The sequence below is a fragment of the Pelodiscus sinensis genome, chromosome 10 (genome assembly GCF_052426305.1).
Source record: "Pelodiscus sinensis isolate ZL-2025 chromosome 10, ASM5242630v1, whole genome shotgun sequence".
Classification (NCBI taxonomy): Eukaryota; Metazoa; Chordata; order Testudines; family Trionychidae; genus Pelodiscus; species Pelodiscus sinensis.
The window spans coordinates 51,297,022-51,438,498 of NC_143061.1; the positions used below are offsets into that span (position 1 = coordinate 51,297,022).

A 141,477-nucleotide genomic window follows, 5' to 3' on the forward strand; every position below is an offset into this window, starting at 1 on the left:
TGGGAGGGAGCCCTTGGCAGGTCTGCTGTGGAAACTGGCCTTTGCTGCAACCCAGCATTGGCCTTACCAAGCTGTGGTTGCCACATGCTCTCATAAAGAGACTCCTAGACAGTGATGGGCAACATAGGCTAGTGAGTGGCTCTGCTTCATCTCCGAGGGCCACAAGATTGTCATAACCAAGTTGCTCTCCTGAGATAGGGCAGTTTTGCTAACTGCACTTGTGTAGCTAGAATTTGTGGGGTGCGATGATTAAACCATGGCAGTGCATTGACTGGATGCAAAGGGAGCGCACGGCTCTCACAGTCACAGTGGTGCACAATCAGCACACACCTCACTTCACGTGCCCTTGCTTTACGTGTGAGTCACTTTAATAAACCTGGTAGGAAAATGGTAAATGGGCAACGGTAAACAAACTGTCTCACGGGCCACCCACAGAACCTCGATGGGCTGCGGGCGGCCCCTGGCCACAGGTTGCCCTCCCCTGCTCCTAGGCCTTGTAAGTCGCCATGGTAACTAAGCAGTTTCCTGAGGCACTCTTGCTGTAGCAGGATTTGAGTCTCACCCACTGCCCTACATTTCTGGCCCTGCATGTCACTATGGGGAAGGAGAGGCAGAGGGTAGCCCGACATTTCAGTTAAATCACAAGCCCAGCTTGGTGACTTATGTCCCTTCAATGTTATTTAGGGATTAATTACAAAAGAGGCAGGAAGGGGGCGATATTACGACACAGACAGAGCAAACATCAGACAAACTGGTGGCAGTGACAGCACCAACTGGGGCCTGAAACCAGACCCACTAAATCAAACCCTTTGGCCCAGTGTTTTAAAATGGTCAGAACAACCCCTAAATACAGGGCCCTTTCTCTCCTGAGGACTTGGCGGTGGCGCTGGGGGAGGTGCCCAGGGCCTGCCACCCTCAGGCTGATTTAGGGCCCTTATGGAGGAGCGCTGGGGAACACCATGATGTTCCGTCCCAGACTGGGTGTGTGTGAAGGGGAGTCGCAGGCTGTTGGTGTCACAGGCGGGTTGTGTGTGCGTGAGGATGGTAAAATCCCCTTCTTCCTCCGCTGCAGGCGCTGCTGGGGTTGTCCCTCATTGTCAGAGGGTGGATCAGTCAGACCTGCGCACTGCCGCCACGAGGGTGGACAGCGCTGAGGCTGAGGCATCACAGTCCTTATAAAGCCACAAGAGCGGGAAAAACCTGAGGAGAACGGAACCCTCGTGGCCGCTTGGCGGGAAAATCCGGTTTAGACGGGTCTCTGAGCAGTCAGTGCCTGAGGATCCCTAGGTCAAGAGTCGCAGACTCTATTTTGGTTGTCCCAATTACTGAATTAAACACGGTCATAACATTACCTTTAATTAAACCATATATAAACAAAGCTCTCCAACAGGCACACCAGGTCACGCCACCACTCAGTTTTGGGGTCCTCACAAATGGGAGGATTGGCTTGGCAGCCCTGCCCCTCACCTGGCACTCCTGCCAGTGGTATGTATTATGCATGTAGCAGAAGTCACCATGGGGCCCAGATGTGCACAACACCCAAGCTCAGACTTTCAGAGAAGCTGGGCTGTGCCATGTTTGTTTGATTTGGACCTCACAAAGAGATGGCAGATGGCTTCCTGAAGGGATACAGGACAGGTTCCCCTGTCCCAAAACAGTGCTCTACTTCCTATGTTGTTGAAAGCTGTGTTCTACTGTACCACCATACACTGAAGAGTGGTCCCTAGTGGCAGATAGAGGACACTGTTTCAAAAGAGGATGTGGCCTAGTTCTTACGGTGCTCCTGTGTGAGTCCTGTCACAGTGGGAAAAGTCTATATAAACCTTCTGCCAAGTAAAGCCATCAGCAGCCAGGCCCAGGTTCAATATCTAGGGGTTCCTCTCCATCCATCCAACACAGAACTGGCTTAAGCCCCCACCCAGTAACCTGGGAAATTCACACACCACCCCGGGTACTTCTGAGAGACAAAGTTTCCCAACTCACAAGCACAGAATCTGAGTGTAGAAAAGAAACTTTGAATAAAATGGTAGGGAAGCAAGTTGGCACTAATTTGGGAAAACACGGCAAACAGAATTCATAACCAAAACCACGAGTAACAGTCTCACCCCAAGCAGGTTGGACCACCTTTTCCTCTCAGGCTCTTAAGTCCAGCAATGTAAATGTCCCCTTCACATGTGCAACCCTTCTCTGCACCCCACAACAGTCGCTGCCCTTGGTCAAGGCAGACCCAGAGTTCAGAGATGCATCTGCAGAATTCACCTCCCATTCTGAGTGAGGGGAAGTAAAGAGGCATCTTACTCACTCTTGTCACTCACCATCCACCTGCTCTCTGGCGCCAACAGCCTCTCACTGCTTGTTGCATCCCTCTGCCACTGACCTGTTGGCGCTCAGTCACCATCCGCTCGCTGCTTCCACTGGTCTGTGGTGGATTTGACTCTGGGCCATACCTAGTGCTTTCACCTCAGTGATTTCAGCTTTTGGGCCAATGCACAGTCCGTCCACAAGAAATTGCAGCATCCAGTGGAGAAAGTTTAAAATAATAAAAGATTCCTATGGAGCCTATTTTAGCTCTGTCATTGAAAGGGGAGAGAGATAGGTCGAACCAGTTTTACAGCTCACCCCTAGAGGGTATGTAGCTTGCTGACTCAGAGTCCTCCACTCCCCAGTTTAAGCTGACAGGGCTCTGGCAGTGGAGCATCTGTCCATCTAAGTTTCTTTACAGTGACAGTGTCTCTCTCCTTTTGAACTAGGTTAAACACAGTCTGACCATTCCCACAATAATTGCAAGCATTGGTGATCATATTTCACAGTTCCTGCATTTAGGGTTGTGACAATTTGTGACCCAACACCAGCCAAGTTGATTACAATGAGCAAAACACAGTTCCATCAGCCGAATATCTAACACATCTAAGCAAAGCAGGGACAAACTGTATTTGCATAGAGACACCCAGGGTTTCTCTCCCATTTCACCTTGCTGGAATGAAAGCAGTCCTTCAAACCCTGCTTTCACATCAATGAAATTGCTAGGTGGTTAGTGTGTGCAGACCTTCTGTAACTGGAATCCTGATTCCCAAAGGATACAGTGTGATTCATAGTGCCCTACCCAGAGACAGTCCATAACACCTGCAAGCAGAGAACTTGGCCTGTGCGTGTGTTTGTGTTGGAGAAGAGTTTTTCAGGAGATCTATTAGCTCCTCCTTGGGATAAGGAGATTTTGTAAGTTGTCTCACAGAGAACTGGTCTATATAGCACTGGTGAGGAAAGCACAGTGATTTTGCTGCACCCTGAAGTCATGATGGGTAGCATGGAATGGAAGATGATATTCATACCATAGGGTACCTGCACTGTTTTCTTCCTCTGCTCAGGAGATACTGTAGTATCCCACTTCCGGCAAAGTGGCATATGTCTGGAATGGAGCATGTTGTAAAACATGAGCATAAAAATGGGAAATCCAGGCAAAAGAATCTAAAGCAGCAGCAGCAGCAGCAGCCGCCGCCCACACAGTAACCCGTTGGACAGCCACAGCAGCAGCCATATTTCATTAGAACTTCCTGGAGAAAATGATGCCACAACCATAGAACTGGGACACATCACCATGCTGGACAATCACATTTGGAGAAAGCTAAGACTTTTTTCCCTAGCAGGGGATGTTATTCCACCTGGCCTATCAGAGGTTGTAGGATGCACGTAATACGGGAACTGGGTTTTCAGCCATAAAGTTAAAGCCAGAAAGCACAACTGATCAGCTAGCCTGACATCCTGCATATTGCACCACCGAGCACACTCGCACAAAACCCAACAGCCAAGCTAGTACAGTGTGCCAGCAGCTGCCATTGTGAATGTACCAGTGCGCTGGACTGGGCCTTCCGTAGGGGGAGCATGAGGCCTGAGGCAGCCTTCCTGCAGGCTCCACCTGCCCCACTTCTGCTCCACTCCCACTCCCCCTTTTTCCTTAATCCTACCCCTGCTCTGCTCCCGCTCTGCCTCTTTGCGCTCTGCCCCATACGACACAAGGCGGCAGATTCCCAGGATGCCAGATGGCAGCAGGGGTCTTCCCCCTGCACTTATTGTGATGGTGGGAGCTGGAGAGGCCCAGCAGCCTGCTCTGCTCTGCCCTGCCCCAACATACCATCCTCCCTGCCCACTGCACCCAGCTTCTCCATAGCGATAGGAAGCAGGGCACCCTAGAGCTTGGGTGCTCTGCTTCCTGTTGCCGCGGAGAAGCCGAGCTCAGCTGGCCAGGAGAAGGAAGAGCGGAGCAGATCAGGCTGCCAAACTACTCCAGCTGGCACCGCAATGGTGAGCGCAGAAGGAGAGGGGAAACCCACTGCCTCTCTACACCTGGCCTGTCCATAGGACTGTTGAGGTGGCTAACATGAGGGCCCCCAAAGCGCAGGTCCTATGGTGGCCACCCCAAAGCAGCCTATGGATTCTGGCACTGGGGGACTGTTGGTCCTTTAATAAAACTCAGTGTGTGTGTGTGGGGGGGGGGTGTTGGTTTGCTCCCATTATTAAAAGGAAGTAGAGTTATTGAGAAATCAGGATCCAGAGACTGACAACCCCCAGGAACAATGGGAAGAGGTGAGTGCTCCAGGTCAGCCTGATTGCCAGGAAGGACAGGCCAATGAGGGAGTGAGGAGTCTGGGGAGAGTCCCATCCTCCATGTCAGCCAAATTTCCTGAGTCAGACTGAGTGGGGCTGAGCTAAGGAGATGACACATGCCTGAGCTGAGCTGGGAGGAAAGCCAGGCCAGCCAGAGAGAGCCAATGATACAGCCCAGCAGCAGGGCCATGCTAGGGGGGAAAGCTGCAGCCAGGGACCCTGAGACACAGCCAAGCAGTGATCCACAGAGCCAGAGGGGCCCGAGAAGCAGCCTAGGAGGAGGTGGGGGGCAGGGAACTGGACGGCTGGAAGCAGGGCTGGTCGGGGGGAGCAGTGGGGAGGGGGAGAACCCACTGGTAGGAAGCAGGGCTGGCTGGGAGGGGGGAGGAGGAGCAAGGGAAGAGAATCAGCCGGTAGGGAGTGGGCCTGACCCAGGCACATGCAGATCCCAGGGTGCTGCCCGTCCCACGCACAGTCCCGGCAAAGCACAAGCGAATCTGGCCCCAGGAATTCCATCTCATCCTACCCTGGCCCCGGCCCCAGCCTTCCACACCCCCCCGCCCCCCGTGTAGTTGCGTATTGTCTGGCTGGTAGACACACTGACGCAGCGTGAGCATGACTACTAGCCAGGCAGTTCTCAACAAGGTACTGATACTCCTAATGATAATAAACTTACCTAATTAGAAAATACCAGACATTTTATATGTCCGGTATTTTCTCAATTTGTTTCCCGGACAAAACCCTCAAATACTGGACTGTCTGGTTCAAAACCGGACACCTGGCAACCCTAAGCAGAGCCAGGGCCTGAGGAGGCAGCCTGGGCCCTACAAGGAACACATTGTGACCTGTCCGTGCATTCCAGAGACTCCGTGTGAGAGGTCTCCATGTCATAGAGAGGAGAGATGTGTTTCCAGCCCTTTTCCCTTTTTTCCTTATTCTCTTTTAAAAGAATTGATTGTTGTTTAATAAACTGTATGTGCTTGGAACTGTATCAATGGGTCAGGGAAGTGTTTGATGTGAAGACAGCACTCTGGAATGAGGGACACCCTAACCCCTGCCCTAGGGCACCACAACAAGGTTAGAGGTTGAGCCCACAGGGACGCTGGGCCCAGCCATGTTGGGTTTAAGAGGACTCTGCCATACAAGGAAGTAGAAAGTGGTCAGGGAGGCCTCTGGGTAAGGGAAGTGGGAGCAGGGACTCAGAGCCTTTCGCCGGCCCATTTAACAGGGGTAGTGTAGAAGCAAGGAAAGTTCCCCTCAATGGTGGAACCGTTCTCCCACTTACATTTGCATTATGGCTCAACGCACCCAGCAGGCAGTCACTGCAAGAGAACACACAGCATGGTTTGTCCACAAGGTCCTCTCACCTGCTCTCAGTGGCTACAGGACATAGTGTGGACAGATGAGAAGGGCCCAGAAAGGTTCCCACAAGCCATGGAGCACAAAGCATTTCCTAATCGTACTTGACAAGAGAGGTTAACCGAAGGGCAGATTCCCAACCAAAGCACTTTGTAAGACTCTAAAAACAGATGCATGCTAGCCAGGAAATAGTAATATGCTGTTGACCACAAGAGGGCACTTTGGCCTCTGGCCTGGAGCTGAAGACGAATCTCTCACTCATTTTCAGCTCCAAGCCAGTGACCTTTTTTTTTTTTTCAGCAAGCCAATGCTTTCCCCTTACCCCTCCATCCCAGCCTATCAGTTACTCTTCAGCTTGGGAGGGGGAGCAGAGTGGGAAAGTAAACATTTCTTTGAGCCGGTGAGGAGATGCCATAGCTCCTAGCGAGCTTTTCCCCCAGTCTGTGCCTACGAGGGACTGGCCCTTCCTACTACAGGTGCCTTCAGGCAGAACAGGAGAGTAACGGAAATGAAGTGGGAGCTGGAAGCATTGGTTTGAACAGCCACCCAGATCTCTCACACAAGTGCGCCTTTGCCGGCCTCCAGCTGCTGCAGGCTCATCATCCCCCTTCCAAACGCCAGGAACACAAACAAATGGAAGGGGACTTCACCCACGCAACACTTCCAACAGGCAATGATAGCATCATCTTGACACAGTCATAGGATTCAAGGCAACTTCTCAGAGACAAATGGAGCCTTAAAGACATTTATTGAAATAAACAGAAAAATAATCAAACAGCAACCCAAAGGCAAACGAATGGGTTACAGAGACAATAACACTGTTCTAGCAACACATGTGATATCACAGACTAGAAAGATTTCGATGGCTGTACTCACACCCGGCCTTGGTGAAAAGGAACAAAGGAGCAGCCTCACCTGTGGCACGCCAAGAGTTTCTGAGTGGGGGGTACAGCACTCAGGAGACGCTGACCTCAATGTACCAGAGGAGCCTCAAGTTAAAAGAGTTTTCCTGAACTGACATAAACAAAATAAAAACTGACTGATAAACAGAAGGTTAATGAACTAAGAACTAAGGCAAAGATGCCTTTGGAATACTTGGTATGAAGGGAAAACTTGAGTTCTGCTTCTGTGTCAAAATTTAGAACCTACCAATGTTGCACCCATGCCTGATGACATACACAGACATATTAATGACATTAGCTCATTCTCACGTCTGCTATTTCTGTCCTACCTGCTTCTAAGTGGTGAACCTGTTACATTTAACAAGGGTGAAAGTGATCATGAAATCACAGAGTTCACAATTCTAATGAAGGGTAGAAGGGAGAACAGCGAAATAGAGACAATGGATTTCAGGAAGGCGGATTTTGGTAAGCTCAGAGAGCTGATAGGTAAGGTCCCATGGGAATCGAGACTGAGGGGAAAAACATCTGAGGAGAGTTGGCAGTTTTTCAAAGGGATATTGTTAAGGGCCCAAAAGCAAAGGCACAGAATGAGCTCAAACTACCTACGGGAATAAAAGGAAACAAGAAGACTTTTTATAAGTACATTAGAAGCAAGAGGAAGACCAAGGAGAGGGTAGGCCCACTGGTCAGTGAGGAGGGAGAAAAAGTAACAGGAAACTTGGAAATAGCAGAGATGCTCAATGACTTCTTTGTTTCGGTCTTCACCGAGAAGTCTGTAGGAATGCCTAACATAGTGAATGATAGTGGGAAGGGGGTAGTTTTAGGAGGTAATATAAAAAAAAGAACAAGTTAAAAATCACCTAGAAAAGTTAGATGCCTGCAAGTCACCAGGGCCTGATGAAATGCATCCTAGAATACTCAAGAAGCTGATAGAGAAGGTATCTGAGCCTCTAGCTATCATCTTTGGAAAATCATGGGAGACAGGAGAGATTCCAGAGGACTGGAAAAGGGCACATATAGTGCCCATCTATAAAAAGGGAAATAAGAACAACCCAGGAAACTACAGACCAGTTAGTTTAACTTCTGTGCCAGGGAAGATAATGGAGCAAGTAATTAAGGTAATCATCAGTAAACACTTGGAAAGTGGCAAGGTGATAGGGAACAGCCAGCATGGATTTATAAAGAACAAATCATGTCAAACCAATTTGACAGCTTTCTTTAATAGGATAATGAGTCTTGTGGATAAGTGAGAAGCGGTGGATGTGATATACCTAGACTTTAGTAAGGCGTTTGATATGGTCTCGCATGATATTCTTATCAATAAACTAGGTAAATACAACTTAGATGGGGCTACTACAAGGTGGGGGCATAACTGGCTGGATAACCGTACTCAGAGAGTAGTTATTAGTGGTTCACAATCCTAGTGGAAAGGCATAACAAGTGGGGTTCCTCAGGGGTCTGTTTTGGGACCGGCTCTGTTCAATATCTTCATCAATGATTTAGATATTGGTATAGAAAGTACACTTATTAAGTTTGCAGATGATACCAAGCTGGGAGGGGTTGCGACTAATCTGGAGGATAGGGTCATAATTCAAAATGACCTGGACAAATTGGAGAAATGGTCTGAGGTAAATAGGATGAAGTTTAATAAAGACAAATGCAAAGTGCTCCACTTAGGAAGGAACAATCAGTTTCACACATACAGAATGGGAAGCGAATGTCTGGGAAGGAGTACGGCAGAAAGGGATCTAGGGTTCATAGTGGACCACAAATATCATGGTGACCTAGATATTTGTTTTACCAGTGTAATCCTTCTGCTAGGTAGGGTAGCAACCAGAGCTGGGTTCAATATCTAGGGCTATGTCTACACTCGCAGCTTCTTGCATACCTAATGAGCTGCCATTTTTGCAGAAGAGGCTCTTGCGCCAGAAGGAGCTGTCTACACTGCCCCTTCTTGCACAAGAAAAGCCCTCTTGCGCAATGCCATTATTCCTGAAAATAATCAGCGTAGCGGCATTACGCAAGAGACCCACATCAAAATACGTAGTGAGGTGTATGTAAGAACTTTCAGTGTTCAGATGACTAGAAGGGGGGCAAGAATAGAGTCGACGGGACTTGTCTGCAGTCTGCCTTTGGGAAATGTTGCCAGAAAACACACTCAGAGACGTGGGAAAGGCTCGTACGACTCAGAGTGGGGGAACGAATCTCTGACCATTGCCGCCTAGGGAGTTTTATGAGCCGGGGTTCGGGGTTTTATGAGCAGAAGGGAAGAGGCTGAGCTGGGGGAGGAAGGGTGGGAAAAAGTTGCTCATGGTGCTCGGAGGAAGAAATTGAGTCAGAAATAGGAGTCACTGAGGAAGCCCAGTGAGCTGCTGGGAAAGGAAAAGTGGTGCCAGAGCTAAGCTAACGATGGGCTCCGGGCCTGTCAGGGAGTGATCCGCTCTCTGCCAAAGATGCGGGATAGTCATAGAGATGTAGCCGTGTTAGTCTGGTGTAGCTGAAACAAAAGACAGGACTATGTAGCACTTTAAAGACTAACAAGATGGTTTATTAGCTGATGAGCTTTCGTGGGCCAGACCCACTTCCACAATTTGATCTGAGGAAGTAGGTCTGGCCCACGAAAGCTCATCACCTAATAAACCATCTTGTTAGTCTTTAAGATGCGGGAGTGAGAGATAAAGGAGGAGCTGGGTCAGTGTCAGGGACCGGGAGCCGGCGAGGAAACACGCTTAGCAGGAGCAAGCGGCTGCGGCTCAGCTCGCCGGGCGGCTCAAAATCCGAACCTGGTGGCAGCGGGAAGGAGTCCAGGAGTTGGGAAGTGCGATGCGGTAGTGCGGGGCCAGGCGCACGCAGCGCCGGCGGCAGAGGGACCAGCCGCGGCACTTACGGTGCCCGACACGGTAATAACCTGGTGCCCCCCCCACATCCCTCCGCGGAGGCAGGAAGGTGGCTGCTGCACAGCTGGGGCTTTGCTCAGGAACCGGGCTCCAAACTGCAGGGTGTGAGTGTGGGGGAGGCGATTCCCTCTCCCCAGCGATGGAAGCTGCGCTCTGATCTGCGCTCCCGGCAGCCCGCAGCCCCCAGGTCACTCAGCTGGGAATGCCGGAGCCCTGGGGCTGGCTGCCCAGACAGTGAGTCACTTTCACTTTCACTTTCACTTTCTCAGCAGCCAGCTGGAGCACCAGCTCCCCAGTTCCAGACGGCCTGAAGCTGTGTGGGATGGGAGCTGCACTCAGCACCAGGAGACAGTGGGCCAGGGGCTGGGGGCCTCCACTTTGCAGGTCTGGGGGAGAAGAACAACATCACCCTGTGACTTGCCAGGCAGAGGAGCCAGTAGAACAGGGTTCCACTGAAGCTGGTGCTGCCTGGTCAACCTCACCTCATCCCGGTGGCAGGGGGGCACTCACAGAAGAGTTGTCCCACCAGGCATCTGTCTGTTCCCCCATCCCGTAGGGAGGTCCGTGATGCGGGTCTAACACTTAGGGGGAATTGCGTAGGGGGAGGTATAAAGGCGTGGCACAGTTTGAGACAGGGCCTTACAGCAATGGGAAAGTCCTCACTGGAATTGAATACGCGTGACTCCTTATTTGTAGAATTTGTGAAGGAAAAGAAAAAATGCGCGGAGGGGCTGGGGGAAGATACCCTGTGGAGAACTAGTTAAGTAAATGCCAGAGAATGAGTGTATGTAGAGACACACCGTGCAGTGTTCTTGTAACAAAGTTTGGAACACCATTGAAGAAGAAAAGTAAAGGTGCAAAGAAGGCTTCTCCATGGTCTCCTTTTCTCTATTAGTGACAGAGATTATTGCATTGAGGAGGTGCCCTTGTATAGAGGGTGCAGTGGAACCCAGTGGAACCACTGACACTGCAGAAAACCCGTTTGATAAATACGTGCAGCCATGGAGTGGCTGTTGTGACGGGCTGTAAAACAGGCAATTGCATGGAAGGGGGAAATCTCTGCAGAGCTACAGACTTTACAAGAGAATTCTAAACCTTGCCAGAAAATTTGGAGAGGGATGTGAGGCAGGCACAGATAATACAAGTTCACTTAGAATTAACGGGGAAACAAACTAGGGAACTGGAAAAGAGAATGGTAGACTGGGAAAAGTTTAAGAAATTAGATAATTGAGTGGAATAGGAGACATACTGATGGATTGACTAAGGAAATGCAAAGGATGGAAGAAGAAATGTCTACAGAAAGAAGATGCAGTTGTGCATGCGATGAGATCAGGGAAACCTCCTCTACAAAGAAGCCCCGATCGCTGTGTCTAGACTACATCCCTCTGTCTGCAGAGGGATGTAAACGAAGCACTTTGAAAGTGCATATGAAGCAAGGATTTAAATATCCCGCACTCAATTTGCATAATCACGTAATGGCGCTCTTTCGAACCTCATATTGGTTTACAGGATCTTTCGAAAAAGTGCCTCAGTTTCAAAAAAAAGGAACTAAATTGCGGTTTTCTTTTTGAAATGGCGCTTGGTGCCTTTGCTGGTCTCTATGTGCTGCAGGGTCACCATCCCCCTTCCAAATGCCAGGAACACAAAAAACAAGGGGGAAGGTGTAGGGGAGTGTTGCGGGGTGGCTTCTCTTTTCTCCCCCTCGGGTCTGCCTCTTGCCCCGCGTACTCTACCCCAGGCTACAGCCAGGCCCCGCCTCTAGGTCCCAATGGGCTACTCCACCCAACTGGTCATACAGAATGGCCCCCTGGCCCTTTAAAGCAGGATGATGAATCATGGGAAGGGGACCCGGGCCCACCCTACTCCACCGGGTCCCAGCCCAGGGCCCTGTAAGTAGCAGGAGAACTCACCACTCCCTCAGCGGGGGAATCCGTCTGAACACGCCAAGGATTCCGGGGCAGGAGAGGCAGCTCCTGCTCCCCCCCAGGCCACTTCCTACCCGATCCAGCGAGATAGCGTCCCATGTGCTCACCAGACCCACTGCTTCCCTGGGGGCTGCTTCGTCCTCGTAGGCTGCAGGGGACGTGTCCCAGCTGGCGTTCGGGTTGCTGCTGTCTTCCCTCTGGTCAGCTGGCTGCGGGCTGGTCAGGAGCTCCCCTCTGAGGTCCATCCTCTCCAGCAGTCCGACCAGACTGAGCCTCTTGCAAGGCTTTTATACCTGGGCTGCAGGCGGAGCATGCCAAGCAGTGTTGTGAGAGCAGGGATTCTTCCACCAGGTGGGCCTGACGAGGCTCAGCCTTCACAGTGCGGGGCTCATACACCCCATCAGAGGGAGCCTGGACAACCACAGCTTGACCAGAATAATAATGTCTGCATTGTCTGGCACTACCCTGACCAGACTAACGATGGCCGTCTTGCCCAAAGTGCGGAGTTTTAACAAAGCAAACCCAGGCCTGACTCAAGTCTGGTGCACGTATGCACACAGGCCAGGCCGCAAGTCGGGAGCTTTAACAGTCAGGAGTGCTTTAAACAATTGTGTGCAGGGAGTATGGTAAAGTGAAACCATGCCAAGCACGCGGGAGGAACCCGGTTTCTAAGAAGACACTAGACCAAGAACATCGGGAGAAACTTGGTACTGGTACATAATATTTCTAAGAAGTAGAAATCACAGATGTAGCCATGGAACTGGCAATCAAGTATAGTACAGTTTGAACAGCAGGATGTATCCCAAACATGGGCATATACAATACCTAATGAATTGGTTGATTTTACTAGAAATGACCCCGTGGAGTATAATATAGGTGTAGAAAAGATACTTGCTGGGAGGGATGGGGTAAGGTGTCCCCACTACCTTACTCGCTGCAACTAGAAGCTGTGACTGTTCCTACTGACCAATGCACTGTAGACACTGTGATGTAGTGTTGGTATCTTGCTGGTTGCTAGGCTGGGGCTGTGGGTGACCCCCACTGGCTGCTGTCTGTACCATGGCCCAGCAGAGTAGCTGATGGGTCAGGTAGGTAACCTGTTCAACTGGTTACCTCCCAGGGAGAGGAACAAAGGGAGGAAGGTGCAATGTAGCCCCTGGCTGGGGGGCAGGGCTGGAAGTTGGGTAGTTTCTGTCTGGAATCATGGAGGAAGCAGCCTAAGCAAGGGGCTGGGATGTAGGGGCCCAGTCACCCCCATCTCAAGGGGGGCTGAGGCATCCTAGGCCTGCCCTGCAACCAGATTACATCCGTGCTGTGCTGTATCCAGGAGAAGCAATAAACTCCCACTATTCTACTGGCTGGTGGAGTCTGTTCATGCCATTACGGGGGTGCAGGAGTCGGGGGAACCCAGACATGCCATCACAGACACCTCTGTACATGGGGAAACAAAGAGGCCATGACCTGCCGCCTGACAATCGTAGGGGCCTTAGCGGTGGAACTGTGTGTGATTTATAGAAATAAGCAGGGCTCAACAAACCGCTGAATCTACTCGCCTGTGGCGAATAGATTTTAGCCAGTTGCTCCGAGCGCCCCATTCACCGGTGCTTCGCGCATGCGCAGTGCTGGTCTGGCGCATGTGCAGTGCGGGGCTGGCGAGTAGCTCTTTCTGGGGTTTGTCAAGCCCTGGAAACAAGTGTATGCATATTAATACCCTTAACATTGAATATCTTGTGTATTGTCCTAGGTATAGGTGTTATATTGTCTGTGCTACAAACCCTTTTCATTGACAGAGATCTGTGTAACTTTGCATTGCTTTACTTTACTATTCCGTGCATAATAAAGTTAGGAATACAGTTTATCCTTGGTGTCTACTGGCTCCTTTCGTATCTAATATCCGAACCACATGAGAGACCAATTCTTTCCATCTTCACGTATAGCTCATGTTTTCTAGAACTTTAATAATTTCTGTTGCTCTACTCTGGACCTTCTTCAATTTGTCCATGTTTCCTGAACTGTGGCACCCAGAACTGGACACAAGACTCCAACTACAGTGGAGTAGAGTGGAAGTATTATTTCTCCTATCTTCCTTAAAATACTATTGGCTCCAGTTCAGGATTGCTTTCTTAGAAATCAAGCCCCTCCATGAAACAAAAGACAGGACTACGCAGCACTTTATAGATTAACAAGATGGTTTATTAGGTGATTCACTTCCGTGGGCAAGACCCACTTCCTCAGATCACTTTGTGGAAGATAATTGGCATGACCATATATACCAAAGTGATACAATCAAAAAAAAGTGAACACATATAAAATTGACAAATCAAATTTTAGAACAGAGTGAGGGAGAGGGGGGAAGGTTAGTGTCTGTGAGGTAATGACATTGGGGTGATAATTGGGGAAGCTATCTTTGTAATGGGTGAGATAATTAGCATCTTTGTTGAGACCCTTACGTAAAGTGTCAAATTTAAGCATGAAAGACAGTTCTGAGGCTTCTCTTTGAAGTCTGGAGCTAAAATGTCTTTGAAGCGATATGCATGTTTTAAGGTCATTGAGAGAATGGTCAGTGTGGTTAAAATGGCAAGCAACAGTTTTCTCACATCACTGTTTTGTTTCAGCTAGACCAGACTAACACGGCTGCATCTCTATCACTATGTGAGTCTGGGACTCTAGCAGGGCCTTTCCATGCTCATTCCAGTAGTGCCCCATGTAGGACTCTGTAGCACATTCTGGGGGGATGCCAGGCCAAGGACACCCCCCCACACCATGACCCAGGCCATGCCCTTGTCTTACCCCTGCTATGCTCCCTCCTCACCCCGAGTCCACCCCTTCTCCAAGCTCCCTCCCCCAAGCTGATGCAGTGGGTGAGGCTGCTCACTCCACTTCCTGTGACCACCAGTGAGTGGCGGGGCAGGCCCGACTCCTGCTAGCGGCCCCAGATCCCCTGCTCATCCCTGAAGCCACCCTTGGCCCTGCATTTCCGCAGCCCCTGAAGCATCGTACGCCCCCCCCCCCCAAAGCGTGGGGACCTGGGAAGTTACCTTGAACCCTTTGGCTCTGGGACTATGTCAGGGTGACGCTACCGTTGCCTGCTGGAGGTGCTTGTGCAGGAAGGCCCCTCCCATTTGTTTCTTGTGTTCCTGCCGTTTGGAAGGGGGATGATGAGCCTGCAGCAGCTGGAGGCGGCAAAGGCGCACTTGTGTGAGAGATCTGGGGGGCTGTTGAAATAAAGGCTTCCAGCTCCCACTTCGTTCCCCTTACTCTGCTATTCTGCCTGAAGGCACCTGCAGTAGGAAGGGCCAGTCCCTCGTAGGCACAGACTGGGGAACAAAGGGTATGTCTAGACTATATGCCTCTGCCAACAGAGGCATGTAAAATAGGCTACCCAACCATCAACAGGAGAAACCTTTGTTGACCACTCCTGTAAACCTCGTTCTACAAAGTATAAGGGAGAGGTTGACAAAGGCTTCCCCTGTTGACCGATCCGCGTCTTGACTCGCGCACTGTGCCGACGATCAGCTGAGCTGGCACAGCTCATTTTTATTTGAATGGAACTGGGGATATTTAAATCCCTGACTCAGTGACTATGTCGGGTAGCCTATTTTATATGCCTCTGTCAGTAGTCTAGACATACCCAGAGTGCGCTAGGAGCTATGGAATCTCCTTACCAGCTTAAAGCAATCTTTACTTTCCCCTAGACCAGTGGTTCTCAAACACTTTGGCCCGTGGCCCACCTAACTCAGTTGAAACCTTTCTTTAGACCACCAGGTGCTAATAGAAACAAACCGTTAGTTACATAATTACACACGAGCCATTTTGCTAATGCTGTAGCTAAGGGGAATGTTTTAATTTAAATTAATTAAACATTTTTACTTTCTTAAGTTAATTGGTGAAACTTCATTGTAAATAAGGTGAAATATTAATTTATGTCCAACACCCACTGCATCAGCTTGGGGGAGGGAGCTTGGAGAAGAGGTGGACTCGGGGTGAGGAGAGAGCATAGCAGGGGTAAGACAAGGGGCATGGCCTGGGTTAGACAAATAGCTGGCAGGGACAGTCTACACAATACCTGCCATAAGTGCAGGGGACAGACTAGTTGCCCTCCTGGGGTCTCATCAGGTACTAAGATTCTATGATCCAGACATGGGTAGGAAGCCAGGGCAGAGGCCAAGGATGGCATAGAACAGCATGAGAAAGAGCAACCTGACCACAGCATCCTGGCTCCCCCGAAGCAGACAGAGCAGGGAGGGGCAGTTTTCAGAACAAAAAGGGCTGATGGCCCAGGGAAGGATTTCAGCACAGACGGGGCAAGGAAAGGATCAGGGGCAATGGTGACATCATTGCAAGGCATGGGGGACACCAATGATGCCCACTTCAACACTGTCTCTCCCCACAGAGGCACATCCCAGGCTACCCAGTAAGTATTGCAGTGAAGGTGATTCCCCTGGTGGGTTTGACAGGCGTGACATGAAACTCACATTCACTTTTGCTATTTCTTCCTGAAGAAGGCAGCACGGTGGGAAGGGGCGGAGCAGAAAGCTTGCCAAAGAAAAACAACCGTTGGAATATGGCTTATGGGCCAGGACAAGGGCAGGGGATAAAAGCCATTGGGCAGTGACGTGTCAGCTAAGGTGGTTCTAACATGGACACTGCATGGCCCTGTCCTCTGAGGCTCAGTACTCAGATGGAAAGACTTGTTTCAGAGTGAACATAAAGAAGAGGATCTTCTCATAGTTGGATTTGGTACCAGACTCAAAGAGGCAGGAGAACAGGGGTGAGCCATCAGGGCCTGGCCCCATGTACTGCAGATCCGAATAAGCACAGTAGCCCTTGTAGATGACAGTGGGTTCTGTCCAGCTTTCTGGATTTAAGGGTTCCTTGTTGAGGTACACACCTAAATCTTTCCGCTCGTTACGGTCTATGGGGTGAGAATAGAGGACCCACGTGTCCTCCTCTGACTGCACACCAGCGGGTCTTGGGAAGCCAATAACACTCCCGTGACAGCCCTGAGAGGAGGATTCCACTAATTTACTAACGAAATCATGATTCTTAAAATCCCTCCCTTTATTGTCACTCACAGCCTGGACTCTGACTTTCTCTTTGCTTCTAGAGTTGCAGTACAGCACTGACTTTCCTTGGCTCTTCAATTCAACCATCTGGCATTCCCCTGAATTCAGTGCCAGATAATTACCCCTTCTCCAGGTCTTCCCATGGTCATTGTCACTACGGACAAAGCAGAAGGAGTGGGGGGAGGGGGTGTTATCGTCAAGTATCCAATAGGCATATGCTGGAATTACTAGACTCTTATCCTCGTTTAGCTGTAAACTGTGGCCTGGTCCCACTGCAAAGGTGGCCCAGGTCTTATCATCTGGATGAGTGACAGTGTCAGTGAGATCCTTCACAGGGCTCCAGGAGACTCCATTGTCAGCGCTGGTGACCTGGCACAGACGGGCCTTGTTTTCCTTTTTCCTGATCTGTTCTTGCTCAGAGACATTTCCCTCAACAGCTATAAAGACCAGAACGACATTTCTGTCATTTCCATTTACTGGTACTTTGTCGTACACGGGACATGGGTTCATGGGGCGGTGGTCACCCAGCGGTTTCTTGACAATGGTCTGCATTTGTTCCCACTGCCACATGGGAGTGCAAAGGGAGACAAAGGAGAAAACACAGAATTACAATAAATCCGTATTCCACATACAAGTCAGAGCTGAGAGGCAAAGCTAGTGATTAGAGCAGAGCACTGGAAGGCAAAGGTTTATGTCTATGTAGTTATGACTAGATGGTTCTCAAGTTCAACGGTCTGGTTGGGAATGAAATGGCTGGAGAAGCTAGTGGAGTTTCTTGTAAGGTTATGCAGATGGATGCCTATGTCTTGATTTGCTCATTGATCATTTTTAGCTCTTGTCTCTACTTTGAATTTTTAACCAACATCTTCCTTTGGGGGGTTCTGTCTACGTTTATTTTAATAAATCTCAGTGTACAGACGAGTTACTGAGTCTCTTTCTAGCCAGCTGAAATACATATCTAGCCACAGTGCTCTGAGACCCCAGTTGCAATAGGCACTGACAGGGTGTTGTATGATCAGTTTACAATCTGACACGGGGATTTTCAACCTGTGGACCCCTGGGGATTTGCAGACCAAGTCTAAGATTTTCAAATGCTAGGTCCCAAGGGACAGGGGACAAAAGGGGCAATTGCCCTTGGGCCTGGAGACTGAAAGGGGTTGGCACTTCCATTGGAAGCTCATGGGTCTCTGCAAAGGACGGCAGGTGGAAAACCACTGAGCTAAGACAACAAGCTGCATGCGAGGCTCAGAGGAGGAGGACAGAATGCAACAGACAATTGTGTTTTAATACGTTTGCAATGGTCAGAAGTGATAACAAATCACATCCAGTTTACTGCCTCCCCCCACTTACCCCAAATAAGCGAACCAAGCAAAGTAGCTTCAGTGAAATGTGCATTACCTGAACGGTGTACTTTGTCTCATCATACGTGCCTCTGCGCATGACTATCTGGTCGGCACTTTCGTCCCTCGCGCCCCCCCGGTGCTCGGCGAAAGCCAGGATGGTGCGGTACTTCTCAATGTAGAGCAGGGCTGGGATTCGATATTCCAATGGTTTGGCTTGGAACAGCGTCGCTTGCTGTTGGACAGAAACCAAAGGCTTTGGGCTGTGGGAACAGGGAGAATAGGTCATTAGCTCAGCTGTGTGGCTGTACAACTTCCCGTTAAGCCCTGTGGAGAGGCTCAGAGTTGCAGTGGGGAGAGGCCTCTCAGCACATCCTGGGGCTGCCAGGGCTGCCAGGGGGTGAGGATCAGGGCACCTCCCCTCCAGCCCCACCACTGAGCTGCCATAGCCTGTGGAGACAATGCCTGACCAGGACCAGCATGTAGCTACTGCAGGCAGAGAAGAGGAGCCCCTCTTGGCCATCCTCAACAGAAGGCCACCTCAGCCCAACCCTCTGCCCCAGACAAAGCCTGGACCCTCCTCCTGCCCCAAGCCCATTATCCCCTTTCCCATCCCAGAGCCTGCACCCCCAGGCAGAGCACCCCAACCCTCCCTTGTTAGATGTCCATGGGACCTCCCTCTCCACCACCTCCAGCCTAGCAGGGAGGAGTGGTCGACCTTTCCAGTCCCCTCCCCAGCATTCATTGGTGGTGGTAGGCACAGGGTGGGCTCCATTGTTACCATGCTCCCTAGCCCCTCTGTCTCTGGGAGAGCTTCTCTTCCCGCCCTCCACCAGCAGCAGGAAGGGCCAAGGGAGTATGATGGACAAAGGCCTCACTCAAAAAGCTAAGCTCCTCCATCTGGTAGGAGCTGTCCCCTCCGCCACGGCCCTCCCACTGGCCCCAGCTCCATCCTTTTCCTGTTGTTCCCTCCACCAGCTCTGGGGGCGCCCCTCTCCCAACACCCCAGGCATCTGCCCAGGGGACAGAGCGTCCCTGATTGTCACTGCATTGCCACTCCTGGCCACTGCCACAGCCAGAGCCCCTTTCCAACCCTGGCCCGGAAGCACGGTGTCCAGCACCTGCTGGTGTCACCTTGCCTCATGTGGAGACCTGTGTGTGCACATTGGCAAGGGCGGTGGGACCCACAGCTGTGACGCCAGCCTAGGAAGTGGCGGAGAGCAACCTGGTGGTGAAGGGTCTGTAAGTCCCCATCGAGCCATTGGAGGACCTGGGCCTACGGGCGGTTCTGACCACTGTCTCACCTTTCCACACTGTCTCACCTTTTTGGCTCTGGGGAGGCCAGGGAAAACACCATCCTTCATCAGCCCTCTCCCACTGGGCAGTCTGGAGCCCGCCCCCAGCATTGCCTTTCCTTCTGATGGAAAGTGCAGCTTCAAGAGCCGCTGCCGGCACATAAGAAAGAGGAATTGAGGGGTCCCTTTCTGGTCCCCTAGCAGGGGGGCTCATGAACAGGTGTCCTGTTCTGAGGGGAGGGGGCTGGTGCTGCCTCTGCTGGGCGATGGGGCATGTCTGAGGGAGTGTCCCCTGACCAGCACAGAGAGGCATACGAGGCCCCTGAGACCTGCTAGTGTGCCAGCTCCATCACTGCCAGTGACCCTAAATGCCTGGTGCCTGTGGTCACCCCTCCTCCTGCCAAGCCTATCACTGCTCCCTCTCAATTCATGACGGCACCCCTCAATATGCCCAGTCAAGCAGGTGGGCTCCACCTGTGATAGGTGCTGTTCAGCAGGCCCAGTAGAGGAGAGTGTGGCAGGAATGGGAGGGTTGCCGTGGCAGGGGGAGTTTTCCCGCACCCCACACTCGCCCCAAGTTACCAACACAAGCCCCTGCACCATCACCCTTGGCCCCTGGCCCTCCTGGACAGCCTTCTGATACCACGTGCAGGGCTGGGTCCTTGTCCAGGAGAAGCACGAAACACAGGCTTGGCTTCTCCCCCAGTGCAGAGCTGGAGAAGTCTCCCATGAGATCGGGAATGGGGTTGCTGGGCCAAGTCTCCTGCCTTGTCCCAGATCACCTCCAAACACAACAGCTGCCTGGGGGAGTCATGGCAGCACTGGGGGTCCATGAGCCCCTAATTTGGAGTCACTGCTCATGGAGACCTCTGCCAGTAACACGTCCCACCTGCTACTATCTGAGGCAAGAGTTCCCTCTGATGCCGGCGGGGAGGCCTGGGGGTGGTGTGCGAGGATGCTCCATTTTTGTGAAGATCAAGGCCCTGGTCTGATCCCAGTTGCCCACAGGGAGGACGACCCTCCATCTCCCAGCCATCTGTCACTGCTGTGAACAGCCTCTCTCCATCCTCTTTGGAACCTCCCTTCAGGGAGCTGAAGGCTGCTATCAACCGTCCCCCCCCCCCCCCCAACTCTTCTCTTCTGCAGACTAAACAAACCCAAATCCCTCTGCCTCTCCTCATAGGTCATGTGCTCCAGCTCCCCCATCATTTTGGTCACCCTCCGCTGGACCTTCTCCAATGCGTTCACATCCTTTCTATAGTGGGGAGCGGGGGCAGAACTGGACACAATACACCAGTGTGACCTCCCCAGAGCCAAATAAAGGGGAATATCACTTCTCTGGATCTGCTGGCAATGCTCCTCCTAATGCAACCTAATATGTCATTAGCCTTCTTGGCTACTAGGGCACACTGTTGACTCATAACCAGCGTCTCATCCACTGTAATTCCCAGGTCCTATTCTGCAGAACTGCTACTTAGCCAATCGGTCCCCAGCCTGTAACAATGCTTTGGAGTCTTCCGTCCCTAGTGCACAACTCTGCACTTGTCCTTGTTGAAGCTCATCAGATTTCTTTTGGCCCAGTCCTCTAATATGTCTAGGTCACTCTGGACCCTATCCCTGCCCTCCAACCTATCTACCTCTTCCCCTGGCTTAATGTCAGCCACAAACATGCTGAGGGTGCAATCCATCCCTTCATACAGGTCATTAATAAAGATGTTGAACAAAACTGGTCCTAGAGCTGATTCTTGGGGCACTCCACTAGAAACCAACTGCCAACCTGACATCAAGCCATTAATCACTACCTGTTGGGCCCGACAGTCTAGCCAGCTTTTTATCCATCTTACAGTCCATTTATCCAATTCCTACTCCCTTAACTTGCTAGCAAGAATATTGTGGGAGACCGTATCAAAAGCTTTGCTAAAGTCAAGGTCTATCACATCCACTGACTTTCCCATATCCACTCAGCCAATTACCTCATCACAGAAGTTTATCAGACTGGTCAGGCATGTCTTGCCCGTGGTAAATCCATGTTGACAATTCCTGATCACTTTCCCCTCTTCCAAGTGCTTCAACATGGAGTCCTTGAGGATCCCCCCCATGATTTTTCTGGAGACTGAGGTAAAGTTGAGAGGTCTATAGTTCCCTGGATTCAGGCCCGGCTCTAGGTTTTTTGCTGCCCCCAAGCCAAGAAAATTTTGGCTGCCCCCCCACATTTTTTTTGTCCGGGGAGGGTGCACGCGCAAATGCAGCTTGAACAGCTTCCTGAGGGGTGGGGTGCACACTCCAGGGTGGGGGGAGGGGGAGCCCAAACCCTGGAGCATTTTTATCTCCTAGAAGAGTGCTAGGGACTCCTCACATGAGGAAAATGGGAGAGCAGGTTCATCCACAGCAAGTCAGTTAAAGACTTTGAAAGCGTGCAGCTGTTCACATCACCTAGTGCTGGAGTCCCAGTCCCACTCCTCACTCTGCAAAGGGATTTTATTATTAGAAGCAGCACCTTATAATCAGACTCCAACCCCAAAACATAAGCTGTCCAACTCTTGGTGTCTATGGATATACAATGAGACAGTTCAAAGGGATTAAGAGGACTTTTGTTTCAACTCCCCAGATCAACTGTCCAGAACAAGACAGGCACCAGACAACAAAACCCCACTCGCTAGGACCTATTCCATGAGCGCAGCCCTGTGCTTTCTCTTCAGGGATGGACCAAACAGCCTCTGAAGCAGGGAGGATTGATTTAAATAGTTTTGATTTAAATCTCTAATTTTATTCATGATTTAAACCAACAAACAGAAAACCTTGGTTTAAATGAGCAATTAATCATTTAAATCAGTGGTCCCCAACGCGGTGCCCGCGGGTGCCATGGCACCTGCCAGGCCATTTCTGTGCACCTGCCGAGTAATTGGGGCTGGCCCCGCCCCCGGGCATGTGGCGCATGGGCAGTGCCAGCCCCTGGGCATGCAGCGTATGGGCGGCCCCGCCCCCGGGTGCACAGCGCAAGGGCTGTTCTGACCCTGGGTGCACGGCGTATGGGTGGCCCAGCCCATGGACATGCAGCACAGGAGCGGCGCAGCCTCAGGTGCGTGGCGCATGTGCGCTGCTGGCTCTTGGGCGCATGGCACAGGAGCAGCACCAGCCCTGGGCATGCAGAGCATGATCTGTTCCGGCCCTGCCCCTGGGTACATGACACAGGAGCAGCCCCGGGCGCGTGGCATATGGGCAGCCCCACCCTGGGCATGCAGCATAGGAGCGGCACCAGCCCCGGGAGTGCAGCACATGGGTGGCGCCGGCATCAGGCACACGGCATATGGGTGGCCCCACCCCAGGGTGCCTGGCTTGTGAGTGGCCCCACCCCCTGGCGCCCGGCAGCCCGAAAAGGTTGGGGACCACTGATTTAAATTATACTTTTAAAATATTTTCCTAAACAATGGTTGAGTCTTATTGATTAGCAACCTTTAAAACATGTTGATTTACAACTAAATATAACCTTTATGCCAAATTTAGTGCTTCTATTCACTAACCAGGAGAATACACCCAGTATAGCTACCAACTACATACATGCCCAAATAATTGTGTAACTTACATGTAATCAGATTCTTAATTTTTACATTTTTATTCTATTACAAAATGGTGTGTAATAGGAACACTTAAGAGACAGATTTTACCACATTTATTATTTGCTAAATGGTGGCTACTTTTTTAAAAACATATGATTTGCATCTACTTCTGTCTGGACGGAAATTCAATTTAAAATAAATAAAACTAGCATTTAATTTTTGTATGAAATAAATGTGAAGGACACACAACAAAAAAGTATCCAAACACATTTTTAATCTAAAATTCATTTATTAAACAAAGGAAATATCCATAGTGAATTTAACAGATAAAATCTAGTCATCATGTTCTTCAAGATATTAGAACGCTCTCATAACCAGTTTTTTACTGAGAGACGAGGAAAACAAGTTTTTCTGGTTCGTCAACTCTCGGTTTTGCAATGGTGAATGAACTAATCATTGAACTGAACTAGCTGAATAAACCAAAGTGATAAAAACATTCTCTCTCCACCTGCAGAAAAAACTACTGCTGATGTAAGGACTGGTTCTGGGTACTTAGACTAGTGAACAGGTAGAATTTTTTTAAAAGTTGACCGGAGACATGTTCTATTTAATTTTTTAATTTAATTAATAAGTTAATAAAATAGGTTATGATAAATGTAGGCCATAACAATTTTTAATTTAATTTTAAAGGTATACTATTTAAAACAAAGCCAATTTAAATGGGATCACAATTCCAATTTTAATGAAGCTCTCCTGCCCCAGACAGGAAGGGCCTTGGGGACATGGGCACTGGGAACACCAGAGTTCCCCTTCCTCAAACAAAGGGAGAGGGAGAATCACCTGGGTCCCAGGCAGGGGTGCGGTTGTCAGGACACAGCACAAGGGGGCTGAGGTCCTGGACAGATGTGTGTGTGGGGGGGGGGGGGAGGGTTCAGGGCTCAGAGAGTAGGGGGAGGGAGGATTGTTTAGAGAGCCAGACAGGAGATGGGGATCCAGGTAGGGTGGGGGGAAGAAGAGGAGATGGGGTTCCAGCAGGGTTGCAGTGGGCCAGGAGGTGGGGTAGCTGGGCAGAGGCCGAGCCGGGGGAGGACAAAAGAGGGGGGAGGTAGCGGGTGGGGGTCACGGGACAGTGGGCAGGGGCACACAGATAAGGGGGACAGCTGGGCAAGGGGGTTCACAGGCAAGCGAGTTGCGGGGGAGAGAACACAGGCAGGGGGACCGGGGGAGGGGGAGTTGCAGGGTGCACAGGAGGGGGAGTGGCCAGCGGGGGGGGACGGGGACACAGCCAGGGGGGCCCGCACTCACTAAGGTGAAGAAGAGGCCGCTGGGCTCAGCCTCACCAGCCGCGGCCGCCCCACACCACCCTCCAGGAAGCACCCCAGGCAGAGGCCATGCCTCGGGGCTGCCCACACAGAGATACCAGTGCCCTGGGGCCAGGCGCAGGCTCCGAGCAGCTGGGCACAGGGCCCCTAGCTCGGGGCGGTGTCTGCAGGGCTCCCTGCCTCGGGGATGGGGTCCCACCCCAGTGCCTCCCGAGTCCCTGAACTCCACTCCAGTGAGCCGGCTGCCATGAGCAGCCACCATGTCAGCAGCCTGCCATGCCGGGCTCAGTGTCACCAGCCATGGCCACCCTGCGCCGTGGCCAGGTGCCCCTTCCTTCCAGCGCCCCACCCCTCCCCGCCCTGCCCTCCCCTCCCAATGCCCTGAGGCCAGGCGTGTGCTCCGAGCAGCCGGACGCAAGTCTCCCAGCTTGGAGTGGCCTCCGCGGAGCTCCCTGCCTGCTCCTCCTCAGGCCAGAATGCTGCCCATGGCATTGTGCCACCCCAAGCACCTGCTTGTTTTGCTGGCGCCTAGAGCCGGCCCTGCCTGGATTCTCCTTCCTCCCTTTTCTAAAGATGGGCACTAGATTTGTCTTTTTCCAATCATCTGGGATCTCTCCCAATCTCCACAAGTTTTCTGAGAAAAAGGCTAAAGGTTCTACAATGACATTTGCCAACTCCCTCAGTATCCTCAGATTCATTAAATCTGGACCCATGGATTTGTGTATGTTTAGCTTTTCTAGATAGGTCCTAACCTGTTCTTTCCCCACCATGGGCTCCCACCTCCTTCCCATTCTATGTTGCCTAGTAAAGTATTCTGGGAGCAGACCTTGTCTGTGAAGAGAGAGACAAAGAAAGCACTGAGTACTTCCTCAGCTGGAGCACCATGTCCAGCCAATGGGAGATCTCCATGTCCAGCCAATGGGATGCTTTGCGTGATGGGGGCTACACTCAGTGTCGGGAAACAGGGAGTTAGGGGCTGGGAGGGCTCCATGTTGTGGGCCAGGGGAGAAGAAGAACATCACCGTGCTACTTACCAAGCAGAGGAGCCAGTAAAACAGGGTTCCATGGAAGCTAGTGCTGCCTGGCCCACCTCACCTCATCCCGATGTCAGGGGAGATTCACCAAGGGGTTGCCCCACCCAGCCCCTCCCTAGAGAGACACCAGCACTGCAGCACCCTCCCTCTGAATGTGCCAGACCACCTCACTCAGCTGGACCGACCCCGCTCTTACCTGCTTTCTATGGTTCCCATTTTGGGGGTGTTGCTCCAAATTTAGTGATGAACGTGCCTGATGATGGCTCTGGTTATACAAGTGCTGCTTGACGTACCCTGTGAGGGTATGTCTACACTACAAAGTTAGTTCGAACTAACGGACGTTAGTTTGAACTAACTTTAATAGGTGCTACACTAGCGCTCCGCTAGTTCGAATTTGAATCGAACTAGCGGAGCGCTTAGTTCGAACTAGGTAAACCTCATTTTACGAGGACTAACGCCTAGTTCGAACTAGCTAGTTCGAACTAAGGGCTGTGTAGCCCTTTAGTTCGAACTAGTGGGAGGCTAGCCCTCCCCAGGTTTCCCTGGTGGCCACTCTGGCCAACACCAGGGAAACTCTATGCCCCCCTCCCGGCCCCGGACCCCTTAAAGGGGCACGGGCTGGCTACGGTGCCCGTGCCAGGTGCAAGCCTGCCAGCACCCAGCTAGCAGACCCTGCACCTGGCACGGCACAGAGCCACCCACCCGATGCCCCCCAGCCCACCCCCTCTTGCCGGGACCAGGCTGGCGGCTCCCGGGAGCTTGCCCTGGACCGCAAGAGGCGGGCACCTTCCTGGGTTAGTGCGGACATCGTGGACCTCGTCCACGATCTCCGCACTAGGCACAGGAAAGTGGCTGTCTAGGGCAGGAGAGCTGCCAGCCTGGCCACCCAGGACCAGGGGTGCATGAAAATCAAGGGGGTCCACTGAGACCCCCGACACTGAGCCCTGAGCTGACAATGGCCGTACTGGGTCAGACCAAAGGTCCATCTAGCCCAGTAGCCTGTCTGCCAACAGCGGCCAACCCTAGGGACCCTGGAGGGGATGGACCGAAGACAATGACCAAGCCATTTGTCTCGTGCCATCCCTCTCCAGCCTTCCACAAACTTTGGGCAGGGACACCACTCCTACCCTCTGGCTAATAGGACTCCATGGACCCAACCTCCATGACTTGATCTCACTTCCCTTTAAACTCTGTTCTAGTTGTAGCCTTCACAGCCTCCTGCAGCAAGGAGTTCCACAGGTTAACTATTTGCTTTGTCAAGAACAACTTTCTCTTACTAGTTTGAAGCCTGCTACCCATTCCTTTCCTTTGGTGTCCTCTAGTCCTTCTTTATGGGAACTCATGAAGAACTTTTCTGAATGCACCCTCTCCACCCAACCCCTGCTTTTAGAGACCTCTATCCTGTCCCTCCTCCGTCTCCTCTTTTCTAAGCTGAACAGTCCCAGTCTCTGTAGCCTCTCTTCATCTGGGACCTGTTCCCAACCCCTGATCATGTTAGTTGCCCTCCCCTCTCCCAGCCTTTCTCTTCCCCTCTCCCACCTCCTTTTCCCAGTGTCCCCCAGTTTTTTTCAATAAAGACAGAGTCAATGTTGGAAGAAACGTTATCTTTATTTTGTACATCAATAAGAAGGGGGGCTAGGGAAGGGTAAGTGGAAGGAGGTGAGGGAGGAATGGGGTACGAGCCCCCGATGGGGAGGACTGGGCTGGCTCTGCGGGCTTCTGGGGGTGGAAGCTCTCCTGCAGCCCCCCAATTACTCCCTCTCCCCAGATGGCAGCCTGCGGCAAGTGCAGCCGGGCTGATGGCCGAGTGGTGTGATGTGCCCAGTGTGGGCACTCAGGGCACTCCAAGCCAGAACTTCTTTGGAAGCGGGGCACCCCTTAGAACTGTGTGTCCGGGGTGGGGGTCGGGACCCTTTAAGCGCAGCCCTCGGCTAGCCTGAGACAGCATCTCCATGCTCTAAGTCCTCCTTTTATGCCCTGCCGGCACTGCTTCCGGCCATCCTTAAGCCCTGTTCAGAGTCCACTCAATGTGGACTTACTAGTTCGAACTAGCAAAACGCTAGTTCGAACTAGTTTTTAGTTCTAGACGCGTTAGTTCGAACTAGCTTAGTTCGAATTAACTAATTCGAACTAAGTTAGTTCGAACTAGCGCTGTAGTGTAGACGTACCCTGAGAAAGAGCAAGCAGAGAGGTGCAGAAAGTGACATGGATTAGGAGCCAGATTCTCATTAGAGGAGGATTAAGCGTTGGTTCCTCTCTCCAATGGTGTCGCAGACAGAGAGAGCAACCTACGGGCCGGATACTAGAAGCAGGGTGAGACGTTACCTCAGGCTGTCGCTGACACAGCACCCCAAGAGTGGAGTCAGGGACTGAGTTTCAGGAACCGCAGGGGAGCTGGAAGAGGCCTTCGGCAGAGAAGTTGCTCCCAGCAGACTGCAAACAGAAAAGGGAGGTCACAGGGTGGAACAGCAGGAGGTGGAGTCCTATGTTGTCTCAGAGGAGGTGACTGGTGATGTAAAGGCTGAGGCATGTGGAGCCCAAAAGGAGGAGATCCGCCCCTCCATTAGCATCCACCCGTGGGAGTGAAGGGATGATGCCTTTAGAGACTGTGATTATTCAGGAATGAGAAGATGCCGTGTCACAGGCGACACATGTAGCTATGGCCTGTGATGTGCTAATCTCTAGCTACCATAGAGAGAGAACAGCCAAGGGATGCCATTCCCACTCCTCCGCCCAGCACTACACTGGCACAATATAAGCCAAGAGACCAGCCCCTTCTGGTGGGCTACTGACATCTGGTCGATCACCAGCATTATCTGGGTCCCTTAAATTGTGTGTCCCTCTTTATCCCCCTTGGTATATACCTGTCGTACCAGTGAAATATCCAGTTACATCTTCATTTCACCGAGGACTGTCCTGCACCAGTGCAGAGAAGCACTAAGGTTTTATGAAATGTTACTGTTCTCACCCAGACCCAGGATTGCACTCAGGAATAACGGTAGTTCGAATTAGGAGCTTTAATTCAAACTACCTAGTCTGTGCCGCGTATAGCCACGGGCAGGTAATTTGTACTACGGGCATTTAAAAATGGCACCCGCCCGGGAACATGCAAATGAAGCCAGAGATATTTAAATCCCAGGCTTCATTTGCAAGTTCAAATGTCTACATTAGCCACCCTAGTTCGAACTAGGGCGGCAGTGCAGACATACCCTAACAGATGAACACGGCTACCCCCTGAAGCTTTTGGGCTGTGGATGAAGGCCAATACAACAAAGACAAAAGACTAAACATGTCACAAAGGATTCAGAGGTTCTTTCTCCTTCTGAATCCCTGGGCTCTTCCAGGGGTGAAGGGAGAGGATTTGGGTACCCCACAGCTGGGCTCTGGGGACAGACGGGATGCAGGAGGGGCCATGCTTGGGCCATGGGGAGGAGGCTGGTCAGAGAAAGGAGGCGTCGCAGTGGGTTGGTGTAGAGGAGCTAAGTCCATACCCCCTTTTAAACTGAAGAGGTGTGTCACAAAGTAGGAATCGAAGCGCTGCTCTGGGGTGGGGCTGGAGAGCAGGGGTTCAGCGTGCAGGGTGCCCCAGGGTGCTAGCAATCTGGCCACAAAATCTCAACTGTGGGAGGCAGAAAAACTGGTCTGATCAGTTTTCACGTTTGGTGACTTTTGCACGTTGACAGCACTTTTGTCGCCAAACCTCCCCAGCGTGGACACAGCCTCAGAGTACAGGCTGGGATGCTGCCGTAGCCCCGGCCAAACAAGCCCCAGGCTGTAGCCCCAGCAAAAGAAGCCAACCCCACATTTGCCTCCCTTCCTCTCCCAGCCCATGCCCATCCTTGTGTTCCACGGGATTCCTGCTTTCCTTCCAGTCCCAGCACTCACCTCGCCTGCTCTTCTTCATCTCCTTCCTCTTCCCTAGCAGCCTGGCTCCTCACCTCCCATGCCCCACAATCCACCTTCCCATCTGACCTCCCCCATTCCATTCACAGCTTCAACAGAGCTGGTTTCTCTGTGGAATTGATGCTACTGGCTCCTGTGGCCTTTCCGTTCCCCCGTACCCCATGGCTTACGTCCCTAACCCCACTCGGGGGAGGGGGAGGGGAATACAGGTGGTGCCCCTTGGGTGAAATCCATTCCCACCCCCGCCTGTCCTTTTTGCAGAAATTAAAAGTTGTGGTCACAGAATTTCCCCGCCATGCTCAGAAATGGGCTGCAGCAATGTCACTGCACAGGGCAGAGCCCAGCTTGTACAGGGAAGTCCCTGGCCAGGAGGGGGTGAAGGAGGGAGAGAGCCAGAGGGCTCCTGGCAGCTGCAGTTCCCCGCACGCCCTGAGGGAAGGAGAGGGCAAGCCTGGGACTGGCCGTCCGGCTTTTTCTCCCTCTGAATCCCTGGGCCCTTCCATGGATGGAGAGGATTGGGGAAACCCACAGCTGGGCTCTGGGAGCAGACGGGGTGCAGGTATCTGGCCAGGAGGGGGCCATGGATGGGCCCTGGGGAGGAGGCTGGTCAGATGTAGTGACTGCACGGAGAGCTGCAGGTGGACACTGTGGAGGGAGGCTTGTGGAGGGGAGCATAGCGGGGCTGAGAAACTCGAACAGGGCTGTCAGAGGGGTTTCTTTAACTCTCTGCTCCCAGGAGAATGTTTGGGTCTGTCTGTTACAGACACAGTTGCTGACAGCGGTGCTGAAATAAATCCCCAAAATACCTGAAGCTCACGTGGCCACGCCGTGGTATTTTGACAAACACCTTTGCAGCATTCTGAACTCCTGTGCGCAGAGGACGGAACGTGTTGGTACAGAAAGCCCCAGGAGCAAGGCCGAGCTAGGGCTAAGTTAGCGTACGTCTGTTTGGGACCTTTTACCTGGGTGATGGGGATGAGCTAATGCCCACACAGAGCTGCAGCCTTGAACATAGATAGAGAAAGGAGGCATCACAGTGAGTAGGGGAGCTAAGTCCATACTCCCTTTTCTACTGAAGAGGTGCATCACAAAGAAGGAACCAAAATGCCCCAACAGGACAGAAATAAGGGACGCTGCACTGCAGCAGTTCAGTCCCTTCAGTTCCCCCAGTCTGCTCCCCGACCTGCAGCCCTCAGTTTACCCCGGCTGTTTGGGAGATCCCGAGAGGGGACAGAGACCTCTCGATCGGCTCAGAACATGGTCGCCATCAAAGGAAGAGAGGGGAACTTGCCCCGTCCCTCAGATTTTTTTCTAGGGACTTGTTTGAAGTGTAAAACATGATTTGGGGTGTTAATTCTTGTAGATGTTGATGAAGTGACATTTTCCATTTTAGAGAAAAAGACAGCAGAGTGTTCACTTCATAGTTTCCTATAAGACTTACACAGTCTTGCTTGTGTCCTTAACTCAATTCATTTGTATTTTCTGAAAAATAAAATGAGCATGTCCCTGCTTTATTTGAAGCGCTGCTCTGGGGCGGGGCCGGAGAGGAGAGGTTCAGTGTTCAGAGTGCTCCAGGGCGCTAGCAATCTGGTGATGAAATGTCGACAGTGGGAGGCAGAAAAACTAGTTTGATTGGGTTTCAATTTTGGCGACTTTTCCACGTCGACAGCACTTTTGTCGCCAAACCTCCCCACCGTGGACACAGCCTCAGAGTACAGGCTGGGATGCTGCCGTAGCCCCGGCCAAACAGGCCCAAGGCTGTAACCCCAGCAAAAGAAGCCAACCCCACATTTCCCTCCCTTCCTCTCCCAGCCCATGCCCATCCCTGTGTTCCACAGGATCCCTGCTTTCCTTCCAGTCCCAGCACTCACCTCGCCTGCTCGTCTTCATCTCCTGCCTCTTCCCTAGATGCTTGTGTGGACAGAATTCCTCCTAGAGCCAACACCATGTACCCCCGTCCTATACCCCAACACTGCTTCAGCCTGGACCCCGTCCTGCACTCCAGTGACCTCCCACAGCGTGCACCTCTCACCCCCTCCAGCTCACAAATCCCTTGGTCCTGGCCCAAAACCCATTCCCCTCTCCCAGCCTAGTGAAAGTGAGTGAGGGTGGGGGAAATGATGGAGAGAGGAGGGGATGCAGTGGGAGGAGCCTGAGAGAAGGGGCGGAGCATGGGGGAAGAGGCAGAGTGGATCCTGGGCTGTCCTGACATTTAACAGTGATGGGCTAAGAGGGTTAGAGCGCTGTTGCAGCCCAGGGAGTTTTGTGAGTTGTGGGTTCCACATGGCAGCAGAGCAGAAGAAAAGAGGCTGGGCTGGAGGAGGAAGGCGGGAGAACGTTGCCCGTTGCTTGTCGCGCTCGGGGGATGAATTCGAATCAGAAATTGGCGTCAGTGCGGGAAGCCCAGCGAGCTGCGGGGAAAGGAAAAGCCGCGTCGGAGTTAACAACGGGCTCCAGGCCTGTCGGGGAGTGATCCGCTCTCTGCAAAGATACGGGAGTCAGAGATAAAGGAAGAACCGGGTCAGTGTCAGGGACCGGGAGCAGGCGAGGAAACGCTGTTGGCTGGAGCGAGATCCCTGGGCGGCTCGAAATCCGACACTGCTGGGCGGTGGGAAGGAGGCCGGGAGTTGGGAAGCGCGATGCGATAGCGACGGCCAAGGCACGTGCAGTGCTGGAGATAGATGGGCCAGCCTCGGCACTTACGGTGCCCAACGCTGTATTAACCTGGTGTCCCCGGCGCACGTCAGATACACATATGGGGCTTCGCTCAGGGACTGGAATCCACATTGCAGAGTGTGGGGGGCCGGTTCTCTTCCCCCTAGCACTGCAAGCTGCACTCTGATCTGCTCTCCCAGCAGCCCGCAGCTCACTCAGTGGGAAGGCCGGAGCCCTCAGGCTGGCTGCCCAAACAGTGAGTCACTTTCACTTTCACTTGCTCAGCCGCCAGCCAGCTGGAGCGCCTGCTCCCAATGTTCAACCCACCGGACGCTCTGCAGGGTGGGGGCTGCGCTCAGTGCCAGGAAGCAGGGAGTCAGGGGCTGGGTGGCTCCACTTTGCGGAGCCAGGGGAGAAGAACAACATCACCCTGTGACTTGCCACGCAGAGGATCCAGTAAATCAGGGATCCGCAGAAGTTGGCATGGCCTGGCCCAACTCACCTCATCCCGGTGGCAGGGGGAGATTCACCGAGGGGTTGCCCCACCCTGCCCTTCCCAGAGAGACAGCAGCACAGCAGCACCCTCCCTCCCAATGTGCCAGGCCACCTCATTGGGCTGGACCAACCTCGCTCTTACCTGCTTCCTGCGCATCCCATTTTGGGGGTGTATCTTTTAATTTAGGGTATGCACTAGGAAGGTTCGAACTAGGGAGGCAGTGTAGACATACCCTTAGTGATGACGGCTCTGGCTACATAAATGCTGCCTCACGTGCCCTGCGAGAAAGAGCAAGCAGAGAGGTGCAGAAAGTGACATGGATTAGGAGAGAGGGTCCCATTAGAGGAGGATGGAGCGTCGGTTCCCCTCTCCATTGGTGGAGCCAACAGAGAGAGCAACCTGTGGGGCCGGCTACTAGAACTAGGGCAAGACGTTACCTCAGGCTGCAGCTGACACAGCACCCCAGCAGCGGGGTCAGAGACTGAGTCTCAGGAACTGCAGGGGAGCTGGAAGAGGCTTTCGGCAGATAAGTTGCTCCCAGCAGACTGCAAACAGAAAAGGGAGGTCACAGGGTGACCCGGTCATCAGACGCCAACGTGTGATGCAAATTCTGGGTCAGTTCTCCAAAGGGGATGAGGAGACTCTCACCTCATTTATAGATGACCAAGGCCACCCTAGAGGGAGTCCGGGGCCCAGAACAACCCCACCTCCACCCCGCACATCAACTCTTCCCTACTTCTTCCTGCCCCTGCTCTAGTCCCTCCCCCACACCCTTTTCCCCAAGTGATGCTGGGAGCCAGCAGAGGGGTGTGGGACAGGGACAGTGCCAGGCCCCGTACTAATCTCTGAGGCCACCTTTGGTCCCACATTTCCACATCCCCCTGAAGCCCAGGGCCCCCAAAGCACACGGCCCCCACGAGGGGACACTTGTGTAGATGACATTAGTTTGAGGGACACGGAGGAGGAGGAGGTGACTGAGCAGAATGAGAAGGTATCGATACTCATCCAGGAAAGGGGTTTTAAGGCTAACAGAGAGAAAGGCAGGTGAATTGTCCAGAGGTGACCCTAGGGGAACAAGGAATTGAGGTAGATCAGCAGAATGTGCAATCATTGAGGGTTCTCACACAGTGAGGCTAATGTTAGGCAGGTTTAACTATTTGGAATTTTGCCATTATCACTTGACCCGTGTGCCGTTTACACACAAAGCAAGTAGAATGGGAGGGGGAGGTCCCAGCAAGAAAAAGCTTTCTGAGACTTTGAACACGCAGTGGCGATGGCCACTGACATTCCCTGGGGTAACAAGGTGTGTGTGCAGTTACCAAATGGTTTAAAAAAATACCGAACACACTTGATCTTAGTCTGATCGGGGGGAAACTGGCTGGAAGAGAAGCAGGGATGGCTGGGAGGAGGTTGGGAAGAGCGGGACTGGCTTGGGGAGATCGGGATGGAGAGGGTGTGAACTGGCAGGCAGGAAGCAGGGCTGGCTCGGAGAGGGCTGGGGAGAGCAGGGCTGGCCAGGAGGGGGTTGGGGGAAGCAGGGCTGCCCAGGGGGAAAGCAGCAGGGAGAACCGGCCAGTGGGGAGTCGGTCTGGCCCGGGGGGGAGCCAGCTGGCAGGAAGTGGGGCTGGCTTGGGCACACGCAGATCCCAGGGTGCCGCCCATCCTGCACACAGTCCTGGCCGGCACACGGGCGAATCTGGCCCTGGGGATTCCATCCCGCCCCGTGCCCCCCCCCCTTACTGCGTAGTTGCGTACTGCCTGGCTGGTAGACATGCTCGTGCAGCGGGAGAGTATCTACCAGCCAGACAGTACACAACTACATACTCACACTCGTGATAATAGTAAAAACTTAGTTAGAAATTACCTGACATTTCTATGTCCAGTATTTTCTCAATTTGTTTCCTGGACAGAAAGCTCAAATACTGGACTGTCCTGTTCAAAACTGGACACCCGGCAACCCTAGGGGTGTGTGATGAAGTGGGAAGCACCCCCATAGGGACTTGCAGCAGGGTTGGCTCAGGAAACTGACAAGGGAAGTTTAATTCCATCAGCTTCCAGTCTAGGGCTGTGTCCAGACTCCATGCCTCCGTCGACGGAGGCATGTAGATTAGCCAGATCGGAAGAGGGAAATGAAGCCGCGATTAAAATAATCGCGGCTTCATTTTAAATTTAAATGGCTGCCCCGATCTGCCGATCAGCTGTTTGTCGGCAGATCGGGAGAGTCTGGACGCGATGCCCCGACAAAGAAGCCTTTCTTCATCGACACAGGTAAACCTGGTTTCACGAGGCTTACCTGTGTCGATGAAGAAAGGCTTCTTTGTCGGGGCATCGCGTCCAGACTCTCCCGATCTGCCGACAAACAGCTGATCGGCAGATCGGGGCAGCCATTTAAATTTAAATGAAGCCGCGATTATTTTAATCGCGGCTTCATTTCCCTCTTCCGATCTGGCTAATCTACATGCCTCCGTCGACGGAGGCATGGAGTCTGGACACAGCCTAGTAGATTAACCCCTGTGAGCAGCACTTTGGAGTTTGTACAGGAAGTTTAGCAGGTGTGTGGCCCACTGAAGTGAAGTCTTTGTCCTCAAAAGAAAGAGCTGTCCTAGGAGAAGGGTGAACAATACATGGAAGTTGCTCTTGTACAAGTTAATGGGGAGACTATTTCTGGTTCTATGTGCTACTGTGGAGAAGGGCTCTTTCAGAAAAAGGCGTGTGTGGACGGGGAAGAGGAGATTTTTTGAAAGAAGAGGCCTCCAGAAGAAAAGCACAGGTGCCCAGGCAGCCACTCTGTCCACAGCAATCAGCACTTAAATGTGAGATAGTGGCCAATCAACATGGACGATATCTTTTGAAAAAGCACGTCACTTTTCCGTTGTGCTTTTGCTGTGTAGACGCTCTCTTTCAAAGAAAGTTTTTAAGGAAGATCTCTTCTGGAAAAGCTTCTTCGAGAAGAAGCCTGAAGTCTAGACATAGCCCCTGGGAGAGTGAAGTCCTGTGTGTGTCCAGAGAAGAAGGAAAGCAGCAGGATTCGCATGTCCTGGGTCTTTAATCCTGCCCCAGGAATCAGGCAGCAGGGAGAGTGGAGAAAGTGAAACAAAGACAGACAGATGAGACAGCATGAAAAACACCTTAATTCACATAGAGAGTGATTATCAGACTGTGAGCTGCCCACTGCTAGTGGTCTGTGGCCATCTTCCAGGTGGTCCGTGGCTCGAGCTCAGCCCTCCCCACTTCCTCCCTCCCTCCAGCCTTGAGTCCCCCCCACAAGTTTGGAACGTCAGCATTGGATTCCCACCAGGTGGGAGGGAGGGAGAAAGCCCTGAGCCTCCAGATCCCGTTTGTGGGGAAGAAGTGGAGCCAAAAGTAGCTCTGCACGCTGCCATTCTCCCTTCCCCTCCTCATGCTGGGGGAACAGCAATGCCCGGATACATTGCCTGGAGGCTTTCCCCACTGCTCCCATTGGCTATGTGTGTCCAGAGAAGAGCAATGGGACTCGGAGTGGGGAGGGTGAATAGCAGGAGTAGGACTGAGGCGTGGCCTAAGTTACGGGGGGGGAGGGGGGCTGTCCTTGGCCTGCCATCCCCCCAGAATGTGCTCACAGCCCTACACAGGGCACTACTCCAATGGGCATGGAAAGGCCTTGCTAGAGCCCCTGACTCACATACTTTCCCTCACAAATAAAGGGAATTAAAGTGGGGTTTGTTGCCTGATGTTAGCAGGTTAATGTTATTAATATGGATAATGGGGGTTAAAGGTTCACCAGTTGATCTGATCAGAAGATAATAAGGTTCTTGTCCCAGAGTCGGACCTCACAGAGTTTGCACCGGGACCCTCGGGGTGTTTGACCGGGACACCCCCACTGAGACAAATGGAGCCTTCCACACTTTTATTGAGGTAAATGGAATAATATTCAAACAGCCACTCAATGGCAAATGAATGGGTTACACAGGCGATACGACTGTTCTAGCCACACATGTGGCATCACAGACTGGAAAGCTTTCGATGGCTGTACTCACACCCGGCCTTGGGGGAAAGGAACAAAGGAGCAGCCTCACCCCTGGCCTGCCAAGAGCTCAGGTCCCGGTGCCTCAGTCCCTGAGTGGGGGGTGCAGAGCGCAGGAGACGCTGAACCTCGACGAGCCAGAGATGCCTCCAGCCAGAAGAGTTTTAACTGAACTGACCAACACAAACAAAATTAAAATCTGACTAGTAAACAGAAGGGAAATGAACAAAGAACTGAAACCGAGAATCTTGGAAGCTCTGAATCTTTGGAGCTACTTGGTAGATGGAGCACTTGAGTCCTGCTTCTGTGTCAAAACTTAGATCCCACCCGTTGTGCCTAGGACAGATGACAGACAGGCTGTCCACGCTCTAAGTTCAACACACATTTCAGAAAACTTGGACTTACAGTGAAACAACTGGAAGTGGGGAATTTTATCCCCATGGCTGACTTGCTGACTTCAATTTGTGCCAATTGTGGGGTGTTGTGGTTTTTTGTACAACTTAAGAGAGCGGAATAGGAAGACGTATAAATCATCAGTTCCTACAAGCTTCAACGACTTTAGCGTGGAACAGATGGATACCGGGGCGACTCATAGCGGGGACACCCTGTACAGACCTATTAATGACATTATCTCATTCTCACGTCTGCTATTTCTGTCCTACCTGGTTCTAAGTGGTGAACCTGTTACATTTCACCTGTGTTTGAACTTAGGAAGACCCTGGTACCAGTTATACTTCACCATTAGGGTACTACTATATATGGATCTTATGCTTTAGCTCGTTACCACTACCTAGGTGACAGGTCCCAAAGATATGTACGCTAACTTAGTCTTAGCTCAACATACAGGACATGGCCTGTAGGCCCCTTGCGTTACAGCCAAAACATACTCTAATGCAACCTTATACACATATTATAGTAAAACAAAAAAATCAAACCCATAAGAAAATAAAAAGCCATAAAATATATGGGCAAGGAAGCAGGCTAGCTTTATAGGCCCTATAGGCTACATTTTGGAGCTGTGCGTGTGCACACACATGCCTTGCCCCTCTCCCCATCTGTTACACAGCAAATAGCTTAGGCCACATCTTCCAGCAGAGATCGAATCCTGCCCAAAGAACTCGCTCCAACTTTCATTTTTCCCTCAGCCTCCAACTCTGCCCTGAGCTCTCCCTCAGAGAGTGTTTGCTGTTGATTCATTTCTGGTCACGCCCTTTGCCCACTAACAACTGTATAGTCCCTTTCACAACACCCCGCATTTCTGGAAGAACACTCATGCCTGTGTTCGTATTACACTATGTCCTTGTGGGTTAATCGGGGCAGGGACCAATCTCTGTTTGGCCCACGGCACCTCTTTTACGGTGTCGTGTACATAGACGATGACACTCATGCTCTCTGGCCACCTGGGTTTGCCAGCAATTAACCAGCAATCTCCAGCCGGTGTTATTTAGAACTCTCAGAAAACACTGCAATTCCGACTGGTTCACGGCCCATTCCTGGGGTTAATAGGACACTCAGACGTCTCCCCTCCCAACATAGCACAGTTGATGTTCCCATTAGTGACCACACTTACTGGGCCTAACCCCGTAGTTCTGATGCAGACCAACTTCCCATCCCTCTCTTAAGACCTGGTTTTCTCCCTGCACACGATTTATTGAAGAAAGATCCCCCATTTTTGAATGGAAGCAGGCTGGAAGAGGGAGGAACTCAAGCTTTCTTGTCAGTGAGAAAACAACTGCATGGGGAAGTGGAAGAAGAAGAAACATATAAGAGGGGAGGCTGAGATTGCGGGAGCATGAGCAACCAAGTGACAGATATTAGATACTACATTTAGCTAGACTGGAGGGTCTTGATTTTTAGGAAAGCGATCTTGAACTGGATCCAAGAACATTGTAGAGTAGACACAAGGGCTGTATCTAGACTGGCATGATTTTCCGGAAATGCTTTTAATGGAAAAGTTTTTCATTAAAAGCATTTTCGGAACAGAGCATCTAGATTGGCACAGACGCTTTTCCACAAAAGCACGTTTTTCGGAAAAGCGTCCGTGCCAATCTAGACACGCTTTTCCGCAAAAAAGCCCCGATCACCATTTTCGCGATCAGGGCTTTTTTGCGGAAAACAAATCTGAGCTGTCTATACTGGCCCTTTTGCGCAAAAGTTTTGTGCAAAAGGACTTTTTCCCGAACGGGAGCAGCATAGTATTTCCGCAAGAACACTGACAATCTTACATGAGATCATCAGTGCTTTTGCAGAAATTCAAGCGGCCAGTGTAGACAGCTGACAAGTTTTTCTGGAAAAGTGGCTGATTTTCTGGAAAAACTGGCCAGTCTAGACACAGCGAACAAGTAACACTTCTGCTCTGCTGTATCAGTTGGAGTCTTGTGTCCAGTTCGGCTGCCACATCTCAGGAACGATGTGGCCAAATTGGACAAGGTCTACAGAAAAGCAATAAAAATTATTAAAGTTCTAGTAAACATGAGCTCTAAGTGAAGTCTGAAAGAATTGGAGACTGAGGGGGAACATTATAACAGTCTTCAAGTACCTACAAGATTGTTACAAGGAGGAGTGAGAAAAAGTGTTCTCCTTAATCTCCAAAGATACTGCAAAGAATTATGAGTTAAAACTAGAAGAGCAGTTTGGGTTGGACATTAGGAAAAACTTCCTATCAGGGTTGTTCAGCACTTGGAATTTCTATTGCAGGTTAGACAAACACCTGTCAGGGAAGGTCTATGTAATACTTAGTCCTTCCAGGAATGCAGGGGATGGACCAGATGCCCTCTCGGGGTCCCTTCCAGTACTAAATTTCTGTGATCCAGACATGGGTAAGAACCCAGGGCAGAGGCCAAGGATGGCGTAGAACAGCATGTGAAAGAGCAACCTGAACGCAGCATCCTGGCTCCCCCGAAGCAGACAGAGCAGGGAGGGGCAGTTTTCAGAACAAAAAGGGCTGATGGCCCAGGGAAGGATTTCAGCAGAGACAGGGACCAGGGAAGGATCAGGGGCAATGTGGTTTTCAGGAGCAAACATGACATCATTGCAAGGAATGGGGGACACTAATGATGCCCACTTCAGCACTGTCTCTCCCCACAGAGGCACCTTCCAGACAGCCCAGTAAGTATTGCAGGGACGGTGATGGACATCACATTTGCCACAGAGTGGTCACTCTGGTGGGTCTGACAGGCGCGACATGAAACTCACATTCACTTTTGCTATTTGGTGCTGAAGGAGGCAGCACGGTGGGAAGGGCGGAGCAGAAAGCTTGCCAAAGAAAACCAACCCTTTGAATATGGCTTATGGGCCAGGACAAGGGTAGGGGATAAAAGCCATTGGGCAGTGTTGTGTCAGCTAAGGTAGTTCTTCTTCGAGTGCTTGCTCATGTGCATTCGAATTAGGTGCACACACACCGCGTGCGTGGATTCCAGAGCCTCCTTTCCTCAGCAGTATCCATCGGGTCATTAGGGAGCCCCATGGAGTGGCGCCACCTAATGATGAATAAGTACCCCTGCTGGCCCTCCCCTCCCTCAGTTCCTTCTTAGAGCCCGTGACAGAAGCTGGAACAACTTGTCTTTCTGACTTTACGCCCCAGCGTGTAGATAGTTCTCCTTTGAAGTTGTTCTTTCTAGTGTAAATCGTTGGCAACTAGTTAGGTAGGTTTTAGCATTAACGTGCCTGTCCCCTATGAGAGAGGGTGATGCCAGGTCCACAGGGTTTTAAGCTTTGTGCGACCTGTTCAAAGCCAATGCCCTGCAGGGACCCCCAAGACTCTTGTTTGAAGTGTCTGGGTGATGGCCACCTTAGAGATCGTTGCAAAATCTGCAAGGATTTTAAATCCTGCACAAAGAGGGAGAGAGATTCCCGTCTGAAGCTACTTCTTACAGAGTCCGCACTTCAGCTGGCGTCAAAATGGGCACCGATAGTGAGGATGCACCGGTGTCGGTACGTGAAGTCTCAGCGGCACCGGTACATACCTCAGCACTGAAAAAGGCTACAGTACTGAGGCACTGTTCCCAGTCTCGGGACGAAAGAAGAGGAGACAACCAAGAAGGAGATCTCCGGGGTAGCAAGGGCCTGGGAGTCTGCACCGGGCTCGCACTCTGAAAGAACACTCACCTCCGCACTATCGAGACATTCCAGGGCTGCTAGGCACCGGTTGGACTAGACCAGGACAAGGTCAAGAAGGGCCTTTACATGTGGACCGACCATCCACCCCTGAGACCATTGGCACTGCGAGGGAGCTGATAGAGCTCACCAGTCTTGTCTCTGGCACTGGACCAGACATCTCAATGGATCAGACACGTGGGGCAGACAAGTCACATACCTCTGGCACTGGTAGCCTTGGTGGCACCAGGCACCTCCGTGACAGCAGGGGCCTGGTCAGCACTGGGAACCGCGTTGACACCGGGAACATCATTGGCACAGTCGGCCTTGTTGGTACCAGAACCTTCGTTGGTACCGGGTCCCTTGTCAGCACCAGTAGCTCCATCGGCACCAGAAGGGCAGCCATCCTCGGCACAAGGATGGGCGGTGCACGGGAATGGGAGAAGCAGCTCACAGATGAGGTCCCTCCTCCAGTGCTCCAGGGAAGACCAGAGTCCAACGCCAGGCACCAGAACAGGCACCTCTTGCAGGCGCCCTGTATCGTTGTTCGACCTCTCCTCCGTTGGCTTGGGCTAGGGAGTCACCTAATTTGAATGCACACGAGTAAGCCATCGAAGAAAAAAAAATATTACTTACCTGTAGCTGTTGTTCTATGAAATGTGTTGCTCATGATCACTCAACACCTGCTCTACCTCTCATTCATCAGAGTTTATCCAACAAAAAGGATCTGAGGGAGGGGAGGGCCGGGCCAGCATTGGTAGTTATTCATCATTATGTCGGCTTCGTTTTAGGTGGCTACCTGCTGGCCCAACGGATACCACTGAGGAGAAAAGGCTCCAGAATCCATGCACATGGTGTGCACACACTTAATATGAATGGCCATTAGCAACACATCACAAACAACAACAGTTACATTGGTACTGCATGTCCTCTGCTCTGAGGCTCAGGACTCAGGTGGAAAAACATCTTTCAGAGTGAACATAAAGAAGATGATCTTTTCGCATTCTGATTTCTTGCCAAACTCAAAGAGGCAGCAGAACAGGGGCGAGCCCTCAGGGCCTGGCCCCATGTACTGCAGATCTGAATAAGAGCAGAAGCCCTGGCAGATGACTGTGGGTTTCATCCAGCTTTCTGGATTTAAGGGTTCCTTGTTGAGGTACAAGCCTAAATCTTTCCGCTCCTCGGAGCTTGTAGGATGAGAATAGAGGACCCACGTGTCCTGCTCTGACTGAACTCCAGCGGGTATTGGGAAGCCAATAACACTCCCATGACAGCCCCAGGGAGGTTCCACCAGTTTTCTAAAGACACCCTGACTCTTAAAGTCCCTCCCCTCAGTGTCGCTCACAGCCTGGACTCTGGGTCCCCCTTTCTTTCTAGCGTTGCAGTACAGCACTGACTTGCCTTCCCTTTTCAATTCAACCATCTGGCATTCCCCAGCATTCTCTGCTAGATAGTTCCCCCTTCTCCAGGTCTCCCCCTGGTCATCACTAACAAAGCAAAAGGGGTGGGGGGACAGAGAACTATTGTCATGTATTCAATAGGCATGTGCTGGAATCACTAGACTCTTAACCTCATTGTTTAGCTGTAAACAGTGGCCTGGTCCCACTGCAAAGGTGGCCCAGTGCTCGGGTACTATGTCACTGTTAGTGAGATCCTTCACAGGGCTCCAGGAGACTCCGTTGTCAGCGCTGGTGACCTGGCACAGACGGGCCTTGTTTTCCTTTTTCCTGATCTGTTCTTGCTCAGAGACGTTTCCCTCCACAGCTATAAAGAACAGAACAATGTTTCCATCCTCTCCATCTATCTTGTACACGGGACATGGGTTCATGGGGCTGTGCGCTACTACACGGTCTTTCTGTGTATCCAATTTCACATTCTCGACAATGATCTGCATTGGTTCCCACTGCCATGTGGTGGCGTGAAGGGGGAGAAAGGAAAAAACACAGATTAAATAAATCCATATTACCCACGACAGATACTTGCATTACACATTTAGGACAGAAACGAGAGGCACCAAAGCCAAGCGAGTGATAAGAGCAGGGCACCGGAAATTGATGGTTCACATGCCAGGGCTGCCACTGACATGCTGTGATATTCAGAAAACTAAATCAAGAGACTGATTTTCACACGTATGAAACCCCCAGAAATCAGGTACCCGGCTTCAGTCATCCATGTCTGTAATGTTGGTTTCGTGACTTGCCTGAACGAGACGGCAAGTGAGAATCAGAGCTCTGGTCCAGACCCTACAGGTCCTGACTCCCTTGTGCTTGGCTGATATTTAATAGCTCATAGCACGGCCAGGGAACTATGGAGTAGGAGGGTTAGAAGAGACTGCAGGGCCAGCTAGTCTGTATAAGCCATTGTTATTGAACATGTATCTAGCCAGAGTGCTCTGAGACCTCAGTTGTGATAGGCGGAGCCCATGCGGCTTGCCTCCCAGCCCACCTCTTTCTGCCTTTGGTCTCTGGATCCGTGCCAGTGACGCTCTGCTGCTGTCTCCCTGCCTGGCTCCCTGCACACAGCGGGGATGCCCTAGCAAGCCTATTGCACACACACCTCTCTGGTCCCCTGTTCTGGTCCTGCACCCGGTTTACTGCCCGCTGAATAAGCAAACCAAGCAAAGTGGCCATGAGCCGTCGATGAAGGTACCTCCAGTCCCTTCGGCTGAGGCCCTGCCCACCTACAGGTGCCAAGTCCCCTTCTGTCCCCCCCCACCAGCATGGGTAGGCGAAAAGGCCATGTGGGTGCATGGCCCTCAGTCTCCCTGATCCAGAGCACAGAGAGGGAGGAGAGCACGTGATCCCAGATTCCCTGGTTGGAGCAGGTGTTCTGGGGGTGGAGTGTGGGCGGAGCCAGGCTGGTGTTTTGGGAACCCTGGGCTGGGCTACCGGACAGCCATGAAGTAGCTTCAATGGAACGTGCATTACCTGAACGGTGCGCTTAGCATCGTCGTACGCGCCTTTCTGCATGACGATCCGCTTGGCACTTTCGTCCTTCTTACCCGCCCGCTGCTCAGCAAAAGCCAGGATGGTGCGGGACTTCTCAATGTAGAGCAGGGCCGGGATTCGATACTTCGATGAACTCTCTTGGAATAACTCATCTACTTGTAGGACAGGAACCAAAAGCTCCAAGCTGGGGGAACGGCACAAAATGGGTCATGATCTAAGTTCCTGTAAGCTGTGGCCCCACCGCTTCCATTACACCTGGTGCAGAGGCTCAGGGCTGCTGCAATCTCTCTCCCTAAGCCCTGGAGCTACTGGGGATGTGTGAGGGGACGCATCCCTGCCAGCCGCAACCACAAGCTTACTGCCCCCACCTCGTCTGCCCCAGCATGGAGCTGCCATGGCCAGGGGTAAGGTGGCCACTTCTGGCCATGCCCAGCAGGGAGCCACTCAGGTAAGTCTGAGCCCCACCTCACTGCCCCACCTTGAGCCGCCCAAGCCCTGCACCCCAAAGCTCCCAGCCCCTCACCAAAGCCCATGTCCCCAGCCCGGAGCCTTACCACCTCCTGGGCCCCAACACCCAACCCAGAGACTATACCCTCTTCTGCCTCCCGATCCCTCATCCCCTGCCCCACCCCAGAGCCTGACCCAGCATCAGTGATCGCTCCCTCCCTCCCCTCCTGGATATGCGTCTATGGGCCCTCCCCGTTCTTGGCACCTCCTCCTCCGCCACCTACAACCTAGCAGGGAGGAGTGGCCGACCTTTCCATTTCCCTCCCCCAGCATTCATCCCCATCCCACTGACTGTGATGGGGAAACTGCAAGTGGAAACCTACTGACCTCACCACCTGGCCTCCTGATCCCTCCCCCAGGGGTGTCACCTCGACGGCTGCTGCCCAACGGCCTGTCCTTGCTCCCTCTCAGGCATCGGCAGTGACAGGCACAGGGTGGGCTCTGCTGTTACCATGTTCCCTAGACCCCCATCCCTGGGGGAGCCTCACCGTTCCCAACCCCAGCAGTAGGAAGGACTCAGGGTATGTCTACACTGCCACCCTAGTTCGAACTAAGGTGGCTAATATAGGCATTCAAAGTTGCAAATGAAGCCCAGGATTTAAATATCCCGGGCTTCATTTGCATCTTGCTGGGCGCTGCCATTTTTAAATCCCCATTAGTGCGGACTCCGTGCCCGTGGCTACACGCGTCACGGAGTAGGTAGTTCAAATTAGGCTCTCTAATTCTAACTACTGGTACACCTCGTTCCACGAGGGGAGAGGATGTCTGAACATTGCCACCTAACGAGTTTTGTGAGTCGGGGGTTCCACGTGGGAGCAGAGCAGAAGAAAAGAGGCTGAGCTGGGGGAGGAAGAGTGGGAGAACGTTGTTTGTCGCTCGTGGTGCTCAGGGATGAAATTGAATCAGAAATTGGAGTAACTCATAGAATCATAGAATCATAGAGCAGGAAGAGACTTCAAGAGGTCATGAAGTCCAGCCCCCCTACCCAAGGGAGGACCAATCCCAACTAAATCATCTCAGCCAGAGCTTTGTCAAGCGGAGACTTAAACACCTCTAGGAATAGAGATTCCACCACCTCCCTAGCTAACACGTTCCAGTGCTTCACTACCCTCATAGTGAAATAGTTTTTCCTAATATCCAACCTAGACCTCTCCCACTGTAACTTGAGACCATTGCTCCTTGTTCTGCCGTCCATCACTACTGAGAACAGCCTCTCTCCATCCTCTTTGGAACCTCCATTCAGGAAGTTGAAGACTTCTATCAAATCCCCCCTCACTCTTCTCTTCTAAAGGCAAAACAAACTCAAATCCCTCAGCCTCTCCTCATAGGTCATGTGCTCTAGCCCCTAATCATTTTGGTTGCCCTCCACTGGACCCTCTCCAATGAGATCACATCCTTCCTGTATTTGGGGGCCCAGAACTGGACACAATACTCCAGGTATATGTCCACACTACGCCTCCATGATTTTTCCAGAGACTGAGATAAGGCTGACTGGTCTGTAGTTCCCTGGATTGTCCTTCTTCCCTTTCTTAAAGATGGGCACTACATTTGCCTTTTTCCAATCATGTGGGATTTCTCCCTATCTCCCGACTATTCAAAGATAATGGCCAAAGGCTCCTCAATGACATTTGCCAAGTCCCTCAGTATTCTCGGATGCATTAAGTCCGGACCCACGGATTTGTGTACGTTTAGCTTTTCTAAATAGTCCCTAACCTGTTCTTTCCCCACCAAGGGCTGTCCACTTTTGTCCCATATAGTGCATTTGTCTGGGAGCTGACCTTGTCCGTGAATACAGAGGCAAAGAAAGCATTGAGTACTTCAGCTTTCCCCACATCATCTGTCACTAGGTTACCTCCTTCATCCAGTAGGGGCCACACACCCTCATTGATCACCCTCTTATTGTTAACATGCCTGTAGAAAGCTTTGTTACCCTTCACATCCACTCGGGGAAGCCCAGCGAGCTGTAGAGAAAGGAAAAGCTGCGCCGGAGCTAACAACGGGCTCTGTGCCTGTTGGGGAGCGATCCGCTCTCTGCCAAAGATGCAGGTGGTAGAGATAAAGGAAGAGCCGGGTCAGTGTCAGGCAGCTGGGGCAGGTGAGAAAACGCTGTTGGCAGGAGCAAGCAGATGTGGCTCAGATCCCCGGGCAGCTCGAAATCAGACCCTGGTGACAGCGGGAAGGAGTCCAGGAGCTGGGAAGTGCGATGCGGTAGTGAGGGGACAGGCGCACGCAGAGCTGGCAGCAGAGAGACCAGCCCCGGCACTTACGGTGCCCGACACGGGATTAACCTGGTGCCCCCCTGTCCGAGGAGGCAAGAATGTGGCTGCAACACAGGTGGGGCTTCGCTCAGGGACCGGGCTCCACATTGCAGAGTGCGGGAGGGTAGTGATTCCCTCCCCGCTGGCGGTGCAAGCTGCTCTCTGATCTGCACTTCCGGCAGCCTGCGGGTCACTCCGTGGGGAAGGCCGGAACCCTCCAGCTGGCTGCCCAGACAGAGAGTCACTTTCACTTTCTTAGCAGCCGGGCAGCAGGAGCACCAGCTCCCCAGGTCCAGCCGGCGGGACACTCTGTGGGGTGGGGGCTGCATTCAGCGCCAGAAAACAGGGAGTCAGGGGCTGGGGGGCTCCACGTTGCAGGGCCAGGGGAGAAGAACATCATCACCATGGGTATGTCTACACTACCCCACTAGTTTGAACTAGCGGGGTAATGTAGGCATACCGCACTTGCAAATGAAGCCCGGGATTTGAATTTCCCGGGCTTCATTTGCATAAGCGGGGAGCCGCCATTTTTAAATCCCCGCTGGTTCGAACCCCGTGCAGCGCGTGGAACGAGATGTACCGGTAGTTCGGAATAGGCACCCTAGTCCGAACTACCTAGTTCGAGCCCCGTGTAGCCGCGCTGCACGGGGTTCGAACCAGCGGGGATTTAAAAATGGCGGCTCCCCACTTATGCAAATGAAGCCGGGGAAATTCAAATCCCAGGCTTCATTTGCAAGTGCGGTATGCCTACATTACCCCTCTAGTTCGAACTAGGAGGGTAGTGTAAACATACCCTATGTTACTTATCACGCAGAAGAGCCAGTAAAACAGGGTTCCACCAAATCTGGCGCTGCCTGGCCCACCTCACCTCATCCCAGTGGCAGGGGGGGACTCACCGAGGGGTGGCCCCACCCAGCCTTTCCCAGAGAGACACCAGCACAGCAGCACCCTCCCGCCGAATGCGCCAGTCCACCTCACTGGGCTGGACCAACCCTGCTCTTACCTGCTTCCTGTGTGATCCATTTTGGGGGTGTTGCTCCAAATTTAGAGAAGAAGGTGCCTGGTGACGGCTCTGGCTACACAAATGCTGCCTCACGTGCCCTGCCAGAAAGAACAAGCAGAGAGGTGCAGAAAGTGACATGGATTAGGAGCCAGATTCTCATTAGAGGAGGATGAAGTGTTGGTTCCTCTCTCCAATGGTGTCGCAGACAGAGAGAGCAACCTGTGGGCCGGCTACTAGAAGCAGGGTGAGATGTTACCTCAGGCTGTCGCTGATACAGCACCCCAGGAGTGGAGTCAAGGACTGAGTCTCAGGAACTGCAGGGGAGTTATAAAAGGGCTTCAGCAGTGATGTAGCCACCAGCAGATGACAAACAGAAAAGGGAGCGCAACGGGTGGAACCTCAGGAGGTGGAGTCCAGTGTTCTCCCAGAGGAGGTGACTGGTGATATAAAGGCTGAGGCATGTGGAGCCCAGGGGGAGGAGACTCCATTAGAGTCCGCCCCTGGGAGTGAAGGACGATGCCTTTGTTAGAATTGAAAGTTTTATTCTTTTTATATTTCTTGTCTTAGGTATAGTAATATAGTAGTAATGTAGCAATAATATAGCAATATAAGGCATATATATTAACATACATTTAATATTTTAGAAATTAAGTCCTTTCAGTTGAAGGTCTATTTTCTTTGTTCTGAAGTTTAGTAAATGTCCTAAAGTAGAAAAACAGTTCTGGGTATTGAGGCTGCGTTAATAAGATTACAGGAATTCTGCTAATGTGCAAGGCCAAAGCCTTAATTGCTTGATTTACAATTGCAGATCTGTAACCTCCAGAGTTCTTGTAAATGTTGCTCATGTGTGTGAATGTGTCGAGATAAGATGAAAAGTCATATGGTTTTGGAACCAGATGGCTGAAGAAGGGGGAGTGAGTGAGCATGGGCAAGGCCAGAGGACGAAACAACCTGACTGAAGAGGAGCCCTCTATAACCATCGATGTATACCCCCTACTTACAAGAAGATCGGATAATTGGTAGATTGACAACCTTAAAGTGGAGCAAGCATCCCGAAATGACAATTGATTAGGATGAGCCTTCAAGAGATGTTTGGGAACGATTGACATCAACAAGATAACATTCCGGTCACAAGATGACAGAGCAGAATCCATGGATTTCAACAAGAGAAACGGATTATAAAAAGCAGGGTGTTTTGCTATGGAACTTGGGTTTGTCTTGCCAACAAATCCAGAGGAGCAGACTCTGGACTGGTAACTATGACATTGTCTGACGAGACTTTGTGTGTATGGTGTTTGTGTGTATGAGTGATTGAAAAGCATATGCAACTGTTGTATTCTCAATAAATGCAGCGTACTGCCTTTTCCCCTATAAAAGATCTTGTGTGCTTCATTTAAGCATAACACCTTTAGAAACTGTGATTGTTCAGGGACCAGAAGACACGGAGTCACAGGTGACGCAAGTAGCTACGGTCTGTGATGTGCTAATCTCTAGGCTACCACAGAGAGACAACAGCCAAGGGATGCCATTCCCACTCCTCCACCCAGCACTACACTGGCACAATACAGGCCAAGAGACCAGCCCCTTCTGGTGGGTTATTGGCATTTGATCCATCACCAGCATTGCTCAAGTCCCTTACATTGTGTGGCCCCTCTTTACTTCCTTGGTGTTTACCTGGTGTACCTATGAAACATCTAGTTCCATCTCCATTTAACCGAGGACTGCCCTGACCCAGTGTGGAGAAGCGCTAAGGGAGGACATAGGTGTTGTATGAAATGTTACTGTTCTCGCCCAGACCCAGGATTGCACTCAGGGAAAGTTCCGATACTCTGGTTGTTGGGGTACATACATCCAACCATCCAGCTATCACCCATATAGGCATGTACAACGTTTAAAGGCCAGGGCGCCTGGCCGTGAGTACCTCCATTGAGGGAAGGAAGGGGCAAGCCTGGGACTGGCTATCACGCTGTTTCTCCCTCTGAATCTCTGGGCTCTTGGAAGGCTGAGGAGAGAGGGTTCGGGAATACGAGGCCCCACAGCTGGGCTCTGGGGACAGACGGGGTGCAGGTATCTGGTCTGGAGGGGGCCATGGTTGGGCCCTGGAGAGGAGTCTGGTTGGATGTATTGACTGCACGGAGACATGCAGGGGAGTCTGTGGAGGGAGGCTTGTGGGTGCCTGGCTCCCGGCTGGGCTTGTGGAGGGGAGCATAGTGGGGCTGCCAAACAGGAACTGGGCTGTCAGAGGGGTTTCTTTAACTCTCTGCTCCCAGGAGACTGTTTGGGTCTGTCTGTTACAGACACAGTTGCTGACAGCGGTGCTGAAATAAATCACCAAAATACCTGAAGCTCACGTGGCCACGCTGTGGTATTTTGACAAACACCTTTGCAGCATTCTGAACTCCTGTGCGCAGAGGACGGAACGTGTTGGTGCAGAAAGCCCCAGGAGCAAGGCCGAGCTAGGGCTAAGTTAGCGTACGACTGTTTGGGACCTTTCACCTGGGTGATGGGGATGAGCTAATGCCCGCACAGGGCTGTAGCCTTGAACATAGATAGAGAAAGGAGGCATCGCAGCAGGTTGGTGTAGGGTAGCTAAGTCCATGCTCCCTTTTCTACTGAAGAGGTGTGTCACAAAGAAGGAACCGAAAAGCCCCGATAGGCAGAAGTAAGGGACGCTGCACTGCAGCAGTTCAGTCCCTTCAGTTCCCCCAGTCTGCTCCCCGACCTGCCACCCTCAGTTTACCTGGCTGTTTGGGAGATCCCAAGAGGGGATAGCGACCTCTCGACCGGCTCAGAATGCGGTCGCCATCAAAGGAAGAGAGGGGAACTTGCCCCTGTCCCTCTGGTTTTTTTCTAGGGACTTGTTTGAAGTGTGAAACATGGTTTGGGGTGTTATTTCCTGTTGGTGTCAGTGAAGAGACACCTTCCGCTTTAGAGATAAGGACAGCAGTGTGACTGCATAGTGTCCGATAAGACTTATAAGAACATATCATAAGAACGGCCGTACTGGGTCAGACCAAAAGTCCATTTAGCCCAGTAGCCTGTCTCCCGACAGTGACCAGCACCAGGTGCCCCAGAGAGGGTGGACCGAAGACAATGATCAAGCGATTTGTCTCCTGCCATCCCTCTCCAGCCTCTGACTGTGTTGTTATACTGTGTTGCTTGTGTCCTTAACACAGTTCATTTGTACTGTTTTGAAAATAAAACAAAAATGTCCCTGCTTTATTTGAAGTGCTACTCTGGGGTGGGGCTGAAGAGGAGGGGTTCACTGTGCAGGGGCGCTAGCAATCTGGCCACAAAATGTCGACAGTGAGAGGAAGAAAAACTGGTTTGATCGGTTTTCACTTTTGGTGACTTTTCCATGTCGACAGCACTTTTGTCGCCAAACCTCCCCACTGTGGACACAGCCTCAGAGTACAGGCTGGGATGCTGCCGTAGCCCCAGGACAAACAAGGCCCAGGCTGTAGCCCCAGCAAAATAAGCCAACCCCACATTTGCCTCCCTTCCTCTCCCAGCCCATGCCCATCCCTGTGTTCCACGGGATCCCTGCTTTCCTTCCAGTCCCAGCACTCACCTCGCCTGCTCGTCTTCATCTCCTGCCTCTTCCCTAGGAGCTTGTGTGGACAGAATTCCTCCTAGAGCCAACACCATGTACCCCCGTCCTATACCCCAACACTGCTTCAGCCTGGACCCCGTCCTGCACTCCAGTGACCTCCCACAGCGTGCACCCCTCACCCCCTCCGGCTCACAGATCCCTTAGTTCTGACCCAAAACCCATTCCCCTCTCCCAGCCTAGTGAAAGTGAGTGAGGGTGGGGGAGATGATGGAGAGAGGAGGGGATGCAGTGGGAGGAGCCTGAGAGAAGGGGCGGAGCATGGGGGAAGAGGCAGAGTGGATCCCGGGCTGTGCTGCCCGTTACCAGTGATGGGCTAAGAGGGGTGCAGCGCTGCTGCAGCCCAGGGAGTTTTGTGAGTCGGGTCCCGTGGGAGCGGAGCGGAGGGAAGGGGCAGGCTGCGGGAGAACACGGCTCTCCTCGTGGTGCTCGGGGGATGAAATCGAGTCCGACATTGGAGTCACTGGGGAGCCCAGCGAGCTGCGGGGAAGGGGAAGCGGCGCCGAGCTCACAAGGGCTCCGGGCCGGTCGGGGAGCGCTGCGCTCGGTGCCGGAGACGCGCGAGTGAGAGATGGAGGCGGAGCCGGGTCAGCGGCAGGAGCGAGCGGCTGCGGCTCCAAACCGACCCTGGTGGCAGCGGGAAGGGACCGGGAGCTGGGAAGCGCGATGCGGTAGCGCGGGGCCGGCGGCAGAGGGACCAGCCCCGGCACTTACGGTGCCCGACTCGGGATTAACCTGCCCCCCCCCCTCCCGCGGAGGCAGGAATGTGGCTGCTGCACAGGGGGGGCTTTGCTCAGGGACCGGGCTCCGCGCTGCGGAGGGGGGGCGGGGAGGCGAGTCCCCCCCCCCCCGCTCCCCCGGGGCTGCAAGCTGCGCTCTGATCTGCGCTCCCCGCAGCCCCCGGGTCACTGCGCCGGGACGCCCCGAGCCCTGGGGCTGGCTGCCCAGTGAGTCACTTTCGCTTTCACTTTCTCAGCTGCCCGCTGGAGCACCAGCTCCCCAGGTCCAGCGGGCGGGACGCTCTGCGGGGTGGGGGCTGCACTCAGAGCCGGGCAGCAGGGAGCCAGGGGTTGGGGGGCTCCACTTTGCAGAGCGGAGGAGAAGAACAACATCACCCTGTGACTTGCCAGACAGAAGAGCCAGTAAAACAGGGTCCCACCCAAGCTGACGCGGCCTGGCCCACCTCACCTCATCCCGGTGGCAGGAGGGGACTCACGGAGGGGTTGTCCCACCCAGCCCTTCCCATAGAGACACCAGCACAGCAGCACCCTCCCTCCGAATGTGCCAGGCCACCTCACTCGGCTCGACTAACACTGCTCTTACCTGCTTTCTGTGGTTCCCATTTTAGGGGTGTTGCTCCAAATTTAGTGATGAAGGTGCCTGGTGACGGCTCTGGCTACACAAATGCTGCCTCACGTGCCCTGCCAGAAAGAGCAAGCAGAGAGGTGCAGAAAGTGACATGGATTAGGAGAGAGGGTCCCATTAGAGGAGGATGGAGTGTCGGTTCCCCTCTCCATTGGTGGAGCCGACAGAGAGAGCAACCTGCGGGGCCGGCTACTAGAAGCAGGGTGAGACGTTACCTCAGGCTGCAGCTGACACAGCACCCCAGGAGTGTAGTCAGGGACTGAGTCTCAGGAACTGCAGGGGAGCTGGAAGAGGCCTTCGGCAGAGCATTGGCTCCCAGCAGACTGCAAACAGAAAAGGGAGGTCACAGGGAGGAACAACAGGAGGTGAAGTCTTGTGTTGTCTCAGAGGGGGTGACTGGTGATGTGAAGGCTGAGGCATGTGGAGCCCAGGGGGAGGAGATCCGCCCCTCCATTATCGTTCACCCCTGGAAGTGATGGGACGATGCCTCTGGAGACTGTGATTGTTCAGGGACCAGAAGATGCCGTGTCACAGGCAACACAAATAGCTATGGCCTGTGATGTGCTAATCTCTAGGGTACCACACAGAGACAACTGTGATTCTCACTTCTCTGTCCAGCACCACATTGGCACAATATAGGCCAAGAAACCAGCCCCTTTTCATGTGCTATTGACATTCGGTCAATCACCAGCATTGCTCAAGTCCCTTATATTGTGTGGCTCCTCTTTACCCTCTTGGTATTTACCTGGTGTACCTATGGAACATCCATTTCCATCTCCATTTAACCGAGGACTGCCCTGCGCCAGTGCGGAGAAGTGCTAAGGGAGAACGTAGGGGTTTTAAGAAATGTTACTGTTCTCGCCTGTACCTAGGCCTGCATTCTGGGGAAAGTTCCAGCTGTTGTTGGGGTGCATACATCCGAATATGCATCTATAGCCCATATAGGCATGTACAATGTTTAAAGGCCAGGGCGGTTGGCCATCAGTACCTCCATTGCATATTGTGAGGACTTACGCAGTCAAGGGCAGTCAGAACAGAAACTACTTTCTTATGTCCTGGGAAGAAACAGCAGATAAGGAAACAACACCAGGTGTGATTCCTGTAAACGGGTATAACAATGGGAGGAAATGGTGCTCTTGGAAGAGTCAGCCCACTCAGAACTGTCTCTGCCTTGTATTGGTTTACAGGCTCTTTTGAAAAAGCACCCTGTTTTCAAAGGAACCACGTCTAGACCGCGGTTTTACTTTTGAAATGGCGCTTGTTCGAAAGAGTGCCATTACGTGATTATGCAAATGAAGCATGGGATAGTTAAATCCCTGCTTCATTTGCACTTTCAAAGTGCTTCATTTTACATCCCTCTGCTGACAGCGGGATGTAGTCTAGACACAGCGAGTGAGAAGTAGCTCCCACTGGAAATGAGACTCCAGCAGTGGTAGATGATAATGATATTAAGATGGGACTTGAATGAGAGACCTGGGATAATTGTAGCTGTGATAAACAACAAATCTAAAGGTGCCTTATTGGGTGGTGGGGTTGGTGTAAAAATTGTAAATACAAGCTGTGATTTCACTCACTGTATATCTGAGATCATCCCAGCAGCATTCTTTACTGGGGAAGGAGTGAGAGGAAAGGAGATTCATTCAGCAGAAACAGCCAGCGCCAGAGAGAGACGGGGGGATTTTTGATGGTTTAAAGGAACAGCTGCTGCAGATAACTCAGGCAATTGACCCAGTACTATCAGGAGCCCTTTTGTTGAAGAGGAATCAATTGGTTTGGATGTAACTCATGGAGTGTGCGGCACGTGTCTCGCGGGGTGGAAGGTGCCCCTACAGCGGGGTAAGATCCAAGAATCTGTGCTGCAGAACCAGGAGCAGAGATTGCACTGAGTCAGCAAGCTGAGTGGGTGAGGGTGTTTCCCTGGTACTTGGACTAAAGATAAAGCCGAAGATGTAAAATCCAATAGGGTTGTTAGATCGTGGGTAATAGAATAGTGGAGAAACTGCATGAACTTTTAGTGGTTACTCAACTATTCTATAGTCGCTGGGGCAGGGCCAGCAGCCAGTGCAATCCAGCCCCACACTGCGGGAGCCCCCTGCCATTCTGTGCTGCTGCCTGGGTACCAGCTATTTAAAAACAGCTCCTCTCACAGACCGACTGCCTGCCACCCTGGGCTGCTGCCTCTGATACAGAGGCAACAGCACAAGGTGGCATCAGTCATTGTCTGCGGGAAGCTCACTGCAAAGAGAGGCTGCTACAGGGTACGGTGTCACAAAGAATCCCCTACCCATGGCGAGCCATTACCTGCTGTGGGCAGTGGCTGCTTCCCAGCAACCTCCCTTGCCCCCACACTGCACTGCTGCCTCTGAAAGGAGAGGCATAGTGTTGGGGAGGGGCGGGACAGGCAGCACTGCAGAGCTGGCGCTGGACGGAACCGGCTTTTAAGTCAGTTCTTTACAACACCAGCTTCTGCTTTCTCTCGCCTTGCGGCCTCTGATATGCTGCTTTTCCATTAGCACCTGGTGGTCGAAGGAAAGGTTAAAATTAAGCCAAGTGCGCCACGGGCCAAAACCTTTGAGAGCCACTGGTGTAGCGGGACAGTAAAGATTGCTTTGAGCGGGTGAGGAGATGCCATAGCTCCTCGCGCACTTTGTCCCCCAGTCTGTGCCTACGAGGGACTGGCTCTTCCTACTGCAGGTGCCTTCAGGCAGAATAGCAGAGTAAGGGGAATGAAGTGGGAGCTGGAAGCCTTTATTACAACAGCCCCCCAGATCTCTCACACAAGTGCGCCTTTGCCGCCTCCAACTGCTGCAGGCTCATCATCCCCCTTCCAAACGGCAGGAACAGAAGAAACAAATGGGAGGGGCCTTCCTGCACGAGCACCTCCCACAGGCAACGGTAGCATCACCCTGACAGTCCCAGAGCCAAAGGGTTCAAGGCAACTTCCCAGGTCCCCACGGTTGGGGGGGGAGGCGTACGATGCTTCAGGGGCTGCGGAAATGCAGGGCCAAGGGTGGCTTCAGGGATGAACAGGGGGTCTGGGGCTGGCAGCAGGAGTCGGCCCCGCCCCTTCACTCCCTAGTGGTGGCGGGAAGTGGAGTGACCAGCCCCACCCACTGCACCAGCTCCCAGTGTTGCTTGGGGGAGGGGGTTTGGGAGAGGAGTGGTGAGGAGGGAGAATAGCAGGAGTAGGACTGGGGCTTGGCCTGGGATATGGGGTAGGGTGTCCTTGGCCTGGCATCCCCCCAGTATGTGCTACAGAGCCCTAAATGGGGCACTACTCCAATGGGCATGGAAAGGCCCTGCTAGAGCCCCAGACTCACATACTTTCCCTCACAAATGAAGGGAATTAAAGTGGGGTTTGTTGCCTGATGTTAGCAGGTTAATGTTATTAATATGGATCATGGGGGTTAAAGGCTCATCAGTTGATCTGATCAGAAGATAATAAGGTTCTTGTCCCAGAGTCGTACCTCACAGAGTTTGCGCAGGGCCCCTCGGGGTGTTTGACCGGGACACCCCCACTGAGACAAATGGAGCCTTCCACACTTTTATTGAGGTAAATGGAATAATATTCAAACAGCCACTCAATGGCAAATGAATGGGTTACACAGGCGATACGACTGTTCTAGCCACACCTGTGGTATCACAGACTGGAAAGCTTTCGATGGCTGTACTCACACCCGGCCTTGGGGGAAAGGAACAAAGGAGCAGCCTCACCGCTGGCCTGCCAAGAGCTCAGGTTCCTCAGTCCCTGAGTGGGGGGTGCAAAGCTCAGGACACGCTGAACCTCTACGAGCCAGAGATGCCTCCAGCCAGAAGAGTTTTAACTGAACTGACCAACACAAACAAAATTAAAATCTGACTAATAAACAGAAGGGAAATGAACAAAGAACTGAAACCGAGTATCCTGGAAGCTCTGAATCTTTGGAGCTACTTGGTAGATGGGAGCACTTGAGTCCTGTTTCTGTGTCAAAACTTAAAACCCACCTCTGCTGTGCTCATGTCAGGTGACACATACAGGCCGTCCTTGCTCTAAGTCCAAGACAGATTTTAGAAAACTTGGACTTACAGCGAAACAACTGGAAGTGGGGAATTATATTCCCATGGATGACTTGCTGTCCTCTATTTGTTGTTTTTTTCCACAACTTATGAGCGGGGAATGGGAGGACGTATAAAGTATCAGTTCCTACAATCGTCAATGACTTTAGCATGGAACGGATGGATACCGGGGCGATTCATAGCGGGGACGCCCTGTACAGACCTATTAATGACATTAGCTCATTCTCACGTCTGCTATTTCTGTCCTACCTGGTTCTAAGTGGTGAACCTGTTACATTTCACCTGTGTATGAACTTAGGAAGACCCTGGTACCAGTTATACTTCACAATTAGGGCACTACTATATATGCTTTAGCTCATCACTTCTACCTAGGTGATAGGTCCCAAAGGGTATGTCTACATTACCCCCCTAGTTCGAACTAGGGGGGGTAATGTTGTCATACGGAGTTGCAAATGAAGCCCGGGATTTGAATTTCCCAGGCTTAATTTGCATAAAGCCGGCCGGCGCCATTTTTAAATGCCGGCTAGGTCGGACCCCGTGGCGCCGGCCGGCTTTATGCAAATGAAGCCTGGGAAATTCAAATCCCGGGCTTCATTTGCAACTCCGTATGACTACATTACCCCCCCCCCCAGTTCGAACTAGGGGGGTAGTGTAGACATACCCAAAGATACGCTAACTTAGCCTTAGCTCAACATACTGGACGTGGCCTGTAGGGCCCTTGCGTTACAGCCAAAACATACTCTAATGTAAACCTATTAACATATTAAAGTAAAACAAAAAATCAAATGAGTAAGCAAATTCAAAAGCCATAAATGTATATAGGCAAGAAAGCAGGCTCGCCCTTAGGCTACACTTTGGAACTGGGCATGTGAACACACGTGTCCCCCAACCCCCCATCTGTTACACAACAAATACCTTGAGTCTCAGCTTTCTGCAGAGACAGAGTCCCATCCAGAGAACTGGGTCAAACTTTCCTATCTTTCCATAGTTCTGACCCAGCCTCCATCTCTACCCTGAGTTCCCACTCCCTTCCATTGCGTTTGGTTCATTTCTGGTCACTTCCTTTGCCTGCTAAGAACTTTATACTCCCGTTCACACCACCCCACATTTCTGCAAAGACCTCTCACTTCTTCTGGGGGTAGACCAGATCAATAGTTTCAAACTACGGGGCACAACTCAGTACCAAGTCATGGAACAGCAGGCAAAGGGTCTTGTTGCTGCAGGGGGATCAGGTAACCAGTGAGGGTGCTAAGGCAGGTACCTGCTAGCTCTGGCCCCACAGACTGCACTGTGCCCTACAAGTGGCTGGCATCAGGCTCAGTTGTTCGGTGGGAGGGGGAGAGAAGGAAAGCACATGGGGCCCTGCATGCTCTGTGCACTGCCCCTGCCCCAAGCACTAGCTCCATAGTCCCATCGGCTGGAAACCTGCTGCTAGCTGGAAGCTCCCTTAGCAACCCTGCTGCACCAGTGACTGGGAGCCACTCAAGTTAAGAGCCTCTTTCCTCAAGCCTGTTCCCCACAAAGACGGAGACCCCTCCCACATCCCAAAGCTCTCCTCCTCAGCCTCACACCAAAGCCCACACTAGCGAGCATCAACAATATTCTTCCACTGAGTCATGAGAGAAAAAGTTTGAATATTACTGGATTAGATGACCCTTCTAAGCCTATTACTCTCCTTAGGTTGGGCTGCTTCCTTCAAAAAATTCCTGACAATCCGTCTACTCCATAAAGCATTCTGGGAAAAACACACTCATGTTTCTGTTTGTATTCTACTATGGGCGTGTCTACACAGCAGGACTTAACTTGAAATAAGCTACGCAAATTGAGCTACAGCAATTGCGTAGCATATTTCAAAATTGGGAGGGTCTACACAGCACTTATTTTGAAATAGATCACTTGGCCTCTGATTTCCCTTACTCCTCGTACAATGAAGGTTACAGGAGTCAGAATAAGCAGTCCTCCAGCTTGTCAGTATTTCAATATTATTTCAAAATAGCTGCCTGCAGTGTAGATGCAGACTAAGTTATTTTGAAATAACGCTAGTTATTTCAAAACAATGTAGGTGTGTAGACGAACCTTATGTCATTGTGGGACAATTGGCCAGAGACTAACCAGCAATCTCCAGCCGGTATTATTTAGAATTCTCAGAAAACACTGCAATTCCGATTGGTTCACGGCCCATTCCTTGGGTTAATAGGACACTCAGACATCTCCCCTCCCAACATGGCAAAGTTGACGTTCCCATTAGTGACCACACTTACTGGGCCTAACCCTATAGATCTGATGCAGGCCAAATTCCCAACTCCCCCTCCCCCTGCCTTCAGACCAGGTCTCCCTGCATGTGATCTACTGAAGAAAGATCCCCCGTTTCTGAACAGAAGTAGGCTGAACAGTGAGATTGCAAGAGAGGGAGGAACTGAGACTTTCTTGGAAGTGAGGAATCAGCTGCATGGGGAAGTGCGAGAGAAAAAGCCACCTAAGGAGGAAGCTGAGATTGCAGGACCCTGAGCAATGATAGATATTAGCTACACTGGAGAGAGTTCATGGAGGGGCTTGATTTCTAGGTGAGTAATCCTGAACTGGATCCAATAGTATTGTAAGGAAGACAGGAGAAATAATACTTCTAATCTACTCCACAGCAGCTGGAGTTTCGTGTCCAGTTCTAGGTGCCACAGTTCAGGAAACATGGACAAATTGAAGAAGGTCCCGAGAAGAGCAACAGAAATGATTTAAGTTCTAGAAAACATGAGCTATGTGTGACGATGGAGAGAACTGGGTTTGTTTAGTCTGGAAAAGACAGGACTGAAAGGGGACATTATAACTTTTCAAACTCATAAAAGATTGTTACAGGGACAAGTGAGAAAAATTGTTCTCCTTAATCTCCAAAGACAGGAGAAGAAGCAGTGAAGCTGCAAGAGCAGTTTGGGTTGGACATTAGGAAAAAACTTCCTGTCAGGGTGCTTGAGCACTTGGAATTTCTATTGCAGGTTAGACAAATAGCTGGCAGGGACAGTCTACACAATACCTGCCATAAGTGCAGGGGACAGACTAGATGCCCTCTTGGGGTCTCATCAGGTAGTAAGATTCTATGATCCAGACATGGGTAGGGAGCCAGGGCAGAGGGCTGAGGATGGCGTAGAACAGCATGAGAAAGAGCAACCTGGCCACAGCAGCCGAGCTCCTCAGAAGTGGACAGAGCACGTAGGAGCAGTTTTCAGGACACAAAGGGCTGATGGCCCAGGGAAGGATTTCAGCAGAGACGGGGCAAGGAAAGGATCAGGGGCAATGTGTTTTTCAGGGGCAAACATGACATCATTGCAAAGCATGGGGGACACCAATGATGCCCACTTCAGCACTGTCTCTCCCCACAGAGGCACATCCCAGGCCACCCAGTAAGTATTGCAGTGAAGGCGATGGGCATCACATCTGCCACACAGTGATTGCTCTTCTGGGTCTGTCAGGTGCGACATGAAACTCACATTCACTTTTGCTATTTGGTGCTGAAGGGGGCAGCACGGTGGGAAGGGGCGGAGGAGAAAGCTTGCCAAAGAAAACAACCCTTTGAATAGGGCTTATTATGCAGGAAAAGGTCAGGGGAAAAAAGCCATTTGCTGACAGATGAGACAGGGCAGTGACATGTCAGCTAAGGTGATTCCAAGATGGGCACTGAACGGGGCTCAATACTCGTATGGAAAAACTTGTTTCAGAGTGAACATAAAAAAGATGATCTTCTCATATTCTGATTTGTTGCCAAACTCAAAAAGACAGGAGAACAGGGGTGAGCCATCAGGACGGAGGAGAAAGCTTGCCAAAGAAAAACAACCCTTGGAATATGGCTTATGGGCCAGGACAAGGGCAGGGGATAAAAGCCATTGGGCAGTGACGTGTCAGCTAAGGTGGTTCTAACATGGACACTACATGGCCCTGTCCTCTGAGGCTCAGCAGTCATATGGAAAGACTTGTTTCAGAGTGAACATAAAGAAGAGGATCTTCTCATAGTCGGATTTGGTGCCAGACTCAAAGAGGCAGCAGAACAGGGGCGAGCCATCAGGGCCTGGCCCCATGTACTGCAGATCCGAATAAGCACAGAAGCCCTTGCAGATGACAGTGGGTTCTGTCCAGCTTTCTGGATTTAAGGGTTCCTTGTTGAGGTACACACCTAAATTTTTCCGCTCGTTACGGTCTATGGGGTGAGAATAGAGGACCCACGTGTCCTCCTCTGACTGCACACCAGCGGGTCTTGGGAAGCCAATAACACTCCCATGACAGCCCTCGGGAGGTTCTACCAGATTCTGAATTTTACACTGTTGGCCACTGGGAAAATCCCTCCCCTCGTTGTAGCTCACAGCCTGGACTCTGGCTCTCTCTTTGCTTCTAGCGTTGCAGTACAGCACTGACTTTCCTTGGCTCCTCAATTCAACCACCTGGCATTCTCCAGCTTTCTTCTCTGACAGAAAGTTCCCCCTTTTCCAGGTCTTCCCATGGTCATCACTAACAAAGCAGAAGGGGTGGGGGGACGGAGAACTATTGTCATGTATCCAATAGGCATGTGCTGCAATCACTAGACTCTTAACCTCATTGTTTAGCTGTAAACCGTGGCCTGGTCCCACTGCAAAGGTAGCCCAGTTCTTGGATCCTGTGTCAGTGTACGTGAGATTTGTCACAGGGCCCCAGGAGACTCCATTGTCAGCGCTGGTGACCTGGCACAGTCGGGTCTTGTTTTCCTTCTTGTCGAGCTGGACTTGTTCAGAGACGGTTCCCTCCACAGCTATAAAGACCAGAACGACATTTCCAGTGACTTCATCGTACACGGGACATGGGCTCATGGGGCGGTGGTCGCCCAGTGGTTTCTCGACAATGGTCTGCATTTTTTCCCACTGCCACATGGGAGTGCAAAGGGAGACAAAGGAGAAAACAGTGTTACAATAAATCCGTATTCCACATACAAGCCAGAGCAGAGAGGCAAAGCTAGTGATTAGAGCAGAGCACTGGAAGGCAAAGGTTTATGGCTATGTAGTTATGACTAGATGGTTCCCAAGTGCAACAGTCTGGTTGGGAATGAAATGGCTGGAGAAGCTAGTGGAGTTTCTTGTAAGGTTATGCAGATGGATGCTTACATCCTGATTTGCTCATTGATCATTTTTAGCTCTTGTCTCTACTTTGAATTTTTAACCAACATCTTCCTTTGGGGGGTTCTGTCTACGTTTATTTTAATAAATCTCAGTGTACAGACGAGTTACTGAGTCTCTTTCTGGCCAGCTGAAATACATATCTAGCCACAGTGCCCTGAGACCCCAGTTGCAATAGGCACTGACAGGGTGTTGTATGATCAGTTTACAATCTGACACGGGGATTTTCTACCTGTGGACCCCTGGGGATTTGCAGACCAAGTCTAAGATTTTCAAATGCTAGGTCCCAAGGGACAGGGGACAAAAGGGGCAATTGCCCTTGGGCCTGGAGATTGAAAGGGGTTGGCACTTCCATTGGAAAGTTCGAGGGTCTCTGCAAAGAATGACAGGTGGAAAACCACTGAGCTAAGGCAACAAGCCGCATGCGAGGCTCAGAGGAGGAGGACAGAATGCAACAGACAATTGTGTTTTAATACGTTTGCAATGGTCAGAAGTGATAACAAATCACATCCAGTTTACTGCCTCCCCCCACTTACCCCAAATAAGCGAACCAAGCAAAGTAGCTTCAGTGAAATGTGCATTACCTGAACGGTGTGCTTAGTCTCATCATACGTGCCTCTGCGCATGACTATCTGGTCAGCACTTTCATCCCTCGCGTCCCCCCGGTGCTCGGCAAAAGCCAGGATGGTGCGGTACTTCTCAATGTAGAGCAGGGCTGGGATTCGATATTCCCATTGTTTGTCTTGGAACAGCGTCGCTTGCTGTTGGACAGAAACCAAAAGCTTTGGGCTGTGGGAACAAGAAGAATAGGTCATTAGCTCAGCTGTGTGGCTGTACAACTTCCCGTTAAGCCCTGTGGAGAGGCTCAGAGTTGCAGTGGGGAGAGTCCTCTCAGCACATCCTGGGGCTGCCAGGGGGTGAGGATCAGGACACCTCCCCTCCAGCCCCACCACTGAGCTGCCATAGCCTGTGAAGACAATGCCTGACCAGCACCAGCATGAAGCTACTGCAGGCAGAGAAGAGGAGCCCCTCTTGGCCATCCTCAACAGAAGGCCACCTCAGCCCAACCCTCTGCCCCAGACAAAGCCTGGACCCTCCTCCTGCCCCAAGCCCATTATCCCCTTTCCCATCCCAGAGCCTGCACCCCCGGCGGAGCACCCCAACCCTCCCTTGTTAGATGTCCATGGGACCTCCCTCTCCACCACCTCCAGCCTAGCAGGGAGGAGTGGTCGACCTTTCCATTCCCCTCCCCCAGCATTTATTGGTGGTGGTAGGCACAGGGTGGGCTCCATTGTTACCATGCTCCCTAGCCCTCTGTCTCTTGGAGAGCTCCTCCCCCCCCACCAGCAGCAGGAAGGGCCAAGGGAGTATGATGGACAAAGGCCTCACTCAAAAAGCTAAGCTCCTCCATCTGGTAGGGGCTGTTCCCTCCGCCACGGCCCTCCCACTGGCCCCAGCTCCATCCTCTTCCTGTTGTTCCCTCCACCAGCTCTGGGGGCGCCCCTCTCCCAACACCCCAGGCATCTGCCCAGGGGACAGAGCGTCCCTGATTGTCACTGCATTGCCACTCCTGGCCACTGCCACAGCCAGAGCCCCTTTCCAACCCTGGCCCGGAAGCACGGTGTCCAGTGCCTGCTGGTGCCACCTTGCCTCACGTGGAGACCTGTGTGTGCACATTGGCAAGGGCGGTGGGACCCACAGCTGTGACACTAGCCTCTGCGATGTACAGGGAGCTGGTCGTCTTCCCGAAATCGGAGTCCACCACCCAGGAAGTGGCGGAGAGCAACCTGGTGGTGAAGGGTCTGTAAGTCCCCATCGAGCCATTGGAGGACTTGGGCCTACGGACGGTTCTAACCCGTCTCACCTTTCCACACAGTTACCTTCCCTCTCCAGCCAGGGAAAACACCATCCTTTATCAGCCCTCTCCCACTGGGCAGTCCGGAGCCCGCCCCCGGCATTGCCTTTCCTTCTGATGGAAAGTGCAGCTTCAAGCGCCGCTGCCGGCACATAAGAAAGAGGAATTGAGGGTCCCATTCTGGTCCCCTAGCAGGGGGGCCCATGAACAGGTGTCCTGTTCTGAGGGGAGGGGGCTGGTGCTGCCTCTGCTGGGCAATGGGGCATGTCTGAGGGAGTGTCCCCTGACCAGCACAGAGAGGCATACGAGGCCCCTGAGACCTGCTAGGGCGCCAGCTCCATCACTGCCAGTGACCCTAGTTGCCTGGTGCCCGTGGTCACCCCTCCTCCTGCCAAGCCTATCACCGCTCCCTCTCAATTCATGACGGCACCCCTCAATACACCCAGTCAAGCAGGTGGGCTCCACCTGTGATAGGTGCTGTTCAGCAGGGCCGGTGGAGGAAAGTGTGGCAGGAATGGGAGGGTTGCCGTGGCAGGGGGAGTTTCCCGCACCCCACACTCGCCCCAAGTTACCAACACAAGCCCCTGCATGATCACCATTGGCCCCTGGCCCTCCTGGGCAGCCTTCTGACACCATGTGCAGGGCTGGGTCCTTGTCCAGGAGAAGCACGAAACACAGGCTCGGCTTCTCCCCCAATGCAGAGCTGGAGAAGTCTCCCATGAGATCGGGAAGAGGGTTGCTGGGCCAAGTCTCCTGACTTGTCCCAGATCACCTCCAAACACAACAGCTGTCTGGGGGACTCATGGCACCACTGGGGGTCCATGCGCCCCTAATTTGGAGTCACTGCTCATGGAGACCTCTGCCAGTAACACGTCCCTCTTGCTACTATCTGAGGCAAGAGTTCCCTCTGATGCCGGCGGGGAGGCCTGGGGGTGGTGTGCGAGGATTCTCCATTTTTGTGAGGATCGAGGCCCTGGTCTGATCCCAGTCGCCCACAGGGAGGACGACCCTCCATCTCCCGTCACTACTGAGAACAGCCTCTCTCCATCCTCTTTGGAACCTCCCTTCAGGGAGCTGAAGGCTGCTCTCAAATCCCCCCTCACTCTTCGCTTCTGCAGACTAAACAAGCCCAACTCCCTCAGCCTCTCTTCATAGGTCATGTGCTCTAGCTCCCTAATCATTTTGGTTGCCCTCCGCTGGACCCTCTCCAATGCATCCACATCCTTTCTATAGTGGGAAGCCCAGAACTGGACACAATACACCAGTGTGACCTCCCCAGAGCCGAATAAAGGGGAATAATCACTTCTCTGGATCTGCTGGCAATGCTCCTTCTAATGCACCCTAATATACCATTAGCCTTCTTGGCTACTAGGGCACACTATTGACTCATAACCAGCGTCTCATCCACTGTAATCCCCAGATTCTTTTCTGCCAAACTGCTACTTACCAGTCATTCCCCAGCCTGTAACAATGCTTCGGATTCTTCCGTCCCAAGTGCAGGACTCTGCACTTGTCCTTGTTGAAGCTCATCAGATTTCTTTTGGCCCAATCCTCTAATCTGTCTCAGTCACTCTGGACCCTATCCCTGCCCTCCAACCTATCTACTTCTCCCCCTAGCTTAATGTCAGCCACAAACATGCTGAGGGTGCAATCCATCCCTTCATACAGGTCATTAATAAAGATGTTGAACAAAACTGGTCTTAGAGCCAGTCCTTGGGGCACTCTGCTAGAAATCAACTGCCAACCTGACATCAAGCCATTAATCACTACCCGTTGGGCCCAACATTCTAGCCAGATTTCTATCCATCTTCCAGTCCATTTATCCAATCCATACTCTCTTAACTTGCTGGCAAGAATATTGTGGGAGACCGTATCAAAAGCTTTGCTAAAGTCAAGGTATATCACATCCACTGACTTTCCCACGTCCACAGAGCCAGGTACCTCATTATAGAAGCTAATCAGGCATGACTTGCCCTTGATGAATTTATGTTGACTACCATAAAATCATGAATATAATGTGCACCGATGTATAATATGCACCTACCTTTTCAACGTCAGAATCCTGGAAAAAACAGAATCCTACATATAATGCGCACCTCATTATATATAGGAAGGAAGGGGCTGCTCCCACCTACAGACTCGCCCAAGAAACATGCATGCAGCACCGTGGAGTTGGTGGCAGAGTTTGAAACCTGCTCCCTATCCCTCCTCTAGCTGCCCACGTGCCGTACTGAGCTCCTACCTGCCACGGGGGCCCCCGCCCACCTCTGGATAGTTGCCTGTGTACCGCACCGAGAACCAGGCAAGCAGCAAGCCAGGGCACTGCAGCCTGGCAGCACCGCCGGCTCCTTGCCTTGTCCAGGAGCCTGATGGGGCATTGCTCTGCAGCTGGAAAGTTTCTGTGCAGAAAGGAGGGTGAGTTTAAAATGTTAACAGATAACCTCCTATGTATAATGGGCACCCCAGCTTTGACCCTAAAAAATCATGGAGGAAAAAAGTGCACATTATACTCGCGATTTTACGGTATTCCTGATCACTTTCCCCTCTTCCAAGTGCTTCAACATGGATTCCTTGAGGATCCCCTCCATGATTTTTCCAGGGACCGAGGTAAAACTGACTGGTCTGTAGTTCCCTGGATTGTCCTTCCTCCCTTTTTGAAAGAGGGGCACTACATTTGCCTTTTTCCATTCATCTGGGATCTCTCCCCATCTCCATGAGTTTTTAAAGATAATGACCAAAGTCTCTGCAATGACATTTGCCAGCTCCCTCAGAACCCTCAGAAGCATTAAATCAGGGCCCGTAGGTTTGTGTATGTCTAGCTTTTCTAAATAGTTCTTAACCTGGTCTTTCTCCACCAAGGGCTCCCATCTCCTTCACACACTGTGTTGCCTATTACAGTAGTCTGGGAGCTGACCTCTGTGAAGACAGAGGCAAAGAAAGCATTGAGTACTTCCTCAGCTGGCAGCCAGCTGGAGCACCAGCTCCCCTCGTCCAGCCAGCGGGACACTCTGCGGGGTGGGGGCTGCACTCAGCGCTGGGAAGCAGGGAGTCAGGGACTGGGGGGCTCCACTTTGCAGGCTCAGGGAGAAGAACATCATCACCATGTGACTTACCACACAGAAGAGCCAGTAATCAGGTTTCACCGAAGCTGGTGCTGTCTGGCCCACCTCACCTCATCCCGATGGCAGGGGGAGACTAATAGAAGAGTTGCCCCACACAGCCCTCCCTAGAGAGACACCAGCACAGCACCACGCTCCCTCCAAATGCACCAGGCCACCTCACTCAGCTTCACCGACCCTGCTCTTACCAGGAACATATGCAGCATCCCATTTTGGGGGTGGTGCTCCAAATTTCGTGGTGCCTGATGATGGCTCTGGCCACACAAGTGATGCCTCACGTTCCCTGCGAGAAAGAGCAAGCAGAGAGGTGCAGAAAGTGATGTGGATTAGAAGAGAGGGTCCCATTAGAGAAGGAAGGAGTGTCGGCTCCCCTCTCCACTGGTGGAGCGGACAGAGAGAGCAAGCCACAGGGCCAATAATTAAAAGCAGGGTGAGATGTTACCTCAGGCTGTCACTGACACAGCACCCCAGGAGTGGAGTCAGGGACTGAGTCTCAGGAACTGCAGGGAAGTTCCTGAGGGCTTCGGCAGAGCAGTGGCTCCCAGCTGACTGCAAACAGAAAGGGGAGGTCACAGGATGGAACAGCAGGAGGTGGAGTCCTGTGTTGTCTCAGAGGAGGTGACTGGTGATGTAAAGGCTGAGGCAAGTGGAGCCCAGGGGGAGGAGATCCGCCCCTCCATTAGTGTCCGCCCCTGGGCGTGAGGGGATGGTGCCTTTAGAGATTGTTCAGGGACCAGAAGATGCCGTGTCACAGCCAACCCAAGTAGCTACGGCCTATGATATGCTAATCTCTAGGCTACCACAGAGAGACAACAGCCAAGGGATGCCATTCCCACTCCTTCCCACTACACTGGCACAATATAGGCCAAGAGACCAGCCCCTTCTGGTGGGTTATTGGCATTTGGTCCATCACCAGCATTACCTGGGTCCCTTAAATTGTGTGGCCCCTCTTTAGCCCCTTGATACATACCTGGCGTACTAGTGAAACATCCAGTTCCATCTTCATTTAACCAAAGACTAGAGAAATGCTAAGAGGGCTTTATGAAATGTTACGGTTTTTGCCCGTACCCAGGATAGCACTTAGGGGAAAGTTCCAATAGCTCTGGTTGTTGGGGTACATACATCCAAAGATCTATATATAATCCATGTAGCCATGCACAATGTTTAAAGACTAGGGCAGTTGGCTGTGAGAACCTCCATTGCATGTTGGCAGCTGAAGCGAAGACTTAAGGTTTCAAGTGGTTAAGGGCAGTCAGAACAGAAACAACTTTCTTATGTCCTGGGGACAGGAAGAAGCAGCAGAAAAGGACACGACCAGGAAAAATTGGAGGAAATGGCACACTTGGATGAGGCAGTCCACACAGAACTTTGGCACTATGAGTAAAGGCCCAGCCAAAAGAGATAAAAGACTAAACATGTCACAAAGTGGATTGTAAATGAAGGCTTCACATATTTGGAATTTGGCATCTTTCTACAATCCAGAGCCCTGTGTGGATTGCAGGCTCCTTGCACCTTTTGCTGAGACTGACTCTGGACTGACCATCAAGACCTCTAACTGCAGACTCTGGTGTAGTATAATTTTGGGGTATGAATGTGAGGCGAGTGAGGCTCATTCTGTAAGCAATAAAGTGTACTTAGTGTTATATGTACCAGTTTTGGGTACATCTAGACTACATGGCTTCATCGACAGAGCCATGTAAAATAGTTTACTCGGCATAGTCAATAATAATGATTTAAATAATCCCCGCTTCATTAAAATAAAAATGGCAGCCGGGCTGTGCCGACGATCAACTGATACGGCACAGTGTGGCAGTCTAGCCCTTGTCGACCACTCCGGTAAACCTCCGTCAACGGAGTCATGTAATCTAGAGGTACCTTTTCTGTCCGGTATCTGCCTGCTCTCCCATCCTGTAGGGAGGCCCCTGCTGTGGGTGTAACACTTGGAGAGAGGTATCAAGCAGTGCCTGAGTTTGAGACAGGATCTTACAGTGTGGGGAACATCCACATTAGAACTGAATACGGGTGACTCCTTATCTGTGGAATTAGTGAAGGAAAAGAAAAAAGGCACAAGGAGATACCGTGTGGAGAACCAGTTACAGTAAATGCCAATGGGTGAGAGTGTGCAGAGGGGAACCACATGGTGTTCTTGTAACCATATTTGGGACACTGTTGAAGAAGAAAAGTAAAGGGGTGGAGAAGGCTTCCCCATTGTCCCCTTTTTTCTGTTAGTGATGGAGATTATTGCATTGAGGAGGTGCCCTTGGATGAAGGAAGCAGTGGAACCCAGTGGAGCCACTGACACCTTGGAAAACCTGCCTGAGAAATATCAAATACATTCAGCTGTACAAGCCTTATGCCGGTGAAAAGCAAATGGCCATGGAGTGGCTGTTGTGACAGGCTGTAAAACAGGCAGTTGCATGGAAGGGGGAAATCTGTGCGGAGCTACAGACTTTACAAGAGAATTCTAAACCTTGCCAGGAAAATGTGGAGAGGGACGCGAGGCAGGCACAGATGAGTAGGAACAAACGTGGAACAAACTAGGGAACTGGAAGAGAGAACGGTGGTCAAAGAAATTAGATAATCCACTGGTAGGAACGAGAGAGCTAATTTGAGAATTATCTGGAAAAGGAAGAAGAGACCGCAAGTGCTTCTCTTCTCTTTTTCAGTTCCAGAAAACCACAGCAACACTCAGGAAACAGGCAGGGGCAACTGGTGAGAGAGGCCACAGGGAGGGCAATGGCCACATTATTCTTCTTGCTCCCCGAATCCTGGACTCGTTTTTGTGCTGTCCCTAGCCTGGGGGATCACCAGTCCAATGCCCCTTCCATCCTAGACTTCACCTCTTCCTGCACCTGCCCCAACCCTGCTCAATCCCCTCCCTGTCTCTTCCCCCGAGCTCCCTTCCCTGGGCGACATGGCCTGGGATACTAGTGGGTACCTGGTGCCAGCAACAGGGGTCGGGTCCCTCTGCACTGACTGGTTGTGGTGGGGCAAACAGAGCAACAGGGCTCAAGCGCACGTTGCTCTCCCAGCTCCCAGGCTCACCACACCACTTCCTGCCAGTGAGTTGGGGCTGGGCCCCTACCCTGAGTGATGCAGACAGGAGCTGGGGAAGCAGAGCCAAGATGCTCTGTCTCCCCACCACCACTGCTGGCAACATCCCTGCTGCAAGCAACAGCCCCCCCACCACCAACGGTTTGCTCAGAGGTTCTGGTCCCTTGTCTCTTCCACCGATGGTGTTTGTGGGGGAGTCATGTATTGTATTGCCCCCCCAACATGTCACCCCTGGCAACATGTGAGAATGAGAAAAGTGCAAGTGTGGCTGTATGTCACATAGAGAGTTGAGATTTGCATTTGGATTTAAGGGACTTGGGAGGGGGGCTCCCGAGGAGTCAAGAGGAAAGGGAAATTGATTGGTCTCAAAAGGAGTTTAATAAGCTGCGGGAAGAAATAAGAAACTAGCAGGAAAAGTCCACGCCAGAAAGCTCTGTAGCAGTCATAGAAAAGAGATAACCATTAAGGATGTAACAGGGCAGAAACAGCATTTCTTAAACTTTTTAAGACCGAGGAACACCAACAAAAATATTTTATGAGGAACACCAACGATTTTTGGTTGAGCAAAAGAAAATGGTCCTGGGGGAAAGATCGGAGGGAAAGTTTTGGGGGAAAATTATTGAGCAAAACAAAAAAAAAGTCACCTACCCCTTTAAGGGTGGCCATTTTGAATTCTGTTCTCTGTGGCACACCTCTGACTGCTTCACGGCACACCGGTGTGCCATGGAACACAGTTTAAGAAACACTGCTCAGAACAGGCATAAATTATCCCTGTGAGTTCACCAGGCTAACAGATTTACTAGAGTATTAGCAGGAATGATGTGAGCAAGACACAGGAAATCATTCTTCTGCTCCGCTCTACACTGATTAGGTTTCATTTGGAGTATTGTGTCCTGTTCTGGACACCACGTTTCAAGAAAGATGGGGAGAAATTGGAGAAGGTCCCAAGAAGACCAACAAAAATTATTAAAGGTCTAGAAAACAGGAGCTTTGAGGGAAGACTGAAAGAACTGGGCTTGTTCCGTTTGCAAAAGAGAAGAGTGAGAGGGGACATGATAGGAGTTTTCAAGTATCTAAAAGGGTGGTACAGGAGGAGCGAGAAAAATTGTTCTCCTTGGCCTCTGATGTTAGGACAAAAAGCAACTGGCTTAAACTGCAGCAAGGGAGGTTGAGGTTAGACATTAGGAAGAACTTCCTAACAGTCAGGGTGGTTAAACACTGGCATAAATTGCCTAGGGAGGTTGTAGAATCTCCATCACTGGAGACATTTAAGAGCAGGTTGGACAGACGCCTGTCAGGGATGATCATTAAGGATGGTCTAGATGGTGCTTGGTCCTGATGTGAGAGTAGGGAACTGGACTTGATGCTCTCTTGAGGTCCTTTCCAGTTCACGTATTCTATCATTATATGATTCTATGACTTACAGTTGATGAAGTCATTAGGCCCAGTGAATATGGAAAATCTAGCTACTTGGCCAGTGTAGAGGCAGAGCTAGGAGGAAAAGAGACTTGAAATAAGAGTCAATCCTATACCTTAATCAGCACAGCTACCGTTGAAGCAATAAATCAAGCGAAATATGCTTTGGACAGGCAGCCAGAGGACACTGGCCTATACAGTGATTTATTCTGCTATAAGGGAAAGGGATAGGTCAAAGGCCCATGAAGGTGTTATCCAGTGCAGATTACACTGGGGATTTGCTCACTGGTTACCTGTTATGGAGAATAACATTGGGATTATTGGCTGGGGCAATATAATCTGGGACTAACCCTGTAGCAGAGGTCACCAGACATATCACAGGCGATTCTGAAATGGCCGTTGATTTAATCAAAGGGATTTTTGAAACGATGTGTTTGAAGGATTGGACTGGAATTTATTAACAGTGTCTACTCACTTGGTGTACCACGCAGCCCAGGAGGAGAGGTTCCTGTCATGGATGCACTGGAGAAGATCCCAATGAATGATGAAACAGGGAAGCCAGGTGGAAGGATTGAAACCCAGACTAAATTTTGCTGAAGCGATCACATGTTCAAGTCTCAGAGAGGGAGCCATGTCAGGCTGTATCTACAGAAATAACGAGTCTTCTGGCACCATAGAGACAGACAGATTTATGAGGGCATCAGCTTTGAAGAGTAAAACACACTTCATAGATGAAGTGGGTTTTACCAAAGAAATTAGTTTCACCCATGAAACCTTGTGCCCTAATAAATCTGTTAGTCTCTAAGGTGCCCCAGGCCTCCTCGTTTTAACATATTCAAATGAGAGTGATTATAGATCAGGATTCTGTGAGAGGAAGAGGCCGTGGTAATGGACAAAACATCCCACCCCAAGGAGGTAGACGGTGGACTGATCAAAATGAGCCCCAGAAGGGAGGAAATGTGACTCGAAATATTGCTTCAAGGGGTCTGAAATCGAGGAGAGTGACTCTGGGGAAGTGGAAAGGGAGACCCACTGCTGGACTGACTCAAGAAGTGCAAAGGCTGGAAGAAGAAATGTTTACAGAAGGGAGATGCAGTGGCTGAAGCTGAGGGGTCAGTGAAACCTGCTGTCTAGGGACGCCCCAATGACAAGTTGCTCCCACTGGAAATGGGTCCCCAGGAGTGGGAGACGATAATCAGTAAGTTGGGACTTAAATGGGAGACTTGGGATAATTGTCATTGTGACAAACCATGGACCCAGTGATAGTGGGGATGGTGTAAATAAAGTCGCTATTTGACGTGCTGTGTGTCTGAGATCAGCCCAGAAGCTTCCTTTCCTGGGAGTGAGCGAGAGGAAAGCCAGAGCCGGAGAGAGACTGGGGGATTGGTGGTGGTTTGAAGGAACAAAAGCTGCAGGGAATGCAGGCAGCTGACCCAGCACTATTAGGAGGAATCGGTTGGTCTGGATGTAACTCATGGAGCGTGCGGCAAGTGTCTCGCAGGGCGGAAGGTGCCCCCACAGCAGGGTAAGTTCCAAGAATCTGTGCTACAGAATCAGGAGCAGAGTTTGTGCACAATCAGCAAACTGGGAGGGTGAGGGAGTTCCTGGTACATGGACTAAGAATAAAGCAGAAGGTGGTAAAATCAAAACGTGTTAAAATGGTGGGGGGTGAAGCGCCACCATAGAGACAGTATAAATATTGTGTGCAAGCAGAGGCAGGAGTGGGGAACAGCAGGGGGTGATTGAAAGGGGGTTTCACATACAGTCGCCCCACTGGACCCCTGCTAAAAGCCACTGGAGACTGGAGCCTGGCAGTGGATTTTAGACAAATCATTAAAGCTCCCTCACTATGGCGCCAGCAGTAGCAGCTCTGCCTCAGGTGATGGCAAGGGCACAGGGGCTCCTTCCATGGTCCTTTGTCATAAATTTAGAAAATTGTTTCCTCCCCATTCCATGGCACCCGGATGATTGACCCCACTTTGCCTTTACCTCTCGGGGAGAGCAGCGCTTCTTCAGAAGGGCCTCCAGGCCTGCACTGTGCCCCGGCCATCACACGCCAACGTGTGACGCAAATTCTGGGTCAGTTCTCCAAAGGGGATGAGGAGACTCTCACCTCATTTATAGATGACCAAGGCCACCCTAGGGGGAGTCCGGGGCCCAGAACAACCCCACCTCCACCCCACACATCAACTCTTCCCTACTTCTTCCTGCCCCTGCTCTAGTCCCTCCCCCACACCCTTTTCCCCAAGTGATGCTGGGAGCCAGCAGAGGGGTGCAGGATGGGGACAGTGCCAGGCCCCATACTAATCTCTGAGGCCACTTTTGGTCCCACATTTCCACATCCCCCTGAAGCCCAGGGCCCCCAAAGCACACGGCCCCCATGAGGGGACACCTGTGTAGATGACGTTAGTTTGAGGGACATGGCGGAGGAAGTGACTGAGCAGACTGAGAAGGAACTGAGACTCATCCAGGAAAGAGGTTTTAAGGCTAATAGAGAGCAAGCCACTTAGTGCAAAAGCGGGTCAATTGTCCAGGGGTGACCCTAGGGGAACAAGGAATTGAGATAGACCAGCAGAAGGTGCAATCATTGAGGGTTCTCACACAGTGAGGCTTATGTTAGACGGGTTTAACTAGGCAGGAAGGGAGTCAGGGGGAGCAGGACTGGCCAGGTGAGATCGGAGGGTGTGGGGTGGGAGACTGGTCGGCGGGGAGAGGGGCTGGCTGGGACGTAGTTGTGGGTAGTGGAGCTGGTCTGGGGAGGAGTAGTGGGGGAGGGGAACTGACCAGTGGGGAGCAGGGCTGGCCCAGGCACACACAGGTCCCAGGGTCCTATCTGTCCCGCGCACGGTCCCAGCAGGGCACACGGGCAAATCTGGCCCCAGGTATTCCATCCCGCCTCACCCCCGGCCATGCCCCCACCCCCTTCTCTTTACTGCATAGTTGCATACTGCCTGGCTGGTAGACATGCTCATACATTGGGAGAGTGTCTAGCAGCCAGGCAGTTCGCAACTACGTACTGATACTCATGATAATAATAAAAAATTAATTGGGAACTACGGGACATTTCTATGTCCAGTATTTTCTCAATTTGTTTCCCAGACAGAAAGCTCAAATACTGGACTGTCTGCTTCAAAACTAGACATCTTTAACTTTAAAAGAAAACTTGAACTTTAAAAGAAAACTTGAACTTTAAAAGAAAGTTCTTCTTCACACAGCATGTAGTCAACCTGTGGAACTCCTTGCCAGAGGAGGCTGTGAAGGCTAGGATTATAACAGCATTTAAAGAGTTTAAAGAGAAGCTAGATAATTTCATGGAGGTTAGGTCCATAAAAAGCTATTAGCCAGGGGATAGAATTGGTGTCCTTGGCCTCTGTTTGTCAGAGTCTGGAGAGGGATGGCAGGGGACAAATCGCTTGATCATTGTCTTCGGTCCACTCTCTCTGGGGCACCTGGTGCTGGCCACTGTCGGCAGACAGGCTACTGGGCTAGACGGACCTTTGGTCTGACCCAGTACGGCCGTTCTTCTGTTCTTATGTACACCTGGTAACCCTACCAGTGTATGATGAAGTGGACGGCACCCCAATAGGGACTTGCAGCAGTGTTGATGCAGGAAACTGACAAGGGAAGATTAATTCCAGTGGCTTCCAGTCTAGCAGATGAACCCCTGTGAGCAGCAGTTTGGGGTTTATGTAAGAGGTTCAGCGGCTGTGTGGGCTATTGAAGTGAAGGCTTTGTCCTCAAAAGAAAGAGCTGTCCTAGGAGAAGGGTGAGCAATATGTGGAAGTTGCTCTTATATAAGTTAATGGGGAAACTATTTCTGGTTCTATGTGCTACTGTGGAGAAGGGCTCTTTTAGAAAAAGGCGTGTGTGGATGGGGAAGAGGGTGTTTTTTCCAAAGAAGAGACCTCCAGGAAAAAAGCACAGGTGTCCTGGTGGCCACTCCGCCCACAGTAATCAGCACTTAAATGCCTCCAATCGACATGGACATTAGCTTTCGAAAACTCAGGTCGCTTTTCCCTTGTGCTTTTGCTGCGTAGACACTCTCTTTTGAAGGAAATTTTAAGGAAGATCTCTTCCGGAAAAGCTTCTTCCAAAAGAAGCCTGAAGTCTAGACGTAGCCCCTGGGAGACATAGCCCCTATGTTTGTCCAGAGAAGAAGGAAAGCAGCAGGATTCGCATGTCCTGGGTCTTTAAACCTGCCCCAGGATGTCAGGCAGCAGGGAGAGCGCAGAAAGTGAAACAAAGACAGACAGATGAGACAGCATGAAAAACACCTTAATTCACTGAGGGTACGTCTACACTACAGCGCTAGTTCGAACTAACTTAGTTCGAATTAGTTAATTCGAACTAAGCTAGTTCGAACTAGCGCATCTAGAACTAAAAACTAGTTCGAACTAGCGTTTTGCTAGTTCGAACTAGCGCGTCCACACTGATTGGACGCAGGGGGGCATTTAAGGGCAGCTGAAACCGGTTCTGGCAGGGCATCAGGTCAGCAGTTGCTTTGTGTGGCTGCTGTCTGAGGCTATCTGAGGCTCGTGCTTAAAGGGACCCCCCCTGGACAGCCGGTTCTCAGCTTTTCCTGCTTGCTTGCCAACCTCGCCGAGGGACAGCAAAGCGTCGGTCTCTGTGCCCGTCTGTGTCGGTGCTTCCCTTCGGGGGGGCCGCCGCAGGTGGCAACATGGAGCCACGGCTCGCCCTGCACCTTCTGGTGCACGTTCTGGACTTGCTGCTGCAAGCCTGCCAGCAATGGCTCGAGGCTGCCTGGCACCACCTGGGGAACGTCAGCCCCCTGCCTCTCCGCCTGGCCGCCCTGGGGGCCGTGGAGGAGCCGCGGCGGCGCCCCGGCACCGGCGTGCCCCGCCGCATCTGGCGTCTGGACACCAGCAGCGACTGGTGGGACCGCATCGTCCTGGAGCGCTGGGACGACCGACAGTGGACCCAGAACTTTAGGATGAGGAGGGACACCTTCCTGGAGCTCTGCGAGTGGCTCGCCCCTGCCCTGCAAAGAAGGGACACTCGCATGAGGCCCGCCATCCCCCTCCAGAAGCGGGTGGCCATCGCCCTCTGGAAGCTCTCCACGCCGGACAGCTACCGATCCGTCGGGAACCAGTTCGGCGTGGGGAGATCCACTGTCGGAGCAGTGCTCATGCAGGTACGGCGCTCGTCGGCCACCGAGCCGGGGGGCAGGGGGGCTGCGAGGAGGGGATGGGCCGCCCCAGGGACAAAGGGGGGGGCGGGAGGAGGCGAAAGCGCCCCGCACCGGAGGGGTCGGGCTGTCCCGGCCGTACTACACGCCGCCAGGGGGGTTGCTTCCGGGAGTGGGGCGCGGGGCACTGCCAGGGCACGCACGCTCCCAGCCACCCGGGCGCCCCACTGATTGACGCTTTGCTGTGTCTCTCTCCGCAGGTGGTCAAGGCCATCAACCGGGTGCTGCTCCGCAGGGTGGTCCGCCTCGCCGACCCGGATGCCGTCATCCGGGGATTCGGCGCCCTCGGCTTCCCCAACTGCGGGGGGGCCATCGACGGGACGCACATCCCCATCCGTGCCCCGGAACACCAGGCGTCCCGGTACGTGAACCGCAAGGGGTACTTCTCCGTCATCCTGCAGGCCGTATGTGACCACCGGGGACAGTTGACGGACATAAATGTGGGCTGGTCCGGCAAAGCACACGACGCCCGGGTGTACCGGAACTCCTCCGTGTGCCAGCGGCTGCAGGACGGGACCTTCTTCCCCGACCGCCACATCAGGGTCGGGGACGTGGACATGCCCGTCTGCCTGGTGGGGGATGCCGCCTACCCACTGCAGCCCTGGCTCATGAAGCCCTACACGGGACACCTCAATCCCTCCCGCCAGGCCTTCAATAACAGGCTGAGCAGGGCCCGCATCGTGGTGGAGGGGGCCTTCGGGCGACTGAAAGCCCGCTTTCGATGCCTCCTCACCCGTCTGGACCTGGCCGAGCACAACATCCCTCCCGTGGTGGCGGCATGTTGTGTGCTCCACAATTTGTGTGAGCGGAAGGGGGAGGCTTTCTTGCCAGCCTGGATGGCTGAGGCTGACCGCATGGCTGGACACTACGGTCAGCCCCGCACCGCCGCCGTCCGGGAAGCCCAGCGGGGGGCCATCCGGATCCGGGAAGCCCTGCGGGAGAGCTTCCAGGTGGAGGAGGAGGAGGACTGACCTCTCCCTGCATGCCCCACCGGGGCCTTCTTCCACCCTACCCCCCCCCTTCCCCTTTCCCCTCCCTAGCTACTGTACAATAAAGACACCTGTTTTTCAAACAAAAACGTCTGTTTATTTCAGAGAACTGGGGTGGGGGAGGGAGGAATGAAGGTGGGAGAAGGGAGGGGGAAACCTGGGACGAGGGAGCTGGGAGGGGAGGGGAGGGAAGGGAGGAAGGGAAAGGAAAGCTCAGGGGTGGGAGTCTGGGTGCCTCTCCCGTCTCGCCACACTGCGGGTCCGGGGGCGTCGGTGGGGAATGGTTGTGGAGGGGGGGGCAGAGAGGACAGGGGGTGTGGAGGAAGCAGGAGCGGAAGCAGGAGGAGCAGGAGGAGCAGGAGGAGCAAGAGGGGGAGCAAGAGGGGGAGCAGGAGGAGCAAGAGGGGGAGCAGGGGGAGCAAGAGGGGGAGCAGGAGGAGCAAGAGGGGGAGCAAGAGGGGGAGCAAGAGGAGCAAGAGGGGGAGCAGGAGGAGCAAGAGGGGGAGCAGGAGGAGCAAGAGGGGGAGCAAGAGGGGGAGCAGGGGGAGCAAGAGGGGGAGCAGGGGGAGGAGGAAATGGAAAGCGGTCTAGCAGGCTCTGGAGGTGGCCTCGCAGGGCACGGCCCTGCTCCTCCAGGGCCTCCAGACTCCTCTGGCGCAGCCTGAGGTCCTCCTGGACCCAGTGGTCCTGGAGACGGAGCTGTCGGTCCAGGAACCGGAGATGCCGCCTCTGGTAGTCCTCCTGGTTCCTGGCTGTCCTGCTTGCCCGGGCGCGGGCGGCTGCTGCAGGCGGTGTGGTGCGCCCTGCAGTCCCTGGTGCTGCAGCTGTGGTGCAAGAAGACCAGCGGTCAATTACCCCAGGGGCCCAGGTGTGTGAAACCCAGCTCCCCTCTGCAAGGCCAGGGCCCCTGCAGGATCCCCAGCTGCTGCTCCGTGGTGGGCAAGGCCCAGGCGCACGGTCCCGGGGCTCCCTCTCGCCCCAGCCCCCCGTACACATAAGGGGAACACGAGGGTACTCACAGGTGGACGCCTCCCCGGCCTCTGATGATGCAGGCGAGCGGCTCTGTGGGGTGCCTCGGGGGTCCCGGGTCCTGGGAAGGCTGGCAGCAGGCTCCTGGCTCTCAGAGCCCTCTTGCTCCTCCTCGGTGTCCAGGAGCGGTCCCTCTGCCCCGGGGTCAATCACGTCCCGGGGGGCAGGGACGGCATGAGGCCCCAGGATGCGGTCCAGGGCATGGAAGTGGGGGCAGGCCTCCGGGTCAGCCCCTGGCAGGCAGGCCCGGGAGTAGGACTGCCGCAAGTCTTTAATCTTGCAGCGCACCTGCTCCCGGCTGCGCTGGTGGCCCCTGGCGGCCAGGCTGGCAGCCATGCGTCCATAGACGGCCGCGTTCCGGTGGCTAGTGCGGAGATCGTGGACATTTGAGGCTTCCCCCCAAACCTCGATGAGGTCCACGATCTCCGCACTTGACCAGGCGGGCGCCCGCCTTGTGCGCCCCCGGGCAGGCTCCCGGGAGCCGCCAGGCTGGTCGTGGGGAGCAGTGGAGGGCTGGGAGCCCTCGGATGGCTGGCTCATGGTGTGGCAGGTGCAGGCTGTGCAGGCACGGGTGCTGGCAGCCTTGCAACTGGCACAAAGTGAGTAGCCAGCCCGTGGCCCTTTAAGGGCTCCGGGGCCGGGAGGGGGGCAATAGAGTTTCCCTGGTGTTGGCCAGAGTGGCCACCAGGGAAACCTGGGAAGCCTTAGCCTCCCACTAGTTCGAACTAAAGGGCTACACAGCCCTTAGTTCGAACTAGCTAGTTCGAACTAGGCGTTAGTCCTCGTAAAATGAGGTTTACCTAGTTCGAACTAAGCGCTCCGTTAGTTCGAATTAAGTTCGAACTAACGGAGCGCTAGTGTAGCGCATAGGAAAGTTAGTTCGAACTAACTTTCTAGTGTAGACATACCCATAGAGAGTGAGTCTCAGACTGTGAGCTGCACACCACTACTGGCCTGTGGCCCCCTTCTAAGAGGTCCACAGCTCCCCACTTCCTCCCTCCCTCCAGCCTAGAGTCCCTTCTCCCCCAGGTTTGGAGCATCAGCGTCAGATTCCCACCGGGGGGAGAGAGGCAGGGACGGACTGGCAATCAAAATAGGCCCGGGAAATGGCATCCTCCCCAAGGACAGCAGATGGGGCTTTGAACTCCCACCCCTTTGGCTGCTGCCTTAAATCAATGCAGCCTTCACCCCTGCAGCACACAGGCCTCCCCTTGCTCACCCTTCCCAATCACCTCTGCCTTGTGTCCCTCGCTCGCTCCCTTGCCTCCCCCTTTTCCTGTCACAGCTTCCCTTTTATATCTCCCGCCCTGCGCCTTCTGTCCAACCCTCCGCATGACGCCCCCCCTGCATGCCCCTCAAGCCCCTCCCCTTTCCCTGCATCATGTACAGCATGTGGCACAAGCGACATATCGGGCTCCGTACGCCGCATGCAGCGCAGAAGCAGAACTGCTCAGAGTGCGGGGCAACGGCACCCCATTACAGGTGGATACGACAGCCCACCGGGAAATTCCAGGTATCCCTCCAGGTCAGCCCACCCCTGGAGGGAGGGAGAAAGCCCTGAGACTTCCCTCCAGATCCAATTTGTGGGAAAGAAATGGAGCCAAAAGTAGTTCTGCACACTGCCATTCTCTCTTCCCCTCCCCGGGCTGGGGGAACAGCAATGCCCGGATGCACAGCCTGGAGGCTTTCTCCACTGCTCCCATTGGCTGGAATCTGTGCCTGGGATACAGTGCCTGGGAGCAGAGAGGTTCACAAGGTAAGTGCCCCCCTTCCCCTCATGCCCAGACACTGCACTCCCCAGCCCACTTCTGCACCCTCCCTTCTGGCCACACACTCTACCCGCCCTCTTGGCCACACACTGCACCCTCCCTTGCTCTTCCCAACTCTCAGCCTTCTCCTGCACCCTTCCTCCTCTGCTTCCACCCCACCTCCCACCCAGATCCTGCGCCTCCATCTCTATCCCACTCACTGGCAGCCCTGTCCGCACTCTGGACCCCTCATTTTTGTCTCCAACCCAGAGCCTAGGGGGGTCCACAGAATCCACATACTCAAGAAATCCAAAAGAACAAATTTGGCCTATGGGAAGCCCTAAACCTCACTCCTCTCCCACCCTCCCCCTCATTCCATGGGTCTGGAGTACCAGAGCAGTGAGGTCTCCCAGTTGGGAGCCACGTCAGTGAAGGTCGGGGGATTTTGGAGTAGTATCTTGCATCTCACTGGTGTGGTCCCCAAGTGATTTTTCTGTGGGTCAGTGGCCCCTGACTCAAAAAAGGTTCTGTACACCTGCCCTGAATAAAGAAAACATTGAAACCTTTTGTGTAGGACATATATTAATATTTCACTTAATTTAAAATGAAGTTTCTTCAATTAACATGAGAAAGTTAAAACACTTATTCCATTTAATAATTTAAATTAAACATTCTCCTTAGCTGCAGCATTAGCAAAACCCAGATCTCTCACACAAGTGCGCCTTGGCCAGCCTCCCGCTGCTGCAGGCTCACCATCCCCCTTCCAAATGCCAGGAACACAAGAAACAAGGGGAAGGTGTAGGGGAGCCTGGACAACCGCATCTTGACCAGAATAATAATGTCTGCATTGTCTGGCACTACCCTGACCAGACTAACGATGGCCGTCTTGCCCAAAGTGCAGATTTTTAACAAAGCAAACTCAGGCCTGACTCAAGTCTGGTGCACGTATGCACACAGGCCAGGTCGAGAGCTGGGACCTTTGAGAGTCAGGAGTGCTTTAAACAATTTTGCACAGAGAGTATGATATAGTGAAACGTTGCAAAGAACATTGGGAGGAACCCGGTTTCTAATAAGACACCATGCCAAGAACAAGGGAGGAACCCGGTTTCTAATAAGACACCATGCCAAGAACAAGGGAGGAACCCGGTTTCTAATAAGACACCATGCCAAGAACGTTGGGAGGAATCCGGTCTCTAATAAGACACCATGCCAAAAACGTTGGGACGAACCCGGTTTCTAATGACACCATGCCAAGAACGTTGGGACGAACCCGGTTTCTAATAAGACACCGTGCCAAGAACGTTGGGACGAACCTGGTTTCTAATAAGACACCATGGCAAGAACATTGGGAGAAACTTGGTACTGGTACATAATATTTCTAATAAAATTAATTAGATTAGATTAGATTAGATTAGATTAGATTAGATTAGATTAGATTAGATTCAGCCATACAACTGTCAATCAAGTATAGTACAGTTTGAATTGCAGGATGTAACCCAAACATGGGCATATACAATACCTAATGAATTGGTTGATTTTACTAGAAATGACCCAGTCGAGTATAAATATAGGTGTAGAAAAGACACTCGGTGGGAGGGATTGGGTAAGGTGTCCCCACTACCTTACTTGCTGCAACTAGAAGCTGTGCCTGTTCCTACTGACCAATCCATTGTGGATGCCTCTGCATGTGGGGTAACAAAGAGGCCACGACCTGCCACCTGATAATAGCAGAGGTCTTAATGGTGGAACTGTGTGTGATCAATAGAAATAAGTATATGTATAGCCATAGCCTTAACATTGTATATCTTGTGTATTGTCCTAGGTGTAGGTGTTATACTGTCTGTGTTACGTACCCCATTCATTGACACAGATCCGTGTAACTTTGCATTGTTTTACTTTACTTATCTGTGCATAAGAACGTTAGGAATACAGTTTATCCTTGGTGTCTACTGGCTCCTTTCATATCTAATATCCGAACCACACAACAGAGGGGCCCTCAGGCAGCAGCACCTCTAACAGGCAATGAGAGTGTCACCTGTTTGAGGCGAAGGAGGAGCAAGGAAAGAGTTAAAATGGACACTGTTCTCTTTCTCACCTGTTAACGATGTTACTTGGCTCTGTCCCCTCCCCCTGCATTCATCCCCATCCAACTGACTGTCGTGGGGAAACTGCAGGTGGAAACCCACTGCCCCCTCCTCCTGACCCTCTTGACCCCTCCCCTGGGGCTGTCACCTCGACGGCTGCTGCCCAACGGCCTGTCCTTGCTCCCTCTATGGCATCGGCGGTGACAGGCACAGTGGGCTCTGCTGTTACCATGCTCTCAAGCTCCCCTGTCTCTGGGAAAGCACCCACCTCCCCCGAAAGCAGGAAGGACCCATGCACTGATGGGCAAAGGCCTCATCAAAAAAGCTAAACTCCCCCTACCAGGGGCTGTCCCCTCTGCCACATTCCTACCATTAGCCCCAGCTCCCTCCTCTTCCTGTTCTTCCCACCACCAGCTCTGGGGGCGCCCCTCTTCCAACACTCAGGGCACATGCCCAGGTGACAGTGCCCCCCTTCCACCCACCCCTACATCATCACTCCTGGCCTCCACCTCCACTTCCATCCCTGCTAGCTGGAGCCCCTTCCAACTCTCACCAGGAAACCCAGCATCTGCTGCTTGCCTTGCCCCACGTGGAGACCCACGTGTGAGGGCAGCAGGGCCCACGGCCATGGTAGCGGCCTCCTATGGGAAGTTAGTTTTCTTCCTAGCATTGGAGACCACTGCTCAGGAGACCATGGAGAGGGGCCTGGTGGTGAAGGGTCTGCAAGCCCCCTTCCAGCCACTGGAGGTCCTGGGCCTATGGGCAGTTCTGGCCTCTGTCTCGCCTTTCCTCCATAATGCTGCTTTGGCACTTTCCCCTTCCAGCCTGGGAAGAACACTGTCCTTCATCAGCCCTCTCCCACTGGGCTGTAAGGAGCCCGCCCCCAGCACGTCCTTTCCTTCCGCCTTCCCCAAGAGGAGAGGCAATTCTAGATTTAGTCCTATGGGAAGCACAGGCTCTGATGCGAGAGGTGAATATAGCTGGACCGCTTGGAAATAGTGACCATAAGATAATAATATGTAGCGTTCCTGTGAGGGGAGAAACACCCCCGCAGCCCATCACTGTGGCATTTAATTTCAGAAAGGAGAACTACACAAAATGAGGAAGCTAGTTAAACAGAAATTAAAAGGTGCGGTGCCAAAAAGTGAAATCCCAACAAACTGTATGGAAACTTTGCAAAGACACAATAATAGAGACTCAACTTAAATGTATACCCCAAATTAAAAAACACAGTGAGAGCCCAAAAAATGCCATCGTCGCTTAACAACCAAGTACAAGAAGCAATGGGAGATGAAAAGGCATCATTTAAAAAGTGAAAAATAAATCCTAGTGAGGAATATGGAAAGGAGCATAAACTCTGTCAAATTAAGTGTAAAAATAAAATTAGAAAGGCTGAAAAAGAGTTTAAAGAACAGCTAGCCAAAACCTCTATGGCTGTGTCGGCATTGGCAAGATTTTGCTGAAAAGCAGCCGCTTTTGCGCAAAATCTTGCCACCTGTCTACACAGGCCGCGAGTTCTTGCGCAAGAACACTGATGTTCTAATGTAAGAAATCAGTGCTTCTTGTGCAAGAACTATGACGCTCCCACTTAGGAATAAGCCCTCTTGGCCAAGTGTTCTTGAGCAAGAGGCCAGTGTAGACAGTGTAGACAGGCAACATGAATTTCTTGCGCAAGACAGCCCAATGGCAAAAATGGCTATCGGAGCTTTCTTGCGCAAGAGAACATCTGCACTGGCACGGATGCTTTTGCGCAAAAGCACATTCCAGTGTAGACGCTCTCTTGCGCAAATACTTTAGCGCAAAAACTCTTGCGTTAAAAGTATTTGTGGAAAATTTTGCCAATGTAGACATAGCCTACAAGTAATAACCAAATCAACAACGCTAAGTTCATTTCAGAGAAACTAAATGAATTCTTTGCATCAGTCTTCACGGCTGAAGGCGTGAGGGAGATTCCCAAACCTGAGCCAGTCTTTTTAGGTGACAACTCCCAGGAACTGCCCTTGAGGAGTCATTAGAGGAGGTTTTGGAACAAATTGATAAACTTAACAGTAACAAGTCACCAGGACCAGAAGGCATTCATCCAAGAGCTCTGAAGGAACCCAGATGTGAAACTGGGGAACTACTAATTGTGGATTGTAAGCTAACCTTTAAAACGTCTTCTGTACCAAATGACTGGAAGTTAGTTAACATGATGCTAATCTTTAAAAAGGGCACCAGAGTGGATCCTGGCGATTACAGACTGGTAAGTCTAACATCCAGACCGGGCAAATTAGTTGAGACTATAGTAAAGAACAGAATTCTCAGACACACAGATGCACATAATTCATTGGGGAAAAGTCAACATGGTTTCTGTAAAGGGAAATCATGTTTCACCAGAGTTCTTTGAGGGTGTCTACAAGCATGTGGAGAAGGGGGATCCAGGGGCTATAATGTACTTAGATGTTCAGAAAACCTTTGCAAGGTCCCTCACCAAACTCTCATGACTAAAGTAAGTTTCACGGGATAAGAGCGAAGGTTCTTTCATGGACTGATAACTGGTTAAAAGACAGGGAAACAGAGGGTAGCAGTTAATGCTCAGTTTTGTGAATGGAGGGAGGCAACTACTTGTGTCTCCACAGGAGGGAGGTCTAGCTCTAGATTTGGAATGGGGGGCTCCTTACAATGTGCTGGCAGGCAAGATGGCAGAGCCCCCCCCCCCCTGCAATTTTCTTCCACTATTTGATCTGAGGAAGTGGGTCTGGCCCACGAAAGCTCATCACCTAATAAACCATCTTGTCAGTCTTTAAAGTGCTGCATAGTCCTGTCTTTTGTTTCAGCTACACCAGACTAACCAGGCTACATCTCTATTACTAGGAAACAGAGGGTAGCAGTTAATGGTCAGTCTTGTGAATGGAGGGAGGCAACTACTTGTGTCTCCACAGGAGAGGGGTCTAGATCTAGGTTTGGGCCGGGGGGGGGGGCGCTCCTTACAGTGTTCAGGTAGGCAAGATGTTGGAGCCCCAGCCCTTCTGGCCCATCTCCTGGAGCAGCAGCTGCCCCCAGTGGCCACTCCCAGTATCACATCCCTCCTCTCTGTGCCCCTCCCTTCCGCATTCCTCCTTTCTCTGTCCCCTTCCTTTCCATGTTGTTGAAAACAGTCCAATTCCCAGTACTGCCTGTTTTCCAGGAACAGTGAAACCTGCCCTTGAAAAAGTAAGAGGAAGCAGCATACAAAATGTGGTGGTTCTAGCTTGTTTGGTTTAGGGTGCTTGAGCAAACAGGCTCACAGCTGCATAGACAGACCCACATCAAAGTACGTAGTGAGATGTATGTAAGAACATTAAGTATTCAGATGACTCAAAGAGGGACAAAAGTAGAGTCTAGGGGAGTTGTCTGCAGTCTGCCTTTGGGAAATGTTGCCAGAAAACACACTCAGAAACATGGGGAAGGCTCATAGGACTCAGAGTTGTGGATAGGATCTCTGAATGTTGCCACCCAGGGAGTTTTGTGAGTCGGGGGTTCCACGTGGGAGCAGAGCAGAAGCAAAGAGGCTGAGCTGGGGAAGGAAGAGCGGGAGAAAGTTGCCACCACCTCCCTAGGTAACCCATTCCAGTGCTTCACCACCTTCCTAGTGAAATAGTTTTACCTAATATCCAACCTGAACCTCCCCCACTGTAACTTGAGACCATTGCTCCTTGTTCTGCCATCCATGACTGCTGTGAAGAGCCTCTCTCCATCCTCTTTGGAACCTCCCTTCAGGAAGCTGAAGGCTTGCTGAGAGTGCAATCCATCCCCTAATCCAGGTCATTAATAAAGATGTTGAACATAATTGTTCCTAGAACTGATCCTGGGGGCACTCCGCTAGAAACCGGCCGCCAACCTGACATCAAACCATTGATCACTTACCCATTGGGCCCAACAGTCTAGCCAGCTTTCTATCCATCTCACAGTCCATTTATCCAATCCATATTCCCTCAACTTGCTGGCAAGAATATTGTGGGAGACCGTATCAAAAGCTTTGCTAAAGTCAAGGTATATCACATCCACTGACTTTCCCACGTCCACAGAGCCAGTTACCTCATCATGGAAGCTAGTAAGATTGGTCAGGCATGAATTGCCCTTGGTGAATCCATGTTGACTATCCCTAATCACTTTCCCCTCTTCAAGTGCTTCAGAATGGATTCCTTGAGGATCCCCTCCATGATTTTTCCAGGGACTAAGGTCTGGAGTTCCCTGGATTGTCCTTCTTCCCTTTCTTAAAGATGGGCACTACATTTGCCTTTTTCCAATCATCTGGGATTTCTCCCTGTCTCCCGACTATTCAAAGATAATGGTCAAAGGCTCCTCAATGACGTTTACCAACTGCCTCTGTACCCTAGGATGCATTAAATCAGGTCCCAGGGATCTGTGTACGTTTAGCTTTTCTAAATAGTCCTTAACCTGTTCTTTCCCCACCAAGGGCTGTCCATCTTTGTCCCATATAGCGCATTTGTCCGGGTGCTGACCTTGTCCATGAATACAGAGGCAAAGAAAGCACTGAGTACTTCAGCTTTCCACACATCATCTGTCACTAACATGGACGGCGAATTATATGGACTCGTGGTGCCCAGGCTCCAGCAATATCCAGAGCCGGGGGCCCTGCTCCACTAATATTTGGAGCTGGGTCTCTCCCCCGGCCCTGCCTGGAGCAGTCCCCAGCCCCCACCTGCCAGTCCCCCCAAGCGTCCTCCGTCCCCAGAAAGTCCCTGTGATGGGGGCTCCCCTCCCTCCCCCCGCACACTAGCCGTGCTGGTGGTGATACACTCATGGCTGGCAGGCAGCCACCATTTTGGGCTTGCGGTGCATGCGCAGGGGTGGCCAGCGGAGAATCCCCATCCAGTGCATGCACACGCCGGCTGGGCCAGAACCGGCGGGCTGACGGACCCAGGGGAGACCTGGCCAGCCGAGGGCATGCCAGTGCTGGAAGAAGGTGCCAGTGTTTAAAAAAGGCGGAGATGGATAAAAGGCGGGAAGGCGGAGAGTGAGCGGCCAGCCAGCCTGCAGGAGCCCCCTGCTTATCCCAGGAGGCCACCAGAACACCTGGGGAGGGCAGACGTGCCGGAAGAGGAGGCTGTGCTCCAGGGGTCCAGCACCGATCAATAGGGTTACCAGGTAGGCTTAAAAATATACGGGCCACACTTCATGGGGGAGCGGGGAGACCGGCCAGGAGGGGAGGGGCGCTGGCCAGGAGGAGGGGGGCCAGAAAGCAGAGCTGGCGGGGAGGAGGGGTTGGAGGCTGACTGGGGCAGATCGTGTGGGGGGGGGGCGACTGACGGGAAGCTAAGCTGGTCGGTGGGGAGAGGAGGTCAGGCGGAGTGGGGCTCGCCAGGGGATCTCAGGAGGAGGAAGGGAGAACTGGCCGCTGGAAGCAGAGATGGCAGGGGGTGCAGCGGGGCTTGCTGGGGAAGATCAAGCGGCCAGCGGGAGGTAGCGCTGGCGGCGGGGCGGGGGTTGGGTACAGCCCTGAGCCCCCCCCTCAATGATTTATATGAGATTTATTAATAACTTGGGTGCCACAGTGGCACATCCAAACAAGCCACATGAACTCAGAACTGGTGCACAACACAAAATTCATTCTGCTCATGGAAGTATTCTGCTCTTAGGCTATGTCTTCACTGGCAGCTTCTTGCCCAAGAACATCTTGGGCAAGGGGTCTTGTGCAAGAACACGTCCACACTGCCATGTGCGAGCTGTGCGTTTGCACAAGAGCATCCATGGCAGTGTGGACGCTCTCTTGCGCAAGAAAGTTCCAATGGACATTTTAGCCATTGGGGTTTCTTGCGCAAGAAATTCCTGCCGAGCATCCACACTGCCCTCTTGCGCAAGAGCTACACTCTTTTCTAACAGGTGTAAGCTCTCTTGCACAAGATGCCCTCTCTTCCCACGCCTACTGTAAATTTCCTTGCACAAGAGCAGGTGGGCAGCATGGATGCTCTGTGGGTTCTTGCACAAGAATAGCTGTACTTGTGCAAGAAGCCCGAGTGTAGACATAGCCTTAGAGGGAACACTTCCCCCAGCCTCTCTGCCCCTGAGTCAATGTCACACACACTGGGTTAATGCAATTGCAGGATAGTTGCATGGAGGGTATGGTGGGGGCCAAACTAATCCCTGTTGGTAGGAGGATGGTGAGAAAAGCCCTTCAAGAGGGGTGACATGACACCTTTTACTTCTGGTCACATGTCCATCTTGCCCCCCCGGTGTTACCTCCAGAGGCATGGCTAATTGGGGGAAGCACCACAAATTATACAGACCTGCTGCCCCTGGTCACTAGGTTACCTCCTTCATCCAGCAGGGGTCCCACCCTCTCTGCTCACCTTCTTCTTGCTAACCAGCCTGTAGAAAGCTGTTACCCTTCACATCCACTCGGGGAACCCAGCGAGCTGCAGGGAAGGGGAAGCGGCGCCGAGCTCACAAGGGCTCCGGGCCGGTCGGGGAGCGCTGCGCTCGGTGCCGGAGACGCGCGAGTGAGAGATGGAGGAGGAGCCGGGTCAGCGGCAGGAGCGAGCGGCCGCGGCTCCAAACCGACCCTGGTGGCAGCGGGAAGGGGACCGGGAGCTGGGAAGCGCGATGCGGTAGCGCGGGGCCAGACGCACGCAGAGCCGGTGACTGGGGCACAGGGGGGGCTTTGCTCAGGGACCCGGCTCCGCACTGCCCCGCCCCCCCCCCGCCTCCGCCCGGCGCTGCAAGCTGCGCTCTGATCTGCGCTCCCTGCAGCCCCCGGGTCACTCAGCCGGGACGCCCCGAGCCCTCGGGCTGGCTGCCCAGTGAGTCACTTTCACTTGCTCAGCAGCCAGCTGGAGCACCAGCTCCCCAGGTCCAGCGGGCGGGACGCTCTGCGGGGTGGGGGCTGCACTCAGAGCCGGGCAGCAGGGAGCCAGGGGTTGGGGGGCTCCACTTTGCAGGTCTGGGGGAGAAGAACGACATCACCCTGTGACTTGCCAGGCAGAGGAGCCTGTAAAACAGGGTCCCACGCAAGCTGACGCTGCCTGGCCCAGCTCACCTCATCCCAGTGGCAGGGGGGGACTCACCGAGGGGTTGTCCCACCCAGCCCTTCCCAGAGAGACAGCAGCACTGCAGCAGCCTCCCTCCAAATGCACCAGGCCACCTCACTCGGCTGGACCAACCCCGCTCTTACCTGCTTCCTGGGTGATCCATTTTGGAGGTGTTGCTCCAAATTTAGTGATGAAGGTGCCTGGTGACGGCTCTGGCTACATAAATGCTGCCTCACGTGCCCTGCGAGAAAGAGCAAGCAGAGAGGTACAGAAAGTGACATGGATTAGGAGAGAGGGTCCCATTAGAGGAGGATGGAGCGTCGGTTCCCCTCTCCAGTGGTGGCGCAGACAGAGAGAGCAACCTGTGGGGCCGGCTACTAGAAGCAGGGTGAGACGTTACCTCAGGCTGTCGCTGACACAGCACCCCAGGAGTGGAGTCAGGGACTGAGTCTCAGGAACTCCAGGAGAGTTATAAAAGGCCTTCAGCAGTGATGTAGCTGTCAGCAGATGACGAATAGAAAAGGGTGGAACAGCAGGAGGTGGAGTCCTGTGTTGTCTCAGAGGAGGTGACTGGTGATGTAAAGGCTGAGGCATGTGGAGCCCAAAAGGAGGAGATCTGCCCCTCCATTAGTTTCCGCCCCTTGGTGTGAAGGGATGATGCCTTTAGAGACTGTGATTGTTCAGGTACCAGAAGATGCCATGTCACAGGCGACAAAAGTAGCTATGGCCTAAGATGTGCTAATGTCTAGGGTACCACGGAGAGACAACAGCCAAGGGATGCCATTCCCACTCCTCCGCCCAGCACTACACTGGCACAATACAGGCCAAGAGACCAGCCCCTTCTGGTGGGTTATTGGCATTTGGTCCATCACCAGAATTGCTTAAGTCCCTTAAATGGAGTAGCCCCTCTTTACCTGCTTCCTATATACCGGGCGTACCTATGAAAAATCCAGTTCCATCTCCATTTAACCAAGGATTGCCCTGCACCAGTGTGGGGAAGCGCTAAGGGAGGACATAGGTGTTGTATGAAATGTTACTGTTCTCGCCCAGACCCAGGATTGCACTCATGGCAAAGTTCCGATACTCTGGTTGTTGGGGTACGTACATCCAGCCATCCAGCTATCACCCATATAGGCATGTACAATGTTTAAAGGCCAGGGCGGTTAGCCATGAGTACCTCCACTGCATGTTGGCAGCTGAAGTGAGGACTTAAGCTTTCAAACGGTTAAGCGCATCCAGAACAGAAATGGCTTGTTTATGTCTTTGGCCAGGAAGAAGCAGTAGATAAGGTAACACCACTAGGTGGGACATATATAACAATTAGAGGAAACGGCAAAATTGGATCAGGAAGCCCACCCAGAACTGAACCTTTCGATTGTAGGTGAAGGCTGAGACACCCGAGACAAAAGACTAAACATGTCACTAAGGGTACGTCTACACTACAACGTTAATTCAAACTAACTTAGTTCGAATTAGTTAATTCGAACTAAGCTAATTCGAACTAACGGATCCAGACTAAAAAACTAGTTCGAATTAGCATTTTGCTAATTCGAACTAGCATGTCCACATTAAGTGGACCCTGAACCAGGGTTAAGGATGGCCGGAAGCAGTGCCGGCAGGGCATCAGAGGAGGACTTAGAGCGTGGAGATGCTGCCTCAGGCTAGCCCAGGGCTGCGCTTAAAGGGACCCTACCCCCACCCCGGACAGACAGTTCTCAGGGGTGCCCCGCTTGCAAAGCAGTCCTGGCTTGGAGTGCCCGGAGTGCCCACACTGGGCACATCACAGCACTCGGCCATCAGCCCGGCTGCACTTGCCGCAGGCTGCCATCTAGGGAGAGGGGGCAATTGGGGGGCCGCAGGAGAGCTTCCACCCCCAGAAGCCCGCAGAGCCAGCCCAGTCCTCCCCATCGGGGGCTCGTGCCCCATTCCTCCCTCACCTCCTTCCACTTACCCTTCCCTAGCCCCTCTTCTTGATGTACAAAATAAAGATAACGTGTGGACAAAACTAGAAACTCTCTTTATTTAACAAAACTCAGGGAACCTGGGAAAAGGAGGTGGGAGAGGGGAAGAGAGAGGGTGGGAGAGGGGAGGGGGAAAACTGGGAGGAGGGAGCTGAAAGGGGGAAGCAAGGGAAAGGAGGGGGTGGGGAAACTGAAGGATCAGGGGTGGGGGTCTCGCCGGGCCGATCACCTCCCAGCACGGCGAGGGAGGGGGCCTTGGCGTCCCCGGGGGGATGGGGTGGAGGGTGCGGAGGTTGAGGTGGGGGGTGTGTACATTGAGGAAGAGGTTGTGGGGGTTGAGGAGGGAGAAGTGGGAGGGGGCAGGAGTGGGGGGAGGGACAGCAGTTGGGGGGGCAGCAGGCGCAGGACCAGCACGGGGCACCATGCTCTGCAGCAGGAGCTGCAGGTTGGTGCTCAGCCCTCGGACCTCAGCCAGCAGCTCGTGGCGGACCTGCAGGTCTTCCCACATCCAGGCCTGTAGTGTGCGGTGCACGACTCGCAGGGCCCCCAGGTGCTGGTCCCGGTACTCCTGCTCCGTGCTGGTGGTGCGCCCTGCACGAGCAGCTGGTGCAGCTGTAGAGACAGAAGAGAAGTGGTCAGTTCTCCCTGGGGACGCAGAGGATGATGCCCAGCCCCCTCCCCCACTCCGCAACGTGAGGGTGACCATGTCCTGCACCGTCACAGCCGCTGTGCTTGTACAGAGGCCATGGTCAGGATGTCTGGCTCTCCCCGGGACTGGGAGCTGCCCCAAGACCGCACCCATGTCCCTGTGCCATGTATAGTGTGGCCGGGGTGGCGGGGGGGAGGGGGAGATGTCCCCTGCCTCCGTGTAGAGGGGACATGTGACGGGGCGAACAGGCCCCGCACTGCAGGGCTGGGAGTAGCCCAGGCCCAGCTGGCTGAGAGGGCCCCGCCCTTCCGGCCCTGCTGGGCATGCTCCCAGCAGAGGCCAGGTATAAAGGCAGAGGGAGCCCAGCAGGCAGGAGGACAGCTGGGGGAAGGAGGAGACCAAGCCAGGCCAGTGTGTGGGCCGCCGCCGGGACTAGAGCCGCTGCCAGTGCTGGACCCAGACACCAAAGAAGCAGACCCCGACTCCAGGAGACCGGAACCTGCCCACAGCCCCAGCAGGTCCTGCCTCGGAGGCCAGGGGGCCCCCGGGGAACCAGGGCGTGGTAGGAAGCAGCCCAGGGCAGGGGATACAAAGTTTGGCTCGGCGTGTATCGGCCGGATTCCCCGCCGAGCCGGCAGGAGCCACAGACCCTGCCTAAAAGGGCCCTGGGCTGGGACCCGGTGGAGAGGGAGGGCCCGGGTCCCCCTACCACGCAGGCCCCCCCTGGATAACCAGGCCTGGGGCCGGAAGAGGCTCCTCAGAGGGACTAGGCCTTGATACCGTATATCTCCTGACAGAGGGGCCTGGACTTTGTGTTGGGGCATTAATACCGTATATCCCCTGACAGAGGGGCCTGGACTTTGTGTGGGGACAGTGATACTGTATATCCCCTGATAGAGGGGCCTGGACTTTGTGTTGGGACATTGAAGCCGTTTATCCCCGGATAGAGGGGCCTGGACTTTTGGGGACTTTGGGGTGCGGTATGGGCCCGGAATGAGACGCGGGTCAGTATAAGGGGTTCAGCAGCCCCCGTCAGGGGCGTACCCCCTGACAACCTGGTGGAGAATGTGGGTGTTGATCACCCGTGAACTGAGGGGATAACTGATTGCCTAGTAAACCAAGACAGGGTCTTAACGATAGCGGGATGGAGCCCGCAAAATTGCTGGAAGTACTGACAGAGAGACACCGGGAGCAGCTGCGACAGCTGAGCGAGATGCTGCAGAAATGGGCTGCCGAAGAAATGGAGCGCCAGCAGCAGCTGCTACAACGGCTGAGCGAGGAGCGCCTAGCCCCCCGAGATGGGACAGCGCGGTCGGAGGCAATAGCGGACTGTGGATATACCCAGGTACTGACCGAGGGATGCCGGGCTCGGGGAAGTGGGCCGGCTAAGGTCGTGGCAGAGGTACTGGTGGAAGGGACCCAGGTCAAGGCCCTAATAGACTCGGGGTGTAGCCAGACGTTGGTTCAGGCGAGCCTGGTGGCGGATCCCGAGCCTGCTGGGGGTCCCATCCTGCTGCAGTGTGTACATGGGGACATAAGATCATACCCGACTGCCTGGGTACGAATAACCGATGACTGTGGGGAACAGATTTGCAGAGTGGGGTTGGCCCCCCGATTAGCATACCCAGTGATATTGGGGCGAGATTGGCCTGGTCTCCGCAGGATAATCCGAGCCTGGGCCCAGGAGGACCCACCAGCAAGGGGAAGGAGGCCCCGGGCGGGGCCGATAGCAGCTCAGGGGGATAACCCGGAGCCCTACAGAGCACCAGTAGAGGAAGCAGGGACGCCAGGTCCGGCGAGAACCCCACGGCGGCCTGCAGAGGAGGAGGAGACGGCGTGGCTGGGAGGTAGCAATGATTTTTTACGGGACCAGCGGGAGGACCCGACACTCAGCCGCGCCTGGGAGCAGGTCCAGGAGACGCGGGACGAGGAACCGGGGACCACGCCGAGGCAGCAGGGCCCCAGGTTTGAGGTACACAACGATCGGCTCTACCGGGTGGTCCGGGAGCCGCAGACCGAGGAGGAACTGGCGCAGCTCCTAGTCCCCACCAAGTATAGAAAGGGGGTGTTGCAGCTGGGTCATGCGAATCCTTGGGCCGGACATCTGGGTCGGGAGAAGACACTACAGCGAGTGGCCCGGAGGTTTTTCTGGCCGGGGATCCATCGGGAGGTGCGCGAGTTCTGTGAGTCCTGCCCCGAGTGTCAGCACACCAACCCGAAGGGGGTCCCTAAAGCCCCCCTGGTGTCCCTGCCGGTGGTAGGCACCCCCTTTGAACGCATTGGGTTGGACCTGGTGGGGCCTCTCGAGAAAGCTAGCTCAGGGTGCCAGTACATCTTGGTAATAGTGGATTATGCGACCCGGTACCCCGAGGCTGTGCCACTGAGAAATACAACGGCCGCTACCATAGCGGCAGAACTTATTAAGGTGTTTTCCAGAGTAGGGATACCTAAAGAGGTATTGACGGACCAGGGCACAAATGTAACCTCGAAATTAATGGCAGAGCTATGCCGCCTGTTAAATATCCGAGCCCTGCGAACAACGGTGTATCACCCACAAACTGATGGCTTGGTGGAGCGATTCAATCAGACATTGAAGTCAATGCTCCGTAAGTTTGTGGAGGAAGACCCCCGAGGCTGGGACAAAGTTCTCCCGGCCTTACTCTTCGCCATACGGGAAGTGCCGCAAGCCTCAACAGGCTTCTCGCCCTTTGAGCTCCTTTATGGGCGGCAACCCCGGGGAATACTCGACCTCCTGAAGGAAGATTGGGAGGCGCAAGAATCCCGAGTGTTGGGCACCGTCCCCTACGTGTTACAGCTCAGGGAACGACTCCAGAGATTAGGAGAGTTTGCACGAACCAATCTTTTGCAGGCGCAGGAGACCCAAGCTCGGTACTACAACCGAGGGACAAAACTGCGGACGTTTGAGCCCGGGGAGAGGGTGCTCCTGCTGTTACCATCCCACGAGTCAAAGTTACTCGCCAAATGGCAAGGCCCCTTCGAAGTGGTGCGCAAAGTGGGGCCCGTAGATTATGAGGTGAGACTGGCGGGGAGGAAGAAAGGCCTGCAGGTTTACCACGTGAACTTGCTAAAAAAATGGAGACCGCAGGAAGGACTCTTGATTGATCCCTGCCCCCCGAAGGATGACCTGGGACCAGTGGCTGCGGAGCTAGGCACGGAACAGCCTGTCACCATGGGAGAGGAACTGACCCCAGCCCAAAAAGAGGAACTGTTCGGGTTAGTCCAAAAGTACACCCATGTCCTATCCAGCCAGCCAGGTCGCACGAACATGATGAGCCATCACATAAGCACCATACCCGGCCAGAAGGTTCGGAACCCGCTACGACCACTACCTAGGAAAATGTGGGATCCGGTGCAGAAGGAACTCCAGGCAATGCTGGAGATGGGGGTCATCGAGGAGTCACGTAGCGAGTGGCGCAGCCCCATAGTGCTGGTCCCAAAACCAGACGGATCTCTGCGTTTTTGTATTGACTTTAGGAAGGTCAACGCTGTGTCGCGGTTTGACGCTTACCCCATGCCACGCGTGGACGAGTTACTGGAGAGGCTGGGGAAAGCTCGGTACCTCTCCACGCTGGACTTAACTAAAGGGTACTGGCAGATCCCATTGACCCCGGCTTCCAAAGAGAAGACTGCGTTTCCAACCCCCTTTGGGCTATACCAATTTGTTACTATGCCCTTCGGCCTGCACGGAGCAGCCGCCACCTTCCAGCGCCTAGTGGACCAACTGTTGTACGCCAGTTGTACGCCCCACCAGCTGTACGCCACAGCCTACATAGACGATATAGTGGTCTACAGCCACACGTGGCAGGAGCACCTACAACACCTGGAAGCGGTACTAAAGACCCTGGCGGAGGCAAACCTCACAGCAAATCCAGGAAAGTGCCACTTGGGGCGGAGAGAGGTGACCTACCTGGGGTACACCGTGGGGAGAGGGACGTTAAGACCCTTGATTGACAAGGTACAAGCCCTCCAGGAGTGGAAAAGACCAACAACAAAGCGACAGATTCGTCAATTCCTGGGGCTGGCGGGCTATTATCGTCGGTTCGTGCCAGACTTTTCGGCTCTGGCGGCACCACTATCAGATCTAACAAGGAATTCCATGCCAACAAAGGTACAGTGGTCACAGGAGTGCGAGCAAGCTTTCCAAACTCTGAAAGAGAGGTTAACAGGAGCACCCGTGTTGTTCCCCCCAGACTTTGCGAAAAGCTTTATCCTTCAAACTGACGCCTCCGAGAGAGGACTAGGGGCCGTACTAGCCCAAGAAATAGAGGGGGAAGAACACCCGGTACTATATATGAGCCGGAAACTTTTCCCAAGGGAGCAGAAGTACTCCACGATCGAAAAGGAAGCGCTGGCCGTGAAATGGGCCGTAGACGCCCTCCGGTACTACCTATTGGGCGGCCACTTCCAACTGATAACGGACCACGCCCCGTTACGATGGCTGCACAGCATGAAAGACACCAACCCCCGGATAATGCGGTGGTACTTGTCGCTGCAGCCTTACGACTTCGAAGTGGCTCACCGTCCAGGTAGGACGCACCTGAACGCAGATTTTTTTTCCCGGGTAGAGGAAGAGGAAACCAAATCAAATCAGACCATAACCAACCCCTTAAGGGGGAAGGCGTGTGACGGGGCGAACAGGCCCCGCACTGCAGGGCTGGGAGTAGCCCAGGCCCAGCTGGCTGAGAGGGCCCCGCCCTTCCGGCCCTGCTGGGCATGCTCCCAGCAGAGGCCAGGTATAAAGGCAGAGGGAGCCCAGCAGGCAGGAGGACAGCTGGGGGAAGGAGGAGACCAAGCCAGGCCAGTGTGTGGGCCGCCGCCGGGACTAGAGCCGCTGCCAGTGCTGGACCCAGACACCAAAGAAGCAGACCCCGACTCCAGGAGACCGGAACCTGCCCACAGCCCCAGCAGGTCCTGCCTCGGAGGCCAGGGGGCCCCCGGGGAACCAGGGCGTGGTAGGAAGCAGCCCAGGGCAGGGGATACAAAGTTTGGCTCGGCGTGTATCGGCCGGATTCCCCGCCGAGCCGGCAGGAGCCACAGACCCTGCCTAAAAGGGCCCTGGGCTGGGACCCGGTGGAGAGGGAGGGCCCGGGTCCCCCTTCCACGCAGGCCCCCCCTGGATAACCAGGCCTGGGGCCGGAAGAGGCTCCTCAGAGGGACTAGGCCTTGATACCGTATATCTCCTGACAGAGGGGCCTGGACTTTGTGTTGGGGCATTAATACCGTATATCCCCTGACAGAGGGGCCTGGACTTTGTGTGGGGACAGTGATACTGTATATCCCCTGATAGAGGGGCCTGGACTTTGTGTTGGGACATTGAAGCCGTTTATCCCCGGATAGAGGGGCCTGGACTTTTGGGGACTTTGGGGTGCGGTATGGGCCCGGAATGAGACGCGGGTCAGTATAAGGGGTTCAGCAGCCCCCGTCAGGGGCGTACCCCCTGACAGGACATGTGAAAGGAAAGCATCCTGCTGGGTCCTGCCCCGGGGTCGGGAGCATGTCATGTCTCTTTGCACAAGCATGTGCCTATTGGGCAATGGCCCCTGGGTGTCACGCAGCTGGAGCCACCTGCCCAAGGGTGGCATGGCACATGCTCGCACGTGCACAGGTGTCTGCGTGATCCGTGGGAGGCATGGCCCTCGCGCGCGGTCTCTGGTCTCCCTCCCACCTCCCCCCCCGAACTACTTAATTCAAACTACTTACCCGGTACGGTCTCCCTGGACGACACTGCTGGAACAGCTGGCGGTGGCCCCTCCGGTGCGCCCAGGTTAGGGCCCTCTGGTCCCGGCTCGCTGTCCCCCGGGCTGGCACGGACCGCCCTGCCCCCCAAGAGTTGGTGGAGGGCAGCGAAGTAGGGGCAGGTGGCAGCCCCTGCAGTGGCGCCGCCCCTTGTGGCCCTGGAGTACCCCTGCCGCAGCTGCTTCAACTTAATTCGCACCCGCTCTTGCGTGCGCCTGTGTCCCCTGCTGGCCATGGCGGCTGCTATGCGGCCGTAGACGGCCGCGTTTCTCCTCCTAGTGTGGAGATCATGGACATTGGGGGCCTGCCCCCAAACCTCAATGAGGTCCATGACCTCCGCACTAGACCAGGAGGCCGCGCACCGTCTACGGCCCCTGGCTGGCCCCTGGGTGCTCGGGGACTGGGTAGGGGATGGCTCACTGCCACTGGCTACCTGGCTCATTGTGGGGCCACTGGCTCAGGGGCAGAGACTGCTGGCAGGGCTGTCTGACTCCAGTTCCGTCTGGCCAGAGTCTACCCCTTTAAGGGCCCGGGGCTGGGGGAGAGGAGAAGAGTTTTCCTGGTTGTGCCCAGAGAGGCCACCAGGGGGAACCTGGGAAGGGCTAGCCTCCCACTAGTTCGAATTAAGGGGCTACACACCCCTTAATTCGAACTAGTAAGTTCGAACTAGGCTTAATCCTCGTAAAATGAGGTTTACCTAGTTCAAACTAAGCGCTCCATTAGTTCAAATTAAGTTCAAACTAACGGAGCGCTAGTGTAGCGCCTATGAAAGTTAGTTCGAACTAACTTCCGTTAGTTCGAACTAACTTTGTAGTGTAGACATACCCTAAACATGTCACATTGTGCTTAAAAGAAGTACTCGGGATCTTTTTCAGAGGGGATAAGGAAACACGCCACATTTATTGAACATACATAGATTAATCAATACTTATCATATGCATAGGATACATTACACTCATGCACTCTCACATACAGACAAGCATACGCTGTCTTCTTGTTACCAGAAGTTACTCCACCTAACAGCACTGCCCAGGTGAGTTAGATGGGGGAGGAGTGGAGCCTCCCCTCATCTCTTCCAGGGATGAAGGGAGAGGATTCAGGTACCCCACAACTAGGCTATGGGGGCAAATGGGTTGCGGGTATCTGGCAGGACGGGGCCCATGGATTGGCCCTGGGGAGGAGGCTGGTCAGATGTAGTGACTGCATGGAGACTTGCAGGAGGGTTCCATGGAGAGAGGTTTGTGGAGTGGAGGGTAGCGGGGCTGAGAAACACGATCTGGGCTGTCAGAGGGGTTTCTTTAACTCTCTGCTCCCAGGCGAATGTTTGGGTCTGTCTGTTACAGACACAGTTGCTGACAGCAGTGCTGAAATAAATCCCCAAAATGCCTGAAGCTCACATGGCCACGCCGTGGTATTTTGACAAACACCTTTGCAGCATTCTGAACTCGTGTGCGCAGAGGACAGAACGTGTTGGTGCAGAAAGCCCCAGGAGCAAGGCCGAGCTAGGGCTAAGTTAGCGTACGTCTGTTGGGACCTTTCACCTGGGTGATAGGGATGAGCTAATGCCCGCACAGGGCTGTGGTCTTGAACATCGATAGAGAAAGGAGGCATCACAGTGGGTTAGTGTAGGGGAGCTAAGTCCATACTCCCTTTTAAACTGAAGAGGTGCGTCACAAAGAAGGAACCGAAAAGCCCCGACAGGCAGAAGTAAGGGACGCTGCACTGCAGCAGTCCAGTCCCTTCAGTTCCCCCAGTCTGCTCCCCGACCTGCAGCCCTCAGTTTACCCTGGCTGTTTGGGAGATTCCAAGAGGGGACAGAGACCTCTCGATCGGCTCAGAATGCGGTCACCATCAAAGGAAGAGAGGGGAACTTGCCCCTGTCCCTCTGATTATTTTCTAGGGACTTGTTTGAAGTGTGAAACATGGTTTTGGGTGTTCTTTCCTGTTGATGTCAGTGAAGCGACACCTTCCACTTTAGAGATAGGGACAGCAGGGTGTGACTGCATAGTGTCCTAAAAAGACTTATAAGAACATAACATAAGAGCATAAGAATGGCCGTACTGGGTCAGACCAAAAGTCCATCTAGCCCAGTAGCCTGTCTGCCGACAGTGGCCAGCAAGAGGTGCCCCAGAAGAGGTGGACCGAAGACAATGATCAAGTGATTTGTCTCATGCCATCCATCTCCAGCCTCTGACTGTGTTGTTATATGGTGTTGCTGTGGCTCACCACTCTAGGAACAGTCTAGAAAAGGCCAAGGGGAAGGGGGTGAACTCAACACGTGGAGTGGAGAAGAACAAGCATGCGACAAACAAAGCCATGTATGGAAAGGTTGAATCTGATTGGTTTAGAAGTTTGTGTTATATAACCTGTTATGTAACTGCCTTGTGCTATAAAACAGCAAGGGGAGGGGCTCCTTGCTCGAGGGGCTCTGGCTGATTTTAGTACCAGGGGCTCTCCCTTTGTGCACATTGAGTAAAGTCTTGTTGAATTGAATTGAATTGAAGTATTGAAGACCTTGATTCTGCCTGTAACTGGGTGGCCTCCTAGGGGTTCTGGGGTACCCTCCAATTCGTGGGTCACTACCCCGAGCCTTCCCGGCCCCCAGCTTCTATTTCGCCGTTCCCACGGTCCACTCCCAACAATCCTTCCCTCGCATCCCCGCTGATCCCATCGGAGGCTTCCTTTTGCACCCAGTCCGCTGAGCTGCTGCTCCGGATCACCGGCTGGTCAGTTGACGCCACTACCACGGTACTCCCCATCGGCTCCCTCTTTGCCGCACCGGCCGCCCGCGTCAGTCGCCTTCCCTCCGCGTCCTCTCCTGGCCATGTCCCCAGCTGGTCCCTCGGTTGGTCCTGTGGAGGAGGCTGAGAGCAGAATCTCCCCTGCTCTCTGCTCGCCTCCCCCCGTCGTGCCTCTCTCTCCCCTCTTTTAAACTTCCCGCCTGGTGTTCCTCCGGCCCCCGCCCTTCCTGGGGCCACCCCCGGCTTCCCGGGTCCTAAAACCCGCCCATTAGCCTCTGGGCTGAAGTGCGCATGCGTGCCAGCCGTGCCGGCTTCCCCCGACCCTGCTGGCTGCCCTGCTGCGCGGCGCCGGCTTCCTGGTGCCAGCTGACATTCCGCGTGGGGCGCGGGGCTGCGGATTCCGCGTCCGCCAGTGCGGGGGTGAGTCCCCCATCACACCTCTCCCCCAGAGTCTCTTGCACCTCCTCCCTTGCCTCCTCCCTCTCAGCAGACCTCAATAAGAAGTCCACGTTTGTATGTTCTCGTCCTGCCCGATGTACTATTTTAAATGAATAGTGCTGTAAAAACAAATACCATCTCATTATCCGAGGATTAGCCTCTTTGATATTATGCATCCATGTTAGCGGTGCATGGTCTGTCACTAGCAGGAACGGGTTTCCTAATAGGTAGTATCTCAACGATTCTACCGCCCACATAATGGCCAAGCCTTCCTTCTCTATTGGGGAGTAGCGTTGCTCTCTTGGCAATAGTTTGCGGCTAAGGCATAAGATAGGCCTATCGCTCCCTTCGTGCTCCTGGGCTAAGATTGCCCCATTCCCGGTGTTTGATGCATCCATCTGTACGATAAAAGGCTTAGTGAAGTCTGGTTGTGCCAACACCGGCGCCGTAGTAAGTCTCTCCTTTAGCTGCTGAAAGGCTTCTTTGCATCGTGGTGTCCACTTCACTCTTTCTGGGCCGCCCTTCCTCGTTAGGCCCGCCACCATGGCAAACTGCGGTATGAACCAACGGTAGTACCCGGCCAGGCCCAGAAACTGCCTCACCTGCTTTTTTGTAGACGGGGCCTGGAACTTTTGCACCGCCTCCACCTTGGTTACCTGGGGCCTCAGGCACCCCCTTCCTACCACATACCCCAGGTACATCACCTCTGACTGGCCAAACACACACTTGCTAGGGCTGGCCGTTAACCAGGATTCCTCTAGTGCCTGAAGAATGGTCTGGACGTGTGCTAGATGTTCCTCCCAGGACGCGCTGTATATGATAATATCATCAATGTAGGCGGCAGCGTATGCCTGGTGGTCTCTCAGCACCCTGTCCATTACCCTCTGGAAGGTGGCCGCCGCCCCATTCAATCCGAAGGGCATCATGCAGAAGTGGTATAGCCCGGACGGGATGGCAAAGGCAGTTTTCGCCTGCGACGCTGGTCTAAGTGGGATCTGCCAATACCCCTTCGTCAGGTCCAATGTTGACAGAAACTGCACCCGCCCTAGCCTCTCCAGCAGTTCTTCTACCCGGGGCATCGGATAGGCGTCAATGCGTGAGATGGCATTAACCTTTCTGAAATCAATGCAGAACCGTAAGGTCCCGTCCCGCTTGGGGACGAGCACTATGGGGCTCCGCCAGCTGCTTCTGGATTCCTGCATGACCCCCATCCTCAGCATCTTATTTACCTCATCTTGAACCGGTCCCCACATCTTTCGGGGTAAAGGACCGAAGGGTTCTCGCACCTTCTGGCCGGGTGGAGTCTGGATATGGTGGTACCCCACCGTCGTTCTCCCCGGCTGGGCTGATGATAGCCCCGCGAACTCTTGTAGCAGGTTCCTCATCTCGTCCTTTTGGGCTGCCGTCAGCTCAGTTCCCAGCGTCGTCTCCTTCCCGGTGTTTTTGATGTCGCCGCCCCAGGGTCCCAACTCCAGCTCGGACCTTTGCAGGCTGACCATGAGGCCTTCTCGTTCAAGCTATCAAATCTCGTAACAGGGACTGAGTTGAAAATTTGTTAGTAGCAGGGATGACAGTTTATTGTGGTGAGAATAGGGCTCATGTCTAATCAAATTAGATATCACCTTAACTCAGCAACGTAGTTGGTTAGGTCCTCACTGTTGTACTCGGCCATCTATTAAAAACTACTAAAATGTCTAGATTGGTGTTATCATACTGGCATGGTGTTCAACATGAAAGTTGCAGCCCTGATAGATAGGAGACTTGCTTGTGTCACAGGTGCCCTGTTGGGTGAGAGCCGCAGTTCTCAAAGACTGAATGTCTTCACCTTGGATGATGGCAGGGGAATGGTCTCTATTGATAACGGGCATTTTGGAATGATCATTCCATCTTTGGAGAGGTGTTAATTCCTGTGGGTTGGTCTCCTGGATTGGAGGCTCAGCCCTTCCACCCACTCCCATTCTCATGTCCTAGACACCTGTGTAGCTGAGTATGTAATAATGGCTGGAGATAACTATATAGCTTTCCCATGGGCCCAATGTTCCATCCTGGGAGGATGGGTTTTGCATATAAGAAACATGGAGTCGGGACAAGCCCTATCTCAAATGTTGGGACCTGACTTAATGGTTCATGTAATGTTTAATTTAATGGGTGTTATAACAGTGAGGAAAGACGCCACTACCTGGTGTGGATTTGGGTCTTTAGCTTTGGAAGGTAAGCCTGGCTTGAACATCTCGTTCTTCCTATAGTGGAAGATATTATGAAAGAAGTGGTAAGGCAATTACAGTGATTCAGTGGATAGAAGAGTTTGCTATTGTGGGAACAGAGATTCCCAGGGGATGGATTTCAGTGGTGTTTTCGCAATGGCTGTGGGGACTTATTATTACTTTTAGTGTAGATATCATTATGTATTAAAGGTTGAATGTATTGTTTAATTCTGTTACCAAAACTGCAGTTAATTAAGTGTTGATAAGGTCAATTATAGCTCCTAATAAATACAAGGAAGTGGTGTTAGTGGACTCTAAGAATTGTTTTTAGCCCCAAAACCAAATGGGGGAGCTGAGGGGTATGCATGTGTTCATTTTAAACACAATGTGGTTTGGAAAGTAGATATGCATAAAGAAGCATGCTGTGTCTCACCACCGCAGGAACAGTCTAGAAAAGGCCAAGAGGAAGGGGGTGAACTCAACACGTGGAGTGGAGAAGAACAAGCATGTGACAAAATGCCATGTATGGAAAGGTTGAATCTGATTGGTTTAGAAGTTTGTTATATAACCTGTTATGTAACTGCCATGTGCTATAAAATAGCAAGGGGAGGAGCTCTGGCTGATTTTAGTACCAGGGGCTCTCCCTTTGTGCACATTGAATAAAGTCTTGTTGAATTGAATTGAATTGAATTGAAGTATTGAAGACCCTTAATTCTGCCCAGCACTTGACTCTGGGAACCGCAAAATCCCAACACTTGTGTCCTTAACACAATTCATTTGTATTGTTTTGAAAATGAAACAAAAATGTCCCAGCTTTATTTGAAGTGCTACTCTAGGGTGGGGCTGGAGCGGAGGGGTTCACTGTGCAGGGGCACTAGCAATCTGGCCACAAAATGTCGACCTTGGGAGGAAGAAAAACTGGTTTGATCGGTTTTCACCGCTGGCGACATTTGCACGTCAACAGCATTTTTGTCTCCAAACCTCCCCAGTGCGGACACAGCCTCAGAGTACAGGCTGGGATGCTGCCGTAGGCCCAGGCCAAACAAGCCCCAGGCTGTAGCCCCAGCAAAAGAAGCCAACCCCACATTTGCCTCCCTTCCTCTCCTAGCCCATGCCCATCCCTGTGTTCCACGGGATCCCTGCTTTCCTTCCAGTCCCAGCACTCACCTCGCCTGCTCTTCTTCATCTCCTGCCTCTTCCCTAGCAGCCTGGCTCCCCACCTCCCATGCCCCACAATCCACCTTCCCATCTGACCTCCCCGCTTCCGTTCACAGCTTCAGCAGAGCTGGTTTCTCTGTGGAATTGATGCTACTGGCTCCTCTGGCTCCTGCTGACTTTCTGTTCCCCCGTACTCCATGGCTTACGTCCCTAACCCCACTCGGGGGAGGGGGAGGGGAATACAGGTGGTGCCCCTTGGGTGAAATCCATTCCCACCCCCGCCTGTCCTTTTTGCAGAAATTAAAGTTGTGGTCACAGAATTTCCCCGCCATGCTCAGAAATGGGCTGCAGCAATGTCACTACACAGGGCAGAGCCCAGCTTGCAGAGGGAAGTCCCTGGCCAGGAGAGGGTGAAGGAGGGAGAGAGCCAGAGGGCTCCTGGCAGCTGCAGTTCCCCGCACGCCCTGAGGGAAGGAGAGGGCAAGCCTGGGACTGGCCGTCCGGCTTTTTCTCCCTCTGAATCCCTGGGCCCTTCCATGGATGAAGGGAGAGGATTCGGGAACCCCACAGCTGGGCTCTGGAGGCAGACAGGGTGCAGGTATCTGGTGGGGAGGGGCCCATGGATTGGCCCTGGGGAGGAAGCTGGTCGGATGTAGTGACTGCATGGAGACTTGCAGGAGGGTTCCATGGAAGAGAGGTTTGTGGAGTGGAGGGTAGCGGGGCTGAGAAACACGATCTGGGCTGTCAGAGGGGTTTCTTTAACTCTCTGCTCCCAGGAGACTGTTTGGGTCTGTCTGTTACAGACACAGTTGCTGACAGCGGTGCTGAAATAAATCCCCAAAACACCTGAAGCTCACATGGCCACACTGTGGTATTTTGACAAAACACCTTTCCAGAATTGCAAACTACTATGCGGAGAGGATGGAACGTGTTGGTGCAGAATGCAACAGGAGCAAGGCCAAGCTAGGGCTAAGTTAGGTCCCAAACAGACGTAGGCTTTCACGTGAGTGATGGGGATGAGCCCGCAGAGGGCTGTGGCCTTGAACATCGATAGACAAAGGAGGCATCGCAGCGGCTTGGTGTAGGGGAGCTAAGTCCATGCTCCCTTTTCTACTGAAGAGGCGCGTCACAAAGAAGGAACCGAAAAGCCCCAAGAGGACAGAAGTAAGGGACGCTGCACTGCAGCAGTCCAGTCCCTTCAGTTCCCCCAGTCTGCTTCCCGACCTGCAGCCCTCAGGTTACCCTGGCTGTTTGGGAGATCCCAAGAGGGGATAGCGACTTCTCGACCGGCTCAGAATGTGGTCGCCATCAAAAGAAGAGAGGGGAACTTGCCCCTGTCCCTCAGATTTTTTTCTAGGGACTTGTTTGAAGTGTGAAATGTGGTTTTGGGTGTTCTTTCCTGTTGATGTCAGTGAAGCGACACCTTCCACTTTAGAGATAGGGACAGCAGGGTGTGACTGCATAGTGTCCTAAAAAGACTTATAAGAACATAACATAAGAGCATAAGAATGGCCGTACTGGGTCAGACCAAAAGTCCATCTAGCCCAGTAGCCTGTCTGCCGACAGTGGCCAGCAAGAGGTGCCCCAGAAGAGGTGGACCGAAGACAATGATCAAGTGATTTGTCTCATGCCATCCATCTCCAGCCTCTGACTGTGTTATATGGTGTTGCTGTGGCTCACCACTCTAGGAACAGTCTAGAAAAGGCCAAGGGGAAGGGGGTGAACTCAACACGTGGAGTGGAGAAGTACAAGCATGTGACAAACAAAGCCATGTTTGGAAAGGTTGAATCTGATTGGTTTAGAAGTTTGTGTTATATAACCTGTTATGTAACTGCCTTGTGCTATAAAACAGCAAGGGGAGGGGCTCCTTGCTCGAGGGGCTCTGGCTGATTTTAGTACCAGGGGCTCTCCCTTTGTGCACATTGAGTAAAGTCTTGTTGAATTGAGTATTGAAGACCCTTGATTCTGCCCAGCACCTGACTCTGTGGGAACCGCAAAATCCCAACAGTTTCTTGGCGCAGCGAGCGGGGTGAGAAATATCCTTCAGGATCAAGACCTACAATCAAATTAGAGGGTGATTTTGTTCATTTTTCATTTGGTTGTGTGTCCCTGACCTGACCTGACCTGACTGGTGACTCTCAGACCTTTTGTAGTAAGTGAATCTGGGTGTTGGGGGATTTAAGGGGTTTGTTGCAGTTTTGTAACATTTTGGTTGCAGTCTTAAGACACTGTACTTAGAGGAACTCACAGCTTAACTCGCCCCCACACTAAGTGTTGTGGAAGTGGGAAATCAAAGAGGCCATAAGGACCAACACCTAGTGTAGGGGCAGGTATAGCCATAAGTCCCTCCAGTTAAAGTGTTGGCTGGCCCAGATCTCCTAATTGGAAATTGTTATTAGTTTGTAAACAGAATTGTATTTAAAGATTTTGAGTTTGGAGGCTATTTAGGTTAAAAAAGGGAAAGATGAAGGGATATAGTGATCCACAATATGGAGAGTGTTTAATTAGTGCTTTTATAACTATTGTAGCAGTAAGTTTATTAGTTTTCTTGCTGAGATATTTTGGCTGTATGACTGAAAGAAAGAAGGATGACCACCCCGCATTACAGGTGGGCAACACTGATTTTGTGCATAAAAGACAATATTTATCAAAGGAAGACGATGTCCTCAGTGTAGATGTGAGCTTGCTGGGTATAAGATCTGCCCTGTCTCAGTATGACAAGGCATTGAAACAAGGATATCCAACACATGATGATTACCCAAGTAAACATCCATATTATGTTGCCTGTTGGTGTATGGGGTTAAAAGACAGTAAAGAGAAGGAAAAATGGCTGGTGTGTGTTTAATTGTTGATTAGGAACAGCTGGTTAGAAAGTGTGATATGCTAAAAGGAATGGTAGGAGAGTTAGAAACAGAGGTAGAAAAACTGCAAACAGAAGCAAAAAACTAGAAAGAAACAGCCTGGCAGGAAAAGAGATCTTGTCCCTCAGCACCTTTGGACCCTACATGTGGAATGTGGGGATGTCAGTCTGGTTTTATGGCTCCGGTGAGAGTGCACACTGTCCCTAATCCTAATCAAGGGGAAGGGGACCCTGCTACTGTGAGTCACCTAGAGCACACTCCTATGAGTCCATCTGACTTGCGGAGCATGTTAAAAGAATTGCCATCGTTGCAGCTTAATAACCCAAACCTACCCTTCTGGGAAAAGGTGCAGGAGTGGATGGTAGTGGGAGGCCTGCATGCTTTTGATGTTTTCACCAGGGTAAAAGCACGCTGACCGTCAATTTTGGTTTGCATTTACTGTTAAAGAGAAGCAATATACTTTTACTCTCCTAGGCCAGGGTTTTCATAACTCACCTACTTTGTTTCATAGAGCATTAGCTGATGTGCTGGCAAAGCTGCCAGACATGGCTTCTTGTGTTGTACGGTATGTTGATGATCTTCTTATCTCCTCACCAGATGGCCAAACGCACATGAAAGACTTAGAAGTGATCCTGCAGCACTTGGCAGACAGTGCGGTAAAATGTAATGCTAGAAAGGCTCATATTGCAAAGGAGGAAGTATCGTATCTGCGGTATCTAATATCCAAAGGGTACAGGCGTTTAACTATTGACCACACTGAGGCTATTAATGCATGCCCACAACCAACTACAGTCAGGGGAGTTAGGAAAGTGTTGGGGCTATTCAATTTCTGCCCAACACAAATCCCCAATTATTCAAGGATTATCCAGCCTCTTAATAATCTCCTGAAGGGTGCTGGTGGACCACATGAGGCAATTGAATGGACACTTGACTGTGAACAAGCATTTACCACATTGAAACAAAGGCTAAGCACTGCCCCAGGGTTGGGACTTCCTAATCCATTAATGCCTTTTACATTGTACACGCATGTCAGCGAGGGACATACGGCAGCAGTGTTAACGCAAAAACATGGGGACAAACAGCGCCCAGTAGCATACTACTCTTCTAAACTAGATGCTGTCGCTCAACCAATGCCACCATGCCTTCAGGCGGTGGTAGGAGCTTCTATGGCCCTAAATCAGGCCACACCACTTATTGGTGCACAGAACGTAAATATCGTTGTACCTCATGCTGTCCTTGCTATTTTATCAGGGAAGAAATCTTCAGCAGTCCATGTGGCAAGATGGACTCGATGGGAAACGAGCTTGCTAATACCTTTGGTACATCTGCAAAGAGCATCATCGTTAAACCGTGCCACCCTCATGCCTACCCCAGATGAGGGACACCCACATCATTGTTGCCTTGAGGAAGAGCCCATGGGCCTTCCATTGGTAAAAGAAACTGAAATACCTGGTGCCCCTTGCCTATACGTGGATGGTTCTTCCTCCTTCTATGTGGATGGAAAGCGACACACAGGATGGGCCATTTGTACTCAAGATGGACAGCTGGTGGCACACGGCATGGCGGGCGATGAGTACGCCAGGAAATCTGTGCATTGGAGTGGGGGAGTTGTATGTCGTGGGTGACCAGCTTGCTGAATATTGCAAATTGTTATCTCAGTGTCTCACAGGACCCCCAGACTGAACCAGACCCAAAGGCCAGCGAAGAGGACACATGTGAGGTGCAGCCCGGTGATCAGGTACTGGTGAAAGCCTGTAGAAAACGAACCTTTGAACCAACCTGGACTGGACCTCACATGGTTCTCCTGGTAACTCCTTCAGCGGTCCAGGTCACTAGAATTCTAGTTCGGGTGCACCTGTCACGAGTAAAGGTATACGGGGGTGACACTCAATATAGGGCACAATAATCTCTGTTTACCCTATGGACTCCTTGAGGGCCATTCTCAATATTGTTAAGTGTTTTAATTTGATATTCCCAGTTTAAAATTGATGTAGGAATTTTTTTTGTGATCTACTAATGGTTTTGAGTGGTTTCTGAGACTTGAAAGTTCTTTTAGAGGTCTCATCTTAATAATGCTGCCGTGGCTTTCAGTGTTTTATTGATGTAGTCACCTGGGGAGGAGCCACCGGATCAGTTGTAAATGCCATTATTCAAGCTATCAAATCTCATAACACGGACTGGGTTGAAAATTTGTTAGTAGCAGGGATGACAGTTTATTGTGGTGAGAATGGGGCTCATGTCTAATCAAATTAGATATCACCTTACCTCAGCAACATAGTTGGTTAGGTCCTCACTGTTGTACTCGGCCATCTATTAAAAACTACTAAAACGTATGAGCAAGCATTGGTCTAGAATGGTGTTATCATACTGGCATGGTGTTCAACATGAAAGTTGCAGCCCTGATAGGAGACTTGCTCGTGTCACAGGTGCCCTGTTGGGTGAGAGCCGCAGTTCTCAAAGACTGAATGTCTTCACCTTGGATGATGGCAGGGGAATGGTCTCTATTGATAACGGGCATTTTGGAATGATCATTCCATCTTTGGAGAGGTGTTAATTCCTGTGGGTTGGTCTCCTGGATTGGAGGCTCAGCCCTTCCACCCACTCCCATTCTCATGTCCTAGACACCTGTGTAGCTGAGTATGTAATAATGGCTGGAGATAACTATATAGCTTTCCCATGGGCCCAATGTTCCATCCTGGGAGGATGGGTTTTGCATATAAGAAACATGGAGTCGGGACAAGCCCTATCTCAAATGTTGGGACCTGACTTAATGGTTCATGTAATGTTTAATTTAATGGGTGTTATAACAGTGAGGAAAGACGCCACTACCTGGTGTGGATTTGGGTCTTTAGCTTTGGAAGGTAAGCCTGGCTTGAACATCTCGTTCTTCCTATAGTGGAAGATATTATGAAAGAAGTGGTAAGGCAATTACAGTGATTCAGTGGATAGAAGAGTTTGCTATTGTGGGAACAGAGATTCCCAGGGGATGGATTTCAGTGGTGTTTTCGCAATGGCTGTGGGGACTTATTATTACTTTTAGTGTAGATATCATTATGTATTAAAGGTTGAATGTATTGTTTAATTCTGTTACCAAAACTGCAGTTAATTAAGTGTTGATAAGGTCAATTATAGCTCCTAATAAATACAAGGAAGTGGTGTTAGTGGACTCTAAGAATTGTTCTTAGCCCCAAAACCAAATGGGGGAGCTGAGGGGTATGCATGTGTTCATTTTAAACACAATGTGGTTTGGAAAGTAGATATGCATAAAGAAGCATGCTGTGCCTCACCACCGGAGGAACAATCTAGAAAAGGCCAAGGGGAAGGGGGTGAACTCAACACGTGGAGTGGAGAAGAACAAGCATGTGACAAACAACGCCAAATATGGAAAGGTTGAATCTGATTGGTTTAAAAGTTTGTGTTATATAACCTGTTATGTAACTGCCATGTGCTATAAAACAGCAAGGGGAGGGGCTCCTTGCTCGAGGGGCTCTGGCTGATTTTAGTACCAGGGGCTCTCCCTTTGTGCACATTGAATAAAGTCTTGTTGAATTGAATTGAATTGAAGTATTGAAGACCCTTAATTCTGCCCAGCACTTGACTCTGGGAACCGCAAAATCCCAACACTTGTGTCCTTAACACAATTCATTTGTATTGTTTTGAAAATAAAACAAAAATGTCCCAGCTTTATTTGAAGTGCTACTCTAGGGTGGGGCTGGAGCGGAGGGGTTCACTGTGCAGGGGCACTAGCAATCTGGCCACAAAATGTCGACCTTGGGAGGAAGAAAAACTGGTTTGATCGGTTTTCACCGCTGGCGACATTTGCACGTCAACAGCATTTTTGTCTCCAAACCTCCCCAGTGCGGACACAGCCTCAGAGTACAGGCTGGGATGCTGCCGTAGCCCCAGGCCAAACAGGCCCCAGGCTGTAGCCCCAGCAAAAGAAGCCAACCCCACATTTGCCTCCCTTCCTCTCCTAGCCCATGCCCATCCCTGTGTTCCACGGGATCCCTGCTTTCCTTCCAGTCCCAGCACTCACCTCGCCTGCTCTTCTTCATCTCCTGCCTCTTCCCTAGCAGCCTGGCTCCCCACCTCCCATGCCCCACAATCCACCTTCCCATCTGACCTCCCCGCTTCCGTTCACAGCTTCAGCAGAGCTGGTTTCTCTGTGGAATTGATGCTACTGGCTCCTCTGGCTCCTGCTGACTTTCTGTTCCCCCGTACTCCATGGCTTACGTCCCTAACCCCACTCGGGGGAGGGGGAGGGGAATACAGGTGGTGCCCCTTGGGTGAAATCCATTCCCACCCCCGCCTGTCCTTTTTGCAGAAATTAAAGTTGTGGTCACAGAATTTCCCCGCCATGCTCAGAAATGGGCTGCAGCAATGTCACTGCACAGGGCAGAGCCCAGCTTGCAGAGGGAAGTCCCTGGCCAGGAGGGGGTGAAGGAGGGAGAGTGCCAGAGGGCTCCTGGCAGCTGCAGTTCCCCGCACGCCCTGAGGGAAGGAGAGGGCAAGCCTGGGACTGGCCGTCCGGCTTTTTCTCCCTCTGAATCCCTGGGCCCTTCCATGGATGAAGGGAGAGGATTCGGGAACCCCACAGCTGGGCTCTGGAGGCAGACAGGGTGCAGGTATCTGGTGGGGAGGGGCCCATGGATTGGCCCTGGGGAGGAAGCTGGTCGGATGTAGTGACTGCATGGAGACTTTCAGGAGGGTTCCATGGAAGAGAGGTTTGTGGAGTGGAGGGTAGCGGGGCTGAGAAACACGATCTGGGCTGTCAGAGGGGTTTCTTTAACTCTCTGCTCCCAGGAGACTGTTTGGGTCTGTCTGTTACAGACACAGTTGCTGACAGCGGTGCTGAAATAAATCCCCAAAACACCTGAAGCTCACATGGCCACACTGTGGTATTTTGACAAAACACCTTTCCAGAATTGCAAACTACTATGCGGAGAGGATGGAACGTGTTGGTGCAGAATGCAACAGGAGCAAGGCCAAGCTAGGGCTAAGTTAGGTCCCAAACAGACGTAGGCTTTCACGTGAGTGATGGGGATGAGCCCGCAGAGGGCTGTGGCCTTGAACATCGATAGACAAAGGAGGCATCGCAGCGGCTTGGTGTAGGGGAGCTAAGTCCATGCTCCCTTTTCTACTGAAGAGGCGCGTCACAAAGAAGGAACCGAAAAGCCCCAAGAGGACAGAAGTAAGGGACGCTGCACTGCAGCAGTCCAGTCCCTTCAGTTCCCCCAGTCTGCTTCCCGACCTGCAGCCCTCAGGTTACCCTGGCTGTTTGGGAGATCCCAAGAGGGGATAGCGACTTCTCGACCGGCTCAGAATGTGGTCGCCATCAAAGGAAGAGAGGGGAACTTGCCCCTGTCCCTCAGATTTTTTTCTAGGGACTTGTTTGAAGTGTGAAATGTGGTTTTGGGTGTTCTTTCCTGTTGATGTCAGTGAAGAGACACCTTCCACTTTAGAGATAAGGACAGCAGGGTGTGACTGCATAGTGTCCTAAAAAGACTTATAAGAACATAACATAAGAGCATAAGAATGGCCGTACTGGGTCAGACCAAAAGTCCATCTAGCCCAGTAGCCTGTCTGCCGACAGTGGCCAGCAAGAGGTGCCCCAGAAGAGGTGGACCGAAGACAATGATCAAGCGATTTGTCTCATGCCATCCATCTCCAGCCTCTGACTGTGTTATATGGTGTTGCTGTGGCTCACCACACTAGGAACAGTCTAGAAAAGGCCAAGGGGAAGGGGGTGAACTCAACACGTGGAGTGGAGAAGTACAAGCATGTGACAAACAAAGCCATGTATGGAAAGGTTGAATCTGATTGGTTTAGAAGTTTGTGTTATATAACCTGTTATGTAACTGCCTTGTGCTATAAAACAGCAAGGGGAGAGGCTCCTTGCTCGAGGGGCTCTGGCTGATTTTAGTACCAGGGGCTCTCCCTTTGTGCACATTGAGTAAAGTCTTGTTGAATTGAGTATTGAAGACCCTTGATTCTGCCCAGCACCTGACTCTGTGGGAACCGCAAAATCCCAACAGTTTCTTGGCGCAGCGAGCGGGGTGAGAAATATCCTTCAGGATCAAGACCTACAATCAAATTAGAGGGTGATTTTGTTCATTTTTCATTTGGTTGTGTGTCCCTGACCTGACCTGACTGGTGACTCTCAGACCTTTTGTAGTAAGTGAATCTGGGTGTTGGGGGATTTAAGGGGTTTGTTGCAGTTTTGTAACATTTTGGTTGCAGTCTTAAGACACTGTACTTAGTGTGGGGGCGAGTTAAGCTGTGAGTTCCTCTAAGTGTTGTGGAAGTGGGAAATCAAAGAGGCCATAAGGACCAACACCTAGTGTAGGGGCAGGTATAGCCATAAGTCCCTCCAGTTAAAGTGTTGGCTGGCCCAGATCTCCTAATTGGAAATTGTTATTAGTTTGTAAACAGAATTGTATTTAAAGATTTTGAGTTTGGAGGCTATTTAGGTTAAAAAAGGGAAAGATGAAGGGATATAGTGATCCACAATATGGAGAGTGTTTAATTAGTGCTTTTATAACTATTGTAGCAGTAAGTTTATTAGTTTTCTTGCTGAGATATTTTGGCTGTATGACTGAAAGAAAGAAGGATGACCACCCCGCATTACAGGTGGGCAACACTGATTTTGTGCATAAAAGACAATATTTATCAAAGGAAGACGATGTCCTCAGTGTAGATGTGAGCTTGCTGGGTATAAGATCTGCCCTGTCTCAGTATGACAAGGCATTGAAACAAGGATATCCAACACATGATGATTACCCAAGTAAACATCCATATTATGTTGCCTGTTGGTGTATGGGGTTAAAAGACAGTAAAGAGAAGGAAAAATGGCTGGTGTGTGTTTAATTGTTGATTAGGAACAGCTGGTTAGAAAGTGTGATATGCTAAAAGGAAGGGTAGGAGAGTTAGAAACAGAGGTAGAAAAACTGCAAACAGAAGCAAAAAACTAGAAAGAAACAGCCTGGCAGGAAAAGAGATCTTGTCCCTCAGCACCTTTGGACCCTACATGTGGAATGTGGGGATGTCAGTCTGGTTTTATGGCTCCGGTGAGAGTGCACACTGTCCCTAATCCTAATCAAGGGGAAGGGGACCCTGCTACTGTGAGTCACCTAGAGCACACTCCTATGAGTCCATCTGACTTGCGGAGCATGTTAAAAGAATTGCCATCTTTGCAGCTTAATAACCCAAACCTACCCTTCTGGGAAAAGGTGCAGGAGTGGATGGTAGTGGGAGGCCTGCATGCTTTTGATGTTTTCACCAGGGTAAAAGCAAAAAGTCCTGTGCACAGTGACCGTCAATTTTGGTTTGCATTTACTGTTAAAGGGAAGCAATATACTTTTACTCACCTAAGCCAGGGTTTTCATAACTCACCTACTTTGTTTCATAGAGCATTAGCTGATGTGCTGGCAAAGCTGCCAGACATGGCTTCTTGTGTTGTACGGCATGTTGATGATCTTCTTATCTCCTCACCAGATCGCCAAACGCACATGAAAGACTTAGAAGTGATCCTGCAGCACTTGGCAGACAGTGCGGTAAAATGTAATGCTAGAAAGGCTCATATTGCAAAGGAAGAAGTATCATACCTGGAGTACCTAATATCCAAAGGGTACAAGCATTTAACTGTTGACCGCACTGAGGCTATTAATGCATGCCCATGACCAACTACAGTCAGGGGAGTTAGGAAAGTGTTGGGGCTATTCAATTTCTGCCCAACTCAAATCCCCAATTATTCAAGGATTATCCAGCCTCTTAATAATCTCCTGAAAGGTGCGGGTGGACCACATGAGGCAATTGAATGGATACTTGACATTGAATGGTAAACAGGCATTTACCACATTGAAACAAAGGCTAAGCACTGCCCCAGGGTTGGGACTTCCTAATCCATTAATGCCTTTTACATTGTACACGCATGTCAGCGAGGGACATACGGCAGCAGTGTTAACGCAAAAACATGGGGACAAACAGTGCCCAGTAGCATACTACTCTTCTAAACTAGATGCTGTCGCTCAACCAATGCCACCATGCCTTCAGGCAGTGGAAGGAGCTTCTATGGCCCTAAATCAGGCCACACCACTTATTGGTGCACAGAATGTAAATATCGTTGTACCTCATGCTGTCCTTGCTATTTTATCAGGGAAGAAATCTTCAGCAGTCCATGTGGCAAGATGGACTCGATGGGAAATGAGCTTGCTAATACCTTTGGTACATCTGCAAAGAGCGTCATCGTTAAACCCTGCCACCCTCATGCCTACCCCAGATGTGGGACACCCACATCATTGTTGCCTTGAGGAAGAGCCCATGGGCCTTCCATTGGTAAAAGAAACTGAAATACCTGGTGCCCCTTGGCTGTACGTGGATGGTTCTTCCTTCTATGTGGATGGCAAGCAACACACAGGATGGGCCATTTGTACTCAAGGTGGACAGCTGGTGGTACACGGCAGTTTGTCTGGGGCATCTGCTCAAGTAGCAGAACTGCAGGCATTAGTTGCAGCATGTAAAGCTGCGAAAGGTCATGCTGTAAACATATATACTGATTCTAGATATGCATTTGGGGTTGTACATGATTATATTAACTTGTGGGTAAATCGGGGATTCCTGACAAGTACAGGATCCCCAATACTAAATGGGGGAATAGTGGAGAAACTTCATGCAGCCATGCAGAAACCTACAGAATTAGCAGTGATAAGAGTGAGGGCCCACACAAAAGGGTCAGACCCTCATAGTAAGGGGAACCAAAGGGAAGACGAACTAGCTAAACGAGCAGCAGGGGAAGGTAAAGAGATGGAATTCATTGCTGCAACATAGCCTTTCATAAAAACCCCAAACTTTTTTGAATTACAGGACATCCAACACACTGCACCAAGGGCAGAGAAGTGGTTATGGATGGATAATGGGGGCAAACTGTGTGATGATAACATTTGGAGAGGCCCAGGAAACACATTAGTGTTACCAAATGTGCTGATGGGAACTATGATACAAATATATCACATGTTGGGACACGGAGGGTGATCCACCAGATGTCGGACACCTGGTGGCATCCTAAGCTTAATGCAAATGTGCATGATTATGTGAGGAGGTGTGTAACATGTTCTCAATGTAATTCTGCTCCCACAGTGAAAGTGAGAATGCGACATCAGCCAAGACCAACACAGCCCTTCACACAGTTACAAATAGATTTCATTGGACCCCTGCCAAGGTGCAGAGGGAAAGAATATGTTCTGGTGATCGTGGATCACTTTACTAAGTGGGTAGAAGCTTTCCCAGTGGCCAAGGCCACTGCGTCTGATGTAGCTAAAATATTGATGACTGAAATAATTCCCCGATGGGGATTTCCATGCTTCATTGATAGTGACCAAGGTACCCACTTTAGAGGGAAGGTGATGAAAACGGTATGCACGGCACTGGGGATCAAACAGAAATTCCACTGTCCCTACTATCCCCAGAGTTCGGGATTAGTAGAAAGAGCTAACCGAACCATTAAAAACAAACTAACCAAACAGATGTTTTCTGCTACAGGGAAAGACTGGGTCACCAATTTACCAGTGGTTCTCATGTCTATGAAATCCAGTCCTACTAATCCACATTCCTTATCTCCTTTGGAAATGCTGACAGGGCGGGCGATGAAGACGCCAGGAAATCTGTGCATTGGAGCGGGGGAGTTGTATGTCATGGGTGACCAGCTTGCTGAATATTGCAAATTGTTATCTCTGTGTGTCTCACAGGACCCCCAGACTGAACCAGACCCAAAGGCCAGCGAAGAGGACACATGTGAGGTGCAGCCCGGTGATCAGGTACTGGTGAAAGCCTATAGAAAATGAACCTTTGAACCAGCCTGGACTGACCTCACATGGTTCTCCTGGTAACTCCTTCAGCGGCCCAGGTCACTAGAATTCCAGTTCGGGTGCACCTGTCACGAGTAAAAGTATACAAGGGTGAGACTCAACATAGGGCACAATAATCTCTGTTTACCCTATGGACTCCTTGAGGGCAATTCTCAATATTGTTAAGTGTTTTAATTTGATATTCCCAGTTTAAAATTGATGTAGGATTTTTTTTTGTGATCTACTAATGGTTTTGAGTGGTTTCTGAGACTTGAAAGTTCTTTTAGAGGTCTCATCTTAATAATGCTGCCGTGGCTTTCAGTGTTTTATTGATGTAGTCACCTGGGGAGGAGCCACTGGATCAGTTGTAAATGCCATTACTCAAGCTATGAAATCTCATAATAGGGACTGGGTTGTAAATTTGTTAGTAGCAGGGATGACAGTTTATTGTGGTGAGAATAGGGCTCATGTCTAATCAAATTAGATATCACCTTACCTCAGCAACATAGTTGGTTAGGTCCTCACTGTTGTACTCGGCCATCTATTAAAAACTACTAAAACGTATGAGCAAGCATTGGTCTAGATTGGTGTTATCATACTGGCATGGTGTTCAACATGAAAGTTGCAGCCCTGATAGGAGACTTGCTCGTGTCACAGGTGCCCTGTTGGGTGAGAGCCGCAGTTCTCAAAGACTGAATGTCTTCACCTTGGATGATGGCAGGGGAATGGTCTCTATTGATAACGGGCATTTTGGAATGATCATTCCATCTTTGGAGAGGTGTTAATTCCTGTGGGTTGGTCTTCTGGATTGGAGGCTCAGCCCTTCCACCCACTCCCATTCTCATGTCCTAGACACCTGTGTAGCTGAGTATGTAATAATGGCTGGAGATAACTATATAGCTTTCCCATGGGCCCAATGTTCCATCCTGGGAGGATGGGTTTTGCATATAAGAAACATGGAGTCGGGACAAGCCCTATCTCAAATGTTGGGACCTGACTTAATGGTTCATGTAATGTTTAATTTAATGGGTGTTATAACAGTGAGGAAAGACGCCACTACCTGGTGTGGATTTGGGTCTTTAGCTTTGGAAGGTAAGCCTGGCTTGAACATCTCGTTCTTCCTATAGTGGAAGATATTATGAAAGAAGTGGTAAGGCAATTACAGTGATTCAGTGGATAGAAGAGTTTGCTATTGTGGGAACAGAGATTCCCAGGGGATGGATTTCAGTGGTGTTTTCGCAATGGCTGTGGGGACTTATTATTACTTTTAGTGTAGATATCATTATGTATTAAAGGTTGAATGTATTGTTTAATTCTGTTACCAAAACTGCAGTTAATTAAGTGTTGATAAGGTCAATTATAGCTCCTAATAAATACAAGGAAGTGGTGTTAGTGGACTCTAAGAATTGTTCTTAGCCCCAAAACCAAATGGGGGAGCTGAGGGGTATGCATGTGTTCATTTTAAACACAATGTGGTTTGGAAAGTAGATATGCATAAAGAAGCATGCTGTGCCTCACCACCGGAGGAACAATCTAGAAAAGGCCAAGGGGAAGGGGGTGAACTCAACACGTGGAGTGGAGAAGAACAAGCATGTGACAAACAACGCCATATATGGAAAGGTTGAATCTGATTGGTTTAAAAGTTTGTGTTATATAACCTGTTATGTAACTGCCATGTGCTATAAAACAGCAAGGGGAGGGGCTCCTTGCTCGAGGGGCTCTGGCTGATTTTAGTACCAGGGGCTCTCCCTTTGTGCACATTGAATGAAGTCTTGTTGAATTGAATTGAATTGAATTGAATTGAAGTATTGAAGACCCTTAATTCTGCCCAGAACTTGACTCTGGGAACAGCAAAATCCCAACACTTGTGTCCTTAACACAATTCATTTGTATTGTTTTGAAAATGAAACAAAAATGTCCCAGCTTTATTTGAAGTGCTACTCTAGGGTGGGGCTGGAGCGGAGGGGTTCACTGTGCAGGGGCACTAGCAATCTGGCCACAAAATGTCGACCTTGGGAGGAAGAAAAACTGGTTTGATCGGTTTTCACCGCTGGCGACATTTGCACGTCAACAGCATTTTTGTCTCCAAACCTCCCCACTGTGGACACAGCCTCAGAGTACAGGCTGGGATGCTGCCGTAGCCCCAGGCCAAACAAGCCCCAGGCTGTAGCCCCAGCAAAAGAAGCCAACCCCACATTTGCCTCCCTTCCTCTCTCAGCCCATGCCCATCCCTGTGTTCCACGGGATCCCTGCTTTCCTTCCAGTCCCAGCACTCACCTCGCCTGCTCTTCTTCATCTCTTGCCTCTTCCCTAGGAGCTTGTGTGGACAGAGCTTGTGTGGGCCCCCGGGTCACTCAGTCGGGATGCCCCAAGTCCTCGGGCTGGCTCCCCAGTCGCTTTCACTTTCACTTCCGTTTTCACTTTCTCAGCTGCCCGCTGGAGCACCAGATCCCCAGGTCCAACCAGCGAGACGGTCTGTGGGGTGGGGGCTGCACTCAGAGCTACGCAGCAGGGAGCCAAGTGTTGGGGGGCTCCACTTTGCAGCTCTGAGGGAGAAGAACAACATCACCCTGTGACTTGCCAGGCAGAGGAGACAGTAAAACAGGGTCCTACCCAAGCTGGCGCTGCCTGGCCCAGCTCACCACATCCCGGTGGCAGGGGGAGACTCACCGAGGGGTTGTCCCACCCAGCCCTTCCCAGAGAGACAGCAGCACAGCAGCACCCTCCCTCCGAATGCACCAGGCCACCTCACTCGGCTGGACCAACCCCGCTCTTACCTGCTTCCTGCGCATCCCATTTTGGTGGTGTTGCTCCAAATTTAGTGATGAAGGTGCCTGGTGACGGCTCTGGCTACACAAATGCTGCCTCACGTTCCCTGCCAGAAAGAGCAAGCAGGGAGGTGCAGAAAGTGACATGGATTAGGAGAGAGGGTCCCATTAGAGGAGGATGGAGCGTCGGTTCCCCTCTCCATTGGTGGAGCCGATAGAGAAAGCAACCTGCGGGGCCGGCTACTAGAAGCAGAGTGAGATGTTACCTCAGGCTGTCGCTGACACAGCACCCCAGGAGTGGAGTCAGGGACTGAGTCTCAGGACTGCAGGGGAGCTGGAAGAGGCCTTCAGCAGAGCAGTGGCTCTGGATAGTATGGTGTGTGCTGGATGGACCATACGATCCATCATCTATAGCCAAGCCCTTCAATACAACCGCATGTGCTCTAATCCCACTAACAGAGACCAGAAACTTTAGGATCTCTACCAAGCATTTATAAACCTCAACTACCCACCCAGAGAAATAAAAAAGCAAATTGAAAGAGCCAGACAAATACCTAGAAACCATCTACTTCAAGACAGACCCAAGAAAACCAACAATAGAACACCACTTGTCATCACCTACAGCCCCCAACTTAAACCTGTCCAACGCATTATCAATAAGCCTATACTGGAACAGGATACTAAACTCCAAGAGGCCCTGGGAGACAGACCCATAGTCTCCTATAGACAACCACCTAACCTCAAGATGAATCTTACCAACAACCACAGGACATACCACACTAATACCAACCCTGGTACCTTCCCTTGCAACAAACCCCGTTGCCAGCTTTGTCCACATATTCACTCTGCTGATACCATTATTGGACCTAACCAAGTGAGTTATAAGATCAAGAACACATATTCCTGCGCATCCAGAAATATAATTTACGCTATCATGTGCCAAAAGTGTCCATCTGCTATGTACATTGGACAAACCTCTCAGACACTTCGCCAAAGGATCAATGCCCACAAAACAGATATTAGACAGGATCACAAAGAAAAAACAGTTTCTTGCCATTTCAACCAGAAAGGACATTGTCTCAACGACTTAATTACCTGCATCCTGCTTCAGAAGCCTTTTAAATCTGCACTTGAAAGGGAATCCTCTGAACTGTTATTCATGCTAAAATTCGACACTCTATGCGGGGGGCTCAACAAAGACTCTAGCTATCTCACCCATTACAAAGATAGCTTCCCCAATTATCACCTCTAATACCATTAGCTCACAGACATTTACCTCCCCCCCCCTTCTGTTCTGAAATTTGATTTGTCCTTTTCATGTGTGTTCATTTTTTTTAATTGTATCCTTTGGTATATATGGTTGTGACTATTTTCTTCCACTATTTGATCTGAGGAAGTGGGTCTGGCCCACGAAAGCTCATCATCTAATAAACCATCTTGTCAGTCTTTAAAGTGCTACATCAGTGGTCCCCAACCTTTTGAGGTTGTCGGGCGCCAGGGGGCATGGCCGTTTGCCCCCCGGGCACCAGGGGGCGGGGACAGTAGCGCGCCCGGGGGCGGGCCCCCGGGCAGGCCCCCCCCTTGCCGCTCACCCCCCCAGCTGCGCGCCCGGGGGCGGGGGCCCCCCCATAGCCACACGCCCGGGGGCAGGGCCCTCTCTAAGGGCCGCGCGCACCCCTCCCACCGAGTGCCACACGCCCGGCGCTCCCCGACTCCCGCTGAGTGCCGCGCGCCCGGCGCTCCCCCCCGCCCCGCCACCGAGTGCCACGCGCCCGGGGCTGGCACTCCCCCCCCTCCCGCCGAGTGCCGCGCGCCCGGCGCTCCCCCCGTCAAGCGTGCTCCCCCCGCAAGCGCCCGTGCGCCATGTGCCCGGGGCCAGGCCAGCCCCGAGCACCTGGCGGGTGCATTGAAATGCCCCCGCGGGCGCCATGGTGCCCGTGGGCACCGTGTTGGGGACCACGGTGCTACATAGTCCTGTATTTTGTTTCAGCTACACCAGACTAACATGGCTACATTTCTATCACCAAGCTGAGTGGGTGAGGGTGTTTCCCTGGTATTTGGACTAAAGATAAAGCCGAAGATGTAAAATCCAATAGGGTTCTTAGATTGTGGGTAATAGAATAGTGGAGAAACTGCATGAACTTTTAGTGGTTACTCAACTATTCTATAGTCACTGGGGCAGGGCCAGCAGCCAGTGCAATCCAGCCCCACACTGCGGGAGCCCCCTGCCATTCTGTGCTGCTGCCTGGGTACCAGCTATTTAAAAACAGCTCCTCTCACAGACCGACTGCCTGCCACCCTGGGCTGCTGCCTCCGATACAGAGGCAACAGCACAAGGTGGCATCAGTCATTGTCTGCGGGAAGCTCACTGCAAAGAGAGGCTGCTACAGGGTACGGTGTCACAAAGAATCCCCTACCCATGGTGAGCCATGGCCTGCTGTGGGCAGTGGCTGCTTCCCAGCAACCTCCCTTGCCCCCACACTGCACTGCTGCCTCTGAAAGGAGAGGCATAGTGTTGGGGAGGGGTGGGACAGGCAGCACTGCAGAGCTGGCGCTGGACGGAACCGGCTTTTAAGTCAGTTCTTTACAACACCAGCTTCTGCTTTCTCTCGCCTTGCGGCCTCTGATATGCTGCTTTTCCATTAGCACCTGGTGGTCGAAGGAAAGGTTAAAATTAAGCCAAGTGCGCCCCGGGCCAAAACCTTTGAGAGCCACTGGTGTAGCGGGACAGTAAAGATTGCTTTGAGCGGGTGAGGAGATGCCATAGCTCCTCGCGCACTTTGTCCCCCAGTCCGTGCCTACGAGGGACTGGCCCTTCCTACTGCAGGTGCCTTCAGGCAGAATAGCAGAGTAAGGGGAACGAAGTGGGAGCTGGAAGCCTTTATTACAACAGCCCCCCAGATCTCTCACACAAGTGCGCCTTTGCCGCCTCCAGCTGCTGCAGGCTCATCACCCCCCTTCCAAACGGCAGGAACACAAGAAACAAATGGGAGGGGCCTTCCTGCACAAGCACCTCCAGCAGGCAATGGTAGCGTCACCCTGACAGTCCCAGAGCCAAAGGGTTCAAGGCAACTTCCCAGGGCCCCACAGTTGGGGGGGGGGGGGCGTACAATGCTTCAGGGGCTGTGGAAACCAGGGCCAAAGGTGGATTCAGGGATGAGCACGGGGCTGGGGGCTGGCAGCAGGAGTCGGGCCTGCCCCGCCACTCACTGGTGGTGGCAGGAAGAGGAGTGACCAGCCCCACCCACTGTACCAGCTCCCAGTGTTGCTTGGGGAAGGGGGCTTGGAGAAGGGGTGGACTCAGGGTGAGGAGGAGGAATAGCAGGAGTAGGGCTGGAGTGTGGCCCAGGGTACGGGGTGTGTGTCCTTGGCCTGGCATCCCCCCAGGTATGTGCTACAGACTCCTACATAGGGCACTACTCCAATGGGCATGGAAAGGCCCTGCTAGAGCCACACACACTGAGACAAATGGAGCCTTAAACACTTTTATTGAGGTAAATAGAATAATAAGCAAACAGCCACTCAATGGCAAATGAATGGGTTACACAGGCGATACGACTGTTCTAGCCACACATGTGGCATCACAGACTGGAAAGCTTTCGATGGCTGTGCTCACACCCGGCCTTGGTGGAAAAGAGCAGCCTCACCCTTGGCATGCCAAAAGCTCAGGTCCCGGTTCCTCAGTCCCAGAGCGGGAGAAGGTGCAGAGCTCAGGAGATGCTGAACCTCGACAAGCCAGAGATACCTCCAGCCAGAAGAGTTTTAACTGAACTGACCAACACAAACAAAATTAAACTGACTAATAAACAGAAGGGAACAAAGAACTGAAACCGAGAATCCTGGAAGCTCCCAATCTTTGGAACTACTTGGTAGATGGGAGCACTTGAGTCCTGCTTCTGGGTCAAAACTTAGAACCCACCCGTTCTAAGGTGACGCATACAGGCCGTCCTCGCTCTAAGTCCAAGATACATTTCAGAAAGCCTGGGCTTACAGCGAAACAACTGGAAGTGGGGAATTTTATCCCCACAGCTGACTTCGATTTGTGCCCATTGTGAGGTGTTGTGGTTTTTTGCACAACTTAAGAGCAGGGAATGGAAGGACTTAACGCTTCAGTTCCTACAAGCATGAACGACTTTAATGTAGAACAATTTATGGGGGGACGCCCTATACAGACATATTAATGACATTACCTCATTCTCACGTCTGCTATTTCTGTCCTACCTGGTTCTAAGTGGTGAACCTGTTACATTTCACCTGTGTATGAACTTAGGAAGACCCTGGTACCAGTTATACTTCACTATTAGGGCACTACTATATATGGATCTTATGCTTTAGCTTGTCACCACTACCTAGGTGACAAATCTCAAAGATATGTACGATAACTTAGCCTTAGCTCAACCTACAGGACATGGCCTGTAGGCCCATTGCGTTACAGCCAAAACATACTCTAATGCAACCTTATACACACATTATAGTAAAACAAAAAAAAAAAATCAAACCTATAGGAAAATTAAAAGCCATAAAATATATGGGCAAGGAAGCAGGCTAGCATTAGTGGCCCTATAAGCTACATCTTGGAGCCATGTGTGTGCACGCTCATGCCTTGCCTCTGTCCTCGTCTGTTACACAGCACATAGCTTGGGCCAAATCTTCCAGCAGAAATCGACTCCTGCCCAGAAGAACTGGGTAAAACTTTCAAATCTTTCCCCAGCCTCCATCTCTGCCCTTAGCTCCCCTTCCCTTCCATTGTTTGCGCTCTTGATTCATTTCTGGTCACGCCCTTAGCCCACTAACAACTGTATAGTCCCTTTCACAACACCCTGCATTTCTGCAAGAACCTCTCACTCCCTCGGGAGTTAGAGTAGACGACCCCTCTAAATCCCTGAGTCTCCTTTGGCCAAGCTGCTTCCTTCACATAACTCCTGATGATCCATCTACTTCAGGGGTGGGCAATGAAATGGTGGCAGTTCACCAGGGTCAGCCCCGGTGGGTTGTTGCCATTATTTTTACCTGCACTTTGCAGGAGCATGAGCAACCAAGTGGCAGATACTAGATACTACACTTAGCTAGACTGGAGGGTCTTGATTTCTAAGGGTATGTCTACACTAGCCCCCTAGTTCGAACTAGGGAGGCTAAGGTAGGCATTCGAAGTTGCAAATCAAGCCCAGGATTTAAATATCCCGCGCTTGATTTGCATCTTCCCAGCCAGGCGCCATTTTTTAAATGTACAAGTCCAGACTAACTGCCCACGTCTACACTCAGCAGGAACCTGGTAGTTTGAAATAAAGCCCTAGTTCGAACTACCTGTTATTCCTCCTGGAATGAGGTTTAACGGGTCATTTGAACTAGGGCTTTATTTCGAACTACTGGGTCCCTGCCGTGTTTAGATGCGGGCAGTTAGTCTGGACTTGTAAATTTCAAAAATTGGCGACCAGCCAGGAAGATGCAAATCAAGCGCTGGGTATTTAAATCCCGGGCTTGATTTGCAACTTCGAATGCCTACATTAGCCTCCTTAGTTCGAACTAGGGGGCTAGTGTAGACATACCCTAGGAGAGCGATCTTGAACTGGATCCAGGAACGCTGTAGGGAAGACACAAGAAGTAATAGTTCTGCTCTGCTGTGCCTCAGCTGGAGTCTTGTGTCCAGTTCTGGAGCCATGTTTAAGGAACAATGTGGCCAGATTGGACAAGGTCCACAGAAAAACAATAAAAATTATTAATGTTCTAGTAAACGTGAGCTCTAAGTGAAGGCTGAAAGAATTGGAGACTGAGGGGGAACTTTATAACAGTCCTCAAGTACCTACAAGATTGTTACAAGGAGAAGTGAGAAAAATTGTTCTCCTTAATCTCCAAAGTTAGAAAAAGAAGCAATGAAATTGCAAGAGCAGTTTGGGTTGGACATTAGGAAAAACTTCCTGTCAGGGTGGCTGAGACCTTGGAATTTCTACTGCGGGTTAGACAAACACCTGTCAGGGAATAACACTTAGTTCTGCCAAGAGTGCAGGGGACTGGATTAGGATGCCCTCTCGGGGTCCCTTCCAGTACTAAGATTCTATGATCCAGACATGGGTAAGAACCCAGGGCAGAGGGCTGAGGATGGCGTAGAACAGCATGAGAAAGAGCAACCTGAACGCAGCATCCTGGCTCCCCGGAAGCAGACAGAGCAGGGAGGGGCAGTTTTCAGAACAAAAAGGGCTGATGGCCCAGGGAAGGATTTCAGCAGAGACAGGGCAAGGGAAGGATCAGGGGCAATGTGGTTTTCAGGGGCAAACATGACATCATTGCAAAGCATGGGGGACACCAATGATGCCCACTTCAGCACTGTCTCTCCCCACAGGGGCCCGTCCCAGGCCACCCAGTAAGTAGTGTGGGGAAGGTGATGGGCATCACATCTGCCACAGAGGGGCTGCCCTGCTGGGTCTGACAGGTGTGACACGAAACTCACATTCACTTTTGCTATTTGGTGCTGAAGGGGGCAGCACGGTGGGAAGGGCGGAGCAGAAAGCTTGCCAAAGAAAACCAACCCTTTGAATAGGGCTTATGGGCCAGGACAAGGGCAGGGGATAAAAGCCGTTTGCTGACAGGTGAGATGGGGCAGTGACGTGTCAGCTAAGGTAGTTCTTCTTCAAGGGCTTGCTCATGTGCATTCAAATTAGGTGCACACACGCCGGGTGCGTGGATTCCAGAGCCTCCTTTCCTCAGCAATATCCATCAGGTCATTAGGGAGCCTCATGCAGTGGCGCCACCTAATGGTGAATAAGTAACCCTGCTGGCCCTCCCCTCCCCTCAGTTCCTTCTTAGAGCCCGTGACAGAAGCTGGAGCAACTTGTCTTTCTTACTTTACGCCCCAGCGTGTAGATAGTTCTCCTTTGAAGTTGTTCTTTCTAGTGTAAATCGTTGGCAACTAGTTAGGTAGGTTTTAGCATTAACGTGCCTGTCCCCTATGAGGGAGAGTGATGCCAGGTCCGCAGGGTTTTAAGTCTTGTGCGACCTGTTCAAAGCCAATGCCCTGCAGGGACCCCCATGACTCTTGTTTGAAGTGTCTGGCTGATGGCCACCTTAGAGATCCTTGCAAAATCTGCAAGGGTTTTAAATCCCGCACAAAGAGGGAGAGAGATTCCCGTCTGAAGCTACTTTTTATGGAGTCCGCACTTTGGCATCGGTACGTGAAGTCTCAGCGGCACCGGTACATGCCACGGCACTGAAAAAGGTTACAGTACTGAGGCTCCGTTCCCAGTCTCTGGTACGGAAGAACAGGAGCCAACCGAGTGGGAGATCTACGGGGAAGCAATGGCTCAGGAGTTGGCACCAGGCTCACACTCTGATAGAAGACTCGCCTCCACACCATCGAGACCTTCCAGGGCTTCTAGGCACTGGTTGGACTTGACATAGACAAGGAGCCCAGGTCAAGAAGGGCACTTACACATGGAGCGACCGTCCACCCCTGAGACCTTTGACACTGTGAGGGAGCTGATAGAGCTCACTGCTTCACTAGTCTTGTCCCCGGCACTGGATCAGAGGTGTCAATGAATCAGACACTCAGGACAGACAAGTCATGTACCTGCAGCACCGGTGGCACCAGGTACCTCGATGACACCAGGGGCTTGGCTGGCCCTGGGAACCTCGTCAACACTGGTAACTTCATCATCACAGTCGGCCTCATTGGTACCAGGTCCCTTATTGGCGCCGGTAGCCTCATTGACACCAGAAAAAAAGCCATCCTCGCACTAGGATGAGTGGTGCACAGGAACGGGAGGAGCAGCCCACTTCCCACGGCACTGTCTTGGATAAGGCCCCCTCCTCCAGTGCACCAGGAAAGCCTGGAGTCCACAGCACAGCACTAGAACAGGCACCTCTTGCAGGCGCCATGTACTGTTCTCTGACCCCTCCTCCATTGGTTTGGTATAGAGAGTCACCTAATTCGAATGCACATGGGCAAGCACTTAAAGAAGAAAAACTGTTACTTCCCTGTAAGTGTTGTTGTTCTAAATGTGTTGCTCATGTCCATTCGACACCCCCTCCCCCACCTCTAGTTCATCCGAGTTTCTCCCGCAAGAAGGAACTGAGGGAGGGGAAGTCCAGCAGGGGTACTTATTCATTATGTCAGTGTCAACTCTGGGGGCTCCCTGCTGGCCCAATGGATACCACTGGGGAAATAAAGCTCCAGAATCCATGCACACGGTGTGCACACACCTAATTCCAATGCCATGAGCAACACATCATGAATAACAACCGTTACATGGGCACCACATGGTCCTCTACTCTGGGGCATGGGACTCAGATGGAAAGACCTCTTTCAGAGTGAACATAAGGAAGATGATCTCATAGTTGCATTTCTTGCCAAACTCAAAGAGGCAGCAGAACAGGGGTGAGCCCTGAGGGCCTGGCCCCATGTACTGCAGATCTGAATAAGCACAGTAGCCCTTGCAGATGACTGTGGATTCTCCCCAGCTTTCTGGATTTAAGGGTTCCCTGTTGAGGTACACGCCTAAATCTTTCCGACAACAGCAGCTTGTAGGATGAGAATAGAGCAACCACGTGTCCTGCTCAGACTGCACACTAGCAGGACATGGGAAGCCAATAACACTCCCATGACAGCCACCAGAATGACAAGGTTCCACCAGTTTACTAATGAGACCATGACTAAAATCCTTCCCTTCAATGTCACTCACAGCCTGGACTCTGCATTGCTCTTTACTTCTAGCGTTGCAGTACAGCACTGGCTTTCCTTGGCTCTTTAATTCAACCATCTGGCATTCCCCAGCATTCTCTGCCAGATAGTTCCCCCTTCTCCAGGTTCTCCCATGGTCATCACTAATAAAGCAGAAGGGGTGGGGGGAGGTGGATTTCTTATCGACAGATATCCAATAGGCATGTGCTGGGATCACTAGACTCTTAACCTCATATAGCTGTAAACCATGACCTGGTCCCACTGCAAAGGTGGCCCAGTTCTCGGGTACTGTGGCACTGTCAGTGAGATCCGTCACAAGGCCCCAGGAGACTCCATTGTCAGCACTGGAGACCTGGCACAGACGGGCCTTGTTTTCCTTTTTCCTGATCTGTTCTTGCTCAGAGACGTTTCCCTCCACAGCTATAAAGACCAGAACGACATTTCCAGTGACTTCATCGTACACGGGACATGGGTTCATGGGGCGGTGTGGTACAGCACGGGCTTTCTGTGTATCCAATTTCACATTCTCGACAACGATCTGCATTGGTTCCCACTGCCATGTGGGAGCACAAAGGGGGACAAAGGAAAAAACACAGCATTACAATCAATCCATATTACCCAGGACAGATACTTGCAGGCCAGAAATGAGAGGCACCAAAGCCGAGTGATAAAAGCAGGGCACCGGAAATCAATGGTTCACATCCCAAGGCTGCCACTAACTTGCTGTGTTACACAGCAAACTAAATCAAGAGACTGATCTTCACACATACGAAACCCCCAGAAATTACACTCAAGTCACAGGGGTGACGATATATGAAATCAGGCACCCGGCTTCAGTCATCCACGTTTCTACTGTTGGTTTTGTGACTCCCCTGAATGAGCAGGAAGTGAGAATCAGAGCTCTGGTCCAGATCCCACAGGTCCTGACTCCCTTGTGCTTGACTGATATTTAATAATTCACAGCACAGCCGGGGAACCATGGAATCGGAGGGATAGAAGAGACTGCAGGGCCAGCTAGTCTGTATAAGCCATTGTTATTGAATAGGTATCTAGTCAGAGTGCTCTGAGACCTCAGTTGTGATAGGCAGAGACAGTGATGTGACCTGAACAGTTTACAGTCTCACACAGGGGTTTCCAACCTATAGGCCATGGACCCCTGGGCATTCACAGTCTACATCAAAGGTATCCAATTGTTAGAAGTTATTACAAATGGATGGAGAATCAAGGACCCCCAGCTGCCTGCCAGCCCAGCCCTCATTGGCGGGTGAATTGTTTAGTTAGCCAGTTCACCTTTACTAGGCCCAGCACTTTGTCAGGCAGAGCGATTTTCAACAATTTAAAAACTAGGAATTTGTTTTGCCAGAATGAGCAGGTTCTATTTCCCCCTCCCACTTTCACCAGCTCCCATGCGGCTCCCCTCCCGCCCACCTCTTTCTGCCTTTGGTCTCTGGATCTGTGCCAGTGACCCTCTGCTGCTGTCTCCCTGCCTGGCTCCCTGCACACAGTGGGGATGCCCTCGCAAGCCTATTGCACATGCACCTCTCTGGTCCTGCACCCGGTTTACTGCCTCCCGAAAAAGCAAACCAAGCAAAGTGGCCATGAGCAGTTGATGAAGGTAAACCCAGTCCCTTCGGCTGAGGCCCTGCACACCTACGGGTGCCATGTCACCTCCCTGTGCCCCGCCACCAGCCAGGGAGTGGAGGAGGCCAAGTGGGTGCATGGCCATCAGCTCCCTGATCCAGAGCACAGAGAGGGAGGAGAGCACGTGGTTCCATCTTCCCTGGTTAGAGCAGGTGTTCTCAGGGTGGAGTGTGGGGGGGCAGGCTGGCAGTTTTGGGATCCCTGGGCTGGGCTACCGGACACCCATGAAGTAGATTCAATAACGTGCATTACCTGAACGGTGCGTTTAGCATCATCATATGCGCCTCTCTGCATGACGATCCGCTTGGCGCTTTCGTCCTTCTTACCTGCCCGCTGCTCGGTGAAAGCCAGGATGGTGCGGGACGTCTTAATGTAGAGCAGGGCCGGGATTCGATACGTCCATGAACCCTCCTGGAACAGTTCATCTTTTTGGAGGACAGGAACCAAAAGCTCCAAGCTGGGGGAACTGCACAAAATGGGTCATGATCTAAGTTCCTGTAAGCTGTGGCCCCACCGCTTCCATTACGCCCGGTGCAGAGGCTCGGGGCTGCCATGATCTCTCTCCCTAAGCCCTGGAGCTACTGGGGATGTGCGAGGGGACGCATCCCTGCCAGCTCCAATCCCAAGCTTAGAGCCCCCACCTCGCATACCCCAGCATGAAGCTGCCATGGCCAGAGGTAAGGTGGCCACTTCTGGCCCTCCCCAGCATGGAGCCACTCAGGTAAGTCTGAGCCCCACCTCTCTGCCCCACCTTGAGCCGCCCAAGCCCTGAGCATTCTCCTGCACCCCAAAGCTCCCAGCCCCTCACCAAAGCCCATGTCCCCAGCCAGGAGCCTTACCACCTCCTGGGCCCCAACACCCAACCCAGAGACCATACCCCTGCCCCACCCCAGAGCCTGACCCAGCATCAGTGATCGCTCCCTCCCTCGCCTCCTGATTATGCATCTATGGGCCCTCCCCGTTCTTCGCACCTCCTCCTCTGCCACCTACAACCTAGCAGGGAGGAGTGGCCGACCTTTCCATTCCCTTCCCCCCGGCATTCATCCCCATCCCAGAGTATGTCTACACTACCCTCCTAGTTCGAACTAGCGGGGTAATGTAGGCATACCGCACTTGCAAATGAAGCCCGGGATTTGAATTTCCCGGCCTTCATTTGCATAAGCGGGGAGCCGCCATTTTTAAATCCCCGCTGGTTCGAACCCCGTGCAGCGCGGCTACACGGGGCTCGAACTAGGTAGTTCGGATTAGGTTCCTATTCTGAACTACTGGTACACCTCGTTCCAGGAGGAGTAACGGTAGTTCGGAATAGGAACCTAGTCTGAACTACCTAGTTCGAGCCCTGTGTAGCCGCGCTACACGGGGTTCGAACCAGCGGGGATTAAAAAATGGCGGCTCCCCACTTATGCAAATGAAGCCCGGGAAATTCAAATCCTGGGCTTCATTTGCAAGTGCGGTATGCCTACATTACCCCGCTAGTTCGAACTAGCGGGGTAGTGTAGACATACCCCCACTGACTCTGGTGGGGAAACTACAGGTGGAAACCCACTGCCCCCTCCACCTGTCCTCCTGACCCCTCCCCCGGGGGTGTCACCTTGACAGCTGCTGCCCAACGGCCTGTCACTGCTCCCTCTCAGGCATCGGTGGTGACAGGCACAGGGTGGGCTCTGCTGTTACCATGCTCCCTAGACCTCCTGTCTCTGGGAGAGCCGCATCGCCCTCCACCCCGGCAGGAGGAAGTACCCAGGGACTATGATGGGCAAAGGCCTCCCCAAAAAAAGCTATATTCCCTTTGCTAGTAGGGGCTGTCCCCTCTGCCCTGACCCTACCATTGGCCCCAGCTCCCTCCTCTTCCTGTTGCTCCCACCACCAGCTCTGGGGGCGCCCCTCTCCCAACACTCAGGGCATATGCCCAGGTGACAGAGTCCCCCCCCTTCCACCCACCCCTACAACTTCACTCCTGGCTTCCACCTCCACTTCCATCCCTGCTAGCTGGAGCCCCTTCCAACTCTCACCAGGAAACCCAGCATCTGCTGCTTGCCTTGCCCCACGTGGAGGCCCGCGTGTGAGGGCAGCAGGGCCCACGGCCATGGTAGCGGCCTCCTATGGGAAGGTAGTTTTCTTCCTAGCATTGGAGACCACTGCTCAGGAGACCATGGAGAGGAGCCTGGTGGTGAAGGGTCTGCAAGCCCCCTTCCAGCCACTGGAGGTCCTGGGCCTATGGGCAGTTCTGACCTCTGTCTCGCCTTTCCTCCATAATGCTGCTTTGGCACTTTCCCCTTCCAGCCTGGGAAGAACACTGTCCTTCATCAGCCCTCTCCCACTGGGCTGTAAGGAGCCCGCCCCCAGCACGTCCTTTCCTTCCGCCTTCCCCAAGAGGAGAGGCAATTCTAGATTTAGTCCTATGGGAAGCACAGGATCTGGTGCGCGAGGTGAATATATCTGGACTGCTGGGAAATCGTAACTGTAATGTAATAATATGTAGCATTCCTGTGGGGGAAGAAACACCTCCGCAGCCCAACTCCGTAGCATTTAATTTCAGAAAGGGGAACTACACAAGACGAGGAGGCTAATTAAACAGAAATTAAAAGGTGCGGTGCCAAAAAGTGAAAACCCTGCAAGCTGCATGGCAACTTTACAAAGACACTATCATAGAGGGTCAGCTTAAATGTAAACTAAAACACAATGTAAGAGAACCGAAAAAGTGCAACCGTAGCTTAACAACCAAGTAACAAAAACAATGAGAGATGAAAAGGCATCGATTAAAAAATGAAAAATTAAACCCTGGTGAGGAATATGGAAAGGAGAATAAACTCTGTCAAATTAAGTGTAAAAATATAATTAGAAAGGCCAAAAAGGAATTTAAGGAACAGCTAGCCAAAACCTCTAAAAGTAATAGCCAAACTCTAGGTCGATAAGTCATTTCAGAGAAACTAAATGACTTCTTCGTATCACGGCTGAAGATGTGAGGGAGATTCCCAAACCTTAACCATTCTTTTTAAGGTGACAACTCCCAGGAACCGTCTTTGGAGGAGATTTTGGAACAAATTGATACATTGAACAAGTCACCAGGACCAGACGGCATTCATCCAAGAATTCTGAAAGAACCCAGATGTGAAACTGAGGAACTACTAAATGTGCTTCCTTTAAATCATCTTCTGCACAAAATGACTGGAGGACACTTAATGGGATGCCAATCTTTAAAAAGGGCACCAGAGTGGATCCTGGCAATTACAGACCAGTAAGTCTAACATCCAGGCCGGGCAACTATAGTAAAGAAACTATAGTAAAGAACAGAATTGTCAAACACACAGATGAACATAATTTGTTGGGGAAAAGTCAACATGGTTTCCGTAAAAGGGAAATCATGTTTCACCAGAGTTCTTTGAGGGGGGCAACAAGCAAGTGAATAGGGAGCAATCCAGGGGTTATAATGTACATAGATTTCCAGAAACTCTTTGAAATGGTCCCTCACCAAAGTCTCTCAACTAAAGTAAGTTGCCATGGGATAAGTGGGAAGGTTCTCTCATGGACTGATAACTGGTTATAACACAGGAAACAAAGGGTAGCAGTAAATGCTCAGTTTTGTGATTGCAACTAGTTGTGTCTCCACAGGAGGGGGGCCTGGGTTATAGCTTTGGGGTGGGGTGGGGTGGGGGGCTCCTTAGGGTGTCCCAGCAGGCAAGATCGTGGCGCCCCAGCTCTTCTGGCCCATCTCCTGGAGCAGCAGCTGCCCCCAGAGGCCACTCTCAGTATCACATCCCTCCTCTCTGTGCCTCTCCCTTCCACATTCCTTCTTTCTCCGCCCCCTCCCGGGCCATGTTCTTGTAAACAGTCCCATTCCCGGTGTGACAGGGGGCAGTCACAGATGACCCCTCAGGGGTGACTCCCAGGGTGCTGACATGGCCACTGCCACTCGCCTTCCTGCTCTCTGGGGCTCCTCACTGCCCAGTCCTGCTGGGCCAGCTCTGCTGGTCTCCTCCAGCCAAGGCCCCAAGCATCGGTCCCTGACCCCACCGAGAAGCAGCACAGACACTGAACCACTCCAGGTCTGAGGAGAGTGCAGTTTAGGGCTCAGCCTCCTGAGAGAGCACTCCCCAGATGGGATCAAACCCCAAAGAATTACGTAGGCCCCCTTTAGCAATGGAAGGGGGGATGTGCACATTGGTTGCCCCCCCCCCAGGGAACAATTGCTTACATTGGGTTTGATAGAAAATAAAAATGGTTTTATTAAGTCGAAGCAGTAGGATTTAAGTGGTAATAAGAGAAAGTAGGCAGAGCAAAATAGGTTACAAATAATCAAAAGAAACCAAACCGCTTGGCTAATTCTCCACTAAAACCTCAGTGCAAACTTAAACTCACCCAAAAACCTCTTCTCCAGCTGCCACTCCAAAGCATGACTCTCTTCCCCACCCTGGGGTCTCAGGCTCCTTCCTGCAGGTGCAGCCCCGCCAAAAGACCTAAAGCTCTCCTCTCCTATTCTTTTTGTTAAAGGACTGAGGCCCCTCCCTACCAATCACTGCTCAGGCTGAAGGACAAAAGAGATAATACAGGCAGTCCCCGAATTACGCGGATCCGACTTATGTCGGATCCGCAGTTACGAACGGGGCTTTTCTCGCCCCGGAGGACACGGGCGGCGGGACCACCCAGACGCGTCGTGGTCCCGCCGCCCGCGTCCTCCGGGGCGAGAAAAGCTGCTCCGTGTCTCCTTAGTCTGCTGGGGGAGGCCCCCAGCAGACCAGGGAGACGCAGAGAAAAGCCTCGGAGGACGCGGGCAGTGGGACAGCCCAGACGCGCCGCGGTCCCGCCGCCCGTGTCCTCCACAGCTTTGCTCCGCGTCTCCCTGGTCTGCTGAGGGGAGCGCAGCAGACCAGGGAGACACGGAGCAAAGCCGCGGAGGACGCGGGCGGCGGGACCACGTCACGTCTGGGCTGTCCTGCCGCCCACGTCCTCCGCGGTGAGAAAAGCCGCTCCGCGTCTCCCTGGTCTGCTGGGGGGAGCCCAGCAGACCAGGGAGACGCGGAGCAAAGCCGCGGAGGATGCGGTGGCGGGACTGCGGCACGTCTGGGCGGTCCCGCCACCCGCGTCTCCCTGGTCTGCTGGGGGGGGGGGAGGGGCGCAGCTAGTGCGCCCCCCCCCCCCCCCCCGCCCCAGCAGACCAGACTTTTCTCGCCGACACCTGGGGTAGAGCAGCTGGGGCGCTGCCGGGTTGGTCGCAGCACCGCTCCTCGGCGCTACCGGACCAACCCAGCAGCACCCCAGCTGCTCTGCCCCAAGCGTCCCCAAGTCAGCCGCTGCTGAAACTGACCAGAGACTGACTACAGGAAGCCCGAGGCAGAGTTGCTCTGCCCTGGCTTCCTGGAATCAGCCGCTGATCCGTTTCAGCAGCAGCTGACTTGGGGACACCTGGGGTAGAGCAGCTGGGGTGCTGCCGGGTTGGTCCCCGCAGCGCTGAGGTGCGGCGCTGCGGTGCGGCGCTGCGGGGACCTACCAGCAGCGCCCCAGCTGCTCTGTCCCAGGCATCCAGATTCAGCCGCAGTTGAAACTGATCAGTGGCTGATTCCAGGAAGCCCGGGGCAGAGCAACTCTGCCTAGGGCTTCCTGTAGTCAGCCACTGGTCAGTTTCAGCAGCGGCTGAATCTGGATGCCAGTTCCGACTTACATACAAATTCAACTTAAGAACAAACCTACAGTCCCTATCTTGTACGTAACCCGGGGACTACCTGTATAACAGTTGAGGATAACACCCTCCCTGTCTCTCTTTCATACGTTGGAAACTCACAAATAATTCCCCACTCCCTGTGTCTTATTTTACACACACAAATGATACATACAAAAAACAGGACTATGCAGCACTTTAAAGACTAACAAGATGGTTTAATAGGTGATGAGCTTTCGTGGGCCAGCTCATCACTTATTAAACCATCTTGTTAGTCTTTAAAGTGCTACATAGTCCTGTTTTTTGTTTCAGCTGCATCAGACTAACACGGCTACATTTCTACCACTATTCTATATGATACATACAACAGAGTAAGATAAAGAGAACTAGTGGATTGTGACATGAAGATTGATGGGTTACACAAAATGATTCGCTCATAACACTTTGCAGATATGTATATTCATGTCCATTAGTCCATTTCATAAACCATAGCAGGGTGAGGGGTCCGTCACACCCAGTACTGCCTGTTTTCTGGGAACAGCCAAACCCTGACTCTGATTTAAGTTACAGCAAGAGGAAGCTGCATAAAAAATGTGCTGGTTCTTGTTCTTTCAATTCAAGGGCTCTTGAACAAACAGGCTCACAGCTGCATAGACAGACCCACATCAAAATACGTAGTGAGGTGTATGTAAGAACATTCGGCTGGACCAACCTCGCTCTTACCAGGAACATATGCAGCATCCCATTTTGGGGGTGTTGCTCCAAATTTCGTGGTGCGGGTGCAGCTGTGGGTGCCTGGAGATGGCTCTGGCTACACAAATGCTGCCTCACTTTCCCTGTGAGAAAGAGCAAACAGAGAAGTTCACACAGTGACATGGATTAGGAGAGAGGGTCCCATTTGAGGAGGATGGAGCATCAGTTCCCCCCTCCATTGGTGGAGCCGACAGAGAGAGCAACCAGCAGGGCCGGATACTAGAAGCAGGGTGAGACGTTACCTCAGGCTGTCGCTGACACAGCACCCCAGGAGTGGAGTCAGGGACTGAGTCTCAGGAACCGCAGGGGAGCTAGAAGAGACCTTCGGCAGAGAAGTGGCTCCCAGCAGACTGCAAACAGAAAGGGGAGGTCACAGGGTGGAACAGCAGGAGGTGGAGTCCAGTGTTGTCTCAGAGGAGGTGACTGGTGATGTAAAGGCTGAGGCATATGGAGCCCAATGGGAGGAGATCCGCCCCTCCATTAGTGTGAGTAGCTATGGCCTGTGATGTGCTAATCTCTAGGGGTATGTCTACACTACAGCGCTAATTCAAACTAACTTAGTTCGAATTAGTTAATTCGAACTAAGGTAATTCGAACTAACGCATCTAGAACTAAAAACTAGTTCGAATTAGGGTTTTGCTAATTCGAACTAGCATGTCCACATTAAGTGGACCCTGAACCGGGGTTAAGGAGGGCCGGAAGCAGTGCCGGCAGGGCATCAGAGGAGGACTTAGAGCGTGGAGCTGCTGTCTCAGGCTAGCCGAGGGCTGTGCTTAAAGGGACCCGACCCCCACCCCGGACAGACAGTTCTCAGGGGTGCCCCGCTTGCAAAGCAGTCCTGGCTTGGAGTGCCCTGAGTGCCCACACTGGGCACATCACAGCACTCGGCCATCAGACCAGCTGCACTTGCCCCAGGCTGCCATCTAGGGAGAGGGGGCAATTGGGGGGCTGCAGGAGAGCTTCCATCCCCAGAAGCCCGCAGAGCCAGCCCAGTCCTCCCCATCGGGGGCTCGTACCCCAGTCCTCCCCATCGGGGGCTCGTACCCCAGTCCTCCCCATCGGGGGCTCGTACCTCACCTCCTTCCACTTACCCTTCCCTAGCCCCCCTTCCTGATGTACAAAATAAAGAAAACGTGTGGTCAAAAATAGAATCTCTCTTTATTGAACAAACTCAGGGAGACTGGGAAAAGGAGGTGGGAGAGGGGAAGAGAGAGGGTGGGAGAGGGGAGGGCAACTAACATGATCAGAGTTTGGAAGAGGTCCCATATGAAGAGAGGCTAAAGAGACTGGGACTTTTCAGTTTAGAAAAGAGGAGACTGAAGGGGGATAGGATAGACGTCTATAAAAGCATGAGTGGGGTGGAGAGGGTGCATCCAGAAAAGTTTTTCATTAGTTCCCATAATAGAAGGACTAGAGGACACCAAAGGAAAGGAATGGGTAGCAGGCTTCAAACTAGTAACAGAAAGTTGTTCTTCACAAAGCAAAGAGTCAACCTGTGGAACTCCTTGCTGCAGGAGGCTGTGAAGGCTAGAACTAGAACAGAGTTTAAAGAGAAGTGAGATCAAGTCATGGAGGTTGGGTCCATGGAGTGGTATTAGCCAGGGGGTAGAAATGGTGTCTCTGGCCTCTGCTTGTGGAAGGCTGGAGATGGATGGCACGAGACAAATGGCTTGGTCACTGTCTTTGGTCCATCCCCTTCAGGGTCCCTAGTGTTGGCTGCTGTCGGCAGACAGGCTACTGGGCTAGATGGACCTTTGGTCTGACCCAGGACGGCCATTGTAAGCTCAGGGCTCAGGGTCGGGGATCTCAGTGGACCCCCTTGATTTTCATGCACTCCTGCTCCTGGGTGGCCAGGCTGGCAGCTCTCCTGCCCTAGCCGGCCACTTTCCTGTGCCTAGTGCGGAGATCGTGGACGAGGTCCACGATGTCCGCACTAGCCCAGGCGGGTGCCCGCCTCTTGCAGTCCTGGGCAAGCTCCCGGGAGCCGCCAGCCTGGTCCCGGGAAGAGGCGGAGGGCTGGGGGGCATCGGGTGGCTGGCTCGAGCCGTGCCAGGTGCAGGATCTGCTGGCTGGGTGCTGGCAGGCTTGCACCTGGCACAGGCATTGTAGCCAGCCCGTGCCCCTTTAAGCGGTCCGGGGCCGGGAGGGGGGCAATAGAGTTTCCCTGGTGTTGGCCAGAGTGGCCACCAGGGAAAGCTGGGGAGGGCTAGCCTCCCACTAGTTCGAATTAAGGGGCTACACAGCCCTTAATTCGAACTAGTAAGTTCGAACTAGGCTTAGTCCTCGTAGAATGAGGTTTACCTTCTTTCATGGGAACTGTCGGGGGGCCCCCCCCTTGCCGGGGGTTGCCACCCTCCTCCGGGGCATCACTCACACGGCTGGGGCCTCGGCCCGAAGCATGGTGCCCCTTTTTAGGGGGAAATACGACCTCCTGGCCTAACCCCCAAAGTTCACTGCCCCCGCAATAGGGGAAATATGGCCTAATGGCAAAATGCTAATTCGAACTAGTTTTTAAGTCTAGATGCACTAGTTTGAATTAGCTTAGTTCGAATTAAGTAATTCGAATTAAGTTAGTTCGAATTAGTGCTGTAGTGTAGACGTACCCTAGGCTACCACAGAGACAACAGCTGAGGGATGCCATTCCCACTCCTTCCCACTACGCTGGCACAACATAGGCCAAGAGACCAGCCCCTTCTGGTGGGTTATTGGCATTTGGTCCATAACCAGCATTACCTGGGTCCCTTAAATTGTGTGGCCCCTCTTTAGCCCCTTGGTACATACCTGGTGTACTAGTGAAACATCCAGTTCCATCTTCATTTAACCAAAGACTGTCCTGCACCAGTGCGGAGAAGCACTAAGGGAGCACATAGAGGTTTTATGAAATGTTACCGTTCTTGCCCGTACCTAGGATTGCATTCCAGGGAAAGTTCTGACAGCTCTGGTTGTTGGGGCACATACATCCAAATATCCATCTATAACCATGTAGCCATGCACAATGTTTAAAGGCCAGGGCAGTTGGCCGTGAGAACTTCCATTGCATGTTGGCAGCTGATGCTAGGACTTAGGGTTTCAAGTGGTTAAGGGCAGTCAGAACAGAAACAACTTTCTTATGTCCCGGGACAAGAAGCAGCAGCAAATAAGGTAACAACACCGGGTTTGATTGTTGTAAACATGTGTAAGAACTGGAGGAAATGGCATGCTTGGATCAGGCAGCCCACCCAGAACTGTCTTTTGGGCTGTGATTGAAGGCCCAGACAACAGAGACAAAAGACTAAACATGTTACAAAGTGGATCATAAATGGAGGCTTCACATATTTGCTGTTTGGAGTCTTTCTACAATCCAGAGCCCTGGGTGGTACTTGCAGACTCTTTGTTCCTTTTGCTGGGACTGACCCTGGACTGACCCTCAGGACCTCTGACTGCAGACTCTGGTGTAGTTTGATCTGGGGTATGAATGGGGGGTAAATGATGCTCATTCTGTGAGCAATAAAGAGTAGTTAGTGGTATATGTCCCAGCTTTCTGTCCTGTATCTGCTTGATCCCTCATTCTGTAGGGATGCCACTGCTGCGGGTCTAACACTAGTGGGGAATTACGTGGGGGAGGTATCAAGCAGTGCCAGAGTTTGAGACAGGATCTTACAGTGTAGGGAAACTTCTAATTGGAATTCAATATGGGTGACTCCTTATTTGCGGAATTAGCGAAGGAAAAGAAAAATGTGCGGGGGGGGGGGGCAGAAATACCGTGTGGAGAACCAGTTACAGTAAATGCCTGTGAGTGAGAGCGTGCAGAGAGAGACCGTGCGGTGTTCTTGTTACCATGTTTGGGACACTGTTGAAGAAGAAAAGTAAAGGGGTGGAGAAGGCTTCCCCATGGTCCTCTTTTCTCTGTTAGTGACAGAGATTATTGCATTGAGGAGGTGCCCTTGGACAGAGGGTGCAGTGGAACCCAGTGGAACCACTGACACCGTAGAAACCCCATTTGAGAAATATGTGCAGCCATAGGGTGGCTGTTGTGACAGGCTGTAAAAACGGTAATTGCACGTAAAGGGGAAATCTGTGCAGAGCTACAGACTTTACAAGAGAATTCTAAACCTTGCCAGGAAAATGTGGAGGGGGACGCGAGGCAGGCAAAGATAAAACAAGCTGAGTAGGAACAAACGTGGAACAAACTAGGGAACTGGAAGAGAGAACAGTGGTCAAAGAAATTAGATAATCCACTGGTAGGAACAAGAGAGCTAATTTGAGAATTATCTGGAAAAGAAAAAAGAGACCGCAAGTGCTTCTCTTCTCTTTTTTTGGTTCCAGAAAACCACAGCAACACTCAGGAAACAGGCGGGGGCAACTGGTGAGGGAGGCCACAGGGAGATCAATGGCCACATTATTCTACCCTCCCCCTCTCCCCAAATCCCAGGCTCCTTTCTGTGCTGTCCCTAGCCTGGGGGAGGACCAGGCCATTGCCCCTTCCATCCCAGACTTCACCTCTTCCTGCCCCTGCCCCAACCCTGCTCCATCCCCTCCCTGTCTCTTCCCCTGAGCTCCCTTCCCTGGAGATGGCTTGGGAGACAAGCAGGGTCCTGAAACCAGCAACACTGACTGGTTGTGGTGGGGCAAAGAAAGCAACAGGGCCCAAGCTCGCTCTGCTCTCCCAGCTCCCAGGCTCACCACGCCACTTCCTGCCAGTGAGTGTGGGGCTGGGCCCCTCCCCTGAGTGATGTGGAAAGGAGCTGGGGAAGCTGTCACATTACCGAATTGGAGGGAAGCAGCCAGATCGCTGCTGCACCCCTAGGTGGGGGTGTTGGCCCCAGAAATTGGTATAAAAGGGAGCCATGTGGGGTATTGAATGGGAGCTTATTGTTTGCTGATCTTATGTACGCTATTTATGTGAGTGTATAATGTCTGTGTGTGTAGGTAGGAATCTGTAATCTGTGTGGAAGCTGAATATTTCTCTGAATGTGGTTAAGCATTGCTATGGACATGCTGATTAGCCAGGCCCTGTGGGACAATGGCACTTGATGAGCCAAGGACACACCTAAAGAATGGGGGCTGTCACCTGAGAGCAGCCAGCAGGAAACACAGAGATTGGCCTCTGACCAGGTGAACTGCTGCATACAAGAAGAGGCCAGGAAGGAGGTATAAAGAGGCCATGTGGTCGATGCCATCTTGTTCTCAGCTCAGCACTTCATCCCAGAGGCAGCATTGCAGGGATCGAAGAGCCCGGAAGACCTGTGAACCCATCCTGATCGTAGAATGTGCAATAAGAACTTTTAAACCAGCAGCTGTAACATCTCTGCTAGAGCCTGCATCGAGAACTGGGAGATTTGGTGCATGTAACGTACTGTACTTTAATAACCTTACTCTCATGCTTTTCTTTCTTATGTTAATAAACCTTTAGTTGTTAGATGCTAAAGGATTGGCCCAGCGTGATTTGTGGGTAAGGTCCAAAGGATAAATTGGCCAGAGATCTGTGGCTGGTTTCTTGGAACCGGACAGAACTTGTTCGGGGTAGGTGGGATTGGGCGCTAGGACCCCCCACCTGTGTA

At 52.2% G+C, this 141,477-nt stretch overlaps 4 protein-coding genes and 1 pseudogene across 7 annotated transcripts in view; all 5 read right to left on the reverse strand.

Annotated features, from left to right (window-relative positions):
* Window positions 1–13,856: 13,856 nt before the first annotated feature.
* On the reverse strand, window positions 13,857–27,809 carry LOC102443738 (sialidase-2-like). Its single transcript, XM_075937407.2, has 4 exons — window positions 27,625–27,809; window positions 25,496–25,593; window positions 18,150–18,354; window positions 13,857–17,312 (listed from the first exon to the last, which is right to left on the reverse strand). Exons 2-4 carry the CDS (start codon window positions 25,513–25,515, stop codon window positions 16,356–16,358), a joined length of 1,182 nt encoding a protein of 393 aa, XP_075793522.2. The 5' UTR covers window positions 25,516–25,593; window positions 27,625–27,809; the 3' UTR covers window positions 13,857–16,355.
* Window positions 27,810–38,447: 10,638 nt separating this feature from the next.
* Window positions 38,448–50,815, reverse strand: LOC102443493 (sialidase-2-like; annotated as a pseudogene). The gene is made up of 3 exons (XR_016350389.1): window positions 50,739–50,815; window positions 43,379–43,583; window positions 38,448–42,354 (listed from the first exon to the last, which is right to left on the reverse strand). The product of XR_016350389.1 is annotated as a sialidase-2-like (transcript).
* Window positions 50,816–56,824: 6,009 nt separating this feature from the next.
* On the reverse strand, window positions 56,825–90,581 carry LOC149523873 (sialidase-2-like). The gene is made up of 6 exons (XM_089780884.1): window positions 89,238–90,581; window positions 88,981–89,078; window positions 66,744–66,850; window positions 66,490–66,584; window positions 61,908–62,116; window positions 56,825–61,110 (listed from the first exon to the last, which is right to left on the reverse strand). Exons 4-6 carry the CDS (start codon window positions 66,510–66,512, stop codon window positions 60,137–60,139), a joined length of 1,206 nt encoding a protein of 401 aa, XP_089637010.1. The 5' UTR covers window positions 66,513–66,584; window positions 66,744–66,850; window positions 88,981–89,078; window positions 89,238–90,581; the 3' UTR covers window positions 56,825–60,136.
* LOC149523874 (uncharacterized) lies at window positions 77,012–78,907 on the reverse strand. Its single transcript, XM_089780883.1, has 2 exons — window positions 77,986–78,907; window positions 77,012–77,790 (listed from the first exon to the last, which is right to left on the reverse strand). Exons 1-2 carry the CDS (start codon window positions 78,533–78,535, stop codon window positions 77,180–77,182), a joined length of 1,161 nt encoding a protein of 386 aa, XP_089637009.1. The 5' UTR covers window positions 78,536–78,907; the 3' UTR covers window positions 77,012–77,179.
* A 34,123-nt stretch (window positions 90,582–124,704) lies between the features above and the next one.
* Window positions 124,705–141,477, reverse strand: part of LOC149523875 (sialidase-2-like) — a 24,541-nt gene continuing 7,768 nt past the window's right edge. For 2 of the 3 annotated variants that reach the window (XM_089780886.1, XM_089780885.1), the window contains exons 2-5: window positions 136,180–136,287; window positions 135,908–136,020; window positions 129,781–129,994; window positions 124,705–128,440 (exon numbers count right to left, since the gene is read on the reverse strand). In XM_089780886.1, the coding sequence (XP_089637012.1) occupies window positions 127,475–128,440; window positions 129,781–129,994; window positions 135,908–135,930 (1,203 nt within the window). In that variant the 5' untranslated portion in view covers window positions 135,931–136,020; window positions 136,180–136,287 and the 3' untranslated portion in view covers window positions 124,705–127,474. The remainder of the gene's footprint in view (window positions 128,441–129,780; window positions 129,995–135,907; window positions 136,021–136,179; window positions 136,288–141,477) is intronic. The other variant, XM_089780887.1, reaches the window with a different exon arrangement.

Coding starts and splice junctions, on each gene's coding strand:
- LOC102443738 (XM_075937407.2), bottom strand. CDS start 25,515: ATGGGAACCATAGAAAGCAG. Junction 18,355..25,495: donor ATGGGAACCATAGAAAGCAG/GTAAGAGCGGGG, acceptor CTGTTCCCACAG/CCCAAAGCCTTTGGTTTCTG. Junction 17,313..18,149: donor AGACAAAGTACACCGTTCAG/GTAATGCACATT, acceptor CCCATGTGGCAG/TGGGAACAAATGCAGACCAT.
- LOC149523873 (XM_089780884.1), bottom strand. CDS start 66,512: ATGGGATGCTGCATATGTTCCTG. Junction 62,117..66,489: donor GGATGCTGCATATGTTCCTG/GTAAGAGCAGGG, acceptor TTGTTCCCACAG/CCCAAAGCTTTTGGTTTCTG. Junction 61,111..61,907: donor TAAGCACACCGTTCAGGTAA/TGCACATTTCAC, acceptor GTAACACTGTTT/TCTCCTTTGTCTCCCTTTGC.
- LOC149523874 (XM_089780883.1), bottom strand. CDS start 78,535: ATGAGCCAGCCATCCGAGGGCTCCCAGCCCTCCACTGCTCCCCACGAC. Junction 77,791..77,985: donor GGCCGGGGAGGCGTCCACCT/GTGAGTACCCTC, acceptor CTTGCACCACAG/CTGCAGCACCAGGGACTGCA.